The sequence below is a fragment of the Strongylocentrotus purpuratus genome, unplaced genomic scaffold, assembly GCF_000002235.5.
Source record: "Strongylocentrotus purpuratus isolate Spur 01 unplaced genomic scaffold, Spur_5.0 spur5_scaffold_11, whole genome shotgun sequence".
In the NCBI taxonomy this organism is placed as follows: domain Eukaryota; kingdom Metazoa; phylum Echinodermata; class Echinoidea; order Camarodonta; family Strongylocentrotidae; genus Strongylocentrotus; species Strongylocentrotus purpuratus.
The window spans coordinates 3410763-3554941 of record NW_022145596.1 but is presented as its reverse complement, the minus strand read 5'-3'; the positions used below and the strand labels follow the sequence as shown (position 1 = coordinate 3554941).

General features: G+C 36.4%; 5 protein-coding genes and 3 long non-coding RNA genes across 10 annotated transcripts in view; 4 read left to right on the top strand and 4 right to left on the bottom strand.

Moving 5' to 3' along the window:
* The window catches only part of LOC115922156, a 10114-nt gene extending 2100 nt beyond the window's left edge, over positions 1 to 8014 (top strand). Inside the window, exon 2 of the long non-coding RNA XR_004063343.1 lies at positions 7028 to 8014. This is a non-coding gene — a long non-coding RNA (uncharacterized LOC115922156). The remainder of the gene's footprint in view (positions 1 to 7027) is intronic.
* A 23404-nt stretch (positions 8015 to 31418) lies between these two features.
* LOC115918508 lies at positions 31419 to 54659 on the top strand. The gene is made up of 4 exons (XM_030981236.1): positions 31419 to 31472; positions 38165 to 38572; positions 42219 to 42288; positions 50039 to 54659. Exons 1-4 carry the CDS (start codon positions 31419 to 31421, stop codon positions 51853 to 51855), a joined length of 2349 nt encoding a protein of 782 aa, XP_030837096.1. The 3' UTR covers positions 51856 to 54659.
* Positions 54660 to 58270: 3611 nt separating this feature from the next.
* LOC115922155 (polyprenol reductase-like) lies at positions 58271 to 62833 on the top strand. The gene is made up of 5 exons (XM_030980394.1): positions 58271 to 58465; positions 59195 to 59346; positions 59967 to 60158; positions 60601 to 60738; positions 61668 to 62833. The coding sequence occupies exons 1-5, from the start codon at positions 58284 to 58286 to the stop codon at positions 61916 to 61918; spliced, it is 915 nt and encodes a 304-aa protein (XP_030836254.1). The 5' UTR covers positions 58271 to 58283; the 3' UTR covers positions 61919 to 62833.
* Positions 62834 to 74896: 12063 nt separating this feature from the next.
* LOC115918480 (trafficking protein particle complex subunit 2-like) lies at positions 74897 to 82077 on the bottom strand. Of its 2 annotated transcripts, none has more exons than XM_030980392.1 (6): positions 81969 to 82077; positions 78376 to 78539; positions 77798 to 77883; positions 77140 to 77201; positions 76447 to 76532; positions 74897 to 75828 (listed from the first exon to the last, which is right to left on the bottom strand). In XM_030980392.1, the coding sequence occupies exons 2-6, from the start codon at positions 78469 to 78471 to the stop codon at positions 75730 to 75732; spliced, it is 429 nt and encodes a 142-aa protein (XP_030836252.1). In that variant the 5' UTR covers positions 78472 to 78539; positions 81969 to 82077; the 3' UTR covers positions 74897 to 75729. The 2 variants fall into 2 exon arrangements, with proteins under 2 accessions (XP_030836252.1, XP_030836253.1); XM_030980393.1 differs by having other exon boundaries at positions 81980 to 82066.
* Positions 82078 to 82380: 303 nt separating this feature from the next.
* On the top strand, positions 82381 to 118229 carry LOC581113 (pericentriolar material 1 protein). 2 transcript variants are annotated; one of them, XM_030980390.1, is made up of 41 exons: positions 82381 to 82519; positions 86310 to 86463; positions 87119 to 87223; positions 87771 to 87920; positions 88294 to 88437; positions 88738 to 88779; positions 89105 to 89449; positions 89867 to 90181; positions 92803 to 92904; positions 93375 to 93474; positions 93968 to 94203; positions 94796 to 94928; positions 95291 to 95426; positions 95840 to 96013; positions 96378 to 96432; positions 96932 to 97092; positions 97786 to 98112; positions 100031 to 100163; positions 100504 to 100579; positions 101155 to 101282; positions 101632 to 101699; positions 103037 to 103190; positions 103562 to 103767; positions 104155 to 104351; positions 104731 to 105138; positions 105490 to 105913; positions 106263 to 106330; positions 106645 to 106951; positions 107336 to 107597; positions 108673 to 108756; positions 109108 to 109305; positions 109667 to 109828; positions 110260 to 110498; positions 111086 to 111336; positions 111841 to 112031; positions 112664 to 112713; positions 113069 to 113140; positions 113771 to 113879; positions 114228 to 114524; positions 114909 to 115083; positions 115581 to 118229. In XM_030980390.1, exons 2-41 carry the CDS (start codon positions 86311 to 86313, stop codon positions 115589 to 115591), a joined length of 6948 nt encoding a protein of 2315 aa, XP_030836250.1. In that variant the 5' UTR covers positions 82381 to 82519; position 86310; the 3' UTR covers positions 115592 to 118229. The 2 variants fall into 2 exon arrangements, with proteins under 2 accessions (XP_030836250.1, XP_030836251.1); XM_030980391.1 differs by lacking the exon at positions 89867 to 90181.
* LOC115922154 lies at positions 98285 to 99175 on the bottom strand. Its single transcript, XR_004063342.1, has 2 exons — positions 99105 to 99175; positions 98285 to 98755 (listed from the first exon to the last, which is right to left on the bottom strand). It is a non-coding gene; the product is annotated as an uncharacterized LOC115922154 (long non-coding RNA).
* A 302-nt stretch (positions 118230 to 118531) lies between the features above and the next one.
* On the bottom strand, positions 118532 to 124186 carry LOC755341. The gene is made up of 4 exons (XM_030980389.1): positions 123418 to 124186; positions 122586 to 122784; positions 121712 to 121831; positions 118532 to 121071 (listed from the first exon to the last, which is right to left on the bottom strand). Exons 1-4 carry the CDS (start codon positions 124143 to 124145, stop codon positions 120277 to 120279), a joined length of 1842 nt encoding a protein of 613 aa, XP_030836249.1. The 5' UTR covers positions 124146 to 124186; the 3' UTR covers positions 118532 to 120276.
* Positions 124187 to 124252: 66 nt separating this feature from the next.
* On the bottom strand, positions 124253 to 126041 carry LOC115922152. Its single transcript, XR_004063341.1, has 2 exons — positions 125674 to 126041; positions 124253 to 124483 (listed from the first exon to the last, which is right to left on the bottom strand). It is a non-coding gene; the product is annotated as an uncharacterized LOC115922152 (long non-coding RNA).
* Positions 126042 to 144179: the final 18138 nt, after the last annotated feature.

Genomic DNA, 144179 nt, shown 5'->3' with positions numbered 1-144179 from the left:
TCAAAGATTTTCCCTTTTCTGAGGCACTTTCTTGATCATTTTGAAGCGGAAATTTTTTAGGGCTTCAATTTTATACCATATCACAGACACTGATAACACGTAGGGACGTGTATCTCAGATTTAACATTGTTAAACGATCCCTTTAATTTCTCTAATTTCTCTACATTTCTCCTATACATGTAGGAATGTAATTTCAAAATGATTTTGCCTGATGGTACTGTCGCTGCCCAGATGGCAGTAGGTTCAAATTGCTTCTGGTTCACAGATTTTGTTTTCTTGTTTGTTTTTTATTCTGTATACCAATTGTGCATGTGATCTCAAAATGCTGGGAGTTACAGCAAGATTCTTTCTTAATCGTACACATAAAGTATTTTAAGTGAAAGCAATAAAAGTTAATTTAGTTTTACTCCCCTCTGCATGTTCCCGTTTTGAATTTGATGTACAGGCCAAAGTGTCTGTCTGCAATTTTATCTGAAATATCTAAACTACACTCTGAGCCTTTATAACATCGAACCTGGCACTTACACTGTAGTTGAACAAACAATCCAAATGCTTGATTTATAATATTGAATGCAGCAAAATGTTGTTATTTTGCCATGAAAAAAGCAATTAATGCAGTGAATGACTTGGTTTCTCAGATGTGTACATGTATCCTGAGTCCCCAGATTCTCCTGAAGATTCTTACAAAGACACATAGCTTATATCATACATGTTTTGATATTTTTATTTTCGTGGAAAATCAATCGGATAAATTTACTCAGAAGGACAAAAAGTAGAGACAAAAAAGTTGTTGACATCCCATAATAGAAGACTGCAAGTCCAAAATAATGTAGAACTAAGAAGGCATGTGGCCATGTATTTATAGTATATGGAAACAGAATACTCTGAAACAATGCAAGTGACTCTACAAAGCAATTAGCAGCTAAAAACCTCATGAGAGAAGACAGCTCAGATTTTCAAGCTAACCAAAATTGTACTTGACGGATAAGGACAAAATCTCCCTTATTCTCTCACAACACAGTGTGCATTTTGCTTTTATTTCAAACGATTGGCTTAGATGTTATAATAGATGTTTTGTTTCCTACAGATAATTAGCAGATTATAAATAGAGGCCCATATTTAATTGGTTAATTTTCCTTGTTATTATCCATCGATTCTCCCCCAAGACCAAGTGTCATGTTTTGTTACACTGTGCTACACAATATGAATGTTGTATTCTGGATGGGGTGATTTCTTTTATCTTTCATGGCATTGTTCCATGTTTACAATTTTAAAAGTACTAATGGAAAAATACATATTAGGTCTTTATAGATAGAGATTGATATTAGGTACATGTATCTTAGCGAATGCAAATGACATAGTGAATGATGTTAGTTATAAAAAGTAATTTGTTGATGTATCTCAATGAAAGTCTAGGTAACTTTAAGCCAGATTGAGATGGTACATGTATTTACTAGCTCCATTTCCTAATGATGTGGTTGTAACTCTATGTGATAAATTATAATTTTCAACAATGATGCATTTTGCATTGTAATATCCAAGAAGGGCGTCTTGACATGGGTTTTTGCTTTTTTCAATCTTCTCATATTCCATCTGCTAATATATATGCAAATGGACAGAAAGATCTCTTGTGCCTCGATGCCCTCGAGAACTCTTTTCTGCTGTAAGTTCCTTGTACATAATATATAGTGCAAATCATGGTATTCTGTCATGAGAAGGTTTCTTTCAAATTACCGGATGGCTTACAATGAATAATGGAACCAGGTTGCCAATTTGGCTAAAGGAGCAGAGGGCACAAAGCCTTGTTCATACATAGGTGTAATAGGGTAAACCACCTAAAATGCTGTGGAAAAATAAAATTATCTTTCATGTAAATGAATGGCAAAATGGGATTACAAACATTGCTGTGTCCAACAATTTTCCGTAAGCATACACAGTTGATTGCGGATTATGATATATATACCAGTTATTATTAATTTTTTTCCCCCGTCAGTGTTTTAAAGGTAGTTTACCGCATCTTAAGTGAACAAGGCTTTATAAATGCTTCCTGCTCCAAGGTTGATCTGTGATGTAGTGATTTCTGGGTATATCATTCTTAATATTTCTCACGTATTTAGGGTCTTATTCTACTTTTGTTTTTTCATAAAGTAAGAGAACAAATATATAGCCTTGAGCATGAAGGGACATAGAAAATTTTGAACTGTGTTCTGTGAAAGTCACATTGTTTGCTTCAGAAAATGTAATGAAACCTTTTCTCACTGAGATGTAATACATGTAGTTGTCACTGTTTCAATAAATTGTAATTATTTTAAAGGCCCACTGCACTACTTGTAGCTACTTGCTCCCTCTATATAACAAACAATGCCTAATCGGTGACCATTGGTCCCCCATGATCCTCTTTTTCTTATGTTAACTGAGAGCTGAGTTAATGAGATAACCACCTGTCCAGTGACCTTGCAGGGCGGTCTAATCCCTCCTGTAAACTATGGCAGATAAGCTTTAAGCTGAATTGTAAGAAGAGCCTGTGGAAGGAAAATGTAGGGCGCATTCTGTGCACACCAAAAAAAGGGGAAAAAGGATTGCTGTGATGACACGACCCTACATGGTGTACTTTATGTTATTACGTTGGCCTACGTGAAATATTAGCTATTCAAGATCACGAAGCCTGATCATGGCCATCATGGTTTGGTCAAACCCTTTGGGTGGATTTTAATAACACGCATGCCGTGGAATGTTAGGTAAACTAGACCCCAGTAGTCTCACCTTCATTCAGACCCGTTGATCAGTTTAAACCACTCTAATTTTAATAACATATCTGATATTTTTAGCCATAAGAACTGTCGTATGTATTAAGTATCTTCTTCAGTACACATATTCATCATCATACGTGTATTCAATATCTTTACTATTGCCAAAGAGCCCTGTTCATAATGTGTTTTTTTGCTAGAAGCTCCGACTTCCTAAAGCCATTGTAACCATTATCACCACCTTTCATCAGTCATCGTCACCATTATCATGGCTCAATTACCATGACAACAGTCTACTGATCCTCAGTCGCCTCATTACCACTGTAATCATTATCTTTAGGCCTATCTTCATCTTGGCTTGACCTCTCTATCTCATTAACAAAATTGCATCCGGGCATCACATGTGGGAGACACCATCTGAGAATTCATTATACCTATCAACCATGTGTTTCACACATTTTAGTTTATTCATTTTTGATTTTTCCCTAGAGGGAGAAATATGAATTATGCATGTGTGTGGGGAGTTTGCGATAAAAAGGATCATGATCGATCATTATCTTTACTGTAAAAAATAGCTGATTGAAAAATAAAATTGCTTTGATAATTAATTCGTTCCTGTTTTCACGTGGTGACGGTAGTGAGGAAAATCTGCACGCAAATTGTATGCAATTTTTATTCACTATCGTCACTTCGTGAAAATAGGGACGAATTGTAATAACAACATACGTACCACTTTTCCATTTACTTGTACAAGCAAATGACCTCAGCAGTTTGCAATTATTTTTTAATTACTTGTATCATCAGATTTAATGACAGTCTTTGCATTTACAGTGCACACTCTGAGCTCTAGGGAGTATTTTGTGTCATCATTTTTCATGTGCATCCGATATTAATTTATGTGTCATTCCGCTGAAAACAATTGCTTCTCCATACATGCTTTCTAATGGAGCTGCTAAATGTATTCATCACATCTACACGATATATAGTAGATTCCTGATCATTTGAATTAATAGTCTTGAAATCATAGTAGTGTTTTAAATGATGAGCTTTGAAGTGATTATGTCCAATGATACTAATATCCCTGCCAGCTGTTAAGAGATCCACCATCGTGAATACATTTTTTTCTTCAGTGTGCAGATCTATGATACCTGTAGTTTGTCTAAAAAATAAAGAACACATACCGGTACTTCTTGTTTACCCCTTTTTGTATCCACCACTGAAGGACTCTCTGTCATATTAAAGATAAACTCCAGTACTGGTAAAAAAAAAATAATAATTCTCACAGAATCAAACGAAACTTACACTGAATGTTCAAGATTACAAATAAATGACATGTGCCAAACAATTTTGGAAGAAAATGTATACTGGCTGAGTAATGAGCATAGAAAGACAAGGAAATCAAGATAGTACTAGCCCCGACACCATGTGTGTTGTCCCATATATAGCTTTCTATGTGAGTGCTTGTTACTTTACCAAGACTCGGTCAAATTTATTATGATTTGATGACTCCAGAACCTTGCAGTGCACACCAATACTTACATGCTACATGATCAACTGTTTCTGATCCTTTCCACACCTTTTCTTTCACAATGCAATCACATTACCAGTACTAAAGTTTATCTTTAATCGTGCTTGATAATGTATTTTTCTGACAGAGAGAATGCATCTCTACCTTTAATAGTGCCTTGAGACTTTCCGTTTCTGCCCACTTCATTCTTCCCATTCATACCACCATCAACCATCAAGAAAACAGTTCGATCATCAACCCGCCCTCGCGCATTCGGTTGAGAGAGAAGGCGGAAAGTGAATGATTTTTGTCAATACGCCAATATGGTTCCTAGAAAATTAACCAGCATATTGATGTTTGCCCGAAGTCAACATCAGGGGAGTGTTTCACAAAGATCCTAAGTCAAACTTAACTCTAAGTTGGACTTAAATATTATGGAGAGCCATTTGTAGCCTTAAAATAAAATATGTTCAAAGCAAAAGTTAAAGTATTTTAGACTTTTTGTAAATTCCACTTCAAGAACATGAAATCTCCTTGATAATAGAAAATATGAACTATTTAAAACAACATTTTATGCCTTTTAAAATAACTTATACAAAATATTTTCATAGATGCTAACGGCTTTCCATAATTGTTAAGTCCAACTTAGAGATAAGTTAAACTTAGGATCTTTGTGAAACACCCCCCAGATGACGTAAGTTTGTGCTGAGTGTGAGGTCGGATTTCAAGGAGTCGTACTTGTCCGCTCTCAAGTCGTTGGTAGCTGTGAAGATGATGATGATGGTGGGGCAAATGACCAGGGATTGGAATATTGTGATGCGATGTATTTGATGGACCCCGAGCAGTTCATATTACTTCAAGACCTGGATGCTTTAAGATTTATCTCAACAGTCCGGGTTGTCATCTGCGGAATTAATTTCCATGCCATGAAAGGCAAGACATAGTCATGTTTTAATGATTGGCACCCATGGGTGTGGTGTTAGAAAGGGCATCTTAAAGACTTAAAGATGGGAAAACAGAAGACTGCGTAATTATCATACGTTTTAGTAGCCGCAGTTGATGATATTTTGGGCCCGTATTCAATTCATTTCTTAAAGGTAATACAGAGTTTTGGTATAGGGTCATGAATTTGGTTCAAATGAACATATTGGAAGCATATGCAATCCTACACTATTCAGTGATCGTTGTCGTGTTTGAAATTGAGTCTAAAGTTATGAAATTGTAAATAATAAACTATTTATGTTGTATAGCTTCCTCTCAAGGTTAAGATAATACTTAAGCTATCAAACAATGTTTCTTGACTAAAATCGACCAATTAGCTATTCCCGTCTTGAAATTATATATCACAACTACATATTCTGAGATTTTCAGGGTCGCACCTACGATTGTACGGCCGTAGGCGCTATTTGAAATATATCAGAAATTTACCGGGAGCACCGGTAAATTTTTATATTAAATTTTTATCGAAAGCACAAGTGTTTTAGGGGCTATATTTTCTAGTGCTTTTAATACATCCTCAGGGGCATCCAAATATATCAAAATTGTAAAGAATCACTATCCACCCAATTTTCATAATTTTCCAAAACTTTGTATTACCTTTAAGTCAGAAATATGAGTATTTTAAATTAATTTTCGGCGTAGATAAAATACTTAGCCAACGTTGGTATTCAGTTGATGCTTTTGGCTAAGTATTTTACCCTAAATTTAAAAGGCTCCCAAGCAGACTTCAGTCAATTATTTCAGAAGCAATGTTTGGCAGGCTTGTAGTTTTCATATGCAGTCATAACAAGCTGTGCACAATTAAATTAGTGTGCATTTATTTTAATGCAACATTTTGATTGGGCATTATTTTGATTGGGCATTTTTTTTGATTGATCATTTGACATTACATTGCTTATTATCACTATCAGTAAGTATTTTGCCTTAAAGTTTTTTTGCCAAGAAACATTTTCAAAGTGATGATGGATGAGAGGTGTATTGGTGTAATAGAAAGAGGTTATTTTTTCAGGATCCATACTATGGTCATGCCTGATACTTTATGCTCGGGAGATTTTGTACATATTCACTAATGATATGGTTAAAAAAAAAAAGGTAGTAATGATTGGCACACTATTTGATGACACATTAGAGCTCATGATATTATTAATTCAATAAAAAAAAGGAAAAAAAGAAGATCTAATGCAGATATGAATGTATAGTATTTGTTTTGGCAAACATGTTGATATTTATTGATTGTGTGACCTTTAAATGTATGTCTTACCCGTGATTGTATGTTGGGCCATGCATATCCTAATGGGACAAGGGATGCAGATATCGGTAGGACTATTCTACATGTATATTCGATCATTGAAGGTGAATGCTGTATGCAAGGGATTTGCTTGTCACATCTTGAAATCTTTAACTTTTCTTGAGTGAAAAGTAGATTGGTATATTGTAAAACATCATGGCTGGAGTTCATATGGACCTCTGCCACATTTCTGTCACATTTTCTTTAAAAAGAAATTCATCTATTCAGTTCTTTCTGTAAATTTATTCCTTCTATCTCTCTCCCTCTTCCTCTCTCTGCCTTTTCCTCTCTCTGCCTCTATTTTTTTTCTCTCTGTCTCTTTTTCTCTCTTTGTATTTATGTGTGTATGTCTTTCAATCATCCTTGTATAAATAAACCTTATCCATTTTTGAATAAATTTAGTTTGTATAGATCTCTATATTTCAGTTCTACTTTATCAAATCGTTTTTCTAACCATTAGCATTTCTCATATAACTTTATTTCCAGATCTTGTTGACTACTCCATGTGGCATCACCCACCAAGCCATCATTTATCTGGGGAAAGGTGACCCATCTAGGGGTCGTGACCTCTGACCCTATCCCATGGATCGTGAAGCAGAGTCCGTTGCCTTGGAGAAGAAACATGTCCATGATGTCTATGAACGTATCGCGCCCCACTTCAGTGATACGCGGTACAAGGCATGGCCTAGGGTTAAGGAGTTCCTGTTGGAGCTGGAACCTGGCAGTATCGTAGCTGATGTCGGTGAGTATCTTAGCAACGTTCAATTGAAATGTGCAGCAGTTAATTTCTTGCATCTCAAAGTTAATATCTGAAGACGTTTGGCTTAAATTTAATCTTTCACACCCCCCCCCCTTGTTTCCTGTTTGTTAAAGTAGGCAGATTACAGACGAACAGGAAAAAAAGGATGGATATGCTGAGAAGACAGGATGAGAAAGAGAGAGAGAGAGATAGAGATAGAGAGAAAGACAGAGAGGCAGAGAGAGAGAGAGAGCGAAGGCACTTCTTCATCAGCTAGAGCTTCAGAAATTAGATTGATAAGTGCTTCCCAGGTAATAAGGCCAAAGGTGAAGTTTCCTGTCTCCATTCAAACCCAAGAATGGAACCTTAATGGTATTAGAAATGTGATTTCTTTAAAAATAAAAATAAATGCTTGTGTACACGAGATGGTGGTAGTTCATGATTGCTGGTACACTCTAGCGTTGAGAATTAAGTCAGGGAACATTTTTACTGCTAATTCAAGCAGTATCTTGCCAGATAGAGGACTATTATTTTCATTAACAATGGGATGATGACAAGTTTCCCACAAAAAAGCACAGTGATGAAATGGTCTGCTAATTGAGTGTTTGCTGAGAAAAGTTATTTCAGGACTGTGCTAATTAAATTGCTGGCTCTTCGATATCTGACTAATGAAGTTGTGTAGAGACTGGAGAGAGAGAGAGAGAGAGAGAGAGAGAGAGAGAGAGAGAGAGAGAGAGAGAGAGAGAGAGAGAGAGAGAATAGAGAGAAAGAGAGAAAGAGAAAGAGAAAGAGAGAGAGAAAGAGAAGAGAGAGAGAGAGAGAGAGACAGAGAAAGAGAGAGAGAGAGAGAGAGACAGATAAGAGGGAAAAAAAATTTTAATGAGAAATATTACTGATATTTACTTGAAATTTGAATTACGGTGAAGATTTTTCTTTCTGTCCCATATTTTTTCTTTCTCGCTATCTCTCTCGCCATCTTTGCTTCTCAATATCTTGTAATCATAGTGAAGCAGCTTATGATTTCGATGCATTTAAGAGAGATTAAAGATTCATGTTATTACGCTCTCAAAGTAGGTCTGTCAATTATGTTAACTGAACGTACATGTACCGGTAGGTGTTTTAGTAATGCATATCACATGAGCTCATTTTCTTCTGTGTCATAAATTATGACAAATAGTGCTATGTGTATGTAGGTATACACGTGTAATATTTGTTCTTTTTGAAAAGTCATCATTTTGCTATGGTTATTGAATATTATGGAAGATCAATTTAGAGAGAGAGAGAGAGAGAGAGAGAGAGAGAGAGAGAGAGAGGTGGAGAGAAGAGGGATAGAGAGAGAAAGAGAGGGAAAGAGAGAGAGATGAGAAAATAAGAGAAGAAGAGGGAGAGAAGAAAGATATGAATATTTTATATGGTTGCCATCATACAAACTATCTGTGTTGATATCATCCGGGACTAACCGGATCATATTGCGGTCTTGAGAGATTTGAATAATGGATCTTTCCATCGATACTATCCACCTCAGCAATATCTGGGCATCCTATATCATCGCCAGAAACCCTTAAGCGCATTATGACGATTCGTTTCATCGGTAATATTGTTTGAGCTCACGGGAAATATTACATCGCAACGTATAAATGGAATGGAATAATGTGTTTTCCCATCAGCACAGCCTGCATGGGAGTTATTATGGAAAATTCTTCACTCGCCACTTTCACCGTTCTAATATGTCAGTTTCTGTGATAGTCGTGTTATCCATACTGAAATAGGTATTTTTGTTTATGCTAAGAGAAATGGTGTCACTATTCTAAGGGATGTGAAATTTTGAATGATATATCGTTTCATCAATTCTACTCATACGGGCAATATTTGAGCTCCATTAATTGTCTTTTTGAAGCAAGAAGGGCAGTATTTCTCATATACTTGTATACAGAGTTAATGCCCTTCTGGCTCCAAACAGATACAGTAATATTATCACTGAAGACCGAGGAATTAACATTTTCGGTTATTTCATCCATCTGCTCAGTATCACCCAATTGAAGTGTCTACTCGAATCCTTGCTCATTTATAACTCATTAGTGTCAATTCTACGCCATTCATTACATAAATTACCTAAATAACCCTGCCCTCATCCAGTTTGGGTTGGCAATACATCATTAGTAAAAGTCCATATGAAATTGAAAGGTCAAGTCATATCAACGAGGAGTGGAAAGATAAATTTGCTGGATGATTTTGGCCTCGTTTGTTCATAGCCGAGGGAGTGACAAGTGTTATTGCTTGGTATAAGGTTTGAATATTTTATGGATCAATTTGGGGAATAGTTGGGTCCCGTAGTAACTTCACAGATACTGAATCAAGTTGTAGAAGTAATTTAATAGGTTTTAAGTATATGTCCCATCCATGCTTTTTGATGTTATGTTTGACTCATTCCTGTGTTGCTTTCTGTCATATTTTTCCTCCCTTTTTTTATTAGGTTACTCTCCTGCTGAGGTTGAAAAATACTAGATCTGTCCTCCCTTTCAATTATCTTGCTTTTTTTTTGCATCATGCTATTTCTGTGCTACCTGGTTTCTAATTATATCCCAATTAGGAGGTTTTGTCTCCTTCTATCACCTCATTACCGCTTCTATCTCATACCCAATGGGATGATCTGCACATTAGCTATAATAAGCATTCAAGGCAACATCACTTTCCTGTGCCATGATTCAAAAAGTGCATGGACACTACATTTTGTAGGTCATACTTTTGCCATGCCCCATGCTAGTATATGTACATACATGTACAGTATTCAGTATATTGTATGTTTAGAGCAAAAAGGGAATTAAATATTATACAGAGTTAACGTTCTTCTGCCTCCTAAGCAGAGGGTATAATATAAAACATTTTTTATGGTGAGCCAAATAACATTTGGATTCCATTTTGCTTTTTATCACTTCCTATTTGTCCAAGCATATTGAGGATAAAGGTGAGTTCTGGTCATGCGATTGCATTGTGAAAGAAAAGGTATGGAATGGATCAGAAAAAGTTGATCATATAGTATACGTGTAAGTATTGGTGTGTAGTGCAAGGTTCTGGAATCATCAAAATCATCATAAATTTGGCCCAGTATTGGTAAAGTAACAATCACTGTACACAGAAAGATGTATATGGGACAACACAAATGGTGTCTGGGCTAGTACTACCTTGATTTCCTTATCTTTCTATGCTCATTACTCAGCCGGTATACATTTTCTTCCAAAATTGTTTGGCACATGACATTTATTTGTAATCTTGAACGTTCAGTGTAAGTTTCATTAGATTCTGTGAGAATACATTTTCTTTTTTTTACCAGAACTCAAGTTTATCTTTAAGGAAAAAGCCAAGATGATTTTTTACTGAATTTCATTTACGTGCACGTGGTGTGATTCCATTTTAGCCTCCGGGAAACGGCTCATCAGGCCGATGTACACTACTACACTACTCAAAGAGTTAAAGCTTAATCATTTTCTTTTTGTCGTTACTTATTCATAAAGAGTGCTTGAATTGAAAATGATCATCAGGCATGGTAGGATGGAGCGCTCAGCGTTATGAATGCATAATGTGGTACAGTAGTTCTTATAATGGCCCGATACTAGGAATCTCCCTCTTCCACTCATTTAATATTCATTGAAAAGATAATATTTGAGCTGAAATTCAAAGAACTACGATAATCGTTTTGGTGTTTCTGAGAGAGAGGGATTAGTGGGCAATGAAGACGCTGACAATCATTTTTCATCACTCGTGTATATGTATCCATCAATTTGGATTAATGTGCTTCCTGTATGAATAGCCAATTCATTTTTTCCTTGGGATTTTTTATTATATGATGCACGGTTTATAGTGTATCATCATACATGTAGAAAGTCATTTTTAACTTAAACCTGAAAGGATAGTATATGTTTTCCATTCCTATAATTCCTATCCAGATAGAAATTTGCCTGGAAGAAATATTTCTGAGGTTAGTTTCACAATTCTAGTGAAACAAGTTTGCAAGCTTTTTTATATCATGAAAACAAATAGAAATCTAGTCTGCTTTAATAAATATATGAAAGTTAAGGTACTTCTTGGAATTACGTTTGTAAAGTGAGATTATCTTGTTATCATTCATTTCCTTTTTCATCATTAATAAGAGACAAAATCTATATCATACAGTAAGCTTTTATAAGTATTTAATGCCTTTAGAATAATTCATTCCCAGTCAACATATTTGCAAAGTCTTTTGATCTGTGTGCCCCAGTTTCAGCATCCTTTCTAATCCACTTCGCTACTAAATGGATTCAATCAAATTGGATTAAAGTAGTCAAATTTTTATATTAGTTTTCACTTTGGGATTGAGTCCAGACAGAGTAAAACAAAATAAAATGAATTCATTTCAGTTGCTACCCAGGGAAATGAACGTTTTTCCATACATTTAATTTACTTGTGCTTGTGCCAGTTTCCAGGACATTATTGCCCAAGTACTTGTAATATTTTCCAATGGGAAATCAAAATTCATACGTAAAAGAGAAATAAATAGGAAAAAAAGATGGAAGAACATCAAAACACTTGATGTCTGCTTAGAGCCAGAAGGGTATTAACCCTTTCATGACAAATCCTTCCACATTTGTTTGTGGTTTGGCTCAATAAATTTGAGCCGTAAAAAATATGCCAGATTCATGAGTAGAAATAGCACAAATTTCTGCATTATACTGCATCCGTTTTTGTCTCATGGCTGTCTTGCAGTTCATGTCAGGAATTTAAAAAAGGGGAAAATAAGCAAAAAGTCTTCAATTTGGCAACACATTGAGAAATTCAAAATCATTGTTTTTTTATCAATATTAGCAAATTTTAAACTTTTTTTTATAACATTCCCTCCCATGTAAATTGTTTTCACAGACATTGCATTTCATTTTTAACAATGTAGCAATAAAAGAAAAATATTATCGTTGCCAATTTGAGGGACAAGATGTGATCAATTTAGCCCTAAGAATAAATCCTGTCATAAAAGGGTGAAATGAATTACATAGAGCTAAGGCGTATGTAGCAAGCGATCTACAGTAGATATGAATGAACCTGTCAAATAGCATTTGTGGAAAGGGGGAGAGAGAGTGAAGAGACAAAGAGCACACATAGAGAGAGAGAGAGAGAGAGAGAGAGAGAGAGAGAAACAGTGTGTAGAGAGGGAGAGAGTGAGAGATAAGGAGAGAGAAATATATATATATATATATATATAGAGAGAGAGAGAGAGAGAAACAGTGTGTAGAGAGGGAGAGAGTGAGAGATAAGGAGAGAGAAATATATATATATATATAGAGAGAGAGAGAGAGAGAGAGAAAGGCAGAGAGAAAAAGAAAGAGAGGAAAGAAAAAGATGAAGAAGAGAAGAAGAAGAGGAAGAAGAAGGGTAAAGAAAAAGAAGGAGGAGGAGGAGAAAAAGACAGCCAAGTGGAATAGTTGAGTGTAGAGTTGAAGAAGGGAGCGATCGGATCGGATATGAAACGAAGGAAAAATTGTATGTAGCTCAGTCGCTTGAGTGGTGATCAGTTTCCTGTTGTTTATCACGCCTGCCCCAGATTTTGAACCACATCCCAGTGGAAAGGAGGATTACCTCTGATGAGAAGCAGGAAGTGGAAATTTAATCTAACCCATCAGGGATGTTTTTTTTCCCCTCTTTTATTTAGTAGCTAAGGGAAAGATTGATGTTGTGGTAGATGGAGTAATGTGTAGAGAGAAATATACACCGTGACAATGCGGCTTCTGTAAGAAAAAAATGAAGAATGCTTTTAAAGGGTTCGGAAGGGAGATGGCTGAACAGCTAAAGGGAAGATTAGAATCAACCTAGCCATTAGTAAGTTTAAAGGGAAATCCAACCTTGATAGCGAATGACTTAGAGGTAAGCAGAAGCAGCAGACAAGCAAATTGGTGACAGTTTTAATGAAATTTGACAAATAATCGTTATGTCTTTGTGATGTAGTGGCTGACAACTTTTCCATTTGTTCTAACACACAATATGACTAAAATTTCAATTTTTCAAAAATGTATGACTAAGTAGGGTCTATTCTCTTAAGAGGACATATATATATATTTTAAGTATTGCTCAAGAGACAAGGTACTTCGGAGAAAAACGAAAATTAATGATATTTTTGTGCACTACAAATAAGAGAATTATCCATGACTATGTCACAATCCACTGACCAAATTGCTAATTTGATATTCATATTAATAATCTCATATTTTCACGTTTACACCACTCTATTATTCTTCTTATTTTTTCACTTCCATACCAATGAACTTATTACAAGGGTTGGATTACCCTTTAAATGTTTAATGTTCAGAGAGAAAAGAGTTATTGATGTTCAGGTGGATAGGCAGTATTTATAAAGAGGTTAAACCTTGAGGAGGATGCAAGGAGAGTGATAAGAAGAGCGAAGAGTGCAAGTGCGTTCATTGAATGAGAGGTGGAAGATGCAGATGATGGTAAGGATTTTCTTTCTTTCATTGAAAAAAAATTGATTGTAGTCCCTCAGGCTCAAGGAATGAGTGGGTAAGAAGAGGAATATGGATGATAGATGCATTTACATTTCAAGCAAAACCCATCATTTTTTCTCATTTCCTGTGTTTTGACGGAAGTTACTAATATTAACAACTACCCAACTACTTAAGAGATGACAGAACAATCTGTAATTCATCAACAAAACTTCTTTAGGCTTCTAGCATTCAAATGGAGAAGTGTTAGAATAAAGTGTTAGGATTAATACCCATAAACATGATAAGAGATTCAAATTAAAAAATACCCACCTCTGCAGTGCAGTTTTTTTAAATGCTGGCAGAAACTTCACTGTTTTTTTGCGTGTAAATGCTCGTTCTCAAAACACGGTGAATCATTACGTTTTGTTGGTCACATAACTCTCCTCGCTTGCGTGCTAACGCATGCAGGGCAGCGACAAGTGATGCAGGCGCACAACTCACACAACAAAAAAAGAATTAACAAACACAGACGTTTTCATATGGATTTTTTGGCTGTGTAAATGGGTCTATAATGAGACAAGTTGGTGAGATGATCGGAAATGGACGAAGGCGTGATTGGGGGAGTATGAGGAGAGCAGAGTAGAGGGAGGAAGTAGACATTATAATAAATGACAAATAGACATTTACATAAACCGGAACACTAGAAGAGGAAAAAAATCAGGGAGTTAGTACAATTTAAATTTGCTTTGAAGAAGTGGTAAAACCTGTGGTGCATATCAATTTTAAAGACTGCAAGAACAGATAAATTGCAGAGAAATCGAGAAGAGTCTGTGGTTTAGAGGCCAAGAAAAGGCTTGTCAGTGTTATGGAAAGCTTGTAAATTGTGACGTTATTAAGCTTGACAGTTTAGACGTTATTCAAGCTCGACAATTGTGACGTTATTAAGCCTGACGTGGGTTCATTTAACGATGGGACAAGTGCAAAGTGGCATATTACGTACATGTAAACAATACGTAGGTGGAATGAATGGAGAGAGGTTTAGAGATCTGGCATGTAATCGAAGAAGAGGAGTACAGCTTATCCAGTGATATAAATCTGAGAGCGAGGGCAAATTAGAGCGGATCAGAAAGAAAAACAGGAATAGAGAGAGAGGAGAGAGGGAGGATGGAGAGGGGAATGGAGAAGGGGATGGAGAGGGGGATGGAGGGAGGGGGGTAGTATGGTCTATCATCCTGATATATTTAGGTATTCAAATTCCTGTGTAGCATGTAGTTTGTGACTAAATAAGTCAACATTTTACAGGCTATCCTTAAGAACCATAGCCTATAGGGAAGTCATAGTGCATTAGAACAGATATTCTACATTTTACATAACAGATGTAGATGCAGACTGATTGATAATCAGTTTGCAGACCTTAATAAGTAGCTCTGTCAAAACCATTCAACAAGCAAACAAGCCTATCATTATAAAACTTAAATAAACTAACTTAAAGGGAAATCCAACCCAAATAGACGTCTACTATAAACGAAAGCAGAAGAATCAAAGAAGCAAACTGATGAAAGTTTCAATAAAATCTGACTAAATATAAGAAAGTTATGAATTTTTGTAAATAGTAATCACTAAACGTATGGACACTTGGCTGAAGCAGTATTGGCAATGTGATGTAGCGCCGGACTACTTTCCCATCTGGTCCAACATATAAAATGACTGAAATCTCAGGAGGGTCTATTCTTTTTTAAAGACCCATAATAATATGCTATCTATAATGAATTTTGAGTAGTGCTCCAAGGGAGAAAAACAGAAATAAGTGATATTTTTTAACACGGCAAATGGGAGAGTTATCCACATCCTACGTCACAATCCACTGACCAGTCTACAAATTTGAGATTCGCATAGACTTAGTGATCTCATATTTCAAACATTCATAACTTCCTTACTACTATTGGTCGATTCATTTCAAACTTTTGCCATTCTGTTTTTGTTATTGTTCTGCTTTCATTCAAATGAACTTATTCCAAGGGTTGGATTGCCCTTTAAGTATGAGGTAAAACAAAGCCATGACTTATATGCCTTCTATACCCAAAATTCATTCGCAAAGACCATTCAGAGTCTGGACGCGCATACTAGCGGAGGATATCTAGAAGAGTTGATGATTGCTTCTGTACATGCATGAATTTCCAATCATTTCATAGTAGGGCTATCATCAATATGTGTGTTAGGTTGACTGGACATGCTCCATGATTACATGTCATTCCTATTCCCATCCTCCTCATCACCACGGCAACCAGGAGGGCATCACTCCAATTCTTCTGCTTTTCTCATGTTTGTGATTGCGATGAAATATTTTCTATGTGTAGATTGTGACTGAATAGTACCGAAATGCGTGTAGAAAGTAGAAAAGAAAGTTTACAGTTCACCTGTTGAATACTAAAACTGAGATAACTCTGGTGTAGTTCACTAAAATACTTGTTATACAAAAACCATTTACATGTAAAAAGGTGTGTTGGTAAAAGTGTCTTGTCGATAAACATAATCTCCCAAATTCAATTTTGTTGAAATTATTTTACTCTTTTAGTATCTTGCTACATATACAACACCTTGGACTGATTTTACATCTCAACATAATTTGGCACAGTATTTTTAGAGGGGAAATTCACCCTTGCCTTTTGTTGGCTTCAGTAAGAACAAAACTTTATATTTGTATATACATGTACAGATGTGTGAAAGTTTGAGGAAAATCTAAAGAAAAGATGAATTGTAAACTTGTGATCAATGAAACACAAATCAGCTACTCTGTGATTACCCTTGCTATCTCCTCTCCATTAGTATTTTTGCTAAATCATAAGCTTCCAGGGTGTAGGCTCATTTATAGCTAAATCATTTCATATAAGAATCATTAATCTAACTTAATCACATTTTGCTTTAATTCAAAATGTTCTGTAAGGACTGGTGGATGATCATGATTTAGAACTAATTTATACCTATTCTCTGTGCTACCTGTCTCATAGTCCATGCATATAATTACCGGTACTCTTGCAATATCATGATATGAATGCTCTTTAATATACAGCGAGGAAGAAAGAGGTGGAAGAGAGACGTGGAAGAGAGATGTGGATGTTAATTCTATCAGTTGTGTTTGTTCAGCTGATGAATGTGTTTGGAATGATCCCTCAGGATTTGTTCAATCTATATTCATTTGCCCTTCCCATCTCTTAAGAACAGTGCACTTCAGAGCTGTCTGCACTTTTCGTCTCCCAGTCCACGTGGATTTATTTGAGAATGTGTATGAAATAGGATTTCTTATAGCTTTTTCAGACAATTAGAAATTGATATAAAACTTGTATAAATAATCATTGTATAAACATCGATCGTAGGCCTACAGACTAGAAAATAGCATTAGAGGTCCAATATTAGATGCGTGCAAGGCAAGGTACGCTTATTTTGCACTTATTTTGCACTTATTTTTAACCATGGGTTATGTAAATGATGGTTTAAACCTCCTTTATGAATTCTTGCCAGTATAATTGGGAATTCCTCTCAGTCTGATGTGAGCCAAATGTGATGCATTGCTTATAGAAACATGGTGTTATCTTCATTCTATACAGTATAAAAATGTTTTTTGTTTATACTTTATCAAAGTGTTTTTCATGATAATATTATATATATATTTAAAAAAAAACTTTTGAGACCCTTCCGTCAAGAAATAAAATCTGCTTGCCATTTGGTTTCATGCAAGTTTTTCGGCCTTTTACTCTTGCCATTTATCTATATACAAATTTGTAAGATCTTTTATCACATCATGACTGTCTACAACGCATCTCACCGGCTAGATATTGATAATTAAGCTGTCTGTATGCAGTCCATTGTAGCTCTTTTATAGAGATCTCTTTCTAAGCATTCCAGAGCTTAATCACTCATTGTTCCTGCGTAATTTCCACTGATTCTATGATGATGTAATTAACCTTTGATTAGACACATCACTGTCTCATTAAGAAGCAATAGATTGGCTAACAGCTACAATTTGGCATTATGACGTACATGTAAATTGATGACGGCAAAGAATTATGTGGGGGTTTCTGTCAGAAAAAACAAATATCAGGAGAACATATGACATTTCTAACGTCTAACAGCCATCTTGAACACAAACATTGCACTGTAGCCTTTAGTGTACTCAAATTTTCATCCCATTTATCAGTCTGCCAAAGTTGACTCCAACTTCTATGTATTCGAATTAGATGAAAATGTTAAGAGTTCATATAAAGGTTGTCTAAGTACAGGTAATGTTCATGTCCAATTGTTGTTGGTTACCTTTGTGAAGGAACTGCTCTATCTTGATCACAGAGTTGATTGGATAGGTCCATTAAGCCTTCCATTCTGTCAAGTATATTCCAGTTGATATCAACTTCTTGTCAGATTTGACATTTGCAGATTTGTTTGATGTAGCATCAAAGACAAAAGAGAAACAGCATGAAAAGGTGATGGCAGGATAGGTGAACTTGAACTTGAAGAGTGAGAGAGATGGGGGGAGAGAGAGAGAGAGAGAGAGAGAGAGAGAGAGAGAGAGAGAGAGAGAGAGAGGAGGGGGTATATTAAGAATGAAATGAAGGAAGAGAAGGGTCATGAGAAGAGCCTGGAACTGTACAGAGAAGAGAACGGTAATAATGGTATCGAGAAAGAATATAGCGATTAGAGAAAGATGGAGACAAAGATAAAGGAAGAATCAAGATTGAGAAAACATTGATGAGAAAGATGAGAGAAAAATATAAAAAATAGAGCAATACAGGGAGAGGAAGTGAGCTAGAAATAGAGAACACCGGCAGAGTAGTAATAAGGGATGTAGATATAGAATGATTGATCAATCTAGCGCTTGCGTCAATGATACACAAAATCAATCATGTAAGAGAAAAAAAAAGAGATAGAAGGAAGATATAAGATTCATTGTCTGCGGGATGAAACTCTTCCGTGGTATGTATGTGTTCCATCATCCTTGAAGGAGGTGAGAACCCTCGCACCTGACAGGAGGAGAGAAATGTCACAAGCGTTCCTCCGCCATTACATCATCGATGACAAGAACAGTGCTGGCTAGCGTACAGACAGATAGCTCAATTATCAATATCTAGGCGGTGAGATGCGGTGTAGACAGTCATGATGTGATAAAAGCCCTTGCAAATTTGGATATATAGGTAAATGGCAAGAGTAAAAGGCCGAAAAACTTGCATGAAACCAAATGGCGAGAGGTATTTTTTTGTTCATGAGGGGAGGGTCTCGCAACATAGGAAACGATCAAACAATGAATACTATAAGATACGGAAGTGTAAGCCCAATACTTATCTGTTATCTGATTTTGTTTAAAGCGGTTTACTGCTTCATGCTTGAAAGTGGTGTTAAAGGTAATTTCATGCATTTTCAAGAGTAAGAAATTATCATGAAAATTCAGACACATCTTTAACCTCAGGAAGGCAGTATGGTACCAAAAACATAGCTCAGAAAAAAAAACTTCCACAATTATTTGAATGTTTGATGAATCCAGTACAAACAGATGAGTTTGTTATTTGACAGAATCTTTTATGCCTATTCATTCTATGTGATCAAAAATTGTGAAAAGAATTAACCTATATGGCTTGTGCATATAGGTTGATGTGTTTGTATGACCACAGAGCCATATTATTTATTTATTTATTTATTTATTTTAATATATTCATACAGGATGACAATATCAGCCAAAGCTGTTTTTACATTGGTCCTGTATATACATGATAACAAACAAAATAACAATGAAATAGGCAAGACATGACATATGACATGGATATTAAATAATATGACATTTTTGATTTTATGAAATAACCAGCGACTACCCAGAATCACAAAAATAAGATTATCCAATGATTACGAACACAGTTAAGAAAAAAAAGAAGAACAAAATTATTTTGTGTTCATTTTTGTATACAGTTGAAATCTTAGTTATAACAGATACTGTATACCAGCTGATATTGGTGTGTAAATAGCTATCTCTTTGCATGTGTTTTGCTTCAGTGTCCAGTAAATTGTGTTAAGTCTCTCTTTCTTGGAACTTAATAATACAGCATAATGGCATTGTTGATTATTTGCCCATAAAGGACCCAGACTGTTTGGTTTTGTGAGTTCATACAATTGAGATCCACAAATGTCTAGGGTTTTTAAACTCATCCCTGAATATCCCTGAATGTAGATGAGGTCATTGTAGATGTGAAAAGGTACTACCAGTATTTAGTAAGTTGATGGTAATGTTTCCCTCGACAGACCTGTCTTATCCATTTGTGCATCAGAATATATATCACACCTCAGTTTATAAAGAAATTCAATTAAAATACTGCTAGCTGTAAATTTATGTTTGCCTCTGGTTCATACTGTAAAATAAGCCACTTCAGTAGCAATTTAAAAAACAACAACAGATAGTTCATATTTATGAAAGTTCCATGTCTCCAAAAAGAAATCACAATATTTATTTTTACTACTTTTACAAGATTTGGCAAAGTTCAGGTTTTTCAATATCTCATATCTGTGCTTGTTGGCTATTTTTCTCATTTTTCCTTTTGTGTAAACTGTATTGCTTTTTTTTTTTTTTTTTTAGATGCACATAATACCCGGCATAGAAGCATATCGATCAATAAATACTCAGCATCATTCTCTTTAGTTCTTTTTCTGTTATTTGTCTGTCTGTCATCTCATCGTATGGTTTTTCCATGCTTTTCTTTGTTATGTTCCCTTTCATTTGCTTCCTTTGTATCTGTATTATTATCTTTTTAATCTTTCTTTTCTTTTTCTCACAATTTGTCTCTTCTGCCTGGGGCGTGATATCTCTTCATCTCATTCTACCCCGTAATTTTGTAATTGAATGACTTTTATTTCTGTTTTTCAATTTACATGTGAGGTGCGATGGCTCCGTAATAAATTTCCCGAAGGAATATTTAGGTGTCAGATGCGGTACGAGTGGTTTTGTGTTTACAAATCGTGACATGTTTATAAATCTTGACCCATAGCAGAAAGTTGGCCGTGAGATAGGTTTTGTAATCAAGCCTTCTGTTTGTCTGGTCTTTATCACCATAGATTGAATCACCGATCAGATGAAAGCATGGCAATCGTGACTTTTCATGGAAATATTATTATTATCAATCTAGAACTTTTCCATACATTTTTTTCTTCAAAGGTAATTTTCAAATTGTCTAAAGGATAAATCTAATAATGTATATTACTTTATGTACTTGTACATTTTTTAAAGAAATGGATACATGTATATGTCTGTTGCAAATTGTATCTTCAATTAAGACAAATGTATTTCTGTGTCTGATAATGGTATCAAGTCATATTCAAAGTAAGTTTCCTTGTAAACTTTTTCTGCATATAATCTTTTATAAAGTATATTTTCATAACTTGTCTATTAGAAAAATATGTTATAATGCAATATTGAAAAACAAGCCATATATATTCTGGAATAATTCACATGTTCTTTTTTCCATATTCCACTCTTAACGATATGATAATTTTACTTTTTTAAGTGTCACATTATCAAACAACATCTTTTTGACATTAGACATTTTTAGTACTTTATCACTCAACAATACTTCATTCACGAAAGAAATAGAATGTAATTTGTAGACATGTTACTGTAGAATGCATGTTTACATTTGAGAAAATAAATTTTGATCGATTCAAAGAGAGAGCGAAATAGTCTGTATAAAAACTATTACAAGCTATTTTCATGTAGGATATAAGTGAAACGCTATGACAGATAGTTAATATAAACCGTGAACTACATGTACTATCATTGAGAATCAGAAGAGTATTGCATCTGATTTAATGACCCTCTGCCTCTCAGTAGACAATATATTTTTTATTGAAAATTTGATTTATCCTTCATGTCATTGAAATTTTTCTAGTTTAAAAGGTGAGGCCTATTTTGATCTTGTTTGTTGAAATCGTCCTCCAAAGCTGCCCACACACTGAAGCCTTTTCAAGTGAGATTGAATGGCAGTGGTCATCTGGAATTCCATAGAATATTAAATGTCAAGGTATTCCTAAATAAGATTAAATTTTGAATCGAATACTAAAGTTGTTTTTTATGCTTGCTTAACCAAAAAACCGGAAATGATATATTAAAGGATGGATGTTGTTTAAGCCAAATTGAAATTGAATCTCTACATAATACAGCCTTTCATAGAGAAAACACATGTGAAGAAACACATTCAGAAACTCATGCTCATAAATTACATATATTATATGTATGATGAATAAGAAGCAAACGGTGTTTACACACAGTTTACAACTTTTCTCCTTTTAGAGGGAAGGGGCGTGGTTGTTTACATGTCCCATAATAGTATTGTGCAGTATCCAGGGCCGGTATTCAATTCAATACTTAAGTACAAAATTTAAGCTTTTTACTTAGTATTTTTACTTAGTATTTGGCTTAGAAAAAATACTTAGCCAATTTTGGTATTCAATTCACACTTTTGGTTAAGTATTTTACTCTGAATCAACTCCATACCAATTATTTGGAGGCCTTGTTTGGCAGGCATGTGGTTTTCTTACGCAGCATTATAACCTGCGCACAAATATATCAGCACGCATTTATTGCAATGGATCAATTGCACATTACTTTTGATTGACGGTGTGACGTCACAATGCTTATCAGTAAGTATTTTACTTAGATTTTGTCTCACGTAAGTATAAGTCTAAAATGCGATTTGAATACGAGATAAGTAAATTACTTAGCTTAGCCATTTACTTAGTAAATATCTTACTTATGTATTGAATTTAATACCGGCCCAGGTGATTAGTAGACTCTGGCTCTTTCATTAGGTTAGGGTTAGGGCTCCTTGCAGACCAAACTGGTTGCCTATACAGAACAACAACATTTGCATTATTATATTTGAGGTACAGGCCCTGTAAAAAAACAGGTTTGGGCTTGACCCTGTTATGATCAGCTTTGAAGCAAGTTTGTATAGAGGGTAATAAAATTCAATCAAGCTTGACTGAATAGTGTCTGGTAGGAGAATGGTCTGGTCTAGTAATTGGATACCATTACTGTTCTGTGAAGCATGAATACTGTGCTGCCGTTAATTTTTGTTTATAGTGCATGGCTTTGGTTATTGCCATTACTCAAAAGGATTACACGTAGGCAAGGTATTTTGAAAGTGTACAAGAATCCTCTCTTTGCTAAAGTGGACTTGTTAGTGCATGAAATACTTCTGCGTGCATGAAATACGTCTGCTTTGTTGATTACAACAACTACCAGTACTACTATAATGCATGTACCGGTATATGTCATACTACAATGATGTATTATACTCTCAAATGTAACTGTAACTGCTACAGCGATGACTACTGCTACTGCTACTACTACTACTGCCAATACTACTACTACTACTACTGCTCCTCCTCCTCCTTCTACTACTGCTCCTCCTCCTCGGCTCCTCCTCCTCATGATAGTCCTCCTCCTCCTCATACTTCTACAACTACCCCTGCTACTACGATGATGGTAATGGCAATGACTCTTCCTGCTCTTACCACTACCTCTACCACTATTACAAGTACTTTTAACCCCACTATTTAAAACAATAATCTATCACTGCTGCTTCTACACAATGTACTTAAAACCAAAAAGTTTATGAAAATTGTATATGGAATAGCACTGATCTTGTTATTAATATTATTAAATCCCTTGTTTAATATTTTAAATTGGGAATTATAAAGCCTTGACCATAGACGTAATAGAATGGACTATCGACGAAGCAGTTTCTTTGATCCTATGAGTTCCACCGGCAAGGTTTAAATTTCGCGCCGATGCAAAAACCCAGCGGTGGTCCCACCGCAACCCGACAGCTGGATGCGATCACTTGCGCAATCTTTCATAATCGCAACAGCAAGCTCGCGATTTGGGGTTGTTCGCTGCTCCTTCAAATCGTTGAGAACCTAGTGTTAAATAGTATGAGCGCTCTCCGCCATGCGGTCGTAGCGAACATGTTTTCGTCTTTGTGCCTGACGATATTATTGTTATTGTTTTCAGCGTTGTATTTATACTAACAATTATTATTTATTTCGATGTGTGTATTGTTCCATAGTACATATTTTTCTCGTACTCATGAGTCATGTGTTGTTTATAAAGTAATTAGAAGGGCAGGATTATCATTAGATGACATAAATAAGGAAGAACTTTATGATTATGATGGGCAGTCCATAATTATATCGACATAGCAGACGACGGAAATGTTGAATATTTTGCAATGGTCAATTCCCAAATTTACGGACACAGATATTTATCCTAATTCCTAGATTCTCAAAAAAAACCGTACACATAATTTATAGTAGGCCTACATCAAGATAAAATAAGATAAAATCTGAGGGAAGAAAAAAAAAAGCAGTCACTCTCGGATTAACAAGTCCAAAATATAACTTGAAAAAAACATGCACCCGCCGATCTCTATCAATGGGACTACGTGTGCAATTTGGATTAGACAAAGGCACGGCAATTTAGTGGTCATGATGCGAAGAAGTCACGCATTACCACAGATTTTCTGAGCACTCACGAAAACAACCCCATTCTTCCAATGCCTATAAAAAAAACGCACGCAAACGCAACAAATAACGAATGATTGTATTCGACCAGCGAAGGATTTGTGATCACCACAACGTCGTTGGTTTCACAGAGAAATTAACGGAAACAGGAGAAAAAAACACTTTTTAAACTGTATTTTGTAAGCTCTTGTGGTAACTTTCCTTGCTGATATGATGAGTTTGCTACACACCAACACAAATTCGTAAAAAATCGAAGAAATCACCGATTTCAACGGCTTTTTTTACAGATTGGCGAGCATGAACAGGACGTAAACCTCATGTTTACATCCGGGGCATTATTGACGTAGTATTTAGCTGCGCATGGGCAGAAGGCTCTCCTGTCACGATTCATTCATGAAATGAGAAGCGCAAATCGTGGGAAGCATTGGTCAGTGCGAAGCGACTTGGCCGATAGAGGTCGGCAAAATCCCGGTGGATCTCATAGGACCAAAGGACCCTTATCGGAGCTTATCAAAACATGCCCGCAGCGTTGCGGTCAGACTTAAAATATAGAAGAAAGTAAGACATAAGAACAGGTGGTAGCTATCATTACTTTTACTACTCTTGCCGTCAAAAGTCCATTTCTATTACGTCTATGCCTTGACCATACTAAGAACTCACTGTGGGATAGTGTTCTGAAGGACACCAATTTCAGGCCATTATCTCTATCTCTGTTCTCACTGAGGACAAAATATTTTACTTCATTTTCAAAGTGACCTACTTATATATTACAGTCAAAAGTAAACCTTTCTTGTAAATTCAATTTTATGTTCCCCCTTTTCTTTCAGCTTGTCTTTGTATATATGCAGTCAAGTCCTTGCCCCTGATTTTATTGAATGGCCTGCAAGATTATATGCCATAGTTCATGACCACTCTGATTTGTTGTTGAACCACAACGTCATACAATTTTATTTTTTTTGTGTGTGGAGAATTTTCATTTCGAAATTTGTTTATGAATGATACAGACAACAGTCCCCTAAAAAGCAATGAGACCCAAATAGAGATCTGCAACCTTTGAATGCTTCTGGCAGCTAGCTGCCCCATGTTTAAATTGTGCTACAGTATGTTTTGTTTAGGCTGTCTTTGAGTTTGAAAGTGGGTTGTAGTTCAAGGAACACTTTTTTAAACAAACAACAATAAAAAAAACAATCAAAATGAATCACATAAAATCAGAAAAAGAGGAGAATTCTTTTAATTTTTCTTAATTCAAAAGATTCTGTAAACTTGGAGGTGAAATCTTAACTGTGCAGCTTCATCCAACCATGTATAAGCTGGGTAATCAAAATATTGAGGTTTAAAAGTAAATCATTATTTGGGACCAGTAGGGCAGATAATACAGATTCTGGGATATTGCTGAGAAGTGGACCATTAACTTGACTTTTAACCACAGGGTTGTGTATAGAAATCTGGCTTCTATATTTGTTTATGTACTTACTTGACCTACTTCATTGACTGCTGAAGGCTCTCATATACAGGAACCCTACAGTTGGGTAAAATAAAAGTTGTATGGGAGTAACGGGCCATAGAAAAGTAGGGTAGGTGGGTCAATTTTAACATTATATTTTTTTATCTTGGGATATGGTATAGTTTACTTATATTTGCCAAGTTTGCACCTACATGAAAACAACATCTGTGTCTCAAGAAAAAATCCGCCCAAATCCGCACAAAAGAAGCAATATAGTAGCAAATAAGCAAAACTGGAGTTACCGTAAATCTCCGTGTATAAGGCGCACTTTTTTGCTGCCGAATTTTGTTTTTTGTTTTTTGTTTTTTTAGTTTCGATTTATGGCCTTATGCCTGGCAATATCTCCTATGTTTTCTATTTTTTCTATAACAAATGGTGTATCACAAGGTTCTATCCTAGGTACTCCATTATTAGAAAGATAGAGGATGCTATTCATATCATGCATGACTATTGATGTTTGGCATAGAACACAGTGCTTCTGCTAGGTGATGTGATGAGGCTGGTGTGGCACACTTGGTATCATGAAGCCTTAGACTGTTGTTACTATTATTTGTGACAAGTTCACAACTTCAACTGCACCTTGATGTAAAATGAAGGTCCTTCCCCGCGTGGGTTTTCGGCAACAAAACAAGGTGCGCCTTATACACGGAGATTTACGGTACACGATAGCGATAGCAAAAAAAAATCACAATATGGCGCTAATGTGATCGTGATAGCAAATATATTTTATTGAAATTTGTAGGGTTGGTTATGTTTTTTTTTTTTTTTAAGGGGTTAAATTTTACATGTACCGTATTTGCCGACGATAAGGTCGCAGCGCCGCATAGGCCGCACCCCCGATTTTGACATTTAAAAAAAAAAAAAAAAACTTTTGTCGAAGACAGGATTCGATCTCTTGCGTACAAATGTTGATGTGACTATAATCACCGCCTTAGACCGCTCGGCCATCCCGCACTGATGCCAGACACTGCAGTTTTCTCTGATGTAGACATTGAAATGGATTGAAAATGGCGACTTCGCGTGCTGGATGCCTCGCGGCAGCTCCGTTAAAGGGGCCCTTCTTTTACTTTAGCAATGCATTGGCACGAACTTAGATCAAGATATATCGGCAGATGTTGTTTTTGGAAGTTTATTTTTGTCTTCATGTCAACAATGCAAGATAAAATTGTCGGTAAGATGTGTGGAAATGTCCTGTACCATAGTGGTATAGTTATTTTACCGTTCGTAGTCCCATATGTGCAAATTCGTGCTGGTTTTGACTTTCATTTTAAATTTTTTTTTTTTTTACTCTTTCGCCGTAAAGGCCGCACCCCTACTTTTTTATATTTTCTCTTCCAAAAATACTGCTGCCTTTACGCCAGCAAATACAGTATGTCTGAGATTTTAATTGTTTTGATCCTTTATTATTTTGGGGAGCAAAACTGAAGGAGGGGGAATGTTTCTTGTTTACAAAGGGTGTAATGGTAGATTAAAATATAGTCATTTTTATATTGTTTGCATTTCTAATATTATATTTTGTTCTCTTATAATGAAACAAATACAATCTGAATGTGCACTCTTTCAGAAGTAATTTCAAACAATTCCTTAATCAACATTCAAAAGAATACGTGGTAATGAAAATCAATGGCATGGGGAAACAGATCATTTTTATCAGATTAATACCCAATGTAGCAGACTACTTGTTCATGTGTACCTTCACAGCCAGATTGATCTGTTTTTCTGCACATTACTGATTAATGCATCCATGATTAGAATCGCAGATCTGTTATCTTTCTTTATCTTCTATCTGTTTGGTGCCAGAGGGGCGTTAACTCATATATTTTATCAGAGAGTTGACACCCTTCCGCCTCAGAACAGAGGATGTGTATTAAAAACAATGCAAATTAAATACATTGGGCATACATGACAAGGATGAAAGCCATATTAATCCCAAAGTAATTAAGTAGACAGCTGGACATTTGTCCATGGTGGGATACTGTATGTACAGCCATATGTGTATTAGGTCAGGGTTGATTGATTTTTAAAATGAATTACATACCGAAAGCATACCGTTACAAAATCAACCCCTACTATTGTGTAATACTATTTTTTTTTGTTCATCTTCTTCTCTTATTGTGGATGGGAAGATTGTGTTTTCACTTTTTAAGATCACAAGGGATTGTAGTTATTCAATCCTGTTATGTAATGTTATTTAGAAAAAAGTTTGATTTCCACAATTACAATGTAGTTTTTGGTCTGGTCCATAGAATTTTACAATTGGATGAATAGTTTGATGATAATGCAATCCAGGGCCCCATCTTATAAAGAGTTTATTTTATTTACAACTTATTTATGATTGATATCAATTGCAGCTATGTACATAAGAGATAGGAGTCTGCAAACTTGCTATTGATTAGATGACTTGTGATGGATTTGGGTCAATCGCAACTCTTTATAAGACAGGGCCTAGATTTTTTTTTTTTGCTCTTGGTAGCAACTTATGCATATCCTACTTTCATTAGTTTCAGTTTTACTTGATGTATTAAGAGGCTAATTACCCCCCCCCCCACTCTCTTTTCCATAATCATGAAAATGAAAATGGGCAGAAAATGTGTTTGTCCTACAGAGATGGTTTGTGAAGAGTTGAACAGTGTAGTGAAAACAAAAAAAAAAGAATTCTAAATATGGCTCTTTTTTTCTCTCAGGGTAATTATTAATAGATGTGATGGCAAAGCAAATCGTTACTGCTACACACCTTGTTGTAGAAGAAATGTATAGTGAAGTTTGTAATCTTTTGAAAGCATTTTGACATTAATAATTGCTGAAATTTCCTGTGGTTTTCCCATTAATACTTTATTTTTTATATTTTTCTTTGATTGTAAAAGTTGATGTACAGGGAATGATGTACCGATATCTTGTAATTATGAAGGTAGGAAATAAGAGAATTATTAAGCTAAAATATTTTCAAACTGTTTTAATAAAGCCTTTCTAGTTGTTTGACGCACCAGCGTTATCATGTTGGTACAAATTAACTACTAATGGAAAAATACATATTCCACTACAGTCTGGTATAGCTTTGTTGAGACAGAAATTAATTATAGCTTTTCTGTTCTGAACATCTTGTTGCTATACTCCATAGCCCTTAAGGCCTGTAAATAATAAACATGAGACTCTTTCCCTTGCTTTTTACTTAACAACTTGGCCTTCGAAGATGTAACCCGAGCTTCAAGAGGATTATAGGACAAGCTTCTTTCCTAGAATTTTAATCATGCAGGGAAATTATTTCTTGAAGGAGGGAGCCTTGGAGAATGTTTATCGCATTTATTTCTCCTTTCTACAATATTATTTAGGGTTTATGTTCGAGCAGATTGTTAGTTAAGTATCCCTTTAGTATCAAGTGTCTTGTTGAGCGGTCCCCTTTCACTTAATTTGTCTTTAGTTAGCAGCATGCATTTGATATGACATGTGCATTCCCTTTGAGAATATTGCTTCAGTAAAAATGATTGCAGTGCTCGTTCAAGCTTGTAACGATCACTCACGTAATCACGTTTGAAGTACTTACTTGGAAAACGCTATCTGTGTTGGGTTAAGTAACCTAACATTTCGTTGAAATATAGGCTGCAAAAGATAAAAAGCATTTTACAGGTGACTAACTGGCAAGTAGGGGTTAAAAAGTAGCTATGAGCAACAAACTTCTGAAAGCATACTACTTATAAGTGTGTTATAAGATCTAGAGAAATATGATCTGAACTATATTCTTGAGCTGAGTGTTTCATTTTGTAGCACCATTTTTTCCAACCTAAAAAAACTTCACCCCTCGTTCTATGGGCTAACTGTTGGGAAGCATGAGTAACATAGAGAATAACCAAGAAGTGAGTTGCTAGTAACTTCTTTGAATAACATAAAACGTCGCACATGGCACACCACCAAGTCGGATTTGTGCAGGCCCTGTTTTATGAGAGTGCATATGGGTTTGTTGAGTCTGTTACATTGAATTGAATTGAATTCGCATTTATTTCATTCTCGATTAAAAATTACATTGATACAAAAGATACAAAATTATTCATGAACAAATTTAGAAATGAAATGGGGAACTACATAAATAAAGCCCCTAGGCCTTGTACACGCATAGTTCCCAAAGCATTCATAGCATAATGTAAAGCAAAGAAGAAAAAAAAGAAAAAAAAAACATTAAATAAAAAGAAACAAAAAACAAAAAACATATAACACAAATGTAAACATTAAGATGCTTCTCTGTTAGTTGAAGAGTGTATTTAAACTTGCAAAATATCTTTACAGAAATAATGTTAGTAGCTCATATTTTGAATAGAGAATCGTGACATGAAACTACTAACATACATTACAAAATATTTAAGGAGTGGATTTTGAAGTTTGGCTATTAATGGCTAGCAATGATTGATGAGATTATGACGTTCCTCTTTTCCTGGAAAACAATAATGAAACATCTAATGACTCCTAATTATAAATGACTGATGAATATCCATTGATCTGGATAATGGTCATAGGAAAATGAACATTACCTAATCGAGCCTGACCCTGCAATTTCCACTTGAGCAGGATCTGGAAGGAAGGGTATAAATTGTATGAGTAGGAGATTAATGATTTTCCACTATCTTTTTTGATGATGAGAGCCTAAGTCTAGAGCTCTAATTATTTGAGACAGGTAATAGCCTAGCCAGCATTGATAATGGTTTGGTAATTCAGGTTAAAAGCCTCAAGAGAATTAATAATACTGCATCGGAGGAACTCAAGGAAGAGCAGATTGAGTCTTTCATCCATTGAAATTGCCTTAATTTGATTTTTCCTTGGAGTCTTTGCAAACCTCTTGAAGCAGGTTTGTGTAGTTCTGTATAGCAACAGTTACCATAGGATTTGGTTGCTTTTTGTTATTGTTGTTTGAAATACCTTTCTTATTTTTAATCAGATTTTGCTCAATTTTTCACAGACCGGTTTCTATCATTTTTTTTGCGTCTATATAAAAACTATCAGGATGGACTTCCCCTTTTATGTTCTCTTAGAGTGATTCATCATCATCTTTGATTGAAAGATTATGACCATGTTTCTGTTTCATAACTACTCAACTATAACCCCCTCCTCCCCCCCCCCACACACACACACACGCGCACACACACCCACACACACACACACACAGACACAGACACAGACACAGACATCCCTCCCCTTCAGCTTCATGGAAGCCATGCCATTACATGCTAGTGTATTCACATCTACTACAGATAGTATGGAATCGGTATGCTGAGAGCCAGAAGGACATTAACTCTTTGTAAACCTGTAAAGTGCTATTATTTAACACCCTTCCTGCTCTCATAGAGGATATGTTCTCCCAACTAAATCAGAGATATTGCTTGTATCCGGGACAAACAGAAACAGAGTTACATTTACTCAGAAAAAAGGATATTGTTAAATAGATTGAATATTGATTGGTAAACACATCATCCAACCTTTTTTGTAATAGTGATATGAATTTAGAAATGAGTGATGAGTAAAAAAAAAAAGTGGATGCCTATCGACCTGCTTCTTATATTCCAGGGTAACAGTTGATTGACCTGGTTATGCAAACAAGTCGTGTGTAGCTCCCTTCTATGTCTAATTATCTTAATGGGATTGCTATTTCCAGTCGCGTTTGTTGTGCTGGATGCAGAGTCATTTCCGGTGAGTTAATGATGATGATCATGCTGGGGTGATGTTTTCCACGAAGCGGCTGGGCTGGATGCAACAAGTAGTGCGATTGATTACTCACTGGTAGATGGAGGGAATGGCCTGAATCACAAGGGGATGCAAGGCAAGGAAATTGATTAGTCTTTGTGTGCAGACTATATGCCTGCAGGCTATAGTGGATGCTGTAGGGAAGGAAGCCTACTCTGAATAAACATGATGGTTTAATGCGTACAGAGACGGGAAGCCATTGTCCTGGTTTGATTCATGGTGTTGATGAACTAAAGAAAGAAAATGCATTAGTTTATTAGGTGTATAGAACAACAATTTGCATACAATGCCATACATAGTTAGAGAGCGGATGATAAAGTACTCTCCTAATGAGAATGTGGAGTTCTGGTAAAAGGTAGAATATAATCCTTATCGTTCTTTTCAATTTTACAAGTATGCTTATTAGAAGAAATTTCCTATTTTAAGATGTGTGTTTGGTTTGCCTCACAGTGTAGGTTTTTGTGTAATAGGTCATTGAATTCATGTGATAATGCAACTGTTGTTTTTGGAAAATGTTCACGTTGAGCATAGTTTTTTTTTTGAGTGAGAGAGTATTACATATTCTTGGCTAATTCATCAAATGTGATTACCCCTAGGAAGTGTCACAAAATCATTTTTGATTTGTTGTTTTGTTTTGTTATTGAGTATCAGCGATACTTTTCATGCTGGAGTAACTTAATGATAGGTAGGTATAGTTTACAGGGTTTCAACTTTGATAGAAAGACATGAATTAACCCTGAAAACTTCACAAACAGTTTATGTTTTAAGCATGAATTTAACAAAAACCCTTTTTACAACAGCATCCTATTCATAGTATAACAGTTTTTTTCTTAGTCTGCTGCTCCCTCTGTAATTATGTGAAGACCAATCCACCTATAGCACAGTTATATTCGTTACGGTCTAACTCGTCTTGATAAAGTGATACATTGACCTGAGGCCATCCGTATTAGCCTTCATGTCACACATGTTGCTCTAGAGCATCATCGCAGGTAGTACAGAAGGTTAACCTTCTTGGTAAAGGTTTGTATGATATCGGCTGCCGAGAGCCGAAAGGGCTTCATATTATCTTACATGGAGCATCAACTCTGTATAAAGGGATATAAAAGGGATCGCCCTTGTGGCTCCCAGCAGACCAGTTTGCCTGAAGACTGTTTGCAAGGATATTTATATAAGAATTAAGAAAGAGAGACAGACAGACATACAGACAGAGAGAGACAGAGACAAAGGGAGATGGGGGGAGGGGGAGCTTGAGAGGGGGAGAGAGATAGATAGATAGAGAGGGGGAGAGGGAGAGACAGAGACAGAGGGATGGGAGAGGGAGGGAGGAAAAACAAACAATATTCTTATACAATTTACTGCAAAATATCATCTATAGATTGATTTTTTTAATGCAAAAGCATATTTTAACACTTTAGATGCTTTCTTTGCCTCTCTGCGCGGTTGCTTGTTGCATAATATGCCAACTAACAGAAGGATTGCTTTGTGAAACAGAATGGCTTTGCAAATCACTCATTTTCAGTCATGATTAGTTCCTTGGCGACCCTTTTAACACCAGAATAGATTGCACCGGATACAGTTAAATAATCTTGAAGCCTTTGGTATAGCTATACAATGATAAACAAAAGTAGCACAAGGAGATTATTTCGTCCCTGTTTTCACAAAGTGACGGTAGTGAAAAAAATTGCATTCACTTTGCGTGACGATTTTCCTCACTACCGTCACTTCGTGAAAACAAGGACGATTTGTGTAGCATATATTTTGGCAAAAATTCATTGCAATTTCAAACTGCAGTTTCTATTACTTGATTTATCAAGTATAATTGGTTTGTTTAATCTCTTACAAGATGAGATAGCCTTAGAAATGGGTTTCGCGATAATTTCCTATCAATTGTATGTGAGCCTCCAAGGGGGAAATCCATCTTCTTTAACACGAGGATAAGGATGCTAATGTTTAGGATAGATGCAATATCTTGTAAGTCAATACTGACAGACTTGAAACAAGATCAAGATTCCTTCTGGCTATTTAGAATGGTGCAGAAATGGATGTAGACTGGTTTTCTGATGAGAGCAGTTGGATCTATTTTTATCATAGGACATTGCACCCATCTATAATCCTCTTCCAAGGGATTCATGCTCTCACCACACACCACAACATTTAATACTTGCAGTCAATAAATCTTACATTTAGATCGCCTATTTGGTGCAGACTGCTATTAATTCATTTAATAGCTGCTGTTGATCGCTATTGATTATGAAAAATGCAGGTGTTTGTCCATTATAAAACTGATTTATATTTAGCATATAATGTGCGGAATACATAATTGTAAAAGGGAAGGAATCACAAGAAAATAAAATGTACTAAATAAGTTTGTCTGATATAAGACCAAGAAAGAAAAAAAAATTGTTGATATATGGAAGTATGAATACATCTAGATAAACCAGTCTGCCCCTGCACTTCGATATAAACATTGATTAAAAAAAAAAAAATTCTATAAAGAGAATAAAGATAATACTGGTATACAAATTATCATAATGTCCTGGCTTATTTTGCTCAGGGTTCGCTCATAGTGCGAGTCTTCGGGCTGGTGAAGACGCACCGGACAAATAGCAGGATATTTTGCAAACTGGCACAGGATATCTTGTGATGATTGTCTTGAACAAATATCCAATTATAAGAAACAAATTAGCTGGATAATATGCGATCGGTATAGTTGAAATAAGCGGGTTATTTGGCAATCACAAGCTGATGAAAACAGACCTTTAGAGTGATATATTTATTCTTTAAGCAGAGAGAGAGAGAGAGAAAGAGAGAGGGTGGGGGGGGGGCAAGCGGAGAAGCATATTGTAGCATTTGTTGTATCCCAGATTGATTTTTAATGTGTATGTAAATGAAGAAATAAATGCACCCTTCTGTGTAGTCTCCATTAATATGTAGCGTGCTAAAGCATGAGAAGAGTCTTTGTTGAGAGACTATAATGATAGATAAGACTTGAGAGGTAGAATTGGCTAGATGAAATAAGGGAGATGGGAGGGATCTCCCTGACGAAATGAAGCGATTTGACCCGATGCACTGCATGACCATGTAATGTGTGATGAGAATACATGTATTCAGGGAGAGTCATTAATCACAGGGAAGCAAATTATCTTCTTTTTCTTTAGAATACTCCTCATCGTCTCGTTAGGAACCAAACAAGGATTTTTATCTAGTATTTAAAGTAAGAGGGTAGAAACTGTACTTTGGATTTTGATTTCATCATTTTTTAACAAAGTAAATGTTTCATTAATATTTCCCTGATTTGCTGGTGTTCTTACTTTCGTTCAGTTTAATTTTTTTAAATTGGTAGTAATTTAATATCAATATGAGATTTGCACAAGATGTGTGCATGTATGTTAGGAAATAGAGAGAGATAAAGACTGAGATATAGGCAGGGGGGATGCAGACTTGATCTTTAGAATTGTTGAGTTCATGTATTTCTTGACTGAGATGGCAGGTAATAGGAACAGGGAAAGGCAAGATATTGAGATTTTAGATGAACAAAAAGAGAGAGAGAGAGAGAGAGAGATAGAGAGGGGAGGTTAAAGAAGCTAGGACGAGAGAGAGAGAGAGAGAGAGAGAGAGAGAGAGAGAGAGAGAGAGAGAAAAGGAAGGAGAAAAATCATATCAGGAAATTAGATTTTATATTCATACCTTACAAGACATTAAGGAATGAGCAGAAACTATAACAACTGTTTATTCCAAGAATTCCTGATCTATGGAAGTTAAAGATAAACTTTAGTACTGGTAATGCGATTGCGTTGTGAAAGAAAAGGTGTGGAAAGGATCAGAAACAGTTGATCATGTAGCATGTAAGTATTGGTGTGCACTGCAAGGTTCTGGAGTCATCAAAATCATAATAAATTTGACCGAGTCTTGGTAAAGTAACAAGCACTCACATAGAAAGCTATATATGGGACAACACACATGGTGTCGGGGCTAGTACTACCTTGATTTCCTTGTCTTTCTATGCTCATTACTCAGCCAGTATACATTTTCTTCCAAAATTGTTTGGCACATGTCATTTATTTGTAATCTTGAACATTCAGTGTAAGTTTCGTTTGATTCTGTGAGAATTAATTTTTTTTTTTTACCAGTACTGGAGTTTATCTTTAATTTCACGGCATCAGACAGCAATATGATATCCAAATTTGTCTGATTTCAAATATTGTTTTGTAGTATTGGGATTCTAGACGATCTTCATAATACATATGCTGTGGGCTACCTGTGACAATATTTTCTTCATCAGCAGTATAGTGCTGCCCAAATTTTAAGGAAATACCCTGGTTTGGCAGATGAACTGCTATCCAAAATGGCAGTGAATAGGTTTGTGTCACATATTGATATCATTGCACCAGTGATTAGGGGGGGGGGGGGGAGTGCAAATGTTTTAATTGCCATGTGCATGGAAATATTGCAATATTTTACTTGATGCATGAAAAAATTGTCAGAGGTAAATTTAAGTGCAACAGAAAAGGTGATAGAGAAATAGGCATATAGCTAGAATACCTCCATTTGATCCATTTGATTCATATTAGTTTCACATTAGTGTGTATTATTAAAGATAGCCACATCGCAGGTAATTGGACCTCTACATGGTGTATGTATGCATACCTTATGGGCTTCTCATTTTCCATCAGCCTTTTCACACACAGCTAAAATTCTATAAACATGATTAGTATAAACGTGTTTCGAACGTGTTTAAACTAATCACGAGCCTTTCACACACAGAAATTTCGTTGCGATCATTAATAGTTTCGTGATTAACTACTGCTCGTAAAATGCGCAGTAGTGCCATTGCACATTGAAGGTCATGTCATATCAATCAAAGCGCACGCTCCATCCAGTTTAAACACGTTTAAACACGAATTTCCTTTCACACACAAAATGTCAAGCTCTCTAGATACGAACTTCGTATCTGCAGCCTGCTTTTAGGGGCGTATGGATCGCGACTTCGTATCCATCCCAACATCGTATAAACGATGTTCACACTGGGAAATTTTGTCTATAAACATGTTTAAAACTGTTGAGTGATTCTAATCATCTCTAGATACGATGAATTTTAGCTGTGTGTGAAAAGGCTGCATGTCTATTAGGAGCCAGGTTCACACAGCGATCAGTTATGTGCCATGTGGACGCAATCAGCGTGAAGGTTACGCTAGCTTGTAGTTTCAATGAATTTTAAAAGAATGCCTTTTCCGGCTTGTTAACTTTGAATACTCATTGTTTAGGTCCCTTGTGAGCCCTTGTCATTATCAATGGATCATTGATAATCACTTCAAGGTTTCGCAAACTTTAAGTTAAAATCTACGGCGGTCCCCTGTGAACATAGCTAGAGCATTCAACTCTTTCCTTCCATATCCCCCATGGCACATTTTCATTCCTATTTTCCAAGATGTCATGTGTCTTTTGTCCTGTGTTGTTTCTGTTTTACTCACCTTACCCTGTGGAATCCTGTGTCATCCACAAAGCCATCAAGCTTTCTAGTAATTTCCCCGAGCTAGATTTGTAATTATGTAAAGTATACTAGTAGTTGAAACAGGTATGCAAGCTTTCTATGTTTCTCTTCATCACCTCACTCACCCCCTCCCCCTCTCTCTCTCTCTCTCCCCCTCTCTCTCTCTCCCCCCTCTCTCTCTCTCTCTCCTCTCTCTCCCTCTCCCTCCCTCTCTCTTGCTGTCTTTTGTAAATTTTCCCTCATCATATTTTACAGAATTTCATTTTTGTCTCACTAACCCTGTATCCTCTTTGTGTTTCTAACAAATCTCACAATGTTTTTTGTTGTTGTTGTTCTGGTCCCCATTTTCTTAATTCTGCAGCATACTTTACAAGTCAATCTTCAAAAGAATTATAAGATTTCACTTTTCAAATTACATTTAAATGGATAAAAGGGTTGAAATCTCTGTTTCTCAACTAAATCTCATATTACTTACATATTTTATCACAATTTCACAGCTATATGAGCAAGAAAATGTCTGTTAATTGATAAAACTAAACAATTATCTCTATTTGTATTGAGAATAATTCTAAATACACCACCAGGCGATAAGTCATGAATTTCTTTCTCTCATCTAACGTATTTACCTCAAAGACAGAAAATCCTAGTAGGATAATCGACCTGTGCTGATCATTGATCACAGTTTATCTTCCATTTCCTCCTCTCTCTTTCTTCTTACCTTTCTTCAAAATTTATTTTATTTCTACCTCTCATTTTCTAGGTATCAACCATCATACCCATGTATTTTGAATAAAATTATGATATTTCTCCACCAAATCAAAATATAAACATTATCAATCAGTTCACTCGACCTCCCAAAATAAAGATATTGTGGGATCTGTTATGTGGATTACAAATTGTTACAATATCGGAGCATCACTACTCACTAGCACAAGATTTTATGGATGCCAAACTCAAGACATCTTACGATGTAATCTGTTAATGTGAGTGTGGGCTTAAAATATCATACTTATGAGTTTTTGATTCCACAGTAATTTTAATAAGAGTGGAGTTGTGGCTTTAAAGCCTTCCATGTCGATTTCAGCTTCTAATGTTGATTGCGAAAAGACCTTCGAGTGACAGGTTTGTCTTTCTTTGTGTCATCTAGATTTCCATCCAAGGAGAAAGAAACTCCCCGCAGGGTAATCAACCTGTGGCTGTCATTAATCAAAGTTTATCTCCCGTTCCTTTTTCTCTCGTTTTTTGTCACCTTCCCTTAGGATGCGGGAATGGCAAATACCTTGGAATCAACGACCAGACCTTCAAGATTGGCTCTGATTGCTGCGTAAATCTTGTGGACATATCCGCCAAGAGGGGCCACGAGGCCATGGTGTGCGATAATCTGCGCCTCCCGTATCGTAGCAACTGCTTCGATGCCGTCATCTCCATCGCGGTTGTCCACCACTTTGCCACGGTTGAGCGGCGCGTCCAGGCCATTCAGGAGCTGGCGAGGATATGCCGACCTGGAGGACTGGTCATGATATACGTTTGGGCTCTGGAGCAAAAACAAAGACAGGTAGTGTCACTAAATCATGTAAAATAGGTTTCTCCACGACTCTTTCTATCCTAGCATAGAAAAGTACTATTGACATTTAAGATAGCGTTACACAAACCAGTCCCAAGTTTCTTGGACATCAAGATATATACCCTTTTAAACATGCAAGATGTGCAGAATTCTCACCTATGAAATAATTAGCAACTCTCGATTCATGAAATGTAAGTGCTATGTTTTTATGATCCACTGGATTGAATAACTATGTAGCATGTCCCCTCTCCCTCCCTCTCTCTCTCTCTATCTTCCTCTCTCTCTCTCTATTCCTCTCTCTCACTCTCCCTGTCGCTCACTCTCCTTCTTTTGAGTTCATCCTACTGACACGTTTCTCAGTATTTTCTCCACTTTACCATCTCCATGTAACTCTACTCCTCTCTGTTTATCTGTGGAAATCCTGCTGGCTTTTATTCCATGATCCCCACGTCTCCATGAGTGAGGGTCTGATTTACTTTCAGTAAGAACTCATTAACCTTTCTAACTTGTCCTCCTTAGGCTTCATGTACATGTAGGTTCAGAATGTGTGTCATGTTTGTAGATCCAACACACGTAGAGCAGGCAAGCTTATGAACTCTACTCTAGCCAAGATTGCCTGGTGTTATTGAGCGGTGACCTGGATTTTAGTTTTCTTTCGATATTTAACTGATCTTACATTGAAAGTGACTGACTGAATGTTAAGATATTTGACACTTGTATCTTGTGATTACACACGGAACCAAGAGGAGACCAAATGCAACAGGTTTCCTTCTGATTTATTTTTCCTATCAGAACTTTATGATACATGTTAGATTTATACCAGAGTCTAGAAAGCCCTGATGCTTCCAGCATTTATGGAAATATTATCAGGGTATTACCCTGACAATTCTCACTATTTCTTTGACTTGATCATTTTATTATATTTCAAAAAGCAAAAGTGGGGTCGGGGAGGGTGCCTAAAGCATGAGCATGCATTAAAAGCAACTTTGGAGCCCGGCCAAGATGCCTGTTTAATACATAAAGTACAACCAATTATACAAAACCAAAATCATTGAAAATATGCACTTTCTCAACTGGTTTGATCATACCTCAGCACATTAGAACACATCTTGGGGGGTGTTTCACAAAGATTCAAAGTCGAACTTACCGGTAGATATTATGGAGAGCCATTTGTAGCATTAAAATGAAATACATTCAAAAGCAAAATTCAAGTATTTTAGACTTTTCTTAAATTCCACATCAAGAACATGAAATCTCCCAAGATAAAAGAAAATATGAATAATTTGAATCAACATGTTATGCCTGTTAAAATAATTTTTACAAAATATTTTCAATGATGCTAACGGCTTTCCATAATTGTTAAGTCCAACTTAGAGATAAGTTCAACTTAAGATCTTTGTGAAACACCCCCCAGGTGTTTGGTAGATCTTATTGATCTTGTTCAAAACAAATGTTGCTGTATCCTCTCTGTGTTTAAAGGATTTGGTATCTTTGCCTCAGATTCTAAACAAAATCCTGGATTTAGCTCATGCTGCAATGATAATTATAAACCTTTAAGTCATTCAGGAATCCCATGACTATTACAAGCTGATGGCCTGTCTGATTATCAAGATATTTAAGATTGGAATTAGAAATTTCAAAAACTGTTTTTTATTACACTACAGTCTAGTGGGGAAAATGAGATATGGTAAAACCGGTCACTCAAAGATTTTTACATTTTTTAAGCATTTTATGCTCATTTTGAAGCGCAATTTTTGTAGGGCTTCAATATTACACCAAATCACAGACACTGATAAGACGGAGAGCCATGCATCTCATATTTGTAAAACTGGAAACATTGTTAAACAATGCCTTTAAGCTTTTCTATCTTTTAATTTGCGAAACGGATAGATACGATAAGCCAACAGGGAGAGGAGACAGACTGCAAACGATCAATAATTGTATGTGCTGCGGAGGAATGTGGCATTTACATTCAAGAGTTCAGATCAGCACATACACTAACTTGATGCATGCATGTTTAGCTTTTGAAGTAAAGTCGAAGATTCAGGGTACGTGCTCAAGTAAAGGCACACAATCAATCAATACACTTTCAGTGAATCTAGGCATACAGGAATCAATATATGTATGTGGTATGGAGAAGATTATAACCTCGTGTTTTTCAGGCCGAGAAGTACTGAGCAAGCTTTTTGTTAAAGAGACACTGCAAGAAAAGATTCAATAATTACAGTAATCACATTTGTAGAGTGCTTAATACTACGTTTTTAAGTGCTTTACATTGTAATCATTATCATTGGATTCAATTGCTGATCTGCAAATGATAAGTGTACATGCTCCGTTCCTTGGGAATTATTCCACCTAGGCACCATTTTACAAGCACACACCTGCCAAACCATCCACTGGGTACCCATTTAACACCTAGATGGAGAGTGGCAAATGTAGACTGATGTCTTGTCAAAGGACTTTATGGGCAGCGGGGGGACTTGAACCCAAAAGATGTGATCCATAGTCCGGTGTCATATCCACTAGACCATGACACCTCTACACAACACCATAATAGAATTGATATTTACTAACTTCAATTCATAATTGAGTTTAAAAGTGTGACGACTGCATGCATATTCATTATCATATTGTCATTACTGTAGTGTCATGCAGACTTCTCTATCCATCTTTCTTTTATCACGAAACTTTAAGAGACAGGTTTTTTTGTACCACTAGTTTAAATCTTGTATGTTTGATGAAACAAAATGTTCAGTCCATTACGGCTTGAGTTCCCTCTAGTTCAAAGCCCAAGTGGTGAGCTTATTTTATTGCAAGGAAAGAGGAGTTTTTCTGCAACCGTAGTTTAAATCTTAAACCGTTGGTGATACAAATTGTCATTGCATTAGAGCGTAAGTGCAGTCATGGTTAAAACCGGATGGATTAGACGGTTCGGTTGAAATGACACCATCGATGGGTTAACATTCCTTTATTGAATGAATTGAAATTCTTGAAGATTTTATTCGATCTGTGGCAGAAGTGATCGGGGGCGCACTCCAGATTGAGTAGAGAGATTAAATCAGAGGAGACTGCATGATTCTCCTAGTGGTCACAGCTTTGAGAAAGGCAGTTTTTATGTCTGCAAATTGGCAGAAGTGTGCCGCCTTGCTAGTATCATGTTACGCATGCTCCATTACAAGCTTAACTGAAGGAATGGATGGAGCTATTTGAAAGGACAGCTACATCTCGAGGTACTTTACTTTGTCGCCAGTCGCCTAATATTTATTAAATACACTGCCCCCTTTTAAGTTGCAACTTGGAGCTATCAAATGATGTACTTAAACTACCTGAAATGAGATTTAATTTGAAGAAATTTTTACTTGTCTCAATCTGATTTACTGTGGAGAGTTTATATTATACAATATAACTTTCCAGCATATATTTTGGTGGTGAATGATTAATAAAAAAAGGCCCCCCACCTCCCCCCAAAACTCTCTGCCATAAGTCAGGATGTATACGATATGTTTATGTTATTGCTGTGGTAGTCATATACATCTATGTTGAAAATTGTGCAACAATCCAGGGCAAACCTTTTTAAATGAATTATTTTTTAATATTCTTGTAAAAATTTCAATTTTTCTTTCCATCATTATTTCAGTTTGATGCTCAAGATGTGTTGGTGCCGTGGCATCTCCAGCCCAAGAACATGCGAACCAGGAGAAGCAAAGGTAATTCATTTTGGCAAAAATGTAGCTTACATCTGATCATCTCAAATGCACAAAAAATAGTACCTATGATACATGTTGTTTAGGCTTAAGGTGAGATCATTATCAACGGTTTTACGACACTTGCTCCTTCAACAATTGCTCCATAGTTAAGTTCCTACACTAACCATGTTCCTAACTTAACTCTGGACCAAATACTGTACCTAACCCTGTACTTATAGTGATATAAAACCCAGAGCAATTGTTGCTGTAGCAAATGTCAGAACACCTCATCAACAAGATGATTACTACATAATTTTTGTAGATCATGTATTGTATGGGATTTCAAATACATTGTATCCCAGAAAATACATCTTTCTGATTATCATTAATTGGTTAAAAGCTATGTTCTATATTTAGCTGTATCTTTGTTTTCCAAGTAGAATTAAAGTAGAATGTAACTGCTTTGAATCGATACATTGATTGACATGTCTCTAAATTTGTCATGTTGAGCCGTTTTGTTTGGAAATGGGACTTGAAAACATGGTCCAGGGCAAAACTTGAGAGTTAAGCTCACAGTAACTTTTTATTTTAGTGATTTAAAAAACACCCTGTATGTTCTTGGCTCTTCATCAAAATAATTCTCATATTGCAATCAAGCTTACCGGTACTCATATTGAAAATGATACTTTTTCCTTTTCTTCCAGAGAGTTTAGAAGTCTGTGATATTTTCTCTCTAATATGAAATACTAAAAGCAAAACAAAAAAAATCTTTCTTGAATCTATAAGAGGATAGCAGCAATGCAATATCAGGAGATTGACTAAATTCACATTGGAGTGGGATAAAGGCTCTATTTCTTTCTTGTCTAGTAGAATCGTTGATAGGAATTACTATTTTGAGCGAGTTGAAATAGGTCTCCAACGATCATCCAATGCTCTCTGAATGACTATTCAATCTAAAATGGATATAGCACAGAGTGGTACGGGTGATGAAGTATGTGCTTTTCAAAAAAAAATGAAAACAAGAGGTAGAGAGAGAAAAATGTAGAAATGAAATATTGATTGCTGGTGGACATTCAGAGCACACATCATCTGCAGAAGGGCACTAGTTCTTTGTAGAATTAATATAAGTGGATGCCCTTCTTGCTGTCAGCCAAGGATATTGTCGTAGAAAATGAATTTATTGTGCTCTTTGCCTTGATGTGGCTTTTAAAAAACAGGAGCTCCACTATAGCACAAGTAATGTAATGGAGAGAAGAAAATGAAGTTATGTGGGCGAGATACCTTGATTGAAGCTGCAAAACATTCTATTAATGTTCAAATTTTTTAGAGTGAAGTAACATTAAAAAAAAGCCTCTCATGGGCTCTTGAAGGACTGTTTTTGAGAGAGAAGCTTCATCACTCATGTTGCATACGGCTGGTAGAAAACGTGACATTAATCAAGTTTTTAAAAAAATAGATCACGACTCTAAGATTGTGTTTGATTGATATTTGTCCAATGCCTCAGAGATGTATGCTAGATTGATGTTCATCTGAGATTGAAGAGGCAAAAATTAATGAGAATTTTTTTTTTACCTTTGCGAGAATAAAATGTGCTGTTTTGGACAGAGAATTATAAACATCCTTTTATTTGATATTAATTGGAAAAAAATGTTGATGGAAATTGCCAAGTTTTAGCTTTTTAAAATTAATAATATAACTCAGTTTTTATATAGCACTTATTACAATCACTTAGCGCTTCCAAACTTGGAGATTAATACCTCGGCTTTAGCTGTGCTGCCATTACGGCGCTCTAGCATTTCAAATAATTAATTCCTGCCAGGTACCCATTTACATCACCTGGGTTGAGTGTGGCAAATATAGATCAATGCAGTTGATCAATGCAGTTTCTTGATGTAGTTTTATTTTCAGATTTGCACTACCAGTAATTAAGTATACATGTTTAATACAGCAATGCCCTCTGCTATTCCATACTATTTTTTCACAGAATTTGGTCAAGTCAATCTTGTGCTGCAGTGTATAACTCTTAAGTATTTTTAACTTTAGTGTACATGCATATCAACCTCTTGTTGTCATATAATCAGCTGCTCATGATTTATTCTTAAAATCAGTTTTAATTAAATTTAATATTATCTTATTTGTTATTTGTGAACATGATATGTTTGTCTGGATGCAAGTCTCTAAACCAATCAATACATTTGCACATTGGAAGATTGATCTCAAAATAGCATATAAATCATCTCCGTCACTCCACGACCCTTACTGGAGTCGAGGGAAATGAGGCTTTTGTGGTTGAGTTGTTTCTCATTTTTGAAATCTACGGAAATTGTATAAAGCCTATCTCAGTCTGAGGTGAAATAGTTTCCTCATCGAGGATAAGAAGAGAAGTTGTTTTTTTCAGTGATGTTTTTTTTTACATTATGCTTTCTGATTTCCGATTGTGAAAAGAGGTCGGTGACAAGAGATTCCTGTTTTGTCGCATCCGGCCTTGATGTGAATTGCTTCTCTTGATGGTTTTCCACCCACTCTTGAATCAAAATATGATCATAGGAAGTATTGCATTTTCATTACTAAACAGCCACTGAAAAAAAAGTTGTCATATACAACTGACAAAAGTAAGTGTTGCTCAAGCTTTTGCAATTAATGCGTGTTTCACTTTCTTAGAGGATCACGATGTGGTCTGGTTGATTATCAGAAGCAAGGTGATATATAAGTTGTGTTCACTCGTAATTCTTTGCAGTAGCTTATTTTAAATGTGTTCACAATAATCAACATACCCGTCATATTAATTAACGAAAGAAAGGGGAAAAAAAATGATTAGATGACCTCTGTAGGCAGTCACTATTATATATTCAATGGTGAGGGCTTTGTGACATAGGGCGCGTTCATGCTTGATTTTGACGGCCAGAATCAGGCATCTGTTACGCGTTTAGTTTAAAACACGATTGCGTTCATGCTCACTTTTGTAGAATCACCGAAAAACGGCGATCACGATCGCCGATCGTAAACTCACAAAAAGATGCGTTTACAATTTGTAAACGCGTTTAAATGGGGTCAACGCACTGACCTCTAGTGGGTCTACGTAGCATGCGCACACAGGTTTGCGAATCCAGCTGAAGGCCACCCAAGGAGAATTGCCTGGAGAAGTGAGCATGAACAGTGCACCGTGGAACTGCGATTACGATGAGCGTTTACGATGAGCGTTACAAATCGCTCATTCTGCCTTCAAAATCAAGCATGAACGCGCCCAAAGCTGCATATTTCTTATCCAATCAAAACAAGGAACATGCTCAGTGGATTTTAAATGCCATTTGACTCTGAGAAGTTAGTCTACAGAGTACAGACTAGGGTCCTTTTTCATAAAACTGCTTATCAACAAGAAATGCTTAAAAAATACTCTGTAACAAATTTGCTCTCACCCAATCCAATGCCATGATTTCTGTAGCTTATATGAGTTATTGCAACTTGTTATTGATAACAAGTGTTGTGAAACATACATTCCATTCCTTGTAGTCACCATGTTTCCTGCATTTATCTTTTAATCACTTTTGACAAAATCTTTCTCTCCATTTCCAATCTGACACTTTCTTCCAGATTTAAATCCATAGATCATCTCACTCAGTCCAATCATTTTGCTCTCTGAATTAGGGAAATTGGTTGCTCTGCGGAGCCAAATATTGACAACCAAACTCATTGCATTCATAATAGAAGGATGAAGAAGGCTTTTGAGTTAAAGTATACTGATCACCAAAACTTGTTTTGCTCTTGATGTAAGAGTTTTCATGTGGCTATACTGTATCTTGAATATGAGTTTCCAATATTAGTTCTACAAAGATTTATATACATTCTCAGTACTAGTTCCTAAAAATGTACACACTAGAAGGATAAAGTTCCGCCCAAGCCCTCTATGTAGCAGGTTTTATGTAATCCTTTAAATTATTCATACCCTTTAACTGTTTACCTATAGAATGGCAGGTAAAGTACTTGAATATAGAGCGCCCTATAAATGTAATTCATACAGATGGTGAATACTTGCAAAATAAAGAAACAATTGCCTGACTTTGATAATATTAGATTTTCGATTATAAATTACTTCAAAAACGAAAAATATATTGCAAATTCGAATTGTAGAAATAATAAATTCATAAGAAAATGGTTTCAATTCAGGAATTTGTTTACTTAAAATGATATTTTTTCTGTATTTGTTTTTCTTTCCATGAGTGTCAGAAATGAATTATTGACTTGTTAGTTTTCTGTTAACTCAACAGTTCAACAATACTTTTATCTTGAAAAGCCAATTTTATTTATGTTATAAAGTAAATTACCTTGAATATATATTTGTTAATTTGTTTCAAATGAAAATCAATAAAATCCCTGTGGAGGGAAAAATATGGAGGAAAAAAAATGTAATTAGTTTAAAGTTGATTATAAACATTACATTCTGGTGGTTTTGCAGGTGGTTGGTATGCTTTAAAGATAAAAGGATTTATGTGTAAAGGCTTTCCCAGAGCTATGTTCTTGGTAATGAAATTACAAATCTATTCTTGGTACACTTTTGCAGAGTATGGACTTGTCTTATATTCCAAGTGATAGAAAATACAATTTTAGGGATACATAAACAATTAAATTCTATACATACAGAAGACTCATACATCATAAGTATTGTTTTTATTTGTTTACACAATTACTCAAGAGAATTTGACATACCCTGTATTTTAACCTACAACTAAACAAATTGCATGTGAAAGTTTTAACATTTTCAGACATTGAAATTGTTGAAAGAAAATTTTCTGCTCTTTGTGTTGAAAAAGTCTGTTGCACAACAAATAATGTTCATGTAGGAATGCAGGATTATTATCTTTGCAAAGATTAATGGATGTTTCCTCATGTGGAATCTAATTGAAATTAATTAACCATGAAATGAATGAGCTTCTAAGTACAATATTTCTTTATTCTTTCTTCCAAATATTTGATAAACAGGAAACAGATCTCACATGTCAAATTCAAGTTTTAACATTCAAGTGCATAGCAATTATGATTTTCCACCCGGCGAGAGTCAAAAGAGAATTAACCACCCTTGATCTTGGTAAATTTTTCTTTTAGTGCTGTAAGTAGTTTACAGGTTTTACACCACCAAATTGTGATAATGTGTCATATTTCTTTAGCTAAGTAATGATAATCTCTCTTCTTGAAATTCAAAATTGATTCATGTATTTAAGAAGTTAGATTTGATTGAATGTTATATTTCATGTTTGTGAACTTGGTGGAAGAGCAAGGGTTAAGGATATTACTTAACAACCTACAATCACACTCCATCACATTGAATATCAACTGATGTGTGGCATTGATAAAGAATGGGGTGTGTGTGCTAGATGTAAAAAAACAAAAATACTTTTAAAAATTCCTTTGGTGAACAGCCTTAAACTATTTTATGACGTATTTGAATCATTCTGTGTTCTCACATTCATCTGTTCTGTTTTTTTTCAAATATTTCTCAATTTTTCTTTGATATTTGATTTGAGATAATATAATGGCATAAAAATGCACACATTGCTTTGCTTGTATTGTACATTAGTAACTACATTTGTGTATTTACATTACAAAAATTCATTATTAAGTGCTCAGTCAACTGTAAATAGATGTGGGTTGTGTTGATATAAGTACTTATGGTAGTAAAATTATCAGTGCATGAATTTCCATGTTCACTGTAGCAATAATAGATGTACTCAAAGAAAATGTGATGGTGTAGTTTGTTGTTTGAAGCAGGGAGGTGAAAGGAAGGAGTGGAATCAAGCTGCTTTCCTTTGACCCCATGCTCCAAGCCGCCGAAAAGTTATGCGCTAATCTGCAAATGTTCACCAGGTGGTGAGATAAAACAGCGCATGAAATTTCAGGATTTAGAATTCCTACATGAGAAAATGGTATTCCAGCAACTGTTCGCTGTCCCTTTCAATGATTTCTCATCAATTGTTGAATGTGTAATAAGTAGAACAAGCGAAAACTAACTTGAGTAATGTCATCCTTTTTTCCAACTGCAAAAATTTGAAAAACTCGCAAAAACACGCATTAGCAAACTTAAAGTTATCAAAGATTGTAAATCATGGATTAAATAATGGGACATTAAAACATGCAAAAATTAGCGCATTATCCTAAAATATTGAGTTTTTGTCAGGATCTACTTCTTCTTTTACCAACTCTGGCACATAAATTATAGGAAGGGCAGAGTACCAAATTTGAAAAATTGTTTGATGCACTATTCCCAATACAATCCCATATAAAGTTTATAATTTACACTGAAATTTTGTCGGTAATTTAAGATTTTGTAATAAATATAAAACTGGTGCCTGGTCTTTGAAATTCCCTGCAGTGGAAGCGTGGCTCAGAGCATGGAACTTCAAAGCCAAGTGGAATATTACATCCCATTGTTACCATTTAGAACTCACAAATGCGATTGAATTCCTCTCCTTTCTTTCACCTCCCTGTTTGCAGTAAGGGCATCACTGACTCACAGAAAAATTGTAACAATATTTGGGATCATTGTCGTAGAATAATTTAACAATAACAACAACATTAAAACAACAGAAATTGCTCTGAAGACAGAAAAAAAAGGTGCTGAGTTCATGAACTTTAAGTTAAGCTTGCCAGACATCATAATTTTGCAAACTCTATTGAATTGATGATTAAAATTATCTTGTTTGAAACTTGATGGAATTGCAAATGTGATGTAGAAATCTGTGGATTGGGGTGTGAGGGGGGGGGGGAGGGGAGGGGTTGGTGCATGCATATTGTCCTAAAGTAGGAGATGCACTCCTGTGCATGACTGTAATGTGTCTGGGGGAGTTCTGATATGTTCCATATCAATCCACTGATCTAGATAAAACTAGATCAAGATTTGTGATCAGGTTTGAGAGAAGACTACAGGCATGGCTAATTGTCTGGCTGTCTGGGCATGAGATTTAACTAAGAGATTGCTCGAGGACATTTAATCACAGTTGGAGACAAACTTCGCTTCAGATGGAGCAAATATTAGAAACGATCAAATCACTCTAGAGGTAATTATTCTCGGACAGTTCCGCTAGACTCGTGTAGTGCTTAAGGCATTGGATGCCATTCAGACCCTTGGGAGGAAGTGATTTTTGTTCACAGTGAGAATAGTTGATATTGTATAGAATTTTCTAAATGAAGAAGTGTCAAGCAGCCTTCGCCAAAAAAAAAAGGGTACATTATTTCACTAATGCCAAGTATTATAGAAAAAAGTGATTTGTACTGTTAGGCAATGGTTAATTTGATGATTCCTGCTGTGGGTTTTTGTTGATTGTATTGTACCACCAATTAGAATATTTATAAATACCCCCAACAAATCGAGTAACAAAATTTGTGTCAGCAGATTTCCATAGTGAATTTGGAGATTAAAAGATTAAAAAATGAATCTGGTTGTTTTCTTTTAACATTTATGTACATAACATGTAGCTTGTTTAACAATTTGACGTTGATCAGACTGATGAGATTATTGGCCAGGAGTTGGAAATCAGCACATGAGGTTGTCTCTTAAATGACCTGTAGCGCATCATTTCTATCATTCTACTATAACATTAACATATAGCATTATTCAAGTATAATGCCTGACAACCTTGGGACAAGAATACATTAATTCATCATAGCTCTATATTGAGAATCATTATACCAAAATGATTTTGAATCTGTTTGTTTACTCATTATTTTAGGAAAAAGACATTAAAGTATATTTTGTTTTTTCTTACTTCATTTGCCACAGGAAAACCGAACAGCAAGAACCAGAATCACAACAGCAGCAGTTCAGCCAGTGATGATGACGACGTGAAGACAAACAAAAAACCAGACAAGGCGCTCAACGGGAAGACAGACGGCAAGCTATCAAAAATGAAAGTCCATCCAGCCATTGTGTCAGCCCAGAATGGAGGTATGCGATCCAGGAAGACCAAGACACTCCAGAGGCATACAACAGAGAGGGACTGGCTCCGGGAGAAGTTTCCTAACCGTAGGGACCAGCCAAGATCAGAGGAAGCCAGGGTATTGAGGAAGTGCTATAGCTGTGAGGAGAGCGTCGTTCTGAGTGCTAAACCAAGAGTCGCCAAGACCAGGTGCCAGTCAGACAGCGGGATGAGTAGACGAATGATGAGCAGGAGTAGTAGTGTAGAAGAAGGAGAGAGGGGAGGGACTATGTGGGATGGTTTCCTCCAGGTATTTCCTGCATCCTACTCACCTACGTCCCCATTCAGAAGTGAGGATGACATGACCCAAGGTGATGTCAATAGTGTCTTTGGGGATGACGATGATGATGACATTGATGAGAACACCAAGAACCAGTGGTGTATCATAAATAAAGACGGTTCTATGGGCTTCTATGAAAATGGACACAAGAGTGGTCAGTCCCTTAAGAACAGGCACCCCCGTTCCCACCTTCTGCTAAATGGCTCAGGCAGTTGTGACAGTATTCTACCAAAGCATTCAAAACCTCTCAGAAATATAAAAAAGCGAACTTCACCTCTGTTAAGCTCTCAGTCACTGGATGAAAGAGATTTTGAAAGAACCAGCTCACCCCGAACTTCCTTAGAAAAATTTGGTGCTAATAGGAGAAATCTGTCTTCTTTCTCACATAACTCCGAAGGTGCAATAGATGTCAAGAACCTTAATAAGGGAAGTGACTTGAAGGCATCAACATGGAGTAGCGACACATCAGGGTTTGTTAGTAATGGTAGCGTCAATGGAGAATGCTCAGAGGCCACTAAGAAGTTGCTGAATTGGCGAAAGCTACAACTCAAACTTAATCTTCGGTCTGATGAGACCAAAGAAAAGGGCTCCAGTCCATGGAATGGGGTTATCACCAAGTCCTTAGAACTCTTGTATAAATCTGAAGGAAAGACAGGCAAGAAGCCAGTAGTTGGGTTGAACTTTACATCTGCAAGGGGAGAGATCTTCAAGCCCTTGAAAAGAAGGAATCGTTTGTCCCAGTCAGGATCAGAAAAGGACCTTGAGTCCTCTTTTGATTCTGTGTCCTCCTCAGATGAAAGTTTGACAGCGTACCCTATCAATCCAACCAAACAATCCCAACTGAACAAAGAGCAGACTCCCGCATCTGACTTGCGAACTCGCTCCATCTCCCTCACTATGCTTGAGAAGCTCATGCCCAAAGATTTCAAATTCCCTGAGAGCCCGCTGGCTTTATCAAGGAAACCGTCCTCTGAAAGTCTTTCCCTCAACCAGGACGACCCATTAGAGCCCCATGACCCTGGACGGCATTCAAAGAATGTTGTCAACTCCAGGAGTGAGTTTGGTAAGAGGCGGCCAGCCAGTAACCCCAACCTGAGGTGCAACCATCAAGATGAGAGAAGCAAAACTCCAGAAGGTCAGGTCCAGAAGGAAGAAGACAAGACCAATCCCAAGAACCCCACAGATGCTTCCCTTTATCTACGCTACTACCATGTATTCAAGGAGGGTGAACTAACAGACTTGATTGAAAGAAACATTGAGAATCTTCACATAGTTAAAAGCTACTATGACCATGCTAATTGGTGTGTGGTTGCAGAGAAAGTTGAAGTGTGGAGGATATGATGGGACAATCGTGCAACAGATTTTATAGTATTTTATACAGAGATCTAATATAGCCTGATAAATGGTATTTTTAATCAAAAGAGGAATATTAAATTATTTTTGTGTCATAGAATAAGTGCCCTTGTGTATTCATGTTGTCCATTGAAAATCATTATTTTTATAGATATTTACAGTATCATTAACAGTAAAATATTCCTGTTGCCCTCAAATGTTAGTCCTTATCTTGATGTTAGAAATGCTCCATTCATCTTTTAGGTTCTGATTTTAGATTGTTCCCCGAGCTCAAATGATAGTTCTTTGTTAAGTATTTGTTTTTACATATATATTCTTCATGATAGACATTCCAGTTCAAACATGTTATATTCATGGATTCCATGTGTGTGTGTTCTCTAGCTGCATAAAGTCATGAAAAGAAGTTGAGAAAATGGACCCATGTTTGGCATGGTTCCTTACATTTTGATGCAACCCCTACATTTTGTACAATAAATCTATGCATGCTTATTGTAAGGTGCAACTATTCCTGTTTACAGACCCATTGTATATGCATCAACATGATTTGAATATGTATGTGTCAAAGATAGAAAAACATAATGTACTGTGCTTTCAATATAATGAACATTCCTCTCTCACTTAATTTTGGTCTTCAGTCAGAAGAGTACCTCTGAGAAAATGAAGTGTATCACATCTAGCAAAATATGCAACTGTTGGTCAGTGTCAAAATATAATTCCTCAATTTTGTGATACTGGATACCTCTAGGCCCTAGAGCTTTAAATCCCTCATAATAAAATGTACAAGTTTCAAAGCATACACGGTTCTCAGGTTTAAATGTGGTCTATGCAGAAACTTCATAGTTATATTGCAAAGTAAAGTCAGTGAGGTTCTAAAGACTACACCATACCTGGTTTGGTCGGTAGCAGAAGGCTACTGGAATGAGACTTTACAAAGGTCCAGATGTAACGTCTTTATATATTGAACAGATAATAGGGGAGGTGTAGCCACTCTATCCAAAGTTTGAAGAAAGGACTTTCCCCAAGTAATCTTAAATGTGATAAATATATAATGGTGACTGTGAATACATGTATCACCATTGCAAGTGGCCAAGATGAGAGGAAGTTCTCATTTTAATTATTCTGTAATTTGATAATAAGAAATTTTATCAATGAAAATCTCCCTGTGTAATGAATGATTGGGGAAAGTAAGATCTATGATTTATATTAGTACACCTTATCTTCAGTGAAGGTAACCAATTTGTATACTTGATTGTCTTGTGTTGAATTGCTTTAAGACCTCAACATTACCAAGTCCGCCACCTTATGCATTCCCCAAATGTAGTATCGTGCAGATTTCTGCTTTGATTTCATGCGATATGATGAATAGGAAAGATGTTCATATCCCAATAGGTCATTTTGTTAGATCCTGTTATGTCAAGTAATGTAAAGTGGACCTCTACAATTAAATAAAATAAAAATAAAAGGGGGGGGGGGGGTGGTATGATTTGTGAGATTGTGGACGGAGATGAAATATATCAATAGCCTATTGCCAAGGAATCAACATACATTTTAAAGCTCAATTTTCATCTGTTTTGAATTGACAAATCATGTGCCTACAAATTAAACTTTAACATATCTTTACATTGTTATTCATTAACAAAGTTGCATAGTTCTATTAATTACAGTGAATTGGTTATTATATAATTTAGTGATAATGTTAAGGTGTTCAAATTCACAGAATTTTTAAAGTTATTATTGGAATTTGTTCATGCAATGTTTCATAAGGTAACAATATTCTTTAATTTTATTCAAAGCGTTGACAGCAAAACTGGGAAGATTCAGGCAATTCATTATTTTCAGAGAATTTCATTCCTATCTTCTGTTATATCATGTCAATCCAACTGTTTTGTGAACAGAGAAAATGGTATAAACTTTTGTTTTGAAAGAAATATTTTTCATTTTTGTTTTTTAGTTGTTGTTAGTTTTACACATCTGATTGGTTTTGATGCATTTCATTTTTCAGTGTTAGATATTATGCTAGTGAAATGGTTTCTTCTTTCACATTCATGATGCTATTTTGTAACTAATTGTCATGCAGATAATTACTGTCATGTTATGAAACTATTTGAACTGTTGAATTGATTTTGTAGTCACCTTTTCACTTGTGCAAATCTTCACATATAAATATATACTTCTTTGTAACATGTCCTGGTTTTGTAAAATAGATATAAAGTGTATGCCATGTGAGTTCAGAAAGTTTCAAGTCCCACATCCATGTTATGAATGTTTCAATGGACTTTAATGTTCTGATAAAACTATTGTCATTTACTATTTTGACTACAAACAATCCATTTCTTTTTCACTCCTATTAGTGATTTGATTCTTATTGACTTTAGATTCTTTGTATATGTACATTATTTCTCTATGTGGCTACCAGGTATTATTGTGCTAGAAGTAGTTCATTTTGGGGTTAGTTGTCTACATGATGCAAGTCACCATGAAGTATTATTTCACAGAAGTTTTGTCGGTATGAATGATTACCAATACACTTTACCTTCTGATAGTCCGTAAACTGCCAAAATCATTAGGTTGTTTCCAATATTTCTTGACAAATACTGATAGATTGTCATTTTTCTTGGAAGTTGGAATATGGTCTCATGAATTGTGAATTTTTGCAATCATTTAATAATGATCGCATCAGGATAATCATTCAAAAGGCGTTACGGTACTTGATTAACATCATTATATTTGTGATACATATTTGCTGATGCCATAAAGGTGAAGCTTTCAACCTCAATTCGTCATTTTGTCAATTTTTTTGGGCAAGCACTGCTTTCAATGCAAAATATTCTCTATTGGTAAAAAAAACTTATAAATCTTACAGATGCTGGTAAATTCAGTTTAATGTTGACAAGAATCATTTTCTAGCCAAAACCAAACTCAGCTTGGTGCAAATGGTGTTTTGAATGAGAAATATACCCTTTTTGTCACTTATTTCCATACCTACAATGCTAAAGTATTTCAATTGAAAACCATGTACCCTCAAAAGTTTAACAAGCTGTTAATGACTTATATAAATGAGAAGGCTCCAATATGTTGCTTCTAAAAGTGTATTATATCCAGTAAATGCTATTGAGTTCTGAGTATATTTATAGCTGCAGTATATATCAGGTATATAGTGTGATTGTACTTAAGTGCAGACAGTACTATGTAGGTAACTGCAAGTATAAATGAGTAAAACCCGATGTTTTGTAAACATATTTTGAATGTTCAACCAAGTGCACCCTTACTTATGTGTGTGATGTATGTGGCTACAGCCCAGTAGATTATATGTCTATACAAGATGAAAGTCTAGGAGACCTAAAGTCCTCTAGACCAAGAAGTTTCGTCTCCTGTGAACGTTCAGTCTTATTAACTATAGTCTCAACTCTTTAGAAGGCCCATACGAGAGAAACCTTTGCTCTCAAGGACCTTCAGAATGTGAGCTTTTGGTCATATCAACTGTGATGTTTCTCATGTCTTCACTTGTGCAATGATGATGTTAACAGTACTACTGAGGGTGGTTTAGTAGACCCCACCCTCTTCTAGCATTTACCCGGTTGAGACGATAACATTACCATGGTCTCACCTCAAGACTCTCTGATTTTCTGGTTTGTGACACTTTACTTCTTTCTTCAATCAAGCATATCTTTAGAAAGAGACTGAACGATAACCAGTGCCTTCTTGTAAGATGAGGTTTATGGTTCAAGTAATAATTCCTGTCTTCAATTTTTGGACTTACTATTTATAGGTTAAGATAAATTATAAACCCTGAAAAGCCAGCCCATAAGAAGGTGAAGGTATACTTCATCAAACTCACTGTTTGAAATGTGTGTGTCAGTTTTGTGATATGAAAACATATACTCTTTTGTGTATCTTTTGGTACTGTAGAGATTCAAGCCTATTTGTATTCATATTCTATGAATCACTTTAAGTAAGGAAAGTGTTTGTAGTAGGGTAGGGTTGTCTTTGAAGAGCCAACTAGGGATGTGTGATAGATTTAAAATGTGTGCATTCATTAATTTAAGAAATAGCGGGTTGCAAAATACAAGATCACTTTATTATGTAAAAACTTAAAAACTTAGAAGAAATGAAAAGGCATATATATTCTATCATTTAGACAATGCTTTTACAAGAATCTTTATCATGATTTGTTTCTCTCCTTGTGAATGGTCCTTATGAATAATTGTTAGTGTTTTATGAATAGTGTAGATCCCAATCTATAATATTATGCTCAACTAGGTTGTCAAATGTAGATTAATGTTTATTCCCCCCCCCCCCCCCTCTTTCTCTCCCCTCTCTCTCTCTCGCTTTCTCCCTCCTACCCTCTTCCTCTCCCTCTTCCCCTCCCTCTTTCTCTCTTTCTGTTATAATTACACCTATCGGTACATGTATTATATTTAATTTATTTCTTTAAAAAAAGATGGGGATATAAATTTATTTATGCCTGTACACTTCAATGTTAATCTATTTCACTTGTTGATTTTGTATTTTCTCGTTTTGGGTTCTTAGTAACTTTATTCATATCTTTTGTTAGTGGTTTTATGAAACGGTGTATAGTGGAACAATGTGTGTGGACTAAGAAGTTTAATTTTTTTCCTGATATGCTCCAATTTCTACCTGTTATTGGTATTGCTTGATTGTAGCATATTACCTTGGTGTTGATAAGTACGTTTGCAATTCTGTTAACAGCACAAAAAACAGATGCGGGACAATGCAATTAAATAAGGAATGTTGGCAGAATTAGTTTTTATGAACCAATTTTTAGTACACCTTGTTGATGATCTATTTGGAGTTGGAAGTGATTAAATGTTATTTATTCACAGATTCCATCTCACTTTGGATTTTGTTGTTCTTTATGATGCAGTGACTGGTCTTTGTGTTGTGTTCAATGATGCTGTTGTGTGTGATTAATGAATAAACCATGCTGAGTGATATTAATGGAGGGAGTTTATGCCTTGGTATGGCAAAATCTCTTGTTATTTGACTCTGTCCTTTTATTCATTTTGTTATTCTATTATTTAATCCACTTTGAACTTCTTTTTTTCTTCTTCATACTACTTATCGGTTTCTTAGTACTTGATCGTTTACCTAATTACTAAGAAAATGTATCTGCTGGTAGATTTTAAATAAAAGATATTCCATATGTCTACCATAGACTTGAAATGAAGATGCGGAAAGAGAGAGGGGGAGGGAGGGAGGGAGAGATGGAGAGAGAGAGAGAGAGAGAGAGAGAGAGAGAGAGAGAGAGAGAGAGAGAGAGAAGGGGGGCTGTGGATCAGAATCGGGATGGGAAAAAAAAGTTATGACATATTTTTGAAATTTAATTTTAATCTTCAAATAGAGGAAAACACTAGCTCTTTTTTAACAATCCTGTATGTCCACTGCTCTACCGCTACCCAACAATGCCTTCACACAGTCGAGTACGCAAGGGGGGAGTTTGGGGTAAAACGCCCCCCTTCAGTTTTTTTTATGCGTATGTTTTTTTTAGAAGACCCCCCCCCCCCCTTGTAATTGTGATTTTTTTTTTCCTCCTAAAAAAGATGACCTCACCCCCCCCCCCCCCCCCCCCGGCCCAACGAAACGGTATGTCGATCGATCAAATTTCAGGACAAAAAAAATAAAAAATGTCCTCTTACCCCCCCCCCCCCCCCCCCTGCTTATTCAGCGGCTGGCTGAGTCGATTTCAAAATGTTAAAACCCCTCTCCCCCCCCCCCCCTTGAAAAAATCCTTTGTACGCCACTGCCTTCACAAATTAGCTTTTAGATCAATGTAATATATTGGAGCATCCAGTTTAGAGGGGCATTTTAGCTACTTCTAGATGCCTTGTCTCAATTATGTGACCGAGTATGCAGTTTATGTCTAACAGAATATAACTTTTCTTTTGAAAGGCTGAGAGAGAGAGCAAGAAAGAGAGAACTTCAGAATTCATTAGAAGATAAAAGTAATTGAAATTGATAAAATGTTAATATTAAGTTTCAAATAAAAGAATACCCCAACATCTTCTATTTGCAGTTTCTTTGTAGAATAGATCAACACCCATCTGGTATTTTAAAGAAGAAGCTTGTTAAGATCTTGAGTCCTAAATTTTAGTTTTTTCCACTTGCATGGGCAGAATTTCCCTCCTGAACTAAACATGTCCATGTCTCTCCACCCCCTGTAATACTTATAGACATGTTTACTAACACATTCAAATTTGAATACATTAGTTGTTGCTATGTCTGGCAAAGCTCGGGCAAGTTTCCAAGTTGTCAGGAAAACCCTTTGTATGCATAGAACTTGAATATGATAGTAAACTAGTCTATTTCTCGAATACAAAAGTTAAGTGGGCGGGTCCGATGCGAATATTATTATGCAATCATTTCAAGATAAGGCTAGCGTTAACATCTGGCGCAAAATGGATCCCCTTTCGTGGACTTGGCTCGTTTTTATCGTGTCATTTGTATTTGTGTTACTTTCTTACTCTCCTGAGGTATACAATTGTTTACCACATCTTATAAAAGATGTCGTCGTTTACGGAAAGCTCCTAGACCCGAGGAAACGAACCGGTATTCAGCAGTATTTACTGGTGCCAAAAAGGTTAGTTTGTGGAATTTTGATAACGGTCCCACACGTTATAATTCAAGTTGTAGAATAATAGCCCCCGATTGAATATCATTCAAGGCTCTGAGCTGAGCTGAGCTGAGTCAATCGGCTTATTAAATTAAATGCTATGTTTTTCAGTTCAAAAGCTTTTTTTCATAATTATCAATAATTAATGTTCCATCTTGGTCCTTAAAATGTTGCTTTACCTTCAGAAGAGTTTAGACTTAGTAAGAAAACCTGCTTTAATTTATTTTTGATCATACTTGCGCTTGCATACAGCATAGACCAAAACTAAAGCCTCAGTCTCTGAGCTCTGAGTCTGATATCGACGGTTGTGTTCCGCTGAGATTGCATCTGGCTCCTCTGACCGCCTCTATACATAGACTGAAGAACGTCCTATGGGGACTGTACAGGAGGAATAGTTCGGTTCGGCTGGACTGATGAATGAGATATGCAACAAGTTTTTCACTCTTTTTATTTACGTTTTTATATATCCACTTTGGCTGCAATACGACACTGAATATTATTTAAGATAAAAAATAACACAGAAATATCTACTCCAACTTAGAGATAAGTTCAACTTTCTTTGTGAAACACCCCCCTGGTCCTCTAAAATCTTCAAAAATATAATTTTTTACTTATTTTGTGTAATGCGAAGTTGATAGTAAATTGCAGTTAATTCTTTTTGGAGTCTTAAAACTTTGCATCTATTTCTTTCTACAGATGGTTTGTCCACTTTTATATCCTTTCCTTCATCTGGAATGGCTTCATCTTAATGAATGTTGTTCAGTGTACTTTACAAGGTTCAGTCCTGCCTCTCTGGTTTTCTAAGATGATGTCCTTCCTCACAAGTTATCCTGTATCTCCTCCATCAGGTAGGTGAATGTGATACCATTTATCGTATAAGTGACTTTTTTTTAAAATACTTCTTCTTCTTCTTCTTCCTTTTGAGTACAGACCTCTTTACAGAGTATTATCGTACTTTACTGGGTGTGTGTGCAGGTGGACCATTACACCGGGGTTTCCCCCTACTCTTATATGAATAGTGCAGTGGGTTCTTAACGTGCAAAGGTAGAATATGAAAATAGTGACTATCAATTATCTGTGCCTCTAAGCTAGTGAAAGTACATTAGGTGCATGGTGACATTCGTGATATTTTGAACCTCTCTTATGGTTGATTCTGTGCATGGCATGTCTTTTTTCTCCATATATGTCGTCCAAAAATGAAAAATCTCTCAATATACAAAATAGTGCTTTCTGGTATTACTACCATTAGTCGTAAACATATCAAGAGTTTTACTGTTCATGGATACATTATATGAATAAATTTCATATGCTGCAATGGATACATTGTACAGGATCCCCATTTTGTACCCGTTTTTCTTCAGCTTTCAAGAAGTGGGTAGACTTACTGAATTTGAATTAATACCCAATGAAAGCAATTAATCATATATGTTAATCTTTGTTTTCCTTTCCACTTCCTTTCCAAACTCAGTTGACCTTCTGACTGTCCTAATCGCCATGGCAGTAATAGTGATCCATGCCCACAGGAGGATCTATGAGTGTCTTGCTGTCAGTGTGTATTCAAACTCTAGTATTCACGTGACTCACTACATCACAGGTATCTTCTTTTACTCCTTCATTGGCATCAGCATCATGGCAGAGGGACCCAATCTCAGTTTAAAAGGTACGGTAGGTGGACGCATTTTTTTGGGGGAAAAGAAAACGTCTTGACACTATTTTCTAGCATACAAGTCTCGCTTATAATGTGCTCACTACTTAGTGATACCAGAAAGCGAGATTAGTCAATAGTCATATGCGATTTGGATATTTAATATTTTGTTGAAATAAACAGAATGCGGCTCTTCCAAAATTAGAAGTAAAGCATTATTCAAATATCATTAAATTGTGAAATAGTTGGTCCTTATAATAACGGAGTGATGATTAAACTTTTGATTTAGAATTCAGTTATGCATCTTTTCGCACTAAGCTACCTTAGTTGTCTATGTTTTTGTCATACCGCTTTTTTCTCATTTTTGTTTGTTGACCCTCTATGATTATATGTGCATTGTATGCTCTCAGTCCGCTCAGAATTGTAGCAATTCAGTTGATTTATCTGTTATTTCTAGGTGAACCTATCCAACTAATGGATCTTGTGGAAGAATTACGCTGGCATCACATAGCAGGTTTATTGATGTTTGTTTGGGCCAGTTGGCATCATCATATAGCTCATGTCATCTTTGCCAATTTGAGAAAAACAAAGAAAGGTAATCTACACACAGTGGCAACCAGTCCTGCCCATAGTGTATTGAGAGACGTAGTTGCGACATGCACGCACGCACGTGATCAAATGTGAATTCATGGAGCTCCAAATATTTCCCTTGCACATACAATCTCTATGGGAGGGTACCATCTCGAGATCCATGAATTGACCTTTGATGGTGTACATGTGTGCTTGTCACCACTATCTCTCTCAATATGCTATGGTCCTACCTTAAAGATAAAGTTGAGTTCTGGTCATGCGACTGTATTGTGAAAGAAAAGGTGTGGAATCGATCAGAAAAGGTTGATCATCTAGCATATACGTATTTGTGTGCACTGCAAGGTTCTGGAATCATCAAAAGGATAAGAAATTTGGCCAAGTCTTGGTAAAGTTACAAGCACTGTACACAGAAAGATGTATAACTATGCGATATCTATCCAGTCCAGATAGATATAATAATTTACCAAATATATCAATTAGTAGCCGGTTTCCCAGCAAAATTTGTATCATCACATATTATTCAAAACATATTATTTCACATGATTTGTAATAAGAGCTTCCATTTCATTTTTAAGAGGGAGGCGTTTCCAAAACTGGTCTATACCTTTAAGTTATCACAGGCAGGCGGTTTAAATGCTGAACATCAGCTGAAGAAGCGAATAATGCCCATAGCTGACCATTCCCCTTCTATTGGGACAACTGATTAGATTTACATGCAAAAGAAAATGAAGAAGTCAAACAAAATATCAAGAATACAAAAGTTATCAACCTCATCATTATAAAATGCAATGTCAATTTTTTCTTTTAATTAGTATCAATTAAACTGATGACTACTAATCTGAACATAGCAGTGGATAAATTAAAATGGATAAGCAAGTTTAATGAGTATGAAACCGTCTCCAACATAAATGGTTTTGTTATTTTCTGATCCAGATGTGAGCCGTCATATGATCCCACAAGGAGATTGGTTCGAGTACGTCTCCTGCCCTCACTACCTAGCAGAAACACTCATCTATACTTCTGTAGCGGTCATCCTTGGTGGTCATCATAGGACATGGTGGCTTGTCCTTAGTTTTGTGTTCTCTAATCAGACTGCTGCCTCGGTCAAGGTCCATAGATGGTACCAAGGAAAGTTTGAGGATTATCCTAAAGAGAGGAAGGCTTTCATGCCATTCGTCTTTTAACCTCATCTGAAGTTCTCCATTTAACTCTAGGCGTATCCCTTGGACATGGTCATTTTGTGTTGCAGTTGTTACAACGTATCATGCAATTATGAACATAATAGACTTATCCAAGGAAAAGTCTTCTTTAATATTTGGTCTGATCCAAGCTATTGTTGGGTTTTCAAGCTGATTCTAAAATCAGATGCATTAAATTTTTTGATGTAGTCTGTAATTTATGGGACAAGATAATTTGGATTTGGCCCTTTATTATACATTCAAACTGAATTGTAAGGACACTTCAAGTTTATCAGCAGACACGTTCATAGGTTACATGAAATTTCAGGGTTGATATTAAGAGACAAAATTGTCATGTTCATAGGCAAGGACTGTACATGTAGTCTTCAAAATAATACAGGTTTGAATGTGGTTTGATTATACTGTGTGCCAAATGGAAGTGTAGCTCAGAAGTTTGAGTATCTCTCTATAATTTTTATGTAGCTATGATAAAATTGACATATGCTATGATTAAAAACATTGTTTGAGATCCGTTTAGTCATGACCAAATTAGTATTATACAAATATTGACTGCTCATGAGGATGATGGTTGGAATTATCACTCCCAAGGTGGTGTTCATACCGGCCCTTCTATCGACCCCGAAGCGAAGCCGAGGGTGATAGAAGGGCCAGTATTAGCACCACCGAGGGAGTGATAATTTCCTCCACCATCCGATTACAGAGCAGTCCATATTTGTTTAATATACCTCATCCTTTTCATTGATTCATGAATAGGTCTAGAAAATAAGGGGTTAGGAGTTCTATCACAGTGTTTGATAGTACTATCAAACCCTCTGATGCAATGATAGATCAAAATGCTCCTTGTCATGTGATATAGTATTGACCAATCAGTGAATGACAATCTATGTATGAGGTATATAATTTCTATTCTGAATTAGAGAGCTTAGACAAAGAAAAAACAAACAAAATGTCACTGCCTAACCATATGAGCTAGTATTGATAATGGTAGGAATCTTGTATGTCATTAGGGTATTGACCAAATGTATCTGAGGTACTATTGGCAAGTCATAATTGCAAGTCAATTTTTCTGTTTTTGAGAAATAAAATGATATGTTATGTCTCTGTGTTACAGTGCAATAGAACAATAGGGTTCAACATTTTGTCAACTTTTGTTAACTGAATTACAGACAGGAACATAGTAAAGACACAGTCACATTCATCTTTTAAAATCAGTTTTAATCCTAACGCATCTGAAAACAAAATCAGAAACTGAAAATATCTTTAAACTCTGGTGTATCACTGTGTATCTGGCTTATGTGTCAATGTGGAATGACCAAATATCTTATGGTAGAGATATGTTCATATCATTCAGAAATCGAGGATAGCAACTCAATTCAATATGATTTATTTAGTTTTGGACATATTTCCAACGTAATGATAAAAAACAGCACTGGATTAAAGGTAAAGACCAGTATTGGAAACGCCCCAATTTCAAAAAATGAAATGGAAGCTCTCATTACCAATCATGTGAAAGAATATGTTTTGACTAATACATGATGATAAAAAATTTGCCGGGAAACCGCCTACTAATTCATATATTTGGTAAATTTGTTTCTCTCATAGTCTGTGAGAGATATAGGGTAGTCCCATATACATCTTTCTGTGTATAGTGCTTGTAACTTTACGAAGAATGGGCCAAATTTCTTATCATTTTGATGATTTCAGAACCTTGCAGATGCTAGATGCTAGATGATCAACCTTTTCTGATCGATTCCACAACGTTTCTTTCACAATGCAATCGCATGACCATAACTGGTCTTTACCTTTAATGGAAGTAAAATAAACATAGCTCTGTTAATTTAGTAACCTTGTCATACGTCTGTAAATAGTTAAATACTATTACCCTGATTATCGCCTCATTGCCTCTACAGGGTATATGGGCATTTGAGTTACTGGTATATCCTCATACTGGTACCCATTTTCTTCACCTAGTTTGAGGGGTAAATGTAGATAATTGTACCCAAAGTTGTTGGTGATGTCAATGAGAGGGAAGGAGTGGGATTTGTGCAAGGTAAATGTCCATCTCGACCTTCCTAAAAAAATATTTGAAAAACATTATTAATCTGATCTGACAGCAGAGAAATGATCATACCTGGCCATATAAGCTTTGGAGCTGTGGCCCTTGTCTTTTAAAGAGTTGTGTTGAATTCACTCAAATTGATTATACATTGTAAGTCCTCCCATCATAATTACCGTATACTCCTTTCTTGATATGGGAAGTTCCTGATATTAATTTTATTTTAAAGTTGATATTTTGATCAATTGCAGCTCTTTATGAGATGGGAGGGGGGGGGCCTTGGCCCTGTTTCATAAAACTTGTTATCAATAACAAATTACACTAAATCGTCGCTGTTTTCACGAAGTGACGGTAGTGAAAAAAAATTGCATTCACTTTGCGTTACGATTTTCCTCACTACCGTCACTTCGTGAAAATAGGGACGAAATGTTTGAGCTTCTGAAACCATGGCATTTGATTGGCAAAGTTGTAATAGAATTTTTAAATTTGTTATTGATAACAAGTTTTATGAAACAGGCCCCTGATCTTTGTGTGTTTCTAATGAAGGGAATCATTGTGTTGTTTTTACAACCTTTGAAAAGTTCAGATTGATTAGCAAAATGAGATTCTTTCCAATTTGAAATAAGCATATATGATATCTGATTAATAAAACGCTATTGATTAAAAATCAAAAAAGAAAATTAGTAGTGGTAATGATATATTAATTTGGAATCACAGATTTTGCGTGTGAGAGGTCACTTGGCACCTCCCTGTATGAAAGAGAGAGGGGAGGAGGGAGGAAAGAGAAATGAAAGGAAAGAGAAAGGAAAGACTGATAGAGGTGAAAGAGGAGGAAGAATCACAGATCTTGTGTTTGAAAGGTCACTTGGCACCTCCCCCGTCGCTTTGCTCTTGATCAGTTCATATCAACATCAGACATGCACATTCTGACCTTTGACCCATCACCTCACCATGTAAAGAGAGAGATGTTGTATTTCTCGCTAAGATAGAAGAAGCAATCCAGAATGATGATCATGTCATGTATGTATTCCTTGGGGATCCTCCATAGCACTTCTTCTTTTAGGGCCTGTGGTTCGGTCCAACCTGGGAAGGGTGAAAGAAAGAGAGAGAGAGCGGATGAAAGAGGGAGGGAGGATGAAAGAGAGAGAGGGGGGGATGAAAGATAGAGGGAGAGAGAGAGCGGGACGAAAGAAAGAGAGGAGGGGAAGGAAAGAGAAAGTCAGGGAAAGGAAAAGGAAGGAAAAACAGGGTGAAAGGGAAAGAAAGTGAGAGGGAGGGGGGGGGATGTAGAGAGTGGAAGAAGAAAAGGATGGTAGAAAAAGTTCTAAGAATCAAAGATGCGTCAAATCATATTTTGAAAAAATAAAGAAAAGGTTAGTGAGAGGGGGAAAGTCTATAAAAAAAAACTTGAGAAATTGTGGTACAAACAAGAGAAGGAAAGATTGTAAGGGGAAAATAGAGTTAGAAGATTATAAAGTTGTAAAAACTGGAGAATTTGAGAGATGTTGAGAAACAAAAAAATAAGACAAATGCGACTGCGTCTCCTATATATGCTTCTTCCATAGTTGTTCCTGGGGGTGTTTCATAAAGCTGTCCGTGATGTTACGCATGACTTTATGAACGGCTTGTATATAAAGTGCCAGATAGGATGCCCAAAGTTTTTTCTGATATTTTCAATAACCTCAATTAAATTATGGCAAAAAATATACTTTCATTAAAAATATTTGTTATAATAAGAATGTTAATCTACATCTGCACAGTTCAACTTTCTTGATGCAGTTAATAATGATTGAGCATCCCATTTGGCTTTTCATATACAAGTCGTTCGTAATGTCATGCGTAACTTTACGAACAGCTTAATGAAACACCCCCTGGAATTATTTGTGACATATCACAATGAAAACAAAAAGCCTATAATTAAATGTCAACCGACGACTACGATCTTGACTTGCTAATCCCAAAATGTAATTGGATCATCTTCATATAGTAATATCGTCGCCATGCTTAGATATTGCAATAGCAAGGCCCAAAACCTTTAATTTCAGAAATTGACCTCTGTGACCTTTGACCTACTTACTTTAAATCTAACGAAACAGTACATATATGGCGATACTATCGCCTAGTTTGAGGCCAATACCTCCAATAGTTCTTAAGATATCGAGATAAAGATAAAAAACAGTAATTTCAAAAATTGACCTCTATGACCTTTAACCATTGACCTACTAACCCAAAATCTAATCAGATCGTCTTCCTATGGTGACACATAATATTATTATCAACAATTTTGAGCTTCATTTCTCAAGTCGTTCTTGATATATTGTGATAACGAATTGAATTCTTTATTGTCATGCACAAAATAAAATGAAGGCATACAAATCGTTTTACAGCTCACATTTGTATAAATATAACAATACATTAACATATCATAGACAGTAACTACAAATAACATAAATAACATAACAATGTAATACAATTTAACCTCTCTGTTGAGAGCCAGGGGAATTATTTGATTATTTGTACTCCCCTGGCTCCCAACAGACAATACTAACTTAAATAAATAGCAGAAAATGTACATGACAACAATCAATGTCATATACTGTAACATATTAATAGAACAAGTCACAGCAAAGATCTAAAATCAATTATTCATTCATCAATTGTTAAAACGAGGCCTATAGCTTAAATTGTATAAGTTGACCTCTGTGGCCTTTGACCTAGTTTCTTCAAAATCTAATCAGGTTGTCTTCCTATGATACACAATACTATCATCATGCAAGTTTGACGTTCATATCTCAAGTGGTTCTTGAGATATCACGATAACTAGAAAGTGGGACGGACGGACGGACGAACAACCCGAAAACATAATGCCTCCGGCACCACCTTTGGTGGGCGGAGGCATACAAAAAAGGGGGAGGAGGAAGAAAGCACGAAATGAAAAATGAATACTTGATAAGTATGATGATGATTAGGATTATGAAAAAGGGTGATGCTAGTAATATTGAAAGATAGAGAAAGGCAGCCTGCCTATTCTGATGAGGCAGTTATGTGCTCATGGGGTGGTATTCCGGTAGCGCGTACTAACTTAGCGCGTTCTTAGTTAGTTCACACTTTTATGGAGAGCCTGTTGCAAACTAATTTACCATGTACAGATTATTTTAATCCTTCAGTGAAAAGTGTCCAGAAAATTAATTTTTCAATGAAATGGGAAGAAAAAGATAATATGAGTATGAACTGAATTTCAACAAAGTCTTTGGTAGATTATCTTTGTCATGAATATTGAAGGAGGAAGATGAAACCTAGCATTCCATAGAAGTGTGAACTAAAATTCTTGTTTAGTCTGGACTTAGTCCCGGCTTAACTTATGAGAATACCACCCAGTGACTTTACCTCTCTTTCTAGCCGCGCTCTTTGCTTTGGTGTTTGTAGGGAAAGTCCCGAATTTCTTGATGAGATGGGCGACGAGTCCCGGATGATAGTCATGATCCCATCCACACATATGCAATTCACCTTCGATCTCGTCTAACTGTCTCCCGAGCATGGGTCGCTCATGGTTGTCATAGTGACTCTGAATCATCTTTTCCATGTTGGACAAAGTGTAACCTTGATTGAGATGGAACAGATCAACGTGATGATGGGAGGTAAACGGTTGAAAAGATGGTTCAGGCATATACAGTGTATGAATATTTTACTCCAAGATATCTTCTACGGTATCTCTTAATTGTCTAGATGCATGAGAACACAACTTTTGAAGATGGAATATCATTAGGAAATACAAGTGAATCACTTACGAACATATTTAGGAACAGTACGTGAATATATAAGAGCTTAAATAAGTTGACGATCAGCCATGCACAAAGAAGACGAAAGACTGGCTAACCGTCAACGAAACGGAGTTAAGTCATTTGTCAACTCTGCTTGTTGCTACGGCAGGCAGCCAGTGAAACCGAATTCGTTTAATCAAAATATGAAAATGCAAGTATTACCTTAAACAAACAGATCTTTGTTATTCCTGGCTCAATTGAGGTGTCATAAGAAAGGGCAGAAAATGAACTTTCTAGAAATGTAATTTTCTCTTTACAATTTAGATACCGCCCGCCAAATGACTTGTTGGTACCCTCTCTTCAAATTGTTTTTAATCACTCATGCGTGAAATATGCATCATATGAGTTGCATCAAATGAAAAAGGAGGATCTAAGTTTTATAAATATGTGTCATTTATTAATCAAGATTGTGATAATAAAACATCGATAATTCTCGGTTTTGTTTTTTCTGGGCGCACTGTATATTGTATTTACCGGTTAATTGCTTTGATCCTCCTCGGAACACTCTTGAGAGCACTACTCGTTCTAGCTGGAAAGCGACCTCGCCGAAGATGATGGTGTCTGGGCTAGCCATGAAGACAGATGTCGGTGATGTCGTCTGCGTATCTAAGAACCGTTTTTTCTCTGTCATGAAAATCCATAGCCCAACTTTAGATAACTACATGTATGTATTATAATCGTCAATATGCCTATATAATGTATATTCCCTGTTTAGAACTCCGGACATAAAGACCCAAGATGGGCATGTAACTGAAAATTCATTGGAAAGGAATTTATTATAAGAATAAATTGATATAATTCATGTTACATTCATTATTTGTATTAAAAAATATTTAAAAATCTGCACGGTTCTATTGTACATCCGAGGATGGTAGATTTGTATACAATAAATCTAAAATCTCTTCTGCTAAAATTAATCTTTACCCTACCAAACAGTAATGCCTATTTTCACAAAAATCCATTTGAGATTGTATGCAATTAAAGTAAAACCTAGATCAATACCCCTTTCTGGTTTTCGCGAAGGTGACTCTGTTTGGAGAGATAGCTCTGTGCCGTCACTCTCAACCATTTTCTTACCGTGACTCTTTTCCATATCTGCTAATCCTGATCCCAGTCCACTTTCAAGTTCGCTCAGGTGACCCTCACTTACGGCAACTGATCTCAAATTACCATCAAATCCAGTTGAACAGTCACATTTCAAACAAGCCGGAAGGGAATGACTGAGCTTGTCGAGGTTTTCAGCAAGTCGTTCTTTGCCATCCTTTTCAAGGTTCACCATCTCGTTTTCCATCGCATTCCGCCAATCGTCAAACCGTCTGACGGCGCTGCGCCGAATCTGTGTAATCTTCACCTCGTCATCAAGATTCTGCTTGTAAATATCTCGAAGTTCGTTTTCAAGCATCTCGATTGTTGGCTCAGTGTTTGAGATGTCAGATGCGGTACTGAAAGAACCCTGCTGCCTCTGTGATTTCGACTGGAGTGGAGACTTCGGCACTGGCGCCAATCCTGGTGAAGTGTTCGTCACCCCTTCATATTTTGACCTTTTGCTTCGACTTTCTCCTACAAAAGATGCATGATCATTTTGGTAATTCGTCTTGTAGTCGAAATTCTTGGCATGTTCATGGTTACAAAATCCATTTTCTTTGCTACCGAATAATCTATCTGCATTTACAGACGGACGAAATGAGGTTTCTTCGTCTGCATCCAATGGCAAGTCACGTTTAGCCGAATTATTTTCACTAACACTCTTTGATCTTGTCCATCCATTCTTGCTGATATTATGTTTGTATCCTTTTCGTGATGAAGTTGGTCTCTGCGACGGACTGCCACGTTGTCGAGTGCGTGAATCAGATTTATCATTTAATGTTTGGCGCCGAAATGAGCGTTTGTCTCGAGAATCAACGAAACCGTCATCATCTGCTGGCGATAAACTCTTTAGTTGATACGCTAATTGTCTCACTGCGGAGCCCGGCGTCTTCCCAGGGGTGAAGAGATGAAGTGGATCACAATTATTTTGGGGGCTAGGATCAACGGTGGGGGCGACGACGGAACCGTCATCATCTTCTGGTGATAAACCCTTTAGTTGGTACGCTAATTGTCTCACTGAGGAGCCTGGCGTCTTCCCACGGGTGAAGAGATTAAGTGGGTCACAGTCGTAGGGGCGAGGTACTGATGACACCGGATCACCACGACTCCTTGGTGCGTTCTCATTCATCTCATCTTCAAATATAACTCTCTTCTGTGGAGTCTTTGCTGGAGTGGAAGTCACAGGTCGTGAATGAACACTGCTAATGGCGTTGCTAGCTGCAAAACCTTGCATATCTGGGCTGGCAGCTAGTCTTGTCTCCTCCAGTAATGACTCGACTTTAGCCTCAAGACAATCGTTTTTATTCACGTTCCTTTTAAACTTGATGCTAGTATTTGGCCTTTTCGGCATTGATGTCACGGGTGTGGACCTCATCTGGGCGTGGTCAAGCTTTTCATCCTGTCTTCTCAGCCAGTCGTTTCTTATATCTGAGCTCTCCGTCATGGCTGATTCCCCGGGACGAGGTACAAAGTCAACATGCCGATAGGAAGCAGGAGCACACCATGGGTTAGACACTTGTAATATTCTCTCTTGGTGTGGGTCGAACGGGCCTTTGTCTGGTGATGACGTGATTCCTCCAAAATGTTTAGGCTTGCGGTAAGAGCTTTTCACTCGAGAATGATCATCCATGTATTTAGGGCTTCCACTAGATCTAGGCCTAAGCCTTGTCTCATTAAACCTTTGACCCAATCCAGCATCTGAAGCAGCTTGCTTTTTAGAAGATCTGTCAATACGAGCATTTTCTGGTTTTGTGTTGAAAGAAGAATTTCTAATTTCGTGAGATCTATTCATTGTTGAACCTCTAGAAACCATGGGAACATCATCCTGAACCTTTGATCTGCGTTGTGATTCCGTTGAAATCGGTTCTTGTTTCACAGACGTCATCAGGGCTGTTGGAGATTCGGAATCTCTTTCATGGCCGTGAGAAGGACCGTCCTCTTTTGACTTCCCTCCAGTCTCCTCCATCCACTTGAGAAAGCCTGAGAACATCGCATTTTGCTTCAGCGTCGCATTCTGCTCCAGTAGACTCATCTTGTGAGTCAGCATTTTATTTTCACGAGCCAATGCTGAAATTTGTCCTCTCATTTGCTTGATCGTCTGCCCCTCGTCTTTCGACATCGTTTTTTCTCTTTCTGTCAAGCTACAGCTTTCTTACAAACACTAAGTTATGACCTCACACTTCTCCGTAAAAAGGGCAGAAAAGAAGCGAGATATATTGTAATTTTCACCCTTTTCAGCAATACGATGATATTAAAAAGAAAACAAACAAACTGATAACGCAGTGTCGTTATGCGCAACGCGTGCTTTTGCATCTAGCGCGCAAATGATTTTTGCGCAAAATAAGACTTTTCATTGTGACGTTTTCAATCTCATTACAATTTTCAAAGACTTAAAAAATATATCTTAATCATCATTTCACATCTGCTCTATCGTTATCTTGTTTGGGTATATTCTCTCCATGTGTTCCAAATGTCGCGATAAACTTTCATTTTGCATCCTCCCCGTTCCCGAGATATCTCCCGTAATTTTCCTCCCTTGGCAATAAAATTTCGTGATTATTGTGAATGGTCGTGCATTGGCCCCTTCAGTCACTCACTGGAGGGTTGGTATAAAGACTCTATCAATGCGTTATATTGGTTCTTGGTTGGTTGGTCCTCCAAAATAATCGTCTGAGTTTTAACTGGAGGTGCGGGTAGGGTGTATTAATTTGTAGATGGGGGGGGGGGGGGGGGGGGGGGGGGTGAGACCATTTTTTTTTTGGACCTAATTCGTGAGATTTTTGTTGTTGTTGTTTTTTTTTTTTGTTGACCCGTCAGCCCCCCCCCCCCTTTTTTTTGGGTCCAATTTTTCAGGAAAAATCGCTACGTGGATCCGCCCCTGATATCATGACATTATAATCATCTTTATCATATAGTCATCATCATCATCATCATCATCTTCATCGTCATCATTACCATCATTGAATTATCATCGTCGTCATCAATATTATGATGCAACATCCCCTCGAGCCTATAAAACAACAGTATTGCCCTCATAGCAGTCATTACATCTATACAATATCAACTTCATAAATCTCTGTTATGACCAATAATATCTTCCTCATTAATCACTCTGTTTTTCATGTCATTACATATCGGCAGCCGTTACATATCCATGTAGCATTATTATCCTAACCATGATCAACATATTAAATCACCATTAACATTGTCGCTGTTCTGTTTAGTAAGTCCATAATATCAAAACACTCCATTTTCGTTTTATTTGGTTTCCATTAGCCCCTATTCACTCTGTTTTAAGAGTACACATCTATCCTCGTGCCCGCATTTTTTAAAACAATCTCTTCCCATGAATCTGCTTTTAATACTTAATTTTTGTCTCACTTCTAATTCTTCGTTATTCCATTTTTTAATTACAATTACAAACCCTTCTCTCAGTTAATCCCCTTCCAAATCCCGAACTTTCTGAAAGTTCCCCCATGCTTGAACAATGTCTACATAAATCATTTCATATCGTTTTTCCATTGAATACACATCATTATTGCCCCCGCCCTCTCTCTCTCTCTCTCTCTCTCTCTCTCTCTCTCTCACACACACACCTCTACCTCTCAGTCTCATATACATTACTCTTCCTTCTTTAGATTAGAAAAAAATATTCTTCATCAGTAGTTCCATCTTTTGTAATCCTCTCTTTTGCATACTCCCCACATTATCAAGTACAATATATTCTTTTTCTTTACATGAAGGCATGAAATAAAATGTTGATATCTAGGAGTTCATACTTGTTAATATCTTTTATTTACAATATACAATACAATGTATCTAATTAGGACTTCGTTTTCAAAATGATATCAGTCGATCAAATATTGCACTTCATTATCCCAACAATATATCGAGGGGTCAGTGACACAAAGACGTAACTCCATTTTCGCCTTTTTGAGAAAAAATTGTTTATGTGTCACTGAGCACTTGGGCCTTACAGAGTTAAGTCTATGTTTCACTAGCCATTGACTTCAATGGGGTGTTGGATGGAGTCAAGTCTTTGTGTTTTCTGGAAAGCCCACATTTTTCTGAACATTTTGATATCAAATGCTCATTTTGACAAAATATGGAGTTACGTCTTTGTGTCACTGAACCTCGATATTGTATCTATTCAGACCTGTTACATGTTTGGAGTCTTGTGATGGGTCCATAGTTTATAATACATGCATATGTGTACAATATTTCTCTGTTTGGAGCCAGAAGGGTGTTAACTCATATAATTTTACACATATTTCCTCCATTATTTTTCTTAAATTTCCTTATGTTGTGACAAACACGAGGGAAGTCACACGGACATTCATTCGACATTGATCCAAAATTAGCTCCTTGCTTGAATTTGTCAGAGTACAATGTAAATTCCAGGGTAAAAATCAGCAATGCACTTAGTGTAACAAAATGACTGCAATCAATTTACATCAGAGTTTGTGTGGTCTCAGCAAGTTAGTAAAGTACACGAGGGGCTAAGGGTAGCCATACATACATGTATCGATAAACAAAATAAGGAAGGAGATACTTTAGAAATATTCCTTTGGTCCTGAGAATACCCTGAAGAATAAACATACAGTTTATGTCTTTTAGTGCATATATTCAGTAGTACCATACCTGCCAACATTTGAAAATGAGAATTAAGAATTTTTAGCGCGGTATGTCTTCGAAAATAAGAAATCTGTACACTTAACAGGCGTTCGCACATGCAGCGGCAGTGTAACTGGCAATACGCGGTAAATCTGTGCAAAAAAAAGCGAATTTAATCATGCAGCCCTTCAACGCACGCAATACACGTGAACTCTAACATCGCGTAAAGGATAAAACAAGCTTAATTTGGCTTAAGCAACAACAAAAAAAAAAAAAAAAAAAAAAAAAAAAATCGAAATTTTGAAAAAAAAACAGAATATTCCGGATTTTGGGGTCCTAAAAATCCAGAAAATGGAATATCCGGATTATTCGGAAGGGTTGGCAGGTACGCTGAATTCAATTCGGTGTAGCGATTGTCCAACACAGCTCAGTTACGGCAACATTTGACATGCATCGATCAAACTATACACAGTACATGTACGGTACGCCTCGCCATCGCTGCCCCACTCCACTGGCACCGACTCACCTCCGGTACCGCACTGCAGCGTGCGTTCACTCTGTATACCATAGTCCCGACACACTTCTTCCAAATACTGGATTAGACAATTGAAAAGTTAGTACGGTACGGTAAACTCCATGAATCCATCAAGCAAGCGTATTCCTTGGGATTGGAAGACATTATAAGTAAAACTGACAAACTTTTGCAAGTTTAGTAACCATTCACGATCACACGTCGAAGCTAACCCGTTCGCTCAAAATTTATCGCACGTGAAGCGTGCATGTTCTTGTACATTGCTTGTATGGGTGTGTGTGTGTGTGTACGTGTATGGAGAGTACATGCCAGGCTTACACACACACACATAATGCTGATCTCTACGCTATAGATCAGTGGCACAAACACGCTGCAAAACCGTCATTACAAGCCAAATGAGCTTCCGCGGCCATCAACACACACACAGTATACTATACGAGAGCTCTCACACAAATCGCGGCAAATGGTAATACAAGCCCAATTTGGCTTAAATTTCCAAAATGCGGAATCTCCCGCATTTAAGGTCCTAAAATTCCAGAAATGCGGAATATCCCGGAAAATGCGGGAGGGTTGGCAGGTATGTAGTACACTATCCATGCAAATCATATTCCTTGCATTACATGCGTTTACAGTGTATTTATAAACCATGCTAGTTGTACATGTATTAGGGAATACATATCAATTAACGAAAATTATCAAATTACAATTTCTAGCCCAATGCTTCGAGTATGATCCCATACATTCATTCTATAACTGCAACAGAGTACATAATTCTCTAAACATGTATTAATAAGTGTTCCATTTAGGGAATGTATCAAATAATATAAATGCAAGCATTCATTCAAATATCTTTCTAAATGTTTTATTTTTGTAATACCGGTAAGCCATTTTAAAATATAAAATAACACATAACTGCATTCATGCTGTCCATACCAATGGACATGCATCAATACGACTCCTGTCAGTCTCATAAGTCATAATGTACATTATGTATTTAATCATTTTAGGCAAACAAGGTTAAATACATGTATATACTTATTTAATAATGTTACTTTGGATCATATTTATGAACACAAAAAGTCTCATTATCAGTGGTCCTGCTTGTTTATATTCTTGTTAACTTTTTCAGTACCGGTATAATAAGATAATATCATTGGTAGCCATGGTTCCACTGGTTTCTTGTCTATGGGAAGATACAGTGGACCTAATGGCTCTTAATGCCTGCCTCAGGGTCTTGGTTACAGAGGTTTAATACCTTACCAAAGAGCATATCAACAGATTTTGTAACCAGGGATATTCCAGTAAACAATACTACTTCTTCACCACTTGAGCATTTTCAAGTCTCCTCTTAACACAATTACTACAGGCATTCTGGATGTAAAAATGCATACCAATTGGAGGCAGTTTGATTCCCATGAAACATATACTTCTGGTATTAAATCAACACCTTCTTATTAAAGCTCAGTATGCAACATGAGGTATAAATCAGAGCATACACTATTCCTTCAAATTCCTTTTGCAACATACATGTGCAGTATATGATGTCATGACATTCCGAAAGAAAGGGGGAAAACCGTTAACAATGTCAACATTGCAGAAGCCTTTCCTTGAATGGGATATATATAACTGCTCTTTATGCAACACTGATAGAGTACTATGACATAATCATGATAACAATGATGATAACTCAGCTAGTAAGGAATCTCTTGGCAAGTTGTTGTATCCTCTTTTCAAGGGCTGGTGACTTGATTGGACTGCTTGGCTCATAGAATGGATTCATGGAATACTGGGAGGAGAGACAAAAAGAATACAATCATATAAATATGATTAATATGATTATATGAATTTATTACTAGGGAAGTATGTATATCAATAAGGATCAAGAAGGGAAAAAAACAGTCGCTGCACAGATATTTTCATAAACAAATTCAAATTGATATTATTTTATTGAAATCAGAATCCTGGCATAGGATTATCGTCAAAGTAAACAATCAAACAAAACAAAGCAAAATAAAATTGATGTAAAGTGAATAGGAACAAAAACTTCAAACTATCAAGAGCTGCATCTAGCTGTCAACATTCGAAAAGCAATGTTTGTCTGGAATAACAGGTACATGTGTTACTATATATCTAATAATTGCACTTTATATAATCATATAAAAACTTGGGCCGTATAACAATTTATACCCGACGCTGGGCTTATGCTTCAGTTCAAATTCAGGTTTCAGATGATCTTAGATCCAGGATCGCATTTTAACTGAATTAGTAGATTACAGATGACAGAGTTTCTATGAGAACAAGAAAATAACAAGTACATGCTCCTTTAAAAATAGATAGGGATCAATTGGAAAGAGCATAAATGGGAGGTTGATAAACTTTGGAGATACCGGTATTTAGAACTCACCTTGATGAATATTTCATATACTTCTGAGAAAAAGTTCTTGATCCCGTCTTCATTCTTGATATCATGTAGAACAAGAAATCTCATCCGTAAATAACAAATTAGGTCAAGGAATCGTAATGCTTACTACATCATTTTGCCTTTTGATTTCTAGTAATAATTACTCAGTCACCAATGATCACAAACTACATGCTTGATTGATAAAATGTCTTCTATCATACGTACCAGGCAACTGAGTAAACTTTGTATTAATTGTTTAACCTTGTACAGAAACAAGGAGTAGAATGCGCCTGCGTATGGTGCTTGTTCATGTTAGGTCTTGCTTTTCATATGAATGAACATTTATGAAATGAAATAAGAGACAATTAAAAGGGAATTCTCTTTTGTAAGTTAGTACTTAGAATTAGAGATGAGATGCCTTTTACTACCATAAAATGGCATACACCTTTGCTGCTACCCATTTACTCCTAGCTTGCATGTTACTGTTTCCTACCCCATGAACACACAATAAAGGCCACATATCTAGCATCTGTTGCCTCACTCTCTACATTGTCATCATTTTGTGACATCATACAAAATGTAGATCTACTGCCTCATTACTACATTATTAAACCTTTGCAAATTAACCAAATCAGAAGGGTGTTGGGAACAAAGAAATGAAAGAATATTTTTTTTTGGTTTCTTTAGAAAGGATATTTCCCGCTGTGACGAATGCTGAAACAAACCACTCGTTGAACTTGTCAACTGTCTTGAGATACCTGCATCAATGAAGGACAAAAAGAAGAGTCAATTTTACATTTATAAAATTGTTATAATTAAAATATTGCACACTTATCTCAGTGCATTTAACAGTATAAATCAATTAATAAGGTTGATATGTACATGTTTCCACAGATACAATACCAAAATATTGTTACCAACACAGTGGAACATTTTCTTACATACCGGTATGTATCTGATTGTGAGATGGGCAAATAATGGACACAAATACGTCATTGTTGACCTTAAATGCTTACATGAACAATCATATCTAGAAATATAAGGATAATGTAGCACCTGTTAAAACTGCATAATAAAACAATATCGTATGCTTGCTTTAAAAAAAAAACTTAAGGATAATTATTCTCTGTTCAATAGAACTTTTTCTTCTACATAATTTCTGAGGATATGGTGTTTTTTCTGCAATTTTCAGGAGTAAACTGAGTTCTGACATATATTCATGATCATCCATTCTTTAAAGTCTAACTTAAAACCACCAGTTATATGGAAGATTAACAAAGTGTAATCATAAATGTGATGGTAAAGTGCTATTAAAAACAAGATACTCAACAAGTGAGATGGGAACATTACGTACATATTTGGTGTCGTCCACATGTGTTCATCTACCATATCCAATGCTGCATGAGCTATGAATTGATTCAGGTGTCTATGATCATCTTTCTGTTATGAAAATGGAGAAAAAAAATGCAAGGTTAAGAACTCAAGGTAACATTGAGCTTTTTAATGGTAATTTTGGTATTGATAGAAACTGAATTTTCAGACTAAAATAAGTTATAAAAAAAGAAAGTAAAAGAAGAGTACAAAATGAATGACTTCTTTAAAAAAAAATATACCGGTATATAAAAAAAAAAAAAAAATGGGGGGGGGGGGATGGTTAGATGATGTATTCATCTCTCTGATGAAATCATAGGGATCATGCTTGGGTCATTCAACTAACAATCAGTGGCAACATTTAATGTTGGCATCAATTTGTATTGTGTTCATCATAGCTACTTGCTTAATAATTTAGATTTGAAAACAAATCTTTGTCACTATGATTGAAATTGAGGGGGTCTGGGAATACAATTAGTTTTAAATATATAAGCTTGGGGTCGAAAAGCAAACCTTTTCTTTTGCAATCAAAATTTTAAAAAAGCACTATGTAGCATATACCTTTGCTTCAGCAGCTCTTGATTGGCTACTATGCTCAAGCTCAAACACTGGGTTGTCATGGTGACCAACTATAACAAAATAGTAATTTCCTGACATCTCTACCCCTTTATAACAATGCTCACGATGCTTAATCTGTCAGAGTCCAGTCTCCTATGTTTCTCTGGCTGGAGATATTGGAAGAAAAGACATGAAATAAGAAATGATGAGATAAGAATTAGGTACAATTTTAAGGTTTGACTTCATCCCAATCCTAAATTCATCACAGAAGATTCTTTGTCCATCATTCTTTCATATATACATAAAGTTAAAGGCATAATGGGTGGCTGACGCTTCTTGCCTACTAATACTTTGTAAAGCCTACTGCTAGTTTCCCGTTTTCCGAATTTTTCAATAGACTGGGGGGTAAAATTTCATTGTGAAATAAAAACAGATTAGATAAGATTATATTAGAGTGCCTTAGATCTATTTGTAACAAAACAAAACCTTCATATCTATTTTGTTACTATTACTGTATTTATTTGTGCAAGAAAACAGTTAGAAACTGATGAGAAAATTCAAATTTATGTAATTTTTTTTAACAAGCCTCTAAATGCCATCTTTCAAGTAAAAAATCTGGAACCGCATATTAAATAAATGAGCGCGCAGCCCTCATAGGGGAGATGCGAGTTGGTCTAGCGGCAAGTTCACTTGGTCAGCTCTCTTTCTTCGCCTACTAGCTTAGGTGACCCCAGTTTGAAATTGAGTCACATCTTTCAGATAGTGACGTTAAACCTTCGGTCCCTAGATGTAAATAATCATATCTGATTGGTACACGTCTGTAAGAACCCAATTACACACACTCATCCCCAGGCTTTGTTTTTGCAATGTCAAAATGACAACACAGCCATTCCTTGTAGTTTTGACACTTTACAGTCCAGTGTTGTCTTTGTTCAGTGTTTTCACTACAATTTTGACGAGACGAGATTCAAGCATTAGAAAAATACGACAGCAAATTGTCAATTTCAAATGAAATATATAATTAGCACTGATTAGGTACGCAGACATAGTCTATGCCCCCTATTATTTATACAAGATTTGAGTTTAGACTGCGCGAGATGCAATGCAACAGTGCTTGTCATTTTTACAAGTAACAAGGACAGGCAGTGTTCAGGCCTCTCGCCAGGAAATTAAAAACGCAATGCGTGGCGCGACCCGAGGGGAAATTTGACCCCCCCAAAAAAAAAAAAAAAAAAAAAAAAAATTACAAGTATTACAAGTAATTTGATGAATTTTTATCATGGTATTATATTCCGGGTCATTGTCATATTTACCCTTGCACTAAATATTCTAAATTATCTATGTTATTCTATCTGTCTAGACCTATGTTGGAATTTGTGAAATTTGTTATCCAATGTTACAAAGAAAAAAAAATGAGAATGATCCTAGTTGTTTGGATTTTTTAAAGCTGTAATTATTTTCCTTATATTAAAAACAATATTGCATTTTCTAATTTTCACAAAAATTGCAGTAGACCTCTACTCAAATTTCTGCAAGTCTTTTACTTCATATTCAAGTAAAATACATTCTCTGTCTCAAAATGAAATTTATACACCTGTCAATCAAAGTTTGATTTGAGGTCAACACACACAAAGACTAGGCCGCTGCGTAAGCTATGTGCACACAATGCCATACCTGCCAACCTTTACGAATAATTCAGAATATTCTGTTTTTTATTTTATTTCTAGGACCAGAAAATGTCAGTTTAATTAAACTAAACAATGACCCATAGATCTACGCCATAGTCTATGGGGTCATTCTTTAATAAAACTGACATTTGTCACCATTCCCCATACACATAGAGGCAGATGTGATCTTCAGAGACGCCACGTTCAAGACAGCTATACGTGACATTTTCATGATGCGGCGCGCGAGCGTGCAGGCGAGGGTATAGCGTAAAGGTTTTTTTTTTAAATCACGCGATTTGTGCGTGAGAGCGTTTTCAGACCCTCGAAATGTGTGACACTTGGTAGCTCTGAATCTCAGCGGAACAACCGTCGATATCAGAGACTGAATGCATGACACTTGGTAGACCGAAAGCTTCAGTCTCTATAATCGTCGGTTGTTCCACTGAGACTACGTCTGACTCCACTAGACCTCCGGTTATAGAGACTGAACGACTGCCTATGCCAGCCTGTGTTGAACTTATTCCGCTAGATTTTAGCCGCTAGGCCCCTCCCACAAACTTGCCACGGCCGTATTGTTATGCCCCAAAATCCCCCAAAATGTCATTTTACCTCGTTCATTTCCAATTTTAAATTAGGCCTAGGCTATAATACATCGGTTCCACTTACTAACTTGATTGATATAATCCGTTTAATGGTCCTTTTTAAGGAAATTATCGGTCAAAATCGACATCCATGTTGAAAATCTTGCAAGCCGTGTTAAACTCTCGCTGCCGTCAATCTCATTCCTTCTAGTCTACGCCGAAGGCAAAATGATTATGAAGGAAAAACTGTGATAACGCCATTACGAACGTGTAGATGGCGCACAGTTTTTCCTTCATAATCATTTTGCCTTCGGCGTAGACTAGAAGGAATGAGATTGACGGCAGCGAGAGTTTAACACGGCTTGCAAGATTTTCAACATGGATGTCGATTTTGACCGATAATTTCCTTAAAAGGGACCATTAAACGGATTATATCAATCAAGTTAGTAAGTGGAAACGATGTATTATAGCCTAGACTCTAGGCCTAATTTAAAATTGGAAATGAACGAGGTAAAATGACATTTTGGGGGATTTTGGGGGCATAACAATACGGCCGTGGCAAGTTTGTGGGAGGGGCCTAGCGGCTAAAATCTAGCGGAATAAGTTCAACACAGGCTGGCATAGGCAGTCGTTCAGTCTCTATAACCGGAGGTCTAGTGGAGCCAGACGTAGTCTCAGTGGAACAACCGACGATTATAGAGACTGAAGCTTTCGGTCTAGACACTTGGTAGCTCTGAATCTCAGCGGAACAACCTTCGATATCAGAGACTGAAGCTTTCAGTCTTCATTTGCGTACACATCATTCATGACATGCATGGCCAGGCGCAGGCTGGACCCAAGCGAAAGCGCAGGCTCCGGATTAGACAGAAAATTTCTGTCTCTTTCGTTCGTTAGCCTCTGATTTGGATAAGGTCGGCTCCTCTCTTTAGTCAAATCTGATCTGCGCCACCGAGTTTACAGAGCAGACCCTATGGTCGGCTTCTGTCTCTTAAGAGAGGAGCCGACCCTACCCAAATCAGAGGCCAACGAACGAAAGAGACAGAAGCCGACCAGCACTGCACTGAGTAGTCGGAGAGGCTAGTCCATCTAAGCTCGTCCGAGATTCATATGGCTAGCTATGCCGAGACTACTGCGGTCGCGGTCTCTCTCGATCCCAATTTGTGTCGCTGCGCTGGGCCTGAGCTTGTGGGAGCGAGCCTGGAGTGCGGTGCTGGCACGACAAATGGTTTAAAATAAAATCACTGACGAAGCTACGTTAAATTTAATGGAACCTGAATAAATAATGAGATAACAAAGCATTAGATGTAGTATAATAGTACTCTAGTAGTTCGCTAAACATATTACTTACACAATTATTACCATTCAGATGCAGAGTTGTCTGCTAAAAACACTGCCACTGGTTTTCTATTGAATCCGGAAGTCATCCGTGTAAGAAAAGTAGTTACGGCTACATGCGCTAGCCAATGAGAATAGAAAATTAGACGCGCGCCAGTATGCCTTATCACTCCTTTGAATAAACTGTGACAAGTCACTTATCATGTAGCTCCAAATTTATGATAATTTGATTTAAAATTTGTATGGGATAGATGAAAAAAATGATGTTCATGTATATATGATGTATAAAGTTAGCTTTATCGTTAATCTTGTGAGGGATATTTATTTTCAAAAGCTAGTATATTTTTCACTGTAAATTTGCATACGAAATTGATAGGCGAACTGATACTAAATTGCAGGCGCAATGTTTAGGTTTTCGATTTTTTTCCCTAGACGAGCACAAAATGGCTGCCTAATCTAAACTGTGTGTAACTCAGTGAGAGTGCCCGTAAAGCTATACTTTGCAGCTCCTGAGACCATAACAGAGACATTTCCAGCTGAGAAACACCTTCAGCTGTCAAGAAGGTATGTTTTACTTTCATTTTTTTAAATTTATGAATTTCGTTAAGGCTAGAATTTTGCATAACATGTAATTTAAAGTGACTGGTTGTCATGGTGTTTGCAAGCGGTGACATAGCGCCATCTTGATAAAATTTGCAGACATGAAAGGTCAAACATGTCATTATGTTTTACGTTTTTTATCGCTTCTTGATGTGTTAAAATGCTTTAAACTTGTACCATAACAACCGTGAATAAATTGAGGTAGATTATTATTAGCATTCCTGTCATATAATTGTCAAACCCAAATTATTCGTGCATTGTTTGAGAGTACAATTTAGAATCTGCTCCCTGGCAAATGCAAGGTGGATCACATCATCATATCGGGGAGTTCCTCTCGGGATACACTTTGCCGCGGCGCGAGACACAGCGTCGAGCGCAAGGCGAGGCGCCGGGTACCGGTCCGGGACTGAAGGCAAATTCGCAATTCGTTTATAAATGTGTCGATTTAAACTTTAAAGCGAAAAGGTTCCAAATATTGAACGGTATTTTAATGATTTTTTTTTAGAGTTTGATAAAGATTATTTCATGTGCGCAAGCTAAAAAGTGCAAGTGTCCCATTGGATTGGCACTGCAATGGCATTGCTAATTGCTCTTTGCAGCCATCAACACACGAACTGTGCGTGCAGCACAATCATCATCATCATCATGTCTCGATGCACACAAGCACCGGCAATGGCAATATGCCACTATTTTGGATAGCTCTGTTAAATAAATGGCTACAGTGATAGACTTAGTTCTCCTTTGACTAGGGTGTCTGAACGATTTTTCAATTTTCAATTTGGGATCGTTTTTCACCATTTTTGTTTGATATTTGAATAAAAAATGTTATCAGAATAATACATTTCAAATTTCAAGTCTCACCGATGTTTCTATCAAAAGTTACAGCCCCTCCAACACGCTGGTATATTCATATCATTTTGGTCAAAATCGACGAAAAAGACGTCCACGCAGAGTGATGTTGTTTTGCTAAATTTAGCCAAACAGCTGTATCGCGCGATATGCAAGCGTATGCATATCGTACGCATGCTGCTAAGCCAATCCGCGACTTGCAGCTTGAGCTACGCTGTCTCCGCGACATGTGCGATTGACTAGTATGGTTGGCGTTCGTCGCACAATAAACCCGGAAGTGAATGCACGTTATAGTCAATGGCAATATCGCGGAGACAACGCACGTTGTCTCCGCGATATTGCCATTGACTATAACGTGTATTCACTTCCGGGTTTATCGAGGGAATTGCCAACCATAATTTCAGTCACTATAATTTGGGGTTTCGTTCGTGCGCGGAGATGTTACGCGATGTAACCATGGTTTGGACTGAGCGGAGCGCACGCCTCCTAATTAGCTGATCCACCAAATAGCGAGAAGGGTATTTTTAAACTGTTATCAGTTGTGATCCCTGGGGGCTAGCGAAAATATAATCACATAGAATTGTTCCTTAGGACTGGGACTACTTATCGATCGGGGCGTCATATCTCAAAAGTGACAAACCTCAGAGTTAGCCAGGACACAATGTTTAAATTGCTGTTTTGACCAAGATATTTTTAGAATTTCGGGGGCTACGCCCCTTTGGAAATATTGGAATTCACCTGCTCTTTCATATGACACCTCATTCATTGATTATCACCTTCAGGATCACAACTGATAAAGGTTTGAATCTCGATTTGAAAAAAAAAAATTGACTTTTTTTGCATGGTCGCGCAATGCACGTAGGCTGCATAGGGATGCGTGTAATCTCTATGGGAAGAATTTTAGCACACAACATCGGGTGCGCGATCAGACACCCTACTTTGACCCTAATTCACAGACGTTTTTCACCCTTCCATATCACAAAAATTTGACAAATTGGTAGAGTAAGGGAGGGGGTAATCGACCGTCGACAGTTTTCGGCCGGTCCATTGGATGCATGGTAAAATCCCTTTAAAATACATCGCACAGAAGTTTAATAGCATATCACATAATCCCACACATACCATACCATGCCAGAGTCAATGAAGAACCACAAAAATCTAGTATCTTACGCGTGGCTGTAAGGAATATGTTATATGGGTACCATAAAATGAGCTTTAGTTCAAGTATTTTTCAGATTTAGAGCCCGATTTTGTGTGAGTCGCAAGCTCAAAAGTATCTCATCACATGTATTAAATCAATGCAGCCGGACACCGCAGCGCACACATGATATCTCTGTCTAATTCAGATTCCAATTTCCGATCACCGCAGAAATAGTTTTCGGCGTGGCGAGCTCTGGCGTGGGATACCTGCTCCACCCGCTAGTGCTATAGATCAGTGGGGAAACGCACGGCGCGCGCGCCTCCTATTGACTTTGTACATGCGACCGAAAACTGTCTCGCTAGGCTGATAACTGTCTCCGAAACAGTGAAAATTGAAATGAATATTGTCATGGCAATTCATGATTTTTTTTCTGGGATTCTTTTTTTGTTTAAATAATGATATTTGCTTCATGATTTGAACAAGAAATGATAATAAATAGGAAGTAAAGAGTCCAAAAAATGGGATTTTGTCTTTAAGATGAAGTTGAGTTCTGGTCATGCGATTGCATTGTGAAAGAAACGGTGTGGAATCGACCAGAAAAGGTTGATCATCTAGCATATAAGAATTGTGTGTATTGCAAGGTTCTGGAATCATCAAAATAATAAGAAATTTGGCCAAGTTTTGGTAAAGTTACAAACACTGTACACAGAAAGATGTATATGGGACTACACTAACAAGTGGCGTAAAAATCCTACCCTGGAGTTTGACGATGTTACATGACATATTTAGAATAGGAAGGCATTTGAAGAGCCATGCTTTTCAGGGAACATGTCTTATCTGATGTTCTTCCACACTTGCATAATAAGAATGATAACGCTCACAAATTATTTTTCACCTCTTCCCAGAACTCAACCTTCTCTTTAAGTGGCCGAAAACCCCCTCCTTTACTCTAGACCCTATTCCAAAAATCTAATAAGTAATAGGTCTAGATCTATCACCAATTAAAAGAGGAACAACATTACCTAATCTGTCATTTAGAGACAGAAGTTTCTTTTGAATTGGTTGTGAAATTCAGAAAATATTGACAAAAGATCAGGCAAGTTTGCACAGTCTGTTAATGTACATCCTTAAAAAATATGAACTTGCCGACAAGGGTCTGGAAATCTCCACTTTGAGAGATGTCATCAAAATTATGAGTAAATGTGATACCAACTGATTGTTAGAAATGTTATTCAAATGTTAGAAACACAAATCAAACCATTACAGTTTTTACACACACAGAAAGTAACAATGTGACCTCCGAAAATTAATCTTTAAAATTTGCGTTCTATTGGCAAAAATACAGAATCTGCGCTATATTTCCAGAGCATGGTGCTAAAGTTAGGTACATGTAGTAGGAAACAAAGTCGACACAACCGTGGTATAAATCAGAAAACTTACCGTAGGATTATGGCTAGGTTTTTTTATTAGTCGCAAGCCATAAAAGTTATAGAATCAGCAACAACAAAAATGCCAACGAATTCTCAAATCTCAATTTCCATCGGTGCTGTAACTTCATTTGCGAATAGAAGTTTGGTTCAAAACTTGGTTATATGAATCTTAGCACAAGTACTTTCATTCTCAGCTGTCATGTTGAATAAACATCATTTTTGTTGCCACTGCCTGGTATCATTTTTCCTTTCTATTTCATTTCCTGCCCCACCCCATTCTGCTGATATTCCTTCCCTTACCCATGCACTGCTCCTCTTTTGCCATCCTAAACAGCATGGCAGCCAGCAAGGCTCCTCAGCTTCACCGCAGTGTGATGTCTGAGCCTAGGGGCAATGCTGTGCCTAGGTACAACTTTACCCAGCCCATGGATGACTTCCTTTTCAACTTGATAGGTGGTGAGAAGGAGGAGAGCAAGCCAAATAATTACGTGAGTATTCAAAAGTAGTTTAAATAGCAGGTGAAGTTTGTGCAGCTAATTTCTGTGAGCTTCAAATTACATCCTTTAAAAGGAATTTGGACATTTAGTCTGCTAGGTTGCTGTAGGACTAATTGGCCCGAATTCACAGGTTTGTCAACAAATCTCCTTTTGTTTCGACAAACCTTCTTTTGTTTTTTACAAACCAAGGTTTGTAAAAACGCGTCATATGACGCACATAAACCTTGGTTAGTCGACAAACCTCCTTTGTGAAGTCGGGCCATTGTGTTGTACAAGGTTCATATGTAATACTATACTTTCTTTTCATACCTTTTCATATCATTTGTGAAAATTAGAACACTTTCATTCTGTATCGATTTGGGAATTTAGAATGGGCAGTGCTGTTCGAGGTTCATATACATGTGTGTATTTTATGGCTTCACACCTATAGGAGGAAGATCAAATTCATTTGCTCTTTATCAGTGATTTGATATTCTAATGAATTTATAAGAGTTTTATTGGAATAGTCATTGGTCTGAAAAAAGCAACAGGTACTCCTAGGAATAATTGTTATTGATAGGATCAAAGCAATTAGTATTCTATGGCAAACAGACAATAACAGATCACATTTGAAGTATTGATTATTTGCAACTTTTATTCATTTCAGTACAATTGGAAACCAAGTTCCACATTTGCTGAGCAACCTTCAACTGTTGTTCGTAGTAAAAAGTCCAAGAACAAGGAGAGGGAACAAAACATCTCTGTGAAGGCTGTAAGTAGTTCGTGGGTGTATTCTAAGAACCTGTCCTGCTAATTCTTCATGTTGTCCAAACTCTATACTTATTCATTTTCAGGACCTTTCTTGCCTTTTTTAATGAAAGGTTAACATGAATGAAAGCTTGCTACCCTTTTTAAAAGGAATAATTGTAGAAATAATGAACATCATTTATAGTTCTAAAGTGTCTATGTAATATTTTTGGTGGCTCTGACAAAATTCCCATCCAAAGCGTTTGGGATATTGAGACAATCAGCGTAAAGGTAATGTTTGTTTTATTTTACAAAAGGGAAGTTATAGATAATTTTCCTCAAAGTTTTTTAACAAAATACCCCTAGAAGAAAAACTGCAACAGAGGCAAATTCTTACTTTCACTTACTAAATGGTATTGTTGCTTGAAAATCCCAATGAGTGTTTGTGGCAGTCAAAGACATGATATTTATTTACAAGTTAACCACTGTTTTTCCCTGAAAGAAATTGCACTTCTGTGAAGGAAATTGCCAATGACGAACTTTTTGATGTATTCTATTATCTATTAAAACAGGATACGCAAGGTGCTGCTATGATGAGTAATGGTCCCTCCCGCCGTCGCACACCAGCAACCTACCCAAGAACACAACATGTTAGTTCCCTTTTAGACAGAGAGGAGCTTGAGAATCTCCGTCAACAGCTGACGTACAGTGATGTTGACGACGTAAGTGTTCTCTATGATGTTCCCACCTTGGAGTAGTGTGTCTTAAATGTAATTTGAAATGATGACATACAGTAACGTTTGCCCAATGCTCCTCTTCAAAAAAAATTCCCCATGTGAAAAACTCTTTGTGGTTCTCTTATCCATTCTTGAGAAATAACTCCGTTCTTCTTTTAATGACCCTTACGAGCCATACAGTCAATGTATTCATGAAGGACTGCTTATGATGGCACTTGACATCTTGTCTCGATTATCACCGTAGTGACACTCATAATCCTTTGTCTATTTTTAGATTTGAGCAGATTTTATTGCACCTTAAGATGATATTTTCATAAGAGGTCATACATTTTTTCTCTCCTGTTTTGCTTGTTCACAGCAAAGCACAGACAGCCAAGCTTTGGGTTCAGTCAGCATTGCTAATAGAGTGAACAACATGAGACTAGGTGATGATGTAGCATCCATCGAAAGTGGCACCAGAAGACCTCCCTCTTTACTGGATACAATCTTCGTCAATGAGAAGGTAAATTACCACAACATATTCCTTCCCTACATGAGCGGTTTTACATATATATACAAAGACTGGACTGGGAGTATGAGTAAGGTGGAGAGCAATTAGCATGATAACAGCCTAAGTTGCCTCTCTTCTTCATAACTGCTAGTTTATCAAACAGGTTCATTTAATAGGAAATAGTTATCATCAATCTTTTGGATTCTAAGTTCATTTACATTTGTCTTGTCAGCTGCATTTGTTCATCTTCTGAAAAATTCTTTTGAAATACAAACATGAAAGAATTCAACCCCCCCTTTTTTTTTCTTTCAGCCTGATCGAAACAAGATTGTAGCCAGACTCATGCAAATAAGGGTAAGTGTTCATTTATTGATGTAATGCAAGCAATATATGTATCGTTGCTCACATAACTCCTTGAAACTGTCATGTTTTAATCCTTCAATTGTTCTCTTTGGAGTAATTTTGATAAGATAATCAAGTGTAGAGTTTTAAAGATTAAATAGTTCAACAATCCTTAAATAGGAACCTTTGTTGTTGTTTTTTAGGGGGAGAGCATTGTATAGTAATAAACAAATTATGGTTGTTTTGTATCCAGGTCACTTGTTTTTCAAGCTGACATGTTTGTGCTACCTTTGCACACTTTCATGTGTTTCATCAACTCGTTTCTCTAATTTTTCAGGATTATGTGAAACAGGCCAATGCCATGATGTCTACCCTACAGAACTCTATTGAGAGTCCAGAGAAGGACGACCAGGTGGGCAAATTAGGCCGGCTCCAGGAACACCTCCAGGAGCAAGAAAGAGGTTACTTGGCTCTGCTGGAGCGTATGCTGGCTGAGGAGCTCAGCTTAGCTGGCTCCATCTCTGGGATGGAGTCATCGGTCACAAGTAATGATCTCAATGGCTTGGATGCAGCTGTTGAAGGCAGGAGTAGTCAGAACTCTGGAGAATCCTTTGCAACATCTGTAGCAGAATCAGCATCAATCAACCTAGATGCACGTTCAGATATTTCAGAGGCTACTACCGTGAGTGCCAAATTATATATATTTTGATGTATCTGTAACAATCAAAGTTGCTCATGTAAACTTCTTAATGCAAAGTTACATATGCTTATTTTCAGTTGCTGGCATTAGAATGATTAAGCAATCCTGCAGGAAATAAATCTTGTTAATGTCAAACTTTACAAGCTAAGCCCAATAGTTTCATAAATGCCTATCAAATTGCCTATCAAATCATAGGTCAATTTTCATGAAGATTCTCGATGACATACTTCCTACCTGGCTTCAGTAAGTTTGACATGAACAAATTTACGTCCTCCTTCCAACTCTCCAGTATGCCTTACTTCCATTCCATAGCCTCGCATGATGCTTGAGTTCATTCAAGAGCTTGCTGGTGTGGTAAATTCCCAAGCTGATAAATAATAACATGCATTGTATTTTTAGGAGGGTACTTTCACAGCTCGCACCCGTCCCAAAATTGAAAGCCACCTTGGCAATCACTCATGCGCAAGCGACAACGATATCAGCGATTCCGAGCTGGATGACATTCGGTCAGTCAGTAGCTACGCCAGTGGTTCCTTTGGCTTGGACACCCAAGAGCTTCATGAACAGTACAGCTCCATGCTGCAGAAGTACCAAGATGGAGGTGAAGAAAACCTGAGCGCTGCCATGGAAAGGATTACCCTATCTAGGAATGAAGGACAGGACGAGAGCACATCTTCTCATATGTCTTCCAATTCTTCATACAGCTTTCAGGAGGTACGCATCACATGTACCTTTGGGGCCGGCCTCCAGGGATTAACGGTGCTTTCTCATGATATAAGTCCATTGTTGGAACTCTGATGTCATCTCATGAGGCTACAGTACAAATATATATTGTATTTTGTATTTTACACTGCCTAACTGAGTATTCATGAAACATCTAACAAAGATTTCACACGCTGTTTATGTTTCACTTGAACAATGAGATCATGCAAGAAAGGAAAACAGAATTGTCCATTACCAAAGCCATTATTCAATGAAGCATATAAGTTTCTTGATCATAGATCCAGGATTTTTGAGAAACAGGTATTAGAAGTGTGTGTGGTTTGACAAAGTTAGAACTGGTGGCTGAGAATCTTTGGATACTTTTGGGGGAAGCACAAATATTGAGATACTTTCAAGAAAATAAAACATCACTTGATTTATACTTCACATGTGTGTATGGTTTTACAAATGGGAATTGGTGGTTGGGAATCTTAAAATACTTTTGGGCGAAGCACGAATATTAAGATACTTTCAAGAAAGTAAAACATGATATAATTCATTCTTCACATGTTGGCATGCTCGTAGTTTACTACCTGTTCTTGTAGCTTCCTTCTGTCTATTCGTCTGTTTGTTTTTTTGCTGATCTGTCATTTCAACAATTTTCAACAAACAATGGCAACTCTAGATGCAGATCATTAGATCATTTCTCTTCTTCATTCTTTTTGGAGTATTACATGGCATTCTGGAAAGCACCTTATCCCTGGTTTCGGTCCCAGGGTAGATTCACTATTTCACTAACAGTCAATTCACCCAATTGCTTGCACATTATCACTGATATGGAATAGAAAGTAGCACATTGCTGAAAATAGATAATGAAATTGATTTTTTAACAAAAAATGCTTGGACAGTGATAGAATTGTATTTGTTTGATATTCCTGTCCCATATTTACAATGCTTGCAGTGTGCCATTGTTTCTGAAAACTTGTTCTGGTAGTTCAGGTATTCTTGTCTGTGATTAGTCCTTGTGTTGTGTGAATAATGGACCACTATAGCATGCAAATTGACCCAGATTTTGTCTTGCCTGTATTGAAATACGTTTTAAAGTTAACGGCTGTCGGTTTACAAGTGATCCTAGGCAATATAATACATCAGCATGAATGATGATAGTCTTGCTCACAATTTATTTTCTTATAAATGAATAAAACCTCGTGTTTAAACAAAGTTGAAATAGAGGATGAATAAAGTGTTTACATCTAGTGATGTGAATGTGCATATTTTTCACTACATGACCACCATTCCATGTACCGGTACACAGACCATTGCTGCCAATAACATAAAGTCAGCTCCATTCTGCAAATGAAATTTGTTTTCTGTATCTTGAGCTACGTTTCCTACTTATCTTTTGAGCCAATTAGTTCAGGAAATCCTGTCCAACCATTAATAAGTTTATTCAATTTATAAAAGTGGAATGTGTGTATGGTAACCATATCAACACATTCAGTGCATTCATGCAGGTAGATCTTTGGGTACACAAAATCCACATTCTAACGACAAACAATTTGAAAAATGCAAATTTTCTCTGTACAGAATGGTTTGTCGATGGATAATCATGAGTTCAGTTTTACATCGATATTGCATATTTTGTCATGCTTTCATTTATTAATGTGTATCACATCTGAAAGTTGAATCTTCATTTGAAAAAAGGTCATCATTTCTGTTACTTGTTTAGTGAAATATATCTTGGGTAGAATTTCTTTTAGTGATTGAATTGGATAGAAATCAAATTTCAAATATTTATTCATTTGTCACTCCATCACTGACAACGTTTCCATTAAAAAAAATGTGTTCTGCTCAGCCATCTTTTACTGTTTTAGATTCTGTATTCAGAATCCATTATAATGCATTTATAACGCAGACACAACACTGGATTCTGAATATAGAATACAGTGTTGTGTCTGAGTTATAAATAAATACTGCCAGCTATTGTGCAGTAGCTGCTTTTTGATCAAAGGTGTTGCTATTCAAACAAAGGTGTCACTATTTATGCGAAGGTTCCACACCATTTCCATTGGGATATTTTGAGGTTTCATGCATGAATGAACATGACTGTATCCCATCTGTTGTCGGTGGCTGTATTCCGGTAGAATCAGTCAAGCATAATATAATGCATGCTTTGTTATGCATTTTTAATGGTACCATTTGTATGGCCATCATTCAGTGTGTGTCATGTAGTACAGTAATAATAGTAGTAGGACTCATTGTGAATCATAATTGATATGATTCTTTGATCAGATCCATATGTTTCATGAGTGTGGAGACATAGTGTTATTGGATTCTAAATGAATGGAATATACATGCATGGTTTGGAAGTGATATTCATTAGAGGAGTGTACATGTCAAGTATTATGAAGGAGATGTTGATTGTTATTGGGGTTGAATTATAGGTATGTAGAATAAAAAATTGTCATTTTCTTATCATGATACTTAATACACCTTAATGTTTAATATTTCCATATAATTCCATTATTTATTAGTTTGAATTGTAGGTATGTTGAATAAACTATTTTCATTTTCCTGTCACGATACTTAATACTTCTTAGTGTCTAATAGTTCCTTCTATATTTTGCATGCAGGGCCAACAGACAAAGCAAAATGTCTCTGAGCAGATCGAGACCCTTGAAGGATTAAGGAAGCAACATGATTTATTACGGAAGATGCTTAAACAGCAGGAAGAGGTATGATTGACAAATTAATTTAATACATATTTTATTCATAGTCCTCAAAATGTAAATGTTAACCAGAAATCATGAACTGATAATATAGCAGTGTTTCATTACATCTATCTTGCAAAATATATTTATAAGCTACACATACTAGAATAGAACATAATGTTTAGCTGAAGAGTAGTAGTGGAAAATGGTTGAATGATCTGTAGCTTTTATCCTTTCAGTCGCAGGATGAGATATAGATGCAAATATCAATACCATCATTTGTGACATGTTTCATTTGTGAAAAATGATTAAATATGAAGTAAATACATATGAATAAGATGTTTAAAAAAAAGTGTATTGTGTGATGGAATGTGAACTTCATTTAAACTACAGCAACATAAATCATCACGGTGTAAATATTCATAATTGAATGATACACACCAATAAAACTAAAACAACAATATCACTTTGAAATTTGTTATGTTTATTATTAGCTGAGAACACTTCAGAACAGACAAACAGCATTGATGACCTTACAAACTCAGATTGAGAGCAGATTGACAAACTCAGAGCAGGAAAGAGCAGAAGAAACAGGTAAACCCTTAGCAAACAAGTTCTGTATCATTTTAAATATGTGGTCAGTTGAAAATAATAATTTAGACAACAAAGTGACATTCACTTTGTTATGCCTTACATCTACCAATAATTTGGATTTGTCCTGGGCTATAGTCCCTTTTGTTGTACAAGTTTGATAAAGTGATGTTTATGAATTAAATTTAAAAACAAACAAAAACAAAGATGACTCTCTGATTTGTAGTATTAGATGATTAAAGACAAATATTGTGTTTTACTTTTTATAAAAGTGTATTATATTAGTAGACAGATACTGCTAATCCTGTCATAATATTGCAATCATACTTTGACCTTTCAATTATCTGGAAAAAAGAAAATTATGAGAGATTGAATCGAGTTAAGAGAATGTGAAGCAGAACTGCAAGTCCAGCATCCTGCTAATTTATATATTGTAAATAAAAATGCTAGTGAATGGTTACTCACTTTATTAATGGAATTCATTTTGATCTTGCAGGTTCTATCACTAGTACTCAGGCAACTACAACGACTGCCGGCACCTCTGTCACTGAGGACACCGAGCCGCTAATGACAACAGCTGGTCGGTTTGCAACAGGTGTTCCTCTGACGGCCGAAGACCTTCAGGAGAGGCGTAGAACTCTGATGCGTATGCTAGCTGAACAGAGTGATACAAGATCAGGAGAGATCCAGCAGGCTAGGGCTCTCGACTGGATGGAACAGGCCGAGGAGGAGGTAAGAGTGATAAGTGGACTTTGTTCTCTCATTGTTCTGCAGAGGAATAGGACCAGATGATTCATTCGTCAGAAAAGGATCCCCTTAATAAAACCAGTAAATCTCATGAATAGTTTTGATGCAACTACGCATAAATATAGTTGGGTTGTAGATATCAGGATTTTTTTACTTCTTTCATCTTTGTATGCAATAGGTTATATAAATATGGTATTCTCAATTATGTGTTGTGACCCCCTTTATCATATCAATTGGAATTTTTTTGGAGGTATAACATGCATTTTTTGTGGACTCGACCACAAGTTATTTTTGGTTCAGTATTCAATGGATAAATCTTGTAGTCTAGTGGATATGTCTCTGGACTGTGAACCATAAGTTACACTATGGTTGCAGGAGCTGAAGCTGGGGTAATAATATAATTTTTTTTTGGAAGCGCATAGAGATGTTATATTATGATGTGATATGTGCTATACAAGAACGTTATAGTATTGTCATCATCATTTTTAAGCTTTTCTGCATAAAGCTTGTACCAATTCAGGTTTAATTAGAGATTTGTAACATATTCATCAAGATCATTGTATTGTTGCCTTTCTAGGTTAGTCCACCATTGGTATCATCAGAGCATGCAGAATTGAGAGATAAACTAGAAGCTTTACAGCAGAAGAAGAGACAGATGGATGATCTTCTTATACAGCTCCATGCTCTTCATCCTGATATGGCTAATATGGGTATGTCATTGCTCACTCAACTTGTTATTATTTGTCATGGCGTTTAATATTTGTACTTTTGAATGCATGTCTCCATTTGCAAAACTGATAAGGATTCATTTCAATATCGAATGATTTTATACCATTGGTAATATCCAGTCTGCTCATGAAGATGTAAATTATATACATGTCGTAGATTTCCCTTGAAATGGATAATGTGAGGTATTGATAAAGAGCCAACAGGTTGAAATTGCTGTCAGCTATCATTTGGTTTTTTACTACCATTTTGTTCTACCATTTTACCCGACCTGATGAATTGCAGTACAGGAATTAACTTCTTATGAATAACATTGTAATATAAATTCAAATGTTCTATAATACAGTCGGTGATACATCAAGCGTAGCATCTACCACTTCAAATGCCAATGAATACAGTGGTTTGATGGTGCCGTGTGAAGAACCTAATGAGTCATTGGATGAAAATGAAGCCACTCTTACCAATGGAACAGAAAGCATCAGGTAAAGAATACCAAATTTTGTCTTGTTCTTACCCCTCCCATTCAGACAGGGCTCATCATAGTTTTCCGACAATGCTGTTTAATTTTTGTTATTATTTTGTTTTTATTTTCATTTTCATTTTTTCTTTCTTTATTTATTTAATTTGTAATTAAAGTAAGCTAATATTGTTCTTTCATTATTTATGCCATAGTTTTAAATGTAATTAAAATTATATGATACAGTAGTAATTTCTGATTGAACATGCTCACTTAGAAAATATGAGATGGTGTTAATAGAAACTTGATAAGAAATAATGTTGATTATATTCTACATTTTATGTGAAGTTAACTTACATTAGATAGTTTTGTTCCAAGAATGCCACATGGAACTTAGTAGAAATAGTCGGACTAATCATGAATATGTTTTCCTTTCAGAAAATTGCACGATGTAAGGGAGAGGCTTACAGAGCTCCGTGATCTAGTACAGCAATACCAGGATACAAGTCAGGTATTAGGTGACCAGGATGAAGATTCGCAACGCAAACAGCAAATGCAGCAGTTGGGACTAGGGGCCAATTATGAGGATCCTGTTCTTATGAGCAATCTAAGGTATGCACAGAGAAAAAATTGTATGGATGTGACAACCCTTTCTCTCTCTCTCTCTCTCTCACTCCTTAATTCTATTTGTTTATCCGTTCCTCATTACTTTAAAAATATTCATCTTTTGACCATGTTTTTTCCCCTCTTTCATCTATGTTTTACTCCCGGGGAAGGACCTGTGTATTTTGTTTGTTTGTATTTTTGCCTGAGATGTTGTTGTCCCCTTTAATGGTACATATTTAAGTACATAGAGAGTTTGTTTGATGATTATGATTATTGGTAATGCTCTCTTGCTAGCTCGCCTGTCTGTTCCACACTATACAATATGACAATAGAGATACTAACCATATTCTCTTTTTCTTGTCATTTACAGGAGATTAGAGAGAGGTGAACCGGTAGGAAGACCTGTCCAGATGAGGCCAAATCATGTAAGTTCTCTCATGCGTGAAGATACCATCTGTTACCTTAGCTAATTAATCATGGGCATTAGTCTCGCATTGAATTGATGAATATTACTTCATTGTGTTCAATGTGAGGGTAGTCTTTGGAGGCCTTGGTGGTCACAACCATTCATTTCATTCATTGAAGGTGTAGTTTCTTGTCAATCACAATGATTAATGTGCTTGTGACTTATGGAGTATGCCAGTGTACTATATCGTCAGTCGATTGACTGTATTGATTTTTTGTATTTCTGTTATATTAATTATTCTTTCTATTGCGTTGAAAGGATGACTATATTTTCTGTTGGGAGCCAGGAGATCATTTATTTATAAGCTTTTATAAAGAGTTAACATCCTTCTGGCTCTCAACAGATGGTAGATATGTAATACCTTTATTGAGTTTTTTTTTTAAAGGATATATATATATATGTAGAAAATGTTGAATGAGAATAGCTTATATAACCCAAATTCCTTGTTAACTTTGCAGATGTCATATGGCGGAGATAGTGCCCATGTACAGGTTGGTTCAGGTCAGACCACCACTACAGTGACAGAGACCGAGACTGAGACGGAGACAGAGACGGAGAGTAACCACAGCTCCATACTAGCTGCATGGGGTGATGATCCAGAAATCAAAGAGAAAGTCAGGTAGGGTCACTAGTCTGTGATATCAATTATATTAGAATAGTGTGATTTAAGGATAGAGTTGAGTACTTGGGGGCGTTTCACAAAACCTATCATTAGTGACAAATAACAGTTTTTGTTATAAGGTACTGAAGTCCTTGCTTCTGATTGTTTATTAGCAGACTTGTCATTTGTCATTGAAAAAAAGGCTTTTGAAATGGGTCCCTGGTCATGCGATTACATTGTGAAAGAAACGGTGTGGAATCAATCAGAAAAGGTTGATCATCTAGCATATAAGTATTGGTGTGTACTGCAAGGTTCTGGAATCATCAAAATGATAAGATCATGTATTTACTATGCACAATACCAGGAACTCCAGGCATGGTGTGCATGAACATTACTGCGAAATGTCCTTAATGCAACAATAACCAAAGTATCCATTTATTTATATACTTAGTCTTCTGATAGAGAGAAGGCCACCAACTCTTTGTAAAATGGTCTGAGATAACATTCTCATGGCTCTCAGCAGTTAATATGTAATAGTTTCTGACTTTTCAGATTTTTAGATATGTATCACATCGTGTAAGTGTCTCACGTTATTCCTTTTTTGTTTTTTGTTTGATGATCCCTTTTAACTTTGTAATTGTTTTAACTTCCCTGTCTATGATGTGCAATGCAATAAAACCATGCTTTGCTATTTCCTCTGTTCACCTATAGAAAACTGCAAGAGGCAAAGCATAAGTTACGCCAACTCCAGTCACTCGTGGCCATGGTACAACAGACTCCTGAAGTGGCTTCAGCCTTGCCCGATGACCTGGCTGAGCTGGCTGCTGGCCTTACTGCTGGCCTTACTGCAGACTACTCAGAATCAAACAATGAAGACGACGATGAAGATGAGGACGAGGACGAGGAGGATGAAACAGAGGAGGGGGATGAAACGGTGGAGGAGAGTGGGAGTGAACTTGCTGTGGCAGGTGCTACAGGCGACCACAGGATGCCAAATAGAGATGAACAGATTCCTGAAGAGTTTGTCAGGGAAACAAGGTAAGGCAACCTATTTAAAACTGGAATATTTTAAAAGGGATTATTTCCCAATTATATACATTTCATTGATTTGCCTTATCCTCTCACATTCTCTTTTGTCCCATTTCTCTCTTTCGTTCGCCCTCTTCACATTCTTTTTGAAAGAAAGGCCAATAAGATCACTCTTAGACGCTTTGCAGTTGATGGAAGGTTATTTTATTCTGAAGGCAACAAAACAGCCCCTGTAGAAGCACAAGAGTAAAAACAAATGTACATCAAAAACACCATAATATTCAAATAACCAATTACTTCATGATCTGTACCAGCAACAAAGAAGGTGTTCAGTGAATAAGTTTATTATAGACCAGCTTCAAAATATTGTATCAACTAAATAATCACCACTATTACTTTCATGACTTCAATGAATAGGTTAAATTAAATAATATATCATGTCTAATATAACGGCTGAAGGACAGTTAACTTTTCATTTCACATATATAATGCCTTACATCACTTAAGCAAAACCTAAATTACAGTTGAAGTGTAAAAAAGCAACAACAGATTCATTCAATACAATAAAATCCAATAACACTCACCACCCATACTATATAAAAAAAAGGCTTGTCTTAAACGTACGCCCTTGTACAATACAGTCTTTGTGGTCCTATGAGAGATAAAACGTCATGTATTACAATTAACATACAGCAAAATTCAGAGGTATGAATAAATAAAATTCAGTCATATAGACCATTAATCTGTGTAAAATCGTAAAACATTGTACCACCAACTAAAATTAAAAGTGCAAGTTTAGGATTTCACTTTGTGTACATTCACATACACCACTCAAATACTATAAAAAGGATTGCAGTGCAAGAACCCATTACACACTCAAATTCTACCAATATCCATAGGGACATCAATAATTGTTCAACAAGCATATAAGTAGGATACATGTACATATATAACAATAAATAAATGTAACATTTATAAGAATAATCAAATGATTAACTCACATGTAACTCAATTGCCCAGTATGCACGTGCACCACTTGTGACTTCTCTGCAGTAATGTCCTCTCCAGTAATGTGAAAGCTGTCACCTCTTGCAACCGAACCCATGCCCAGGCCATTGTCCAGTGTGCACTCAAGCCATTGCTAGAGAGGCCCGAGTGCACACCGAACAACAGACGGCGCCAAACCAAGGCCCAGCCACAGGAGGCAACAATCTTACATTACTACTATTTCATTCACTTTCTTTCACTTCTTTTTTTTCTTTGGCTTGGGGGGCTCGATTGAGACCCTCTCTTTTCCTTTCACCATTTCTCCATTTCCCTTTTCTCCTTGGCTATTCCCTTTTTCCCCTTTATCTTGTTTCATTGTGGAATTCAACTGTCCTTGATTATTGTCAAACTATTCCGTCCTCATAATAAAGTACTGGTATGTTGTCCGGCCTTGGTCCGTATTAGCCACTGAATGAATATTATACTGTATACACAACGCTTGAGTCATATTCCAGACAATCTGAAATGTCAATACACCTTTGGAATGTCAACGTATTGATTACATTAGCAAACGGCAAATAAAAATTGATAGACTTAAATACATGCTGTGTTATGGAATGCATTCTGATAAGCACTAATACATCATGTGGCTTGGGAGCAATTTTTACTGTGAACATTGTATTGCTGATATCATTGAATCAAAATGGTAATGTATTCAACTATGTATAGATTACTTATCAGTGAGGTGAACTCATCTATGAGTGAATTTACTTGATAAGATGTAAGGCTTTGCATTATCTTTGGTTGTACATGGTGTTGTTGCATTGAGCTCCTGAAAGGTGCATTGAGTCTTTCTCACGTTTTACCTGCTATAACACCATATGTTAGATGTTTGTTTAACATGACATTGATTCTATTGTTTGTTTGTTATGGTTTGTAGGGAAGCCTATTATGAGGCTAAGATGAATCAGCAGAGACGGGAGCTTCAGAATCTCATGTCTGAGAGACATCGACTCCTGGGTGTCCAACAGCAGCTCAAGGAACTCAATGAGAATCTCCCTCCTGTCAGAAAGGTATGCTGCTCTTCAACTGTCAATTATAAACCCTTTCATGAATTCCTCACCCAGAAGTATTTGTTTGTGAATTGTAAGAAGCATGTGCTCCATTTGGATATTTTTTTTCTCTTGTTTATTGAATGTAAGAGCTACAAAAAGGATTACTTACTAGATCTGGATATTGACATAAAATTACTATGCAAATTGCTAAGCAGGTTTCTCAGAAATGTGGAACCATTATTTGAAAATTGATGAAAACAAAGCTTCAGAGATGTATCAGTAAATGCTCTATGTACGTCTTATGATTAAATGATAATGTTCCTTCTTCTTTTTTTCTTTTCTCTCTCTCTCTCTGCAGCAACCTGCCAAACCTGGGGTAAAAACGGTGAACATCATCCCACCAACTAAGAGAGATGCCTCAACTAATGTCCAATGTAAGTTTCATATAAATTCCCTATTGCTTAATCCAGCTGCCAATGCCCCCCTTGTCAAATTTCTGATATTACTCATTTATTAGTATACCATACTTGCTTTGGTACATTGTGTAAGAAAAAATTGGTATTGCAATGTAGGTAAGAATTTGCAAATCATGATATGGTAGTAAAGATAAGCTCAGTTCTTTATTATTATTATTATTATTATTTTTTTATTTTTTATTTTTTATTTATTTATTTATTTATTTATTTATTTATTTATTTATTTATTTTATTTATTATTATTATTATTATTATTATTATTTTTTTTTTTTTTTTTTTTTTTTTTGGGGGGGGGGGGCACCTCCATCTGACCACTCTGTCCCTTTAGTTGTAAGGAAGAGTGCCTGTATGTGGTAAACTGTATATGCAATTATACACCAAAGCAAATATACCACTTTGTGGCTTATTTAATCTCACAGCCATTCCTCCTCAATGTAATATCTTTTGCTAGAACAATATAAATTACCTATTTAGAGGTGATTTATAACTTCCTTTTGTCTTACCCCCTTCATTATTTGTTTTGTCCATTGTAGCTGTGGCCACGCCAAGTCGTGAGGAAGTCTACTCTGAGATGAGGAGAAATCGAGCTCTTCAAGATGAACTGAGAGAGAAGAAGAGTGAGCTCTCTGACCTACTACACATTGTCAAAATGAACAGAGAGGTAAGTACATGAAAGAATGCAGAGCAGCTATACATCGGAAATTCCTGAGCCGAGACATGCAAAAGTGATCAAAAGACTTGGAGCCTGATCATTTTAGATCAGTATGTGTACATGGATGGTTATAATAATTCAGTAAAACTATAGGAAATGATTTCATTGAATAGATCATCTTTAATGTATTAAGTTAAAGTTAATTTAAAATTCTGTTTTTGTATATATCTTTGTCTTATCGATTTACCTTTGGCATGTTATATAAAAAAGTAAAGCAATGATTTTATTATCAATAAGTACAAAATGATTTAAACATGTCTTTGTTGACAATTCGCTTTTTCTTCTGATTTTCTAACAGAGGTTACGTGATGGATCTGAGTATCCTCTTCAGACAGACTTAGCCGGGTATGACAATGATTTATTCAGGTAAGCATAAACCAGATCGGCAACCTTATAAATGAGTTAAGCATCCTTGTGATCAACTTTGACATATTATAATCTTAACTGGTTTGAACGTTAATGCCAGTTGTAAGTGATGATTTTATTTTGTCCTGAAATTTGTTAATTGCTATCTTGAAAATATCCAATATAGCAATATGAATTAAATAGACTTTCTTTATTTGCTATTACTGAAATGATATAAAAAAGTTCACTTTCTTTTCTACTTCTCATATATATATATATATTGCACTGTATTTTCAACTGTCTTCTATTAAACAAGCTCCTCTCTAGTATTTCCTGTATGCCTCTGTGCAATATACCCCTTTTCAAAAATGTCTAGTAAAAGGGGGAAAGAACTTGGTGATTGTCGCATTTCTTATCCTGTCGTTTTGCGAAATCCAAACGCTACTAACAAACCATGTGGACCATCTAGAAGCTGTGAAGTATATGTTTCAAAGTAATGATTAAAATCTACAATTATTATATTGATTCTTCCAGACTAAGATCAGATATGGCTATTATGATCAGGTAAAACTTGAAATATATTCATGAATGCATCTGTGCATGTTGATGTAGTTTATCATATTGTGATGCTGCTGTACATACAGTGTAGAAAAGAACTGTATTTAGAAGTTGTACTTTCAATTTTTCCTTTTTTTTTTGCTTCTTCATTATAAAAAAAAATTTGCCATATTTTTACTAATTTTATTTACTGTGTCTACAAAGAAGCTTAAATAATTATTGCTATAGTAATAAAGTAAGCGAAAAACTTCATTCATATTGATCAATACGTTTATTCATTTTGAAAATTTGTAATAAAATGATTGCATGTTTATCGAGAGGAAAGATTATTTTTATGGTAGAAATATATCGTGCAGAGTAAACATTAGCTGTTGAGTGATCTGCTTCTTGTTTCTGAGGAACTATCTTTATGTGCTTTCTTTGTGACTGAAATGGTTTTACCTTTTACTTATGAGCCATGCATGGAATGCCTCAATAGTGATTGCAAAATAGATGAAGAAAAAAAAAGTTTTAGAAAATGTCCTTTTTATTTTGGTGCTAGTTTGTTAGTCTAATCTTTTCCTGTAGTAAATATCTTATTTCTGTCATTTTGTTCTTTCTTTGGTGTATACTTGGAAATCTTTGCACTGGTATGTCTGTGGGGCGCTGCATGGGATACATTGAAAATAAAACTTTGCATTTTCTCTCCTCTTGTTTCTGTGGTCTATCTATCCTCCTCTTCCCTTCTCCCCCCCCCTTTCTCTCTCCCCCCCCCCCCCCCCCCCCCCTCTTTCTCTCTCATTCATTTGTAAACTGAACAGGGAATTATTGCTTGATGCCGGCAGATTGAGTATGCGTAGCGCTGACATCACAGCAGCTGCCACATGGGGTGGATCAACGCAGGTGAGCGAGGATGAAGGATTAGAAGATGGATATCCTAGCGATGGCATCTTACAGGTGGAGGAAGAGGAGGAGGTGGGTCTTTTGTATTTGTATTTCTCTTTATTTGTAATTGTACATTTCATTTTACTCTTCATTGAAACTAGATGTGGTTCATGAAGTTATTTGGTAACTAAACATTAATGTTCATTCACTCATGAGTTTCATGATTTGATATTCAATAATTTATGATTCATCTATGGTCATGGTTATGATACAGATTTTTTTCTTGCATAAGAGTTTGTAAATAATGATATGCAAGCATAGATTTAACAAAATGAATTATATTTTTGTTGCCTATTTTGTAGGATTGGATACAAACTTGTTACATTGTATTTGCTTTCACAGAGATTACCATTTGAAAGTGAGTGAAAAAAGTTTGATTGTTTATGTTTGATATGATACAGGAGCAGAGTATTGATACCTCAGATACGTACACCATTGAGTCAGGTGATAAGCCACCCAGCAGGAGAAGAAAAGCACTACCTTACCCAGGAGTGAAGAGAGTGACCATGGAAGATGATGGTGAGACATCGTCTATGGATGCAGCTAGGCATGGTATTAGATATCCTAAGCACATCAACTCAGCTTTAGATAGGCAGAGTCATCTCAGGTAAGAAGAGGTTTTTTTATATAACCAGGATTCTTGTTGACATGAAATGTATGAAACTTAATTTAATTAATATCAGACACTAAATCAGTCTTTGAAGTAAGGAAAACCCAAGGGAATCCACCTTACCACCAAACCTAAAAAGGAATGATAGTTGCGTTATTTTAGAGATATGGATTGCAATATCTATGAGAATTCATAAAGTCATATGATACAGTCATAGAACTAGATTCAATGTTTGGCTTCAACTGAAAAGATGTTTTGAGAGACGCACTTTCATCCTCCCCTTGATGAAAGTCATTGTTTGAGTATGGAATTAATTGATGATTACTCTCAAGTCTAAACTTCATTGTTTCCATCATTTTGTTCTGTTCCATCCTGTACATGTAGGCAGGAGAACATCCGTTCAGCCGAGGAGCTTGTGTCTGATGGCTATGAAGATCCCTCTATGGATGACCCTACTGTCCAGGCTCTACAAGGTCACATTGGGCAGCTACAGAGACAGCTATCTAACAGCATGGGGATGTGTCAGTCACTTATCTCAGATCAACAATCAATGAGCAACCTACTGTCAGGATCTCTCAATGGTATGTCCTCTTATGCCTAGAATCAAGTCAACCAGCTCAAATCCTATAATCCATATTATCAGGAAGGGAACTCATTATTTAGCAAAATTATGGTATATATTTTTAAACATCTTGTCAACTGAAAATAGTATTGTTTGTTTAGATTGAGTATGATACATTCCCACAATAATATTTTATCACATTTTTAAAGGTTCAGGTGTCAAAAAGGAATTTTTGTCAAGTTGTGAAGGTTTAAAGTTTGACTTCTTTTGGAATGATAAGAAAACATAGTGGAATGCAGAAATTGATATTTACAGAGTAAGAATGAGGAACTGTCTATTGAGATGTTGATTAATCACGCACAAAAATTCACCAATTTTTTTTTCTTCTTGATTGACAGCTGGTCATGGTGGTTTACAGCCCACCCCCACACCTCCCAACCCCTTTGTTCCTCCTGGAGAAGGTCACCTAGATGACCTTGTCCAGAACTACGATCTTCGCATGCAGCACCAGCAACTGATGCTAAACTTGAACAGTGCCTACACCCAGCTCTATCAGCAGCAGAATCAGATCCAGGGACTGCGTAGCCAGCTGGAGGAGAGACACTCAGAAGCTTCCTTTGATGTAGGAAGAGGAGGCCAAGGCGGCATGGCATCTACCAATACCAATAGCAATAACAATGCCCCACCTATGTACAGGAATCAAGCCAGACCCATGGGCATGGGATACCCAGGTCAGGCCCCATCCTTTGGGAGATCCCCTGGTATGGGACCTGAAGCAATGTACGGTCCTCCTCCATATAATCGTGGTAAGTTCAGTCTTATCTTTCATGATCAAAATTTATAGTTTTACCATGATATGACCTTTCTCTTTCTCTTATTTAAGATTAAGTACAGATTCATGTGTTAAGTAGTGACCCTTTCCAAATATACTAAAGGTGTAGATTTAAAACAGATGATGAGGTAAAGATAACTATGATGCCTATGCTCTTTCCTTTTCATCAACCTGCCCAGATCTAATCTCCGTTTTCAGTTTCTCCTATGAATGTATGGATTTACATCCTAATGTTGAATGGTGGGGGAAAGGGAGCTTGATCATTTCAAAACAGTTACTAGTATGAGACTTCTTATATTCTTCTGTTTCTTTCACACATCAATAGGCATGCCATTCAACGTGAATCCTACATTCCCACCTGGCTTTGCTCAACCAAGTCCAGGCAACTACCCCTCACCCTATGCAAACCCCTACGCCTCCAACAACCTGAATGAAGGTGGCTCTGCTGGTCAAAGGGACACCTACAATCCCTATGCCCGCCAGCCCCCTCATCCTCGGCAGAGGTACGGTGGTGATAGAGCCTCCTACCATGTCCCACCCAACACAGCTCAAGTCAGCAACGATGATGATGAGTTTGAAACTGCCTACCTGAACGGTGCTATAAGCAGCAAGCAGATGAAGATGATGGGAGGATACACTCTAGACAGTGGGATTGGAGACATCAATGATCTTTTGGCAAGGGAACCCACAGAGTCAAGGGAAGAGATTGCTGTACCTCCACTAGATATAACCAGCCTTCTTAAAAGAACGTAAGTCATCTAATCTTACTTTTCTTAACAGGATAGGATAGTGTGCAATGGTGCAGATTGTGAGACTTTATGCTAAATGATTGTACTGGGATCCTAGGTCAATAGTATGAAACTAAATTAGTGTCTGGCAGTTTCATTGCGTGATGGAGCATTGTGGTATGAAATTTAGTCATGAAAAGTGTAAAATGGAACTACTCCATCATGATTATGTCATGATATATGAACCCATACAATGTCCATTTTATGTGCAAGGTTTGTACTTGCTCAACTTCTGTATACAATGGTATTGATACACCTTGGTGATTGAACAATTTGTGATGCTTGCCTTTTTTTTCAATGATTTTTATAGAGATCAGCAGAGGAGACTTCGAGATGAGTTGGGTAGTCAGAGATCAAATACATCATCCAACAGAAGAGGTAAGAAATGTTTCTCCAATTCTTGTGGAATACTCAGTCCTTTGCCAGGCACATTGAACATTATGGCCCATGGCATTGATCCATATTTTGAGTTATGACATTTCAGTTATCTTTAATAATGATGTCTGTACCTAATAACATAATGAGAACCCTTATCACATTTCATTCAAAGAGTAAGATAAGTTTTGATGTGAGCTTTCAATTGAGTCAGTCTTTATTTATTTTCTTGAAAGGTTGAACAATATTTCAATTGTCAGAAGATATACTTGTTGGGAAATTAAAACCTAATCCTTGTTTGCTGTGTTCCTCTACAGGCAAGCACCCAATGCCAAGCAGTGCATCCCAAGCCAGAGCACAGCTATCAAGCCAGTCCACTCAGCCCAGCGCCCGTCTGGCCAAGCTTCTAGGACCCAAGATGGGTACTGGTCTGAGTTCCTCCATTAGTGGGACTGCCTTCCTGGACACAGCAAGCATTACCAGCACAGTGTCCATGTCTAGTCTACCGGGTGACAGTGATAGGGGTAACAATGGAGCAAAGTCAAAGGGCAAAGGTCAACAGAAGCGGCAGCAACAGATACAGCAAGACACTGATAGATCAATCATGTCACAGACAAGTGAACTGTAAGTCAACATTTTGTATATAGTGTTTGAAGATGGGTTATATCACATGAAATGCTATGCGTACAGTGTTTCAATTGTTTAATTAGTTTATTTTTTATGTCACATTTATACAAATGTTTAAAAACAGGAAGGGGGCAATGGAGGTAGCTGCCAGACTACTCTATATTCTCCCCAAGCTGGTGTGTCAAAGAAATTATAACATACTCTAACGTGATTCTATTTCTAAAAGCAATGGTTAGAGGAACAATTTTTACAGAAAGTTCTTCAATTCAGGCTTTGCACCATTGTGATTGAAATGCTTGCATGGTTTATTTTACGAATCGATTTTCACTTGTGAAAAATGATAGCAAATATTACTTTCTTATTTCCTCTATTACCCCTTAGTGAGTCTGATGCAGGGAGTGAGTTCTCTCTCTTTGAAGCTCTACGTGAGTCCATCTACTCAGAAGTGGCATCACTCATCTCACAGAATGAGACGAGACCTCACTTCCTCATTGAGCTGTTCCGTGAGCTTCAGATGCTCAATACAGACTACCTCAGACAGAGGGCGCTTTACGCCCTGCAAGACCTCGTCTCCAAGTACCTCACTGATGATAACAACACCAATGCTTCAGCATCCGAGGCCCCCACGCTACCGTCAGAGAGGGTAAGTGCTTAAAGGCATCGTTTAATAATGTTAAATCTGAGATGCACGGCCCTTTGTGTTATCAGTGTCTGTGATATGGTGTAATATTGAAGCCCTAAAAAAAATCCGCTTCAAAATGATCAAGAAGTGCCTCAAAAAAGTAAAAAACTTTGATCGACCGGTTTTTACCATACTCATTTTCCCCAATAGACTGTAGTGTTATGAAAACCGTTAGGCAAACGCAAAATTTGGTTTCGATTTCCAATCATAAATATCTTGATAATCACACAGGCGATTGGCTTGTAAAAGTCATGGGATTCCTGACTGACCTAAAGGTTTATAGTTATCATTGCAGCATGAGCTAAATCCAGGATTTTGTTTCAGTATCTGAGACAAAGTTACCTGGGGGGTGTTTCATAAAGATGTTCGTAAGTTACGCACGACTTTACGCACGACTGGAACATGTTCTTGGGTACTAATCAGATTCTCAATCATTTACATGTAGCACAAGAACATATCACCAGTCGTGCGTAAAGTCGTGTGTAACTTACGAACAGCTTTATGAAACACCCCCCTGGATCCCTTTAACATTTTCAGTATAGGTGTACCTACATACAATTTAAATCAATGACATATTGGAATAATATGTACAGGTTCCATATCCATGTACAGTCAAACCTGTCCATAGCGACCACCCAAGGGAAACACAAAAAGTGGCCTTTGTAGACAGGTTCCTTTAGTACATGATTCCATGAGAAACCATTTTCAAGGGAAACAAAAAATGTGGCCTTTGTAGACAGGTGGTCTTTGTAGACAGGTGGTCACTAAAGCAGGTTTGACTTGTATTTTTGCATAGCAGTGTAGATGTTGAAAAATATAGAATACCAGAAAAGTTATTGCCCATTAGTCAGTTCCTATATCTGAAGGAATGACATGATTTCTTTGAATGTGTGGTGAAAGTGATTATATACAAATGTTTACTGTAGTAATATCGACATAAAAGTTATTACAAAAATTACAATGAATATTTCAGCCATTGAGTATTTATCTCCAGTTATAGAGATATGTTGATAAATCTTTCCTATTTTGTGTACAGCCAATGCCAGCATGGATGAACTTCGCAGGATCAGAGCAAACTCCAAGTGAGAGCTTTATTACATCAGATGAAGAAGAAATCAAGGTAAGACATTTTTTTGTTGTTCTTCTTTTCAAAACTTACTTCATTTTTATCTGGTTTCTAATATACTGTATATTTGAGCTGCTATGAAGAGAGAAGTCTTTCTGCTAATTTGTATTTTGCACTGAAATCACATGTTAGTTTGGTCATTACCTGAGAAGCCAAAACAAAATTGTAGAAATCATTGGGTTCAAAGAGGAGAATATGTTAAAAGACAGAACAGGTAGAATAACCACAAAAAAAAAAAAAAAAATCTTCTGCATTTGTCACTTAAAATACTGCTTTACGTACAACTAGAATGATAGCTCTTATAACTATAACTACTTTATGAAATCTTGTGATTTTTTCCACCAGGCGCGTCTGTTTGGTGCTAATCTGCAGAAGCCTCATGAGTCGTCCTATGCCTTGCTGGAAGATGATCAGTATGATTACATTGAGAATGTAGACTCTGCTAGTACACTCTCCACACCTCCATCATTAGGACGAGCAGAGTTTGGCTTTGCCAATGAAGACCTGGGGGACACTGTCATTCATCTTGATAAGGCACTCAAGGTAAGAATTTTGAGGGGAAATCATTTTTGACAAAGGGTATAAGGTGTTGACCATACGTAGATGTAAAGAATCCTCACATTTATATGAGTTTAACACTTACTTTTGTTACACACTTGGATCGAACTTGAACTTGAAGATAAGAAAATTTGCATTGTTGGGGTGATGATGTGCATGTATGTTTCAAGCTTCTACCTAACTTCATTTAGGTATTTTCAAGCATGTAGCCAAACATACTTAAGTATACCACAAAGATAACTCATTAATGATCCTTTGGTAATGAAATGCACCTATTTAGATCTAGCTATTATAAACAATTTGAATTATGTCATTTCTTACACTATCCACTCTCATTATCTTTCAGCGGATGAGAGAATACGAGAGGATGAAGGCAGAGGTTGAGGCAGCTTCAGGAATCAGCTCAATAGATAATACCAAGGAAGGAGGTGCTATGTCTGCCTCGGATATGACTAGTAATAGCTCAGCTCAAGACATGGGTAGTGAAAGCTCCTTCTCTGACCTGCCGGTGAGTTTAGTTAGGACATTCTTAATTCTGTATTAGAGCACAATAGGATATTTCCAATGTGTTCAATCATAAAGTGTTTCGCTCTTCATATTTGTAATGGATAATAATATGAAATAATTAGGAGTGGTAATATTATGTTTTACTGAATGCAAATGTTGTCTTATAATCCGCCAGCCCGGCTGTTTGGTGCTAATCTGCAGAATAGTTACAATTAAATAAATTTTTAAAAATTGGGTGGGGGGAAGCAGAATACAAAATTTATACTCCATTTACTTTTGAGCGATGCTTTCATTTCAACAAAAGTGATCAACTGTTGTAAGTCACTAATTTTTTTTAAACTGACAATAGATATTTGCTGTAGAACCATTCACCCGTTGAAATGAGTCTGTGATTCCAAAGGAATTTTTTCTGATCTCTTCTGTCCCCAACAGTACCCTCGCATTGACACTCGTCAGCTGGACCTACAGATCAAAGGCATCATGCAGGAGGTGATTCCCTACCTCAAGGAACACATGGATGATGTGTGCTCTCCACAGCTACTGGCTTACATCAGACGTCTGGTGCTAGGTCTGGCAAGGCAGAAGGATGAAAGCAGGGAGTTTGTCCGCTTCTTCAACAGACAGCTGGGCTCCATCCTGGAAGACTCTCTGGCTAAGTTCTCTGGTAGAAAGTAAGTCGACTACCCGCTTGCTATTTATTTTCAATGATTCTTTTAGCAGTGTAATATGATCCTTGCTCTCCTTCAAGGATAAAGCAAATTTACATCAGTCAACAATTAACAGAAACACATTGATTTAGATACAATACAGAGTAGATATTTCAGGTTGGGTAGTACTTCGTTACATTTTTAGTTTTGTGGATAAATAGATTTTTTTTTGGAAATGCTAGATATCAATTATATACTGGTTAAATAGCATGTTCAGAAAATATGTTTGTATTGTGTAAAAAGCATCATATTCTCTCTTTACTGTTGTCACTTCTACACAATTTGTTTGTGAGAGGATAGTCCCTGAGTTACTGTTCTTAACTTCTAAGGTTGTGACTCTGGTGATGAGGATAATAATAATAATAATAACTCACATTTATAATGCGCCTAATACTTTGTTTCTAGGCGCAGCACATATTATTACCCCGGTCATCGGATTCAGGCTTACCCACAACACAATGTATGCACATTTTCCACTCCCTGGGGAGCATGATGTTGTTTGTACTAAAGATAAACCTTATGTAATTTGATTTTATCGTCTTTTCTCTCAGGATGCGTGAGTGTGGAGAGGACTTGCTGGTAGATATCTCTGAGATCCTCTTCAATGAGCTAGCTTTCTTCAGGCTCATGCAGGACCTTGATACAGCTGGTAACAAGCTCAAACAAGAAGCAGCCAAACGGGACGACGACGATGATGACGATGATGATGAGGAGGAGGATGATGAGGAGGAGGATGAGGAGGAGGAGCAAACAGAAACAGGCACTGAGACTGGTACAGCTCAAGATCAAGCTACTGGAGAAGGTAATGAATAGCCCAGGTTACCATCTATCTTCATTGTTGATGATAAAATCTGGTGATTTACTGTTTAAGCCTTTGTGGAGGACTGACGGTCAAAGCTTTTGTTTTTTAAGACGTGAAGTTGTTTAACATCCCAAACTTCTATTCCAAGCAAGTAACTTCTGTGTATTATTTTGATATTCTATTTTCCTGATGTGCTTAGAGTAATTTTGTTCAAGGATTGCATTTTGTTTTGATGTTTATTTCAAAGAGTACAATTTAATGCTTCGTCTAAAAGTGTGAGCTCCGGAAGCAAAGAATATTCCAAAATATTGAAAAATATCTTCTGGAGAGTTTCAAGTTCAGATTACAAATACACAGGGGGTGATGATTGTGAAACTGAAGTAATGTTTTGGTTAAAAACTTCCATAATGAATGTATATGCTCATCAGCTGGATATTAGGCATGCTGTTATTCTGTTGTTGCAATTCTAAATCAATGCCACTCTATCTATTGAATTCATCTCAGGAGAAAGCAGTTCTGATGATGAGTCTTCATCCGATGAAGAAGATACTGTCCAGCAGCAGAGTCATCCAGCTGGCAGGCAGCAGCAGCAGCAGGGTGGTGACGGGTCTGGTGGTGGAGGAGCTATGATGGAAGATGAACTAGAGAGTGCTATGGCAGTAGCTTCTAGATTTGAAGAGGAAGAACTAGGAAATGTAAGTGCACATTTGATTTACAGGGCCCTCTTGTAAAATAGTGGCAATTTCACTGATGAATCCACCCTGTTGAAATGAGACCGAATGAATAAATAATCAATACTTTTTGCGTAATGTTGTATCCCTGTACTTTTGTTTGAAATCACATTATTATCTCTTTCACATGTTTGCCTACTCTTGTCTTGTAAATCAATTTCTTCTTATTTACCTTTTGACTGCCTTGCATTTCTGAGGTATTTTCCCCTACATTATCTCCTTCTATTCTACATGATTTTGTTTTTGTTAAGTATGACATAGGTGTTCTCTTCTCACTTTCTACAAGGTGAACATAATATAATAATATCAATCATCTGATCACACTTGTAACTGTTAGCACAGTGTTCTGGGCTCAACCATTTCACAACCGCACAATGATCCTACAGTAACCCAAGTATAACAAATTGATAAGATCATTAACCACAAGAGTCATTACATACCATACCCAGGAGGCTGTGCCATACTTGTACTTCTTTCAGTTGTGTGCCCTACCAACAGTCATGTTTGATTTTAAAGAGCTTGTAGCATTATGTATGACTGATATACAAGATTATTATATTATTACCTTTATCTACTTGATTTGTTTGTGTTTTCAGACGAGAGATGATATGTTTTCTACACAAGTGGACATCAGTGATAGAGAAGAGTGAGTACTTTTTGTGATCTTTGTTATTATTCCTTTCTTGTAATACAAGGAATAAATGAATTGAGTGTTTTAATAACAAAGACATTAGCTGTTTTATTCTATAATGTCAACCCATTTAAAAGGAAATGTTGAAAGTAAAGATGTAATACTAGTAAATAAAATATTGTCAAAGGAGAATAAGTATCATAGTGATATTAACAAGGTAGAATTAAACATTCTTTTTAAATGACTTGAAATTAATTTGTATTGAAGTTATGCAAGCATGGCATGTACATACTACTAGTCATGCTTTATGCAGATTTACAGAAAGCTAGTGAATAATGTTTGTTATTTTATTTCCTTTCATTTTAAACAGAGACAGTGAGCCACAGGGTGTGGATCATTTACAGATTGAGCTGTCCATGAGTGAATCAAAAGGAGTCACATAGTAAGTCATTAAATGGTTAATTTATTTTCTAAAAATGGCTTTTCATTGTCCATGACCAATATCTCAATATTTTGGAGGTTGGAGACACAATAAAACTTGCCTCAGTAGCTAAAATATGAAATGGAAGCATTCAGTGATTAGTTTTAGTTGTATTTGTCTAGCATTACAAATCATCTTAGTACCTCTACTGCAGGAATTCTATAACATTTAGTCATAAATTCTACTAAAGAAACAATGTAACCAATTTAATTTGTCAATGTCGGCTCAATTACACAGTTATAGGGTTGATCATTTATTTGTGCCTATCCTTGAATGCAACTGGTGCTGTCATTTCCCTTGGAGAATGAAATATTTGTATGTATTTATTTGTATTTAGTATTTATTGTCCATTTCTTGATATTTGATTTTCACTGGTGTAACATATACAGATTAACATTTACTAATGAATTTACGCAAATTCTAGACATTAACGGTAAATAAACAAGGTTTAAAAAATGATTAAGCACAACTAACAGAAGGTCTAATGTTGTTTTATAAACACAAATTCAGGACAATAGATAACCAGCATGAAGCATCATGCTTGAGTTGTCAAGTAACATGGCATTTTTTATATTTTTCTCTCACTCTCAGCATTGGTAGTGGTGAAGAGGAAGATGACCCTGACAGTCTGGGAGAAGCTGTAGAAGAGACGATCACAAGCATTGGAGCTGCTAATGCTGATGGAGAAATTGATAGTGTGGTGAGTTTATTTTGTTTTTCTTTGATTTCTCATCACTGAGTCGTTTTGATTCTCCTGTGTCCACATATCTCTGTTAATCTGTCAAACTTTCAGATTCCTGGTAACTAAAAATACAATCTTTATGTTAGATGTGGTAGAGTAAGTGAATTAAGACTAATTAAACTAAACTATATTGCTTTGATTGACTACTTATGACATCATCTGTTATAGTTTATTATCATCATATGAGAGCACCAAGGGCAATTAGTTCATCCAATTTTCCTTTGATTGTGTGCTCTTCTTCTCATCAAGTCTTATCACGTTTTGGGGTTCCTTGCCATTCATTCATTCATTCCTCTCCCACTCCAGGATGATACAACGATGAGCTCAGAGATCCGAGTGGAATCGGATGCAAGTCAGAAGGAGAACATCTCTAGACAGGAGAGTCTGGAGAAGGATCCAGCTCCAGCTCCTGCTCCAGTCCCAGCCCCAGAGTCCAATGAGACTAATGAGACTCCAGAGTCCCAGGAGGTTCCAGAGTTCCAGGAGACTCCAGAGGCCAGTGAGACTCCGGAGGCTACTACCCCACAGGCCACGGTGGGTGAGAACAACAATGAGGAACTCACTGTGGACGACCTGCCTCCAAAACTGACCGTCATTACCCAGGTGTGTATTCTTGTTCAGATAATCAATAGCCATGCAGATTTCCAAATGTTATTAAATGACTTCAGCAAATTTAAAATCAGCAAATGCCAATGATCTTTATTTCTTTGTGAGAAATATTTATTGTAAAGTTCCTCTTATAATTTGGGTTTTAAACAAATCGTTGCTGGTGTTGCCATCCACTGTATGTACTGTGCTCAGACATTCGCATGTATTTCAGTTTTTGAAAACAGTGACGAAATGGCCGATTTCCCTTTCGCTGCAGTGAAATCTTCAAACATTGAGCTGAATTCTGAACTTCACATCACCATCTTTTACTATATGACAACTGATTTTATCCCAACCTGCAGTGTAGCATGTTATTTTTATCTCTCCATATCTTCACAGAATTCTCTTGACAACCAGATGATGAAGGAGCAGACCAATACAGATGGAGTGCAGGCAGTCCTGGAGACTATGGTAGAAGGAGAAGCTCAGCTGGCTGGAGACCCTATGGCCTTGAGCGCTCCTGAAGGAGCCCCGGTGGAGAACGGTATCATTGGAGGCACCCCTGGAGAGATAGGTAAGACAAGAAGATTTTTTTTTTTACCCTCTTCCTCTTGCTTTCATGAGCCCTGTTTCATGAACCCTGTGAAGTACTTATAAGTAAAAATTAAGAGTACATCTTTTCATTTAACTTAATGTTGTAGTTTTCAACACATGAGGATCTCTTGCAGCACAGTAGAATATATTTGAATAGTTTTTGTGCCTAATAGATGTATGCAACTTTTAAACATTAATATTATTAATAAAAGTTGATCCTGTCCGCATATTGTTTTATATAACAGGGTCTTGACTATGTAACTTAATATGAAACAGCACAATGTCAAAATAAATGGAGTGAGGAAACAAGGTTGCAGTATTAGCGAAATCCCCTTTCTTCACACTGAATTGCGTGAATGATCATACATCTGTCTACTAACAATTACCTATCCTTCTGTAATCATGAATAGGACATCTTGACATTGAACGCATGTTTCTTATCTGATTTCTTCTCTGTATTCTTGTTTTCATTTATAGGATCAGAATGAACTTGAGATGAAACTGAAGAAATGAAATGCCTTGACAAGGCAGGCTGTGCTGCAGGCCATGCTGTTACCAGGTAGAGAAATGATGATGATGAAACCATTCCAGTGTGTGTAGATGAATTGGAAATATGAAGGAGGTCTTCGGAGTTAAACGTGTGTCTTAACGTGTCACATATGATGTTAGCTATTTGTTGAGCAGTGGTAACGGCTTGTGGTAGATAAGGTCTTTTCTGTGTGTGATGCAAAATAAAGTGTTCTTTCAAGAATTTATTGTTCATGCCAAAAGAGAGATTAAGAGATTATTTAGTGACAGTATGTATTGCTTTCTCCTGTATAGTATATACTTAATACACAGTTTTTCTAATATTATATGAAATACTATTCTGAATCGATTTTCTAGAAGGTAAAAATCTAGTAAAAATGTTAAGTGTTATACATATTCCGTCTTAATTCTCTTCACTCTTCCTTGTTAATTTATCCTTTCTATTTAGTTTGAAATACAAGAAAAATGATGATTAATGTATAGATATGACTAACAAAACGGTGAAAAGGAAGATGTTTATTGTGTCAAAATGATTGTGGCAAAAGGAAAGTGCTAACAGTAATACTTTTGAAGATTATGTTAACTTCAACATTCCTGAAGTAATGTCTAGTTGTCAACTCCCTGACCGTTGATTTGTTGAGAATGGAGAGCAGCTACTTGGTAGACCAGAGATAGATTGATTTATATATATATCTTGACTAGTCATGTACAGAGGTTGTAATGAATTGCAGCGCAGCACAGAGAGTTTGGTGAATTTTGAATGTCATGATTTTGTTTTTATACTGGATCCTTTCATTGCGAGGACTGAATACACATAATTGTACATAACAACCGCATTCCTACATAAGTTGGAATTTATGAACATGCCTGTTCTGTTTAGGGGAAATAAGAATATTGAATAATACTGCTGGAATTCTCCGTCCATTACTGGTATTTGTAGCTTGCTTTGTAACATAATGTGCATAAAATATTTTGTATATTTGTTGGGTTTAGAAAATTTGATATAAAATCCTTGTTCAAAGCAGTTTAACTAGTTATTTCAATGTTCAAGTGATAAGAGTGCCATTTAATGAAAATTTAAGAGAAAAAGAAGGTCCAAAGATATTGTACGTATTCATTCATAAAAGATATTTCCGTTTAATGTTTATTTGGCCTTGTACGATATTTGTGTCATTTGTATGTATTAGAAAATGGTATGTACATGAAGAAAAAAAGATGTAAATTTTGGTTATGCTAGAATGATTGTCTTTTGTTTCTGTCACCTTCTGAAGGTATGCATGCTGCAATGTTTTTGTGGTAGTATTTCCAAATTTTGAGTTTTCTTTATTTCATTAGTTTGCTGTGTAATATGTATATAGTTTATAATCTATCCAAAATTTAATTTTGTATGAAGAGTGAATATGTTTCTGTAGAAATTGAATGTAAAGAATCCATGGCAATAAATGTCTTGAAATACGTCATGCACCGGGCATGCATTGATTCATTGCACCTTGATACGGTAGGGGGAATAATGTTTTTGTGTTTCTTTCTGTCGTAAACTTCTCACTCTTTCCTCATTTTCAGATACAAAAATTAAAAATGATGCCTTTATGCACTGTATTTCATGAACTGCCTGTTTATGTGATAGCAGCATTATTTTTAAAGACCGACATGAACATGTCACGATGATGTCGCAAGTAAACCGACTTCATGTTGGGCAACATATTCAGTGACTTGAAAGCTTTTTGTATATTGACATACCAGACTTGACTGGCAGTTGTAAAACAGGGTCTTTTCAAGTTTGAATCTGAGACGCATAGCAACACAAAGCCATTTAAAGTTCTTTAGTGGCAAGGAAATGAATTGAGAGATACAATTTATATAGTAATGTGTAAACCAATCTCTCAAGAGTCGAGTTGGCCTGTAAGGGGGAGACCTGTGTTTGTAAAACTAGCATACATTCAACACTTTTGACTAAAGATGTATTCACAGCATCTATTTTCCAACATAGGAAAGTTAATGTAAACAAACACTGGATGATAGCAAAGTTGCATTTTGTACCTCTAAGCCTCATTTGTGACTGACCTTTCAAGAAACTTTACTGGAAAATTTCTATTTTTGTGGAAGAGATTACCTAGCAGTACTTTAAGTGGACAAATACTGTAAATGGAAAAAAATCTGACATGCTTGATACAGTGTGGTACAGACAGACAGAAGATATATAATTTTAATGTAAATGTGTTGAGAGTATATTGCGTTTTGATGTGCTATCTAGGAAACAATATATCTTTTTCCACATTTCCTATTAAGTGTTTAAACTCTTTACAATGTTATAAAGGGATGCTAGTTTTTGAGAAACTGCATACCCAGAAAGTTTTCACGAGAAATATTCAAAACGATCGAAGTTTCATATAAAACTCGTCTTGGATTGATTGAGATGAAAATAATGTTTCTGTGGAGATTGTTTCTGTGGAGATTCATTCTTAATTGATGTAATGTTCTTTCTTTCATTGTTTTCTAGTGCCTTTCTGAGATTAATTCCATCTGATTGATTGATGTGTTAAGTAATCGTTGTAGACTTCTAGTTTGGAAATAAAAAGAAAGAAAAACATTGCAAAATATGACTGTTTTTGTCTTTTTGTTCTTGTAAAGTATGGAGAAAATGGATTTGTTGTAGTTCTGTGATAAACTTCATGATCATACACATTCTTAATATGAAATGTACGTTTCTCATAAACACCCATTTTAAGAAGGCTTTAAACGATATGACAAGTATGAAAGTGAGATGAAGATTAATTTCTTGATCTAGAGTAATAATAACATATGTAGAGAGATAGACGGAGTAGTGCAGAAATAAAAGAAATTAGATAAAACACATATTTGAAAGAACACCAGAAACAGAGAATCTGTCAAGTAAAAAGTACTTTTTGAATAGAATTTATTATCAAATCTACATTGAAGTCAAGGTATAATGATGCACAAAACACAGCCATGGATACAAAATTGCTTTTCATTTTGTTGAAAAGAAAGTCCTTACAAAAGTACATCATGCCCAAGGAATTGCCATATCTTCTTATTGCAGATTCACTTTTTGGAGTGTTTATAAGACATTGGTAGTGGTCAGCTTGGTAAAGAGCTTAAGACCGATCCTTCTACTACAATAGATAATGATTAATATTCAGTTAATCACGTAATGCAATAGTCTCAATCTTACTTCTAACCCCTATAATCCCTCATTGCTATCCATTGGAAAATATTTTTTCAAAAGGTTTAAATCATTTGGGAGAGCCTAAAACGGGCGGAAAGGGCATACGCCGGCTACGCCATATATCACTGGATTTGAAACTACATAGCAGGATAGATTTGCTTTACACGTTTCAAGTTGCCTTGTGGAGCACGATTCCGACCCCCTCCACCACTGACCAGCCAGATGTAAATATCAATTTTGCTATGCGAAGCGAGGCTACAAAATATATAAGATTACTAACTTTACAACATATTTCATATAATATTGCACTAGAACCCTTACAAAACAAGCACAAGGTGTCCAATGATTAATATAGATTATTATGGCAACTGAAGAAATATATTACTCTTTTCTAAGAAAACATTTCAGGTAAGCCGCGACAAACACCATGTGAAAAATACAATTTTATACTTTGACATACATGTACCTTAGTTTTCAAGAAACAGTACTGGTTACTTCAGTTTACATAGTATTAGCATTCGTTTTCTTCTTGATAGCATCTTTCAGTGCAATAAGGGGTTTCATAATTGTGCCATTAAATCCCATCAATGCATCCAGATTGGTACTTCGCATCGACTAAATCTATTTTAATTATAAAAACGACCTCACTGTATTGATTACATATCAGTACGTCCATGCAATCTTAATTGCTTTTATTGTTCGGGTGCATTCATCAATCGATACAACTAGCTTGAAGGAAACAAAGAAAAAATCAGGGCCGTGGTTCAGACTATTATTCAGGGGAATAAAAGAAAAGATAAAATCCCCTCAAGGTATTCACTCAAACTCACATAAGATCATGAGTGGCGAGTAACTACCAGCGTGCACATGATCAATATGACAAAAAGCGCGTTTTTCAGCTGAAAGTAATTGCATAACATAATCCAAAAGACAATCATAAAAATTCTGTATATAATTCTGCATATATAATTTCTTTGCAAACAATAATACGCCGATATGATATTTGCACAATTATGCCAGCATTTGATTAATGTATTTGGAAGCATTCATAATTGATAAACAGCTGGCAAAATATGGAAGACAATCAATATGCTAAACTGATAGCTATACTGCAAGATAAACCCATGTATAATTTTCCAAACATGCATTAATCTTGCCTTCATAATCATTCACATAGAAGTTTGTGATCTCAAAGACTTGAAAAAAAATCAACTTATTTCAGTAGCCATGTGCGTCCCCATTTGAAATGTCGGAACATTTCTGTCTGCAATACAATGGTGTAATGAGATTGTCCTAAAGTACATATTCTAGAAGTCTCTGCTAACCTAATATTGATATTTCATAGACGTTAGTCCAGGATAATTAAAAGGCTGGTATTACACGCTGAAAGCACTTTTTAGATATCATTTTTTTATCGCGTAGTTAATATTCTCAAAATGTAACATTAACATGTATTGATTACTTTCCTTTGGGTCTAATAGATCCAATACCACCGTCGCCGTATGCAGACGGTAAAATATGCACCAATTTAGATCGACCATGTCCATCGTTTCTTTTCATAATTTGCTGCAAAGGTGTCATTGAATCCACGCAACAATAGTTATCACTAGGGTAGGACTGACTGACGCCATGATGTTCTTGTACTGAATTCCTCTTTTGCGTCCTGTTTGTTGGGTTAGCATTGCGGTTTGTCGTCAGGTCTTCGTTTATGCGACCTCCGCTCACACCAAACTTGGGAGAGTTCTTATTGTTTCCCGCCAAATTATGACTGACGAGTCCGCGCCGAATCCTAAGCTTGGGATGTTTGGGCCCGTTCCTGTACACTTTGTAAGCTCGTCCAGCCAACTTATCGCCCGACGGTCCAATCTGCAACGTTCCTGTCGACTCGATACCACTTATCCATTTGATATCCTCGGCAGCATTATAATCCATACGACTCAAGACCGTGGTCTTATCCAAGATTGCAAGCTGTCGTCCGCTACTCCGTGTCGACGTAGCACTTTTCGCCCCGCTCGCCGCGGTACGACGACCGTTCGGGGGCTGTGAACGGGATGTCGTTGCAGAGTGTGAGTTGAAATGGGCAGGATTTGCAGGTGCACCGTTTGTTGTTATTTCTGCAGATTTTGGAATAACTGGAAGATGAGACGAGGCCACTCTCTCATTTGGTTTAGGATTCGATGAAGCACTGGAAAAAGGAGCTCTCCGACACACCATAGGCTCAAAGTATACGTTGCCTCGGTAACCTTTCCAAACCTGAAAACGATTGAGATGAATATATTGTGAATATATATATATTTTTTTTTTTTGCGATATGGTTGAACAGTTTATCAGAACCAAGAATCTGACGTGTTTGATATGATTTTGTGTCAGCCCGTGTACCGAAACCCAAAATTGTGATAAGCTGTCAAACAGCCAACATGAGAGTCAAATGATGTGAAATGATCATCTAGGTCTAGAGATTGTTCGCCAAGGCCCAAAATTGACTCAAGAGGCACACCCGTGTTCTAATTCTCTCCAGTAACATCATATATGGAGAGAGGGTGTAATGTCACAACTCAAAAGTTTGAGAAGCATTTTTTCCTACAGCCATTTCGGCAAAATGTTAAAACTTGTTAGCTAGAAGCAAAATTTGGTCTGAACCCCTATCCACTTAGAATGATGTACGAACGATCCTTATTCTCGCTTAGGTATAATTTAATGTCTGATCTAATCTACATAATTTGCAAGAAAAAAAAGTATATAATTGCAACTATATACTGACAAAGAAATAACAATCATTTAGGCCCCTATTGTGGAAAATTATTCGAATGTCTTTTAATTAAATCTTAATCATTTATTTTTGTTGTGAAGCATACATAATATGAAAAAAAAGTAGAAGCATCCATATATTTACCTTCATCGGTTTCAATGGTACAGGTTTGCTTTGAGAGATGTAGAAATAGGAATTTGGTTGATCGTTGAAAGGGGTCTTGTTGATGTGTTTTACAACGTTAGGAAGGTTGAACATCGGAACCTGTAGTAGGAAAAAGTAATATAATATGAAATAGATACCTTAGCTTTGACATGATGTAACGAGACGAAGATTAACCACACATCATCTGATTCAGAGACGACCATGTTTGATATATCTATCTTAGAATAATTACAAGCTTCTTCAAAATCAATCATCTATACGCTACAGTCAATGATTTTTTTTTTCTTCACAAGAAGACAAGCAGTTCTATTACATTTTTGGCGAACAATTTTTGTTCTAAACGTAACATTAGTAAAGTGTCTTTTATTAAAATCTGTGTTTGTTTTATTTCAAATTCATTTTTTTTGTAATTTCATGTGCCATATATTCTATTGATTGGTATTTTTATCAAGTGGAATATAATATATTGATCCTTGAGCTCCATCCCCTATGCGACTATAGCCAAACACACCACACCTACCAAGTACACCAGACCGACAACAGGTCAAACAACAAATTATATCATAATAATAGTCTCAGTTTATAAAGCGCTTAAATCATCAGCAATGTCTTTTAGTGCTTTACGGATCTATTCAGGCTTGCCCGGACACAATGTATGCACACTCTCCACTCCCTGGGGATCATTCTGGCCAGGCGCCATTTTAAAGATGATCACAATGCTGAGCAAATTAAAATGCTTTTCACATTTTACCGGGTACATAATTATTACCCCTGAAATGCCAAGATTCAGTTGATAAGCTGCCGATTTAGTGGTGTGATTGAGGTTATTATTTAAAAGCTATTCCTTGCTTACCCCTCCAAGCAAAGTGGTAGGAATATGCTCTGGTAGACTGGCCGCACTCCTAGGCGGCGGTCGTGTTTCTCGACGTCGAGCATGTGGTTGAGATCGGGTACTGAAGCTAACACTTCCACATCGGTTATGGATGAGATCGACTGCATGCTGGTACATGCCATCACGTGATTGCGTTCGAATACTTTGTGGGTAGACATAACTGTTGGGAAAGGTGAATTTTACATGATAGAATTATTTTTGATTAAAAAGATAATGCTAGTATAGCCATGACTGATGTTCATGCACAAACAGCAAGGAGACTTTTACACAATTGATATGAATTATCGCCTTGTTCAATTTCCAGCGTCCCTTTAAGTGACGTAACAATGGGGGGGGGGGGGTGGAGGGGCCACGTGCCCCCTCAAATCAAATGATGAAGAAAAAATGGAACGCAGATAAAAAGAGAGAAACGGGAAATGGGCGAGAAAATGTGTAGACGATCACACCCTTCCCCACCCTAACCAAAGGCCTTATAAATTAACACAATATTTTTCGAATGAAGTCGTTGCCCCCCCCCCCCTCCTCCCTTCCTAATGATGGAAGTTGGCTTGACTCACGCTATGTTTTCATGAAGTTTTCAATGATATGAACTGGACCGATTTCCACACATCAAACGACGTTCTGAATTTTTCAACAATCATACTCGCATACAAATATTAACAAAATGGATAGCCTATCAGCACATACATATAGTTTTTTATATCAAGTATAGCTTTTACTTAGAAAGCATTTCTGAGGAATATAATATATACCACATAAAATTAATGAGAGAGGTGTGACGACCTATGCTTACCTTTCTCTGTCATCAATGGTGACGGGTGTGTTCATGGTAGCCGCCCTCCCGAGACCAATCATATCTTCATTATCCATCATGGATGTCCTCCCCGATCCTGGCCGGTCAATCACCCTCTGGAGTTCCTCGTCGAGCTCATCCACAGGTATAGAGAAGTCCACACTCTTACCACACGTAACACGCGTCACTGCATCGTCATCCTCATCAGCATCGAAATCGTCGTCGTCTTCGTTACGGATTATACGCGTCATATCGACTTCGATGCTGGACACCGTTTTCGAGGATTTGACGCGCACAGTCTTGGATTTCTTGGTGCTTTTGGCAGACTTCATACTCGATCTCCGATTTCCCTCTTTTGATTCGACTTTTTTATCGCCTGTCTTTACAGTAGCTGTCAGATCGGTGTTTTTATAACTATCATCATTCTCATATCGCCCTGCATCTCTCGGAGATCCGTTGACACTGATGCTATCTCCAACATCATCATCATCATCATCATTATCCAGAATTTCTGCATCTTGATCTCCTTTCATTTGGCCGACATTTTCTTCATCATTTCCATTTTCTCCTACAAACTGAGCCTCCTTGTTAACCTCACTAACGATGTCTATCGAATCATCCTCATTTACGTTATCATGGTTATTTAGTGCTTCCACTGATTCTTCGTGTTGCTGATCACAATTATCTCTGCTGTCCTCATCAACCAAGCGATCATTTTCCCGTTTCATATTACTGACATCATCGTCTCTCTCATATTCCCCGGTAGGTTCGGTTCTGCTATCGGCGTTCGCGTTTGAATCGCCGACATTTCCTCCTCCGATATCTTCACCTTCTCGCTTCATATCGTCATCATCAACCACCTTCTCTAGTTCCCTTTCGTTTGAGTTCTCCTTCCCTTCATCATGTTCTGTCTCTTTGAGGGGGTCATTATCTCGAGCATCCTCCTTCGAGATGTCTTTCTTCTCACCTTCAGTACTATCTCCCATCATAAATGTTTCTAAGCTCACGTCATCGTGAAAGGCTCAGAAATGAATGTCGAACGAAAAGTGAAATAATATTGGTTTTCCTGTATATGGAGAGAATCGAAATATCCATGCTTCACTGTCTTGTGCCATTTATGTTGCGATGAATTATAATAGTTCAAGTTTGAGAACGTGGTTCATTACGTCTGGACATTAGATATGGACTTATCTTGAAATGAATGCAAAGACCTGTAGCAATAGTTCCATGAATGATTTTGATAGACGGGAAAACTGTTTACATATTATTGTACACCATCTATGTCATTTTTATTGGCCGATGGAAACAATAATTCTAAGAGTTTGTTTTGATTATTATTACATATATCCATACATGCGAAATCACTAAATACAGTATGTAAACACCAATGTAGTTTCCATAAGATTAGGATTGGCATGTTGACTGACATTGAAGTATTATCATAACATTGAAAACAATAAATAAATTACTTTGACATACTTATAATTATTACTACTATCTAACCATCATAGGTTTTTTCTTTGATAAAAAGAATTTATTAAAAAATGGTGTGATAGGCACGTCTTTACAATGTACAGGTATATGCTGTACTTCAAACCTATTTAAAAGGCAATTATCCAAAGTTTACCAAGGTTAAATTCGAAGTGACCAAAGTCTATGTATAGGAACTTATTATAGTCCAAGATACATTTGTCAATAATCTGTAACACGCTGAACATTCATTTTTATGGCCGCTTATCAAATAGATGCCAAGCATATAACCAAACAGAGCAGAACAGACCATGGGACAACGTGCCCTGTACTAGGTATTTTAGAATATTTTGTAGAAATATTTTACACAGTTTAATCTGTTTAATTTCGTTATGGCTTCACCTCTCCCCCCACGAGAAATGCTTAATGATTTTAATTCAATGATTAATACTTATCATCGCTGTAATGATGAGGTATTTCAAAATCTAAATTTTACAATATAAAATATAATTCTCCATAATTATGTCCCTATACGTATGTTTCTATTCTCTTATAGCAGCGAAATAGTATGAAATGCAATACAATTATAATAGATCAGTTAAGTGAATCTATAAGCATTCAGCCAAATTATTACGTAGATTTATGACATGCTTTTCCACTTTCTCAAACATTTACTTCGATATCTCGATCTGCATTATACTATTCAATTTCCAACGGAAAGTTTGAAGTATGTTCTTATCTTGAAATTATATGACACGTTGAAAAAAGAAAGATAATAACACTAACCTCCTTTTAGCAGCTACTTGTCGACGGTCGAATATAACTAAGTTTGGCACAACACGTTATACTAAAAATCCACAGTTGAAGCTCTGAAGGGGTCTATTCAGTTCAACTTTGGTATGTGTACCATAATACCAAATAAGGAGCAAAAGTTCACTTTCTCACCCCAAAATCTGCTCCCGAGGGTTCCTCGGCGAGGAATGAATTATTTCCATGTACCAGGCAACAGCTTACTCGGTAAAGCCTAGTTCCTTGAGTTTTATACACGAAACTCCACTGAACCAGAATACTATTCGTTTGTAAATTAAAACCTTACAACTACCTCTCAACAATGTGTGAGCTCTCTAATTCGGGTCTTCGTGTTGAGGATTTACTCCGCTCTTTCCGTGCTTCTCATTCTTTGACAACAAACAAAATTGTTTGGGCTAACAATAGTGAATAGACCGGATCAATAGTACTAGAAATATCTCTATTGACTAAACGATCTGCCCTCTTCTTTTACATGGCATGACCTCTCCATAGCAACGTTATGCGGGTACACCACAGCGGTGGGCGATCCCATTTTCAGACGCGGGGGGTATGGAGGGGCGTTCTTTATAGTTTTATATGAGTTTCTTCTTGCGGATATTTGGCTTATTATCCGTGATAAAATAAATATATGATTTCCATGGACTTCTTTATCTTACCAATTCATTTAGACTTCAAAAGTTCATGGGAGTATACACCATTAAAACAACAAGGAAAATGGGGATGTCAACGATAATGGGATGATGATGATGATAATGATGATGATGGTGATGATGATAATGGAATGATAATGGTGGTGGTGTAGGTAATAATGATAATGATGATGATGATGATGATAATATGGGAATAGTAGTGGAGTTGTGTAGGTGGACATGACAATGTACCCGTGGGTGTGATATATATCTTATTAGAGCCAGAAGAATATCAACCAAACCAGAAAAGAACTTTTAATCGTTTGTAAATAATAGCTCAGTCACCAATAATCAAACGGTCATATTCAAATTAATTAGCCTTATTGTTCCCTTGTCTATCATGAAAGTCCAACGGCACTTTATCGATCGGAAGAGTTTGGTACCACCATTGAAGTTGGTGTTTGGACTAGTCTAAGGATGGTCTTGGATCTATATTTTGATAGACCAAGGAGGACTTTGTTATTCAGACGTTTAGTGTAGTTCGATATTTCTTCGATTGGTGGTGGAGCAGTTGAATAACAGCTCGAGGGGAACAACAAATGAACATGTACGGATGACTGCATATAGCTTTCATCCAGAAAACTTGAAGTTACACCCCGTAGCGGGCGCGTGCGATGACGTGTTGGAGTAAACGAAAAGTTGTACAAGATATGCATGATAACATTAATCTAAGGAATATTCGGTGAAGGTAACTAATGAAAAGAAGTATGTACACCGGTCTAAACCGTCCGCCAACCAGAACACGTATATTCATTTTGCGTGTATGATTTGTAAACTACACCACAATCAACAAAATAATCGAAATACTTTTTAAATTATCGGTTGGATGGTAGACTGTTAGAAAGAACTGGACAAAATATCGATTTCCTGAACGATCGAATCCGTTTTTATTTAAAATACGAATGGCTTTTACACATTTGTCTGCCATTTTTGTTCTTTTCCCCTCAATCATAACTCCCTGTCTATCAGCAGTGCGTCATCATCGTCCAAAATTAGACAACAACAATTCAAATTGACTGCTTGTGTTTTGCGATTTGCTTTTACTAAATGCGAATAGTATTTAACATCAAGATTCTTAACGGTATAATACTCATACGTTGGAGATAAATTGCATTTCTTCATTAATTAATTTTCTTTGTAATTTTGATAACTCTCCATCCTGCTATTCAATTTGATTCTATGGTGGTTTCTTCTTCGTTACCCCCCCCCCTCCCTTTTAAAAACGTAATATCTCAGTCTGTATATTTTCTTTGTTACTACTACTGTAAAAGTTACGATGAAAGAACAATGATTCTCAATTTGTCATAAGTATTTGAATTTCCTTCATGTTATAATTGCGATATTTTCCGAAAGTGAGTCGTATTATATATATTACTTTCCCCCAGTCCATTCTCTCTTTATTCATCTCTTTCCCCTTTTCATATGTGATGCAATCTTGTCTTTGAAGAAAAAAAGTGTTAGAAAGTGTTAGAAAGAACTAAAGTCCATTTTTATTGATACAAATTCAAATATACGTAATCAAAACAAAATGTTCTTTTTTTTCCTGCTCTTTCGTAAATTTCGTTGCTAACTTACAGTGAAGGTTGCCCTCTGTTGTCTCATACAATACAGTATTTTGCTGCCTTGTTCTTTACCGTTATCTTTGTTGCCTTTTTGTTGGTGTATTCGATAAAGTTTCCGTTCATCAAACAATTTTGTCTATAGAACCCCGAAACGATTTAACTCCCATCCTTATCGATTAGCAAGGTTTAATACAACTTGGGAGAGTAACCCTTAAAAAAAATCTGATTGCTAGTTTACAAGTTAACAAACTGGCGGCGCACCACAAAACTACCCATCGAATACATCAAATGTACACTCAAAATTTATCACTCCCATTGACATCATCGTTGTCATAATTTTTGTCGCAGTAGTTATCAATGCTTTTTTTGTAGGGGGCGTTTGTTGGTGTTGTTAAAACTTTCGGTATAAAAGAAAATCTTATAACAACTTCTTTTAATCGCTAGTATCTCCCTTTTTTTCAGACCAATGTCTTTATTATAATCATATACCTCTTAGTAATTCTTGATCTATATGTATATTTTAACTACATCATACATTTGAAATTAAATTTGCCACATCCGTTTATTATTATGTATATCCGTCTCTCCATCAAAAATCTTTCTCAATCTTTCTGTCCTTTTACCACATGTGTTATGTGTGTACTTCTCTATTCCTTCTTCCTAACTAATAATGCCCCCCCCCCCATCTCTCTCTTTTTATCTCTCTCTCTCTCTCTCTCTCTCTCTCGCTCTCTCTTTCTTTATCTTTCTTTTTATCTTTCCCTCCCTCCCTCCACCTTCCTCTCTCTTTCTCTCTCCCTCTTTCTTTCTCTCTAGTTTCCATCTACATGTATTACACTATGACCTAAGCTAAAGAAGTAGTTACACTGGTAGTCATATTTCAAGCGCGAGAAGGGAAATGTAGAAAAAGTCTACTAATTTATTTAAAAATAAACATCACTTCCTTTGTCAAATATTTTCAACAACGGTAACACAAAGACTAAGCATAAATTACTAAATTAATGAGATTGAATATGGGTAATTCCAAAAACTAGGGACCAACTTTGTGACATTTTTGGTGTCCCACTTGCATAAGGAACCCACACGTATTTGTGGCTCTGAGTAAAGACTTGAACAGTGGAGTATGATTGTTAAGTAATTCTAGGTATCTAAACAACAACAACAACAACAAAAAGTGATTTTAGGTATGATGATGCAATATAATGCTTGGAACTCACTTTACAATCTCACTCTACTATTTAAATCTTTACTCAGATCCACAAATACGTATGGGTTCATCATGTAAGTGGGACACCAAAAATGTCACAAAGTGGGTCCCTAATTATTTATGGAATTACCCATTATGTCTCTATATGTACACACATACATATTTGGATTATTAATTGATATTGATTGATATTTGTACTCAATAAATGAAAGCGAAAATTCTGAATGCATTCGTGAAATAAAAAATTATATATTGCATGGCATTTATTAATGTTGGGTTGATTTATATCCCGCCATTATTTATCTCATGACATTTTAAAGGCCCACTGCACTACTTGTAGCTACTTGCGCCCTCTATATAACAAACAATGCCTAATCGGTGACCATTGGTCCCTCATGATCCTCTTTTTCTTATGTTAACTGAGAGCTGAGTTGATGAGATAACCACCTGTCCAGTGACCTTGCAGGGCGGTCTAATCCCTCCTGTAAACTATGGCAGATAAGCTTTAAAAGAACCTGTTCAGATTTTCCATTTTTTTCAAACTTTGTTTTAAGGCTGCATAGTAACTAACAATACAACCTGACTTTAACCAAAATTAAAATCGGACTATGAAGATTTTTTGTTTTAAAAGGGTTTCATTTAGGGTCCGAACGGGGATTTACAAAATGGAAATCGAGAGCGAGAATAATTTGTTTTCCTTCCAGTCCGAGAATCGACCCAATCAGCTACATATTGAGAGCTGCCTTTTGACTTTGCTACGACTTGGTTACGATTTGCAGGATAACAATGCTTCATAATTTCTATTACATTTCAGCATCTCAATCGGGAAAATTTCGCATATTTAGATTTGCATATCTAAAATATTTAAGTTTTAATAGCCGGATCACATTCGGGTGTTACAGGACATGCATGCGGTCGGCATTAGCCGAGTTTATACGTTGTATGGTCATATCTATAAGCACCTAGATCATCCGACTGAGATATTCCGAGAAATAAAATAATTTTTAAAAAAGAAAGCAGGAAGCAAACAAACACAAAAGCAATCAACACGATTCTACATATATTTCACTTATTTTATTTATTTAATCAATTGTCATACAGGATTTTAATATTGATTGTATACATAATTGATCCTGGTATTCACAAGACGATATAGAAAGCACATGCGAAAACCCGAAAAGGTGAAGAAAATACTTTGAAAATATATTTGTGACTATGAAATACTAGTACATGGAAATGAGAAGTTTAAAGATTATGATTTTAAAAGGGTTCAAATCAATTTTGAATAAGGCACCGGAACGAGACATTTTACTAAAGTATGGCATGTATGAAATATAGACACATAGTTAATTGAAAGAACTCAATCGTTTTTCTAAAAGATAAGCTACAACGAAGATTAATATTCAATACCAATCGTTATTAAAAGAATAATTTAATGTAATGTTTTCGTTTTTATGGGGGCTAAATTAATTGGAAAGTCATGATTTTTTATGTCTGCCAAAGAATGTGTTTTAAAGAGGTAAGTAGAAATAAAGAAGAGCAAGGTAAGTGCTAAGAAGACTGTTCTTAAACAAAAATCAGTTATCTGATCGTCGTAAAAGATATTAGTTTACATTTGGTCGCGTTATTCTGTTTAAAACTTAAAAAGACTCCGATTACAAATGCGTTTTGTAAGTGTTACATTATTCAAGTTTTGTTCAATGTATTACCATGTCTGGAAAAAGAAAGTAAAACATCCTATATTAGTCTGAAAGCGATAAGAAATGCACGGATGAAATATTATAATAATAATAAGCGTTGTCTTAATATTGTAGAAAGAGAAGTGGAATAAGAAGCTATTCTCGACATCTCTTAAGTCACGCGATACTAATAATCATTTTTTCTTTTCTTTCAAATTCCATATCTATACCTCCGCCAAAGAGTCCATCACGTTATTTGTTATCAGTGCCTTTCTGATGCTGCATCAACGTCTGTTCTAGTTAGTGATAGCTAATGTAACGTTAAAAAAAGCGCGTGATATACCAACCGAAATACATGGCAAAATGATAACGACATAAATGCGTAGCATGAGGCCTAAACAAAAAGATGTTGTATTGCCCTTTAGGTGCCAAAACGTGGGTCGGTCGATCGGAAATCTCTTTTTTCTCAGTTTTAAATGCTTTAATATTTTTATCTCTAAAAAACGGTATACCCCCCTCCCCCGTAGATTTCAAAAAATTTGGGACGGTCGCAAAGGGCAATACAACATCTTTTTTTAAGCATGACGGCTAGGCACAATGTCAGCATCAATAAGATGGGTTCTCGTCGGATAAACTGTTGGAGTTTGTTTCATAATGTTGGACCTGTAACTTCCAGTGATCTTACACCATAATGATATATGAGCTTTATGGTATATATTCAAAGCAAGTATAGTCGTTGAAAATACGGAGGTGATGATTCTTGTAAGGTTCAGATGTAGCCTCGAGGAAGCCTTCCATAACTATACAAAACATAAACAAACACATCATTAGGAAAAAATGCTCGAAGAAGATTATGATTATGACAATAATGGCAATTGTAGTATGCCAAAGACTATTGTTTCATGAGCGATAACTTGTGTTCAAATTGGTATAAGAGAATATGATCTTGTACGTAATTATTGTTGCAATAGTAATAGTAGTATCAGTAGTTGCTGTTGTACTACTACTACTAGTAGTAGTAGTAGTAGTATTAGTAGTAGTTGTAGTAGTAGTAGTAGTAGTAGTAGTAGTAGTAGTAGTAGTAGTAGTAGTATTAGTAGTAGTAGAAGAAGTAGTAGTAGTAGTAGTAGTAGTAGTAGTAGTAGTAGCAGCAGTAGTAGTAGTAGTAGTAGTAGTAGTAGTAGTAGTAGTAGAAGTAGTAGTAGTAGTAGTAGTAGTAGTAGTAGTAGTAGTAGTAGTAGTAGTAGTAAAAGTAGTAGTATGAATAATAGTATCATTAATAGTATTGCTATGCTAGTATTAGTAATGTTGAGGGTTCAATTTTGTAAATTTGATAAAATTGTATGAAACTGAATGAAACAGGAAAATCTTTGCTCTTTTACATCTTTCTACCTGAAATTCGTTCATGGGATGGCAATAATAAAGCAATTAGCCATCTACGAAAGAACAGTTATATTGAAACTTTTAAGTTGTTAATCAACTGTGCTTTGTAGAGAACAAATAAATCTAATTATTTATATTTTTTGGTAAAAGTGCAGTCGATGTGAAACGTACAGCTTATTTATGTCGCTAAACATGTAAATATATCCTACACTCTAAAAACTAAAATGTTAAACGTCAATTTAAAAGGGCCGAGGAGTGACCACTCTTTCAAAATGTCAGATTGTTTCTTTTAACCTGCTAGATTCAACCTTTATAGTGTTGGATCCAGCACGTTCAAAGTGTTAATCTACCATTTTAAAAGAGTGGTCACTCCTCGGCCCTTTTAAATGGTTATTTAACATTTCAGTTTTTAGAGTGTAAAGGAGTTTACAAACATTGTAAAGCGACGGGCCAATCAAATAATGCACATACAGAAATATCTATCACACGATACCTAGCTCATTATTTATTTTCCCCGCTCAAAATCCTTTTCCCTTTAATTTCTTCTTATCATGCTTATCCTCGGAACTCGTATCAAAGTACGATCAAGAAGGTAACGTCTTGAACTTTTCAAAAGACATGAACATTTTAATTCGTATTTCCTCTCTATAATATCTGGTTTCGAGAAGCTGAATCTGTCCCTCATTTTATATGTGTGAAATGTCGAGTTTTTTTATATTTATTTTATTATTATTTTTCACTGTGATAGGCATTTATTCTTCTTTTACAGGACATTTACAAACTTACAAGGACTCTCTTTTTTGTAATCCCGAGAGTCGTATTCCATTTTGAGAGAAAGGAAATTTTACAAAAAAATATCTGAAATAATGGTTTCATTATTCTGTACTAATTAAAGGAGAAACCACTGCTTGAACAATGAGACCAATATGATTTAAGTTAAATAAAAAGCCATTCATATTGCAACTAGAGTCTATCATGATACTGCCTGCAAAAGAACAAACAATCTGAAACAATTCAAAGGAACACGGTTTGTAAAAACAAGAAAAGAAGTGAAATGATTCTTCAAAAGTGCCTCCAAACATGTCTGAAATCAATTTATAGCGATTGTATTCCGTGTTACTCATGTGAAAGAATCGTTAGAGACTCGCTACCCATTAAAACGATTGCAATGATAAACTCGCCACTGGCTCTACTCCTATCAAAATATGACTTCTTTCTTAGCATTATCTCCCTCTCTTCCTCCACCTCGATCGCCAGGGTTAGAATCAATTTCAAATGACTTTGATTCTTTTGCGTCGTTTCTTGGGTATCAGGTCGTTTCCTTTACATCGCCAAAAGTACTATCGTATGTAACCCTATACAGATCATATCAATATTTCGCAGTGGATTCCCTGACCTGGCTTTAAACGTATTTGGTTACTCACAATACTTCGTATCGGAAGCGCTCTAGGGGCACCCATTTTTTCTTCTCATTTTCTCTGTCTCTCCGCCATTTCGCTGGGCTACAACCGCCCTCATGATTAAACCCGCATAATCTATACTCGCAAACCATCATCATGAGAGCAGCGAAATTCATCATTGTTGTCTGATTAAAACTACTCGCTTCGTCAAATTGCAATTACATGGTGGGAAACACAGGGCAGTTCCTCCCTCCCTCTCTCTTTCTCTCTCTCTCTCTCTCTCTTCTCTCTCTCTCTCTCTCTCTCTCTCTCTCTCTCTCTCTCTCTCTCTCTCCTTGAATCTTTCTCCTTTTGATATTTTGTGGTAATAATCTCATCTTTGCTACAGTTCTTCCTCTTCTTCTTTCTTATGTTTTGAAGGCGATGTAAGGGCGATGCCCTACGGGGTTCGCTGGCTCCATCGCTTCGTTTCGTCACCTAACTTTAAGTATAGTCGCCCCATCCCAAGCAGTAGCAGCCACGACAGTCAGTGGTGGGGCTAGGGCGGCAAGGGTAAAACAATTACGTGTCGTCTATGAAAATAATGAGCTGGTTTGCATTGCAAAGTGTGAGTGTTGGGAGGGGATGGGCGGCAATTTCTGGGAGCGCGGCTAGAATGGTTGTTTGGACATCTGGAAATGCGCGGGAAGGCGGGCTGATGCATCCTTCAGGGGCCATGTCAATCACGGGACAGAAGAGAAGAGAGAATCAAATACAATACAGAAAATACAAGACAGGACCAGAGAAAAGAGAACTCGAATATAGAAACACACAGACAAGGAGAGATGGGGAGGGGAATATACCAAAACAAATACAGACAGTGAGAGGGGGAGATGAGGAGAGACGGATACATACAGACAAAACCCAATGACAAGGCTTACCTTAAAGAAGGGATACTAGAGAAGCCAAGATTTTGTCATCATGGCAAAGAGAATATCATAAACTTTGCTTTTCAATGATAATTTTCTACAGTATGAGTTGACAGTGTTCCATTTTCTATTCTATAAGTCAGAAATTGTTTTCGAACTAAAATAACAAAGCGTTAGGACTTTTGACCCACATTTACAAGTTCAAACTCGGGACAAGAGGAATTTGACAACACTTCTTGAAAAAACCTGCTGCTCATTTATCCATATAGCAGCAGAATTATGAATATGGTATCATTAGATAAAATATTCGTTGCTCTTTACATGACATATAATTCTAGGCCTATTACTGGTTATACATTTTAAAAGGGAATCTATCAAAGTTGAGTATACATTTTTGATACACACTATAATTATAAGTGAGGTGATTTTGATCATAGACAGCTTTATGATCGACATCCATAACCAGGGTTATACAATCTTATGCATCAATTTTATTTCAATGCATACAATGTTTACAATCAGGTTCAATTTCACCAGGATCAGCCAATCATGATGAACTAACGCAAACCAGTGATCTTGATTGGTTGATGTTAGAGAAGTTACGTCTATTTGTAAATTGTGTTTCAAGATTCATCTCAGTTTGTAGGTTTGGAGAACCAGGGCTTCTACCGAAATATACATTCAGTTCCCGTTCAATTTCGAAATCAGGATAAAAGGGGAATATTGTGAAATATTAGAAAAACATATTTCTCATCATGACGTGCAATGATTGGTTACCAGATTAAGATGGAAACCTCAGGAATTTTCCAATCACAGGTTATTAATCCTCCATGTACTTCACACTTACATCATACAATCAAGAAAGTGCAGCAGTCATTATAATAAAGCTCCAGCATAAGCATTAAAAACAGACAGATTTTGTTTAAATAATACGTACTCACTGTATTATTAATCATCTCAATCATCTATTCACAATAATTTAATTGAATTCTTTCACTTTCCGCATATCGATATTTTTTAATAACTCCTTTCTCACTTCACAATGTCATTTATCTTTGTAAACCCGTAATGTAACATACTGTATTAAATTATATACTTTGTTGTGTATTTCATGCCAGCGTGTATCCCATTATAAGACTATTTATCGTGTTTCGGAACTGCAAATCTTGTACAATTGGGATATGTAGCTAACAAGTATCATTGAGTATCAAAAGTGTATACCGAAGAAAAGAATTACACTCCAGACCTCTCTAACAATCTTATCACATAGGTTTAGATGTAGATTATTTGAATGTCCGATGTGAGAGAAAGTTCAGCAGCGTTCAGACCTTTTCCTTGCCCGACAAGCTTTCTTCATCAGACCGCGGCGAGAAAGTGCGATGACAACACCATCTAAAGCTGCTTTTAATTGAGCGGGAAAACTGAAAAAACGTATCGATCAGACAGACGACAGCTAACGTGTCAAAGCATGACTAGAAAAGCCGTTGGGTTTATTATTTTCTTTTCTGGATTTTTTTGTTGTGAGTTCGTGTGAAAGTGTGAAGGGTGAAACACTTTTGGTTATTCCCCAACCGCCCATAAAAGGGGCCATGATGAGATGACATTGTGATAGGTGATGGTGAGGGTGTGGATGAGGAGGAGTTAAGAGGCTTTGGGAGGAGGATGCTGATGGTTACCGTGGTGGTGGTGGTGATAGTGATGACAAACGATTGTCGTGGCCTCATTGTTTTGTTACAGTCATCATTTTGATGTCTTGGATGATGATAGTGATAATGGTGACGACGATGGTGCTAATAATGATTATAATGATGTTCATAGTGATTCTGATTCTAATGATGGTTGTTTTGATGATAGTGATGATGTTAATGATGGTAATGATGAGAGTAATGAAAATGACAGTGATGATGATGATTATCATGGTGGTGGCCGATGCGGCGGTTTTTATGATTGTTATGATGATGATGATGATTATGATGTCCTTAAAAGTATTACAGAATATGATCGATAGTAACAATGTTATTACATCGTCGTGCATTACCTTTGCTTTTGAACTATAGTAGAAAATATATTCGATGATGAAAAACAATATTTATAGATGAGAGAGATGCGCCATATAGAGAGCGAGAAGATTTTGATCCGTAATAGAGTGTCGTCACTGGTGTGTATGATAGCAATCTTTAGAAGATGTGGAGTCATCAGTGCATCACGGTGTAATGTATGATTTATTATTTTTAATCGAAAGCTGATTAATAGATACATAAGCTAAATTATATTATGTGACAGGTATAACGGGAAAGAAAAAGATGGAAGGGGCGTAAACAAAAATACGATTTTTTTTTTTTTTATAGAGAACGGTGATATCCTCAAACCCGGGCTGAACTCGATGACCCCAAGAGAGGACGGATGAAGAATGAGACCAGAATAGCGAACATAAGGTGAAAGGGAGCATATCGATTAATCAGAGAGATGAACAGGTAGAAATAATATAAATCTCCCTAATTGAACCACGGTGACAGTAAGCATTGACATCACTGTTTCACCTAGGGTTAAAGGGTTAAGATTTGATGATGGTAGGAGGGGTGTGTACTTCTCCAGAGGCATATAGACAAGAAAGTGCGATGACAACAAGTCCTAAAGCTGTTTTTAATTGGGCGGGAAATCTGAACAAACGTATTGATCAGACAGACGACAGCCAACGTGTCAACGCGAGACCGATAACCAACCAAAATGTTTGCAAATCATCGTCTCAGTTCCCGCGCCTTTTGGCTTTCCAGTCTCCAATAGCCACCAGTACAAGGTGTTGATACATTGTGATGAGCGATGGACGATGGTGATGAGGAGGAGGAGGATGGTGGTGTCGATGTTGACGGTGATTGGGGATGTTCTGCGGTCGTGGATAGTATTGGTAGCTGTCCAGCGTCTTGTATAGTATATGAGAGGTGTATATAAGTCATCGGGCCGGTCTTGGTATGGCTTGGCAGGCAGCGGTACGGCACCTGTGTAGCTCGGGGCACTGCAAGGCGCGGAGACTATCGACCCAGCCGACCAAACTTCCCAGCTTGGTAAACAATTACCTCTCATGGCTTCGCGCATGGTTCAACACGTCTTGTTTTCATTTCTCCATCTCGCCTTCATCCTCTCTCTTTCTATCATTCTGTCCTTTTGGCTTCTCCCTCATCTTAGTTATTCCTTTTCAATCTCTTCTACTTTTTTGTTTTAAAGCTACGGATTAAAATTTTGAAAGATGAAGTAATATCGGTTATACACTTAGTTGTAAAATTCTTCCCCTCGTTTTCTTCGTTCTCGTTTTTCTCATCCTTTCATTGTTAATCTAATCATTTATCATATTTCGACACCATCATTATTTTTTATTTATTTTTAAACCGTGTATCGTCTAAAGTCATAACTTATTGATTTTTCTTTTAACCTATAAATTTGATCTTCCCGTTCCCTATTTTGCCTTAATTGTCGCCATCCAAGTTAATGAAATTTAATTACAAAAATCGTAATAATTTTCATGTCATGATGTAATCATTACATGTCAGCTGTATCAATATTAATGTACGTCCTTTAATATGTAAAATGTAAATCCTATCTTCATAGCAGAAAACCACCGCCAAGTACATAATTCTTTACATTTATTTCACGGAACATAAACATGCTATTTATTCGATATAAACTCAATTCGCATACGAATTATCGTACATCAACCCCGGCTAGGTCAATCGTAATACAATATTCTCCTAATTCCTCAATTAGGATAGACAGGGCGCACTGATACAAGAACCTACATCTTAAACATAGTCACAGCTTCAACACCTTTCACAGTTAACCCAAGACCTACTCGACCGACAAAAACCTGATTGAACTAAATTTGTTTTGCTGGTGACAAATTTCGCTCGTCAAATTGGTCATAATATCAGGTCTATTACCAATATACCACACAATTCCTCATGCATCCATCTCCAAACTGACTGCGGTGGGTCCAAGCCTGTAAATATCGAATTTTAATTACGTTTCCAAACACTGAAATGCTGCTGCTTCTGCTGTGTGTGGGTGGGTGGGTGAAGGTGGGTGCGCGTGTGTATACCCGTCGTGGCCGCGCACAGGTCGAGCGGGAACCGTGCCGGTGAACAGACGATCAAGTTAAGTGCGCCAAAACTTCGTTATCCATAATGTCTCCGTTGAACCAATTGAATCATGGGAATAATCTAGTTTAGTACCCCCTAACCAGTCCAAATTCGGATATGATGCGTTAAGAATGATTGGCTAAATCTCATTTCGTTACGTTGCCCGTGGATTCAACTTCGACGGACGGGCAAAGGGCAAACAAGAAAACTCGATATATTTCTTGATTGTTTGTCAAATTAAATAGCGATTAGATGAGATTTGAACCCGTAAAGAATTGGTTTGAAGCAAATAGCGATACTCGTATTTGTGTTCTCAGTTGCAAGAGAAGAACGATCGATGCCACAGGCTCTCGATTGAATTTAGTTGTAACTACAAGATCGAATATTGGTCATTACTGCAATGAGTGAAGTGTAACGTTATACATATCCCGCCTCAGCTATCGCGTTATTAAGTCTTTTGAATGTAATTTTCTTATTGATCTGATTTAATCCTTCTCTCCTTTTTTTTCTCTCCTTATTCCTTCATAGTTTCTTCGAAAATACCTCGATGTATTATTACTGAATGTAATGGACGGCTTTGTAGAAGTAATCAGTTTCTGTTGCCTGGGGAAAATTTGAAACAAAGTCTCAAATACTGTCAGGAAAATCGTTTTTCCTGATCTGTTTTCGCAGAATAGAAATTTGGGACGTAGAGCTTACTTTTTTAATACTGGAATGCACAGTTTAACGAAATGTGTTCTTTTCTTCTCAAGATACATCACAAGGAATTATATAGACAAGATAAACAAACAAATTTTAAAGGGATATCCTTCTCTATATTTTATTGTAATATTGTTTTTCTAGTTAAGTTCAAGAATTTGATTAAGTTTTCTTTTTACTGATATTATGCCTTATCAACCCAATGAAAGATAATTATTTTATTTTATTAAAAAAGTAGAAGGACGCAGAAGAACACCAATATAAACCAGTTGGAATCTACCAGTTAAGTCACATCAGTGAATGTTTATATACAATATAAAGAATCCTATAAAAATGTATATAATTATGTCCATAAAAATATTGCTAATGCCGAATGATCTTACTGCTATATAATGTCATAATGTATTCTTGAATCTGTTTCACAAGAAATAAAACGGGATCGAAATGTGAAGCCTGTATAGAATATCTTATGAATAAACGGTGCAAATTATGTGGGGAAATAGGTCATGTTTGCCCACGCCCTTGCATTAAATACCTCAGAGAGATTCAAAGCAAAGACCACAAGAGAACTCCAGACATCAACCTTTAGATCTCAAGGTGAATCTGGTGAAAGAGTCGACCATACATCCACCACTAGGCCTACCATCCATAGGAAGGAGTGGCTCACACAGGGCGACTTGAGACCCCTTTAAACCCCTCAGATTCAGCTGTAGGTTATGACACTATAATTGTATTTCACGCTTATATAATGAACTAGCTGTGAAACAGTTTTATCAGTAACAAACAGAAACAACACGACAAAACAAAACAAAATACTGCTATTAAAGAATATTACATTCCACGGGATTAATTCCGTTATTCTTACTCTTGAAAACGTTTTGTAAATTGTAAATATTATGTCCACCAAATTCAATTTCAGATCATATATAATTTTCACACTAGAACTGTGTTAATGGTTGATTAGTATAAACATATTAATGTTTGTAAACAAATACTATCATTTTTTTATATTCATTATGATAAATTTATATCGATATATCGCTTAATACGAAATAACGACTCTTAGCGGTGTACAGATATTATCATTATCCCGGTCGTGGATTTATTCACTCACACAGTGTGCACCATCTCCATCTTCCTAGGGTGTATTTCACCATATTTCACCAAATAACTATACAGCTCTCGTGTGGTATGTCATGTGACCTTTGTTATCAGGTAAACTTTCTAAACAGGTGCATTTCTAATATAACTATTTTGAAATTGCAATCTGTAAGAGGAAAAGAATCAGAGAAGCCCATCTTTCTATGCAAGTGAACCTTTAGTCGGGTTGAATGTACAGTTCATGTCTTTAAAATCCTACAAATGTTCATCGTCAAGGAAAGCTTGGACATCTAAGGACATGAAAAGCTTCTTAACTCTGCAGTACGAATGACTTCGGGTGAGCAACTCGACAATGCACTATTTGGTCCTCGTTTTCATCTAGAGGAGAGATGCACCTATTTGGGGGATCATTATAAAGTACAGGCGCACTCTGGAATCATGACTGGAGGGGTGGTATTATAGCCATGCCGATAATGAAAGGGGTGATATGAAGTGCTACCTGGCAAAAGGTCATAACTTCACTTCGAGCCCTTCTGTGTTTACCGTAAACAAGAATATAATTCGGCCATATTCTGGAGAGTATTGTGTTGGCAGTATTTTGAACGGCACATTATGTTGTGATTTTAAAATGATTCATCGACAGTTTTAAACCGATGTTGACGAATGCAACGCGTGTTCATCGAAATAGTAGTTGAGAACAGTAATTGTTAAATAGTATTTTGAAATATAATAATTCCTCTGAATGTCCAGAGATATCACATTACTTTAATAAACAAGTTTCTAACGTGGTTAAAGTTTTGTTTTTAATCATTAAGCTTAGAAAAGATATTTTTCATATGTTACGACTTCTATGGAAGTGGACATACAGCCTTTTGAATTAATCAAATAATGCATATGTGAAGTGCAAGAAAAAGAGGGGAAAGGAGTTGAGTGCCTTTCTCTGCAACATCTAAACGTACGGAGGCGTATATTAAAGAGATTCCTTAATAATCGCTTCAGGCCAGATTGGAGTACTGGTATGTAAAGCTGAAGCATTTAACATCGTTTCTTAAGAGGAAAGTTGGTATTTTTGGCTTTGTGGTATACAATATGGTGAACGCACCGCAAGGTATGCTACATGATGACAAATAGTGTATCACTTCTTAGAATAATACATGGCGAATTGTTAAAAGAATTCCCCCATCTGTTTCATTATGATGTTGGAAGTTGTTGCCTCGATAATTAAATTCTATTTTCTCAATGAATATTCAACTATAAATCACAAAGACCCTAGAACACATATCATATATCTTTTTGACGATCGAAATGTTGGAAAATAAAATCATTTTTAATTTCCATTGTAATGTAAAACTTGAATCATATAAACAGTGGTGTTGCCAAAATGATTGTAATAGCAATTGATAGAGTTATATATTTTATTAGTATACAAAGTGCTTAACAATATGTACATCTTCTCCACATTATGTTATACTGTGTACCAACATAACTTCTTCAAACTAGCCAATATTGTTTTCATTCTTTTTCAATCAGCCATCCCAGGTCACCCCTGTTCAACACTCGAGAGAGAGAGAGAGAGAGAGAGAGAGAGAGAGAGCATTTTTCTTCATCGGTACTTTCTATTTAAAAGTGGGGGAGGGGTGGGGGGTTGCCCTGACTTGAAACTGCTCTGATTGAAGCATACACGCCCCGATGAATTCTTCAGCGGCCCTAATTTCGGCCATATCCCAAAACGACTGGTACTCGCTGGAACGATTTCCATACGCTCGGTCAGGGGTGATTCAAGCGAGTTAGGCTCAAGACCTTTTTCTCTACGGCCACTTAACTGATTAGAGACCGCGACTAAGCCGATTTCACTGTTTAGTGTGATTGAATTTTAACTGGATTAATCACAGAAACATAGACGGGGATAGGCCCCCGTGAGATCAAGAACAAAGGGGAGAAGAGAAATCATATGCCAATTGTCTTGCGATGACTGCTCAGTATCTTCAGCATCTGGTTAACATACCATTTCTGTACTTATAATAAGGACGTCTGAACTGGTAGTCGAAAAAGATTTCAAATAATATTTAATATCCCACAGTTAATTATTTACGTTCTTATGACAGAACCATTCTATTATCATCTTTTTATGTTTGATGATCGATAACGTTTTTTTCTTTTCTTCAATCTACAACTTAAATTAGAATAATAAAATGTCTCGTCGACAGGAGACATACATGGCACTGCAGCGGCTCCTACAATAGAGTCCTTTAGCCCTTCTTTTTCAATTTTTCATTTCTCTCTCTATGTAGAATTATTCTCTCTTTCTTTCAACTCTTCATCTTTTTATTCCTCCTCTTCTTCTTCTTTAATTCATCTTCTCTTCTCCTTCTTCTTCTTCTTCTCCTTCTTTCCTTTTTGCTCCTCCTCCTTCTTCTTCTTCCTCTTCTTCTTCTTCTTCTTCTTCTTCTTCTTCTTCTTCTTCTTCTTCTTCTTCTTCTTCTTTTTCTCCTTTTTCATGTTCTTTTTAGTCTTCATAAATTTTTCCTCTCTTTCTTCCTTTATATTCTTCTTTTACCTTTTGTCTTTCTTATTTTCTCTTTCTTTTTTGCTATGCCATTTATTCATTTTGAGTCCTATAATGGTGTAGTCATCCATATATTTGTATCTATGCAATCAATCATACTGACGGACATCTAAAATAAATGCACAATAGCTACTGAGAATATTTTTCAATAATACTTTAGTCGACGATGGCGATGATGATGACGATGACGATCGCAGTCATGATGATTTATAATAGCGTCACTTCGTCGATACGAGCGTTTTGTCGAGAGAGAGCGACGAAGATGACAACTCATATATGACTCTTTCTACCTTTTAGGAATGTCTTCTAAAATTTAATCGCGTTTAGACCCCAGAGCAAGAAAAAAATGGAGGGGGAGGTCCACCATATTTCGGTGTCGTCAAAAGCGCGGGGAAGATGGCCTGGTGAAATGTAATTGAATTGAGTAATAGAAGGGGGATAACTGAAATCGCAACTGCGAATAATGAGTGACTATTAAATCTTTCGCTCATCACAGATTTCCCTGACTTACTTAGCGGTCTCTTTATGACACCAAGTTGTTTATCATATTAGTATCAGCAGCTGGCTCATGAAAGGAGTCAGAATTACTTAAGGATATGTGATCACGATAAATGAATCATTTTTGGCCTCTAGTTACGTGTGGCATCATTGTCATTTTTTACATTTATGTTAAGTTGATAATAATAGGAAAATCAAAACAAAGACATTGAAAGTCTCTCATAAACTAACAGAAAAATGCTGTCATTAATTTAGAGCAATTTCAAAGATTTTGTTTTACTTTAATGATGTTTACTTTAGTCAACCAAAATTAAAAACATTAAATTGTATGTCTTGATAGCCATAGCCAAAGATGAGTATGATGACATTGTAAAGGCCTACATAAAAACACGCACATGAACGTTGGTTTCTTATTCAACAACATTGTTAATGTCATTGTAATTCAAAGCCAAATAATTTGACATATTTTTAAAATTATTTTAATTTTATACGGAAAGATAAGTCAGGTGTCATTCTCTTTAATCCCACTTAGCAATCAACATGAACCAACAGGCATTTCTAGGGATACGCCCGTCTATTTTTCCTAACACCAAGTTTTAACTAAGGGTAGTCATTATATGAAATGGAATTTTAATCAAACACAAAAACAATTCATGTCAA

Coding starts and splice junctions, on each gene's coding strand:
- LOC115918508 (XM_030981236.1), top strand. CDS start 31,419: ATGGGATTGCTATTTCCAGTCGCGTTTGTTGTGCTGGATGCAGAGTCA. Junction 31,473..38,164: donor TGGATGCAGAGTCATTTCCG/GTGAGTTAATGA, acceptor TGTGTCATCTAG/ATTTCCATCCAAGGAGAAAG. Junction 42,289..50,038: donor GCGAACCAGGAGAAGCAAAG/GTAATTCATTTT, acceptor CATTTGCCACAG/GAAAACCGAACAGCAAGAAC.
- LOC115922155 (XM_030980394.1), top strand. CDS start 58,284: ATGGATCCCCTTTCGTGGACTTGGCTCGTTTTTATCGTGTCATTTGTA. Junction 58,466..59,194: donor TATTTACTGGTGCCAAAAAG/GTTAGTTTGTGG, acceptor TTCTTTCTACAG/ATGGTTTGTCCACTTTTATA. Junction 59,347..59,966: donor TCCTGTATCTCCTCCATCAG/GTAGGTGAATGT, acceptor TTCCAAACTCAG/TTGACCTTCTGACTGTCCTA.
- LOC115918480 (XM_030980392.1), bottom strand. CDS start 78,471: ATGTCAGGAAATTACTATTTTGTTATAGTTGGTCACCATGACAACCCA. Junction 77,202..77,797: donor ATGTGGACGACACCAAATAT/GTACGTAATGTT, acceptor TCATTGATGCAG/GTATCTCAAGACAGTTGACA. Junction 75,829..76,446: donor TATATGAAATATTCATCAAG/GTGAGTTCTAAA, acceptor CTCTCCTCCCAG/TATTCCATGAATCCATTCTA.
- LOC581113 (XM_030980390.1), top strand. CDS start 86,311: ATGGCAGCCAGCAAGGCTCCTCAGCTTCACCGCAGTGTGATGTCTGAG. Junction 88,438..88,737: donor CAATCTTCGTCAATGAGAAG/GTAAATTACCAC, acceptor TTTTTCTTTCAG/CCTGATCGAAACAAGATTGT. Junction 112,714..113,068: donor GACATCAGTGATAGAGAAGA/GTGAGTACTTTT, acceptor CATTTTAAACAG/AGACAGTGAGCCACAGGGTG.
- LOC755341 (XM_030980389.1), bottom strand. CDS start 124,145: ATGAAACGGGAAAATGATCGCTTGGTTGATGAGGACAGCAGAGATAAT. Junction 122,785..123,417: donor ACCATTGATGACAGAGAAAG/GTAAGCATAGGT, acceptor CTTTCCCAACAG/TTATGTCTACCCACAAAGTA. Junction 121,072..121,711: donor TACCATTGAAACCGATGAAG/GTAAATATATGG, acceptor AATCGTTTTCAG/GTTTGGAAAGGTTACCGAGG.